Genomic DNA, 144,179 nt, shown 5'->3' with positions numbered 1-144,179 from the left:
TAGAATTTTTTTTAAAAAAAAGCAATCGATTGCAAAAATATTGTAAATTTAAAGGTCACAAACTTTGAACCTTGCTCTAGATACGGATTTTATCGTGAATCATTAAGGTTACGATGCGCGTGAGTGAACTGCCCCCATTTCCTAACAAATTAGCAGACCAATCGTCTAATTGATATGAGACCGACCAGGAAGTATCTCCCGCCTAACCATGTCTGCCGACCGCGCCCTCGATAATGTACCCACTACCAAAGGCGTAAAACTCAAATTCCACTATCAAATAATAATCAACTTAGAACCTTTTACATTATTATATTAAATTGCTCCAAGCTCAATGATCCCACTTCCGTATTGTTTCGATTTGCGATTTTATTACATTCGTATAAGATATGTTTCCGTTTGGCAGAAACGAGTGTATATATGTCATTTTATGTGTATATTTTATGGTCTTGCAAAGTTCGACGGCCGTCCTAGCCCCCTCCTTATGGCACCTGCCAACCGGCAACGACTGCTTTTGGTAATTAGTGATAAAAAAACAGTAATTATTAAGTGCATCACTTGAGGAAACAATCAAAGGCTAGTTGCCTAATTATAATTGGTATTTTTTATTCCCGAAACACCTTGGTAATTAGTTTTTAACTTTTTGTGGGAATGATCTTGGATTCGAGTAATTGACAAATCATTCACGCATATTAGACCGCTTGCAATATTTTAGTACCTTATGCATATATACATAATTATTATTCATTGTAAAAATTTAAAACGCACAAAATTTAAGTAACAATATAGCCCTTAGGATGAGATTAACTTTTAACATTTAAGTAAACTTTAAAATAATCTAATATAACAATAAAAAGAAACTTAGTTTACGTATAAACGATTCCAGTATTAGAAAATTATTTGTCAAACGTTTGTAGAAAGTCAAAGCCAGGTGCGTTCGAATGTACACTGATTTATTTTTCTAGACATCAATTATCAATTCTATCGTCGTACCGACCAAAAACTAAAAGGTCGTTCAACCTGACACCCCTATTCTGAAATTCATTCGCATTCGATTATCGTAGGAATCGCTTTTACATCGACTCGGGCATGTAATCGACGTTTTATTTAGTGTAATATTATTTTAAAGTTTCACAATTATTATTGAATAAGACTGTATAATAATAACCATATCGCTATCTCTTTGTGAAATATAACGTGTTAGTGTTACGTTTTGATTTCGAATGAATATATTTCTGGAATATGAAGATGATACATACACAGATAAATGTAGAAAATTACTATATGTGTTCTTTTTTCAAATTTCCTTTTATAGAACGTTCCGTTTAAATATTAAGTTTTTGTTATAACGTACTTTTCAGAATAAGGTTGTCAAATTTATAATGCGAATCCCGACCGGCCAATAAAATAAACAAGATAATGCTCTCCTCTTAACTCGAGCAATTTAATTGCTTTATTATGACGAAACACTGAATATTATTCGTACTAAAGTACATTTTTTTTAAACTCACTACTCGAAGATAGATGGCGTTGTTTTTGTTGCGTTCAAAGAATAAAGAATATTAATAATAAAATCATTTATTATGATTTCCAAAAAGATTGAAACAATAAAATCAATTGAAACTAATTCGTATATAACCTAAGACATAGATATATGTATATTTTACGGCTGTGAGTAAGTATTCGATACTGAAGAATATATCATTACTAATTTCAAACTAAAAACGTATTAAAATATTTTCTAATTCATAAATAATAATATTACGATTAAAACAATCAGTTTGATCGCGTGGACTTTAGTTCAGATTTTAAGTCTTCTTTCTTAAGCCGAGAGTAAGGTAGCATATTGTACATTAAAACAGCATATCATTACAATAATTAATTACATTAAAAATAATAGTTATAGTCAAATATAACTATTACCCGTGACTCCATTTGCATCAAATCTATTTTTCTATTAGAAATTATCTCTTTCTTATCTAAGTCCCAGGCTGGCTAGTTGTGAGGACACAAGCAGAAAGACAAACTCATTTTCACATTAATAATATATATCTGTTAATGATAATAACATAAAGGAGATTTCATGCATAATAAAAAAGTGACCAAATGCTTACGTGATGGCTGTCGCATTCGATTCTCGGAAGCGCCTACGCCTGTCTGGAAAAAAACACAATTAATTCTGTTTTTATTTGTATCGAATCATATTAGAATATCCCTTACGTCCTTTGCGATCCTGGTACCTTTTTGCACGACATTTTGGTTTGGTCTTTGTTTTTTTTTCTGGAAAACCTTTTTGTGTCATTAAAAAAACTAGACCCATCAATTCGGCGTAATAATTATGTTGTATTTTTATACAATAAAGTATAAAGACAATTGGAGAAACTTGGTAAATTTATTTACATTTTATAATAATATAATTTAGTTAGTTAATATACATTTAACTATTTTATTTTTTAAATTGAAGATTCAAATATCACTTAGTAAATTCGACTAATGTAAGACAATTTTAATAAAAACTAATTATAAATAATTTTATAAATATGATATATGTAATTTACTACTATATTAAAAAAATATATTTATAATTTAGACTTGAATAGAATACATATATAAATTCTTTTCAATCTCTTCATAAAGAAAGAAACGTAATGAAAGCAGCAGCTATTTATTAATTAAACGTCAGTGACAGTGTCATACAATATTCTAGATATATAATATACATCTGAGTTTACTAGGCCATAAGTTGAACGAACCTCAAGCTCGTCTCAGCGCACACACACAGGGCCGACGAGATAACACTCACACATAGACACGCACACTAATGGAAACTGAGCGTGAGAAATGTTGATAACTCACTTGCGTTAGTGAGCTCAATCGTCACTTCCGAGTTGCTTAGAAATGAAACATTTACCAGCTAAGATTACCATAAATATTTCATTAATACAAAGTAATAGAGTCCGTAACGATTTCATAAAACATAAAATTATAAATATTATATATTAATATTATTAACGAAATTTAAGTCTTTTGGTAGCGAATATAAAAGATGATTTTGTGAGGTCAAAAAGGCATTTAGAAAGAGATAGATTAACAATTAAATTATTTCTTAGTGTGAGTGACGTTTGCACGTATGTATTTAATGAGTGTAGCAGATGCAACTTGTATGACTGGGCTGACTTCTTCGTCTCATGTATTCCTGGTACTTCAAATCTCGTTTGCGCATACATTTTACTACAAGTTTTTTTCAAGCAGTTTTAAAATAAACACAACCGGACTGACGAGACCATTTCTTAAATCTTTGCATTTCCGCGTCAAGAAAAGTAAAAAAGGTCATTCGCGCCTAAAAACTACCTTGACTGGAATACAAATCCCCGGTTGATTTTGACTTCTGAAGTTCTGAATACATTTACAATGAATTATATTGTAAACTTTTAACGCTTGTGTATGCGGAGCGTTGATTTCGCTCAGCTTACGTGATCGGCTTTCATGGTCTCATATCAAATTAGTAGCTACAGAACTAAGATTACCTACGATAAGAAAATTAATTCTAAGATTTCCTACATACTAGGCATGTACGAGTATGTATACTCGTGTACAAGAGCGAGGACTGAAGATTGTTTACGGAAGTGAACACTTACACTGACTCCGCCGATTTCTATTAGCCAAAGGGCACTGTGAATATGAATTAACCAAGATAAATAACTACAGGGATCGATTCTAGGTCCTTTTCTGTTTTTGATATATGTGTCGCAAATTGTCATAATTATCAACTGATTCAAATATGGAATAGTTTGTAAGTAAATCGGGGAAATTTATTTTATTTATTTATTTGACAAAACATAACAATACATTTATACAAAGTCATTATCTTTATTCACATTTGTTTCTTGGCCATCAAATGCGTTGCAGAGTTTCGAAAACAGAATGGCTGTGCTGAGCCAGAGACCCTGACTTAATACTCTTATTTTAAATTGCTAATAACCTTATGATTAAGTAAACATAATACAGTTTAATTTTGATTTCTTATTATTCGGAATCACGCGTGGCACTTTGTGATAGAAAAGTCAATGAACTTGAGAACAATAATTCACATATGTTCACATCTGTCATTATTAGAATTAAACAAAAGTTGAAATACTTCGATATTTGAGAAACAATATCATACTATTAATAAATTTTCAATCTATTAACAATTATTAATAATTATTTAAATTTCAAAAATAAATCTTACCAAGTTGATATAAGCTATTGAATAATGTAGTCTTCCAATGTGAATTATTGTTTTATTGCCCTATATACGAGTCCTCGTATGTTAGTCGTCAAATATATACGGCTATTGGTGTCCTGTTCGTTCTTGTTGGTATTGATAAATAATTGGTTTCAAATCTTTTCTAGGCGACGGTGAACTAAACCTCAAATCGAGACTGTCTATCTGTCTGCTTCTTGACCTTACGCATTGTATCTATCAGTCTGCTTTAAGGTACACGTCGTCATACGTAAATTACATGGATCTAAATCCAATTTTATGGCAAAGAATAATAATTAACGGATGTAATTATTTCTCGAACGTTCGATACACTCCATTTAAATCTGTGTCTTTGTGGTATTCGATAAATTTAAAATATAAACAAATCGTCACAACTATTAGAAATAACACCAAAATTCGAGAACGATTTTATTTAAATTACGGGATTATTTATTCTTTTAGGCACTGTTAATGAAAAAAAAACAAGGCGGAATTCATAAAACGTTGTCTGATGTAAGATAAATGATTTCTACTTTATTTCCAGAATAGTTATTCTAAACTTTACATTGAGTTATCACATAAAAACTAATTTCACTTGGCGGTAGGGCTTTGTGCAAGCCCATCTGAGTAGGTACCATCCACTCATCAGTTATTCTACCGTCAAACAACAGTACTAAGTATTGTTGTGTTCCGGTTTGAAGGGTGAGTGAGCCAGTGTAACTACAGGCACAAGGGACATAATATCTTAGTTCCCAAGGTTAGTGGCGCGTTGACGATTTAAGGAATAGTTAATATTTCTTACAGCGTCATTGTCTATGGGTAATGGTAACAACTTACCATCAGGTGGCCCATATGCTCGTCTGCCAACCTATACCAAATAAAAAAATTATCGTAATGTGTAATATTTAAAATTTATGATAAATACCTTCACTAACAAAAATCGGGGTTATCTTTAGAACATCGCGTTAAATAATGTTTAATTGTTATTATTGCATAAAGGACGACACATTTTGAATTTATACTAACTAATTTTAGCGTTACAGTTACTTACTTGTACACAGGCATATTGAGTATTGACACATGATTTTGACAATATTTAATTTATAAATGAGGTTTTAATTAAATATGTATAAAAATAAAGACTTTAAAGTAATAATCCCACTGAAAACAATAAATATTTAAAGTCCATTTATTACGTTAGTTATTTTTAAGTGGCTTTAAGTAATATATTCTTGGATGTGTTTCAATTAAAAATGATTATTTATTACAACTAGCAAGTCTAGACCGCACCTTTAAAGAAGATATATGGAAATCAGACGTCATTTAATTTATTTATTTTTATGCAATTGTAGATAATATATCAAAATTAAAAAAAATAATTAAACACGAATAAAAATAAAAATGCTTATATTTTTTATCACGGTAACACAGGTGACGCCCAACTACATTCAGTAATTCACGTTTATAAGAAGCTATAATTATATTATAAAATGAAGCTTTTCTTACGTTTTTTATCGAAGACGCGACATGTTTCAGGAAGAGTGTACTGTTCACTTCCATTATCCCATCTTCTCACTCAATTTACATACGTACATACACTTCTATTTAAAGTACTCGATAATTATTATTAAATCGTTTTAAAAAGTTGCTACTCACCGATCATTTTATCTAAAATATGTTAATCGCGTATAAATATAAACAGGTGGAAATGATCGGAAACTAGTTAACATAAATATTGAATGCATAAACATAACTTATTATCATACAAACCGGATTAACATGTGTTTTAAAATAAACATGCACATTTTGTAACATAAGATATACGACAAAATTTGAAATTTTATCAATAATAATCTTCAAATGCATTAAACACACAGAGAAGTACTGCTGATAACGCGATGTGATTTTAAATTTTATCAATTTAGAAGTAATCTATTTTGAATAGACTAAACCTGACTAGTGAAAAGAGCTGGTAAGTACTGAGTAATCTCAAACTTAATTTAAGTAGTTATTATGTGATACCTGACAAAATTTCTGACATGGTGCCACGGCTATATTTAATTTATGACTGTCTTGTCAGTCATCAATGCCTGATATTATTGTTAAGCTTTATTTAAGATTTAGGATTCGCACGTGACATTGGGGAAATAATCTGTGCCTTTTTGGCACAATTAAAAGCCACAAAAAAAAGGTTTATGTTATTACGGATACATTTCAAAAATAAATAAATGTTTGTATTAAAATGTTGGTTTTGCTGTACACGTGTACATATATACATATACATACATTGTATAATATGAAAGTGCATGGTGAGACTACTCGTAATTAGTAGAACTTTTGACTAGATAATTTTGAAATGTAATTTATTTTTTATTTTGGATGTGACATTGTATCTACTGGTGGTTGTCATAATGAAAAAAAATCTTGTTTTACTTTTCATTTGTATAAATCATCTCGTGCTCAGTGATAAAAAATAACACCGAAAGAAAGCTGCAAATGGCGGATGTATGTAACGCTACTAAATGTACCAACATACTTTGGTAAATGAAATAAATTCTAAGGAATATGACTAATACGAGGATAGAGGAAAATCTGCCCAAGTAAGCTTGTAAAATTTAAGGCTTGAACGTACTTTTTTTTTTATTTTATTTTCTTTTAAAGTATAAAATCAATAAATTTAAAGGAAAATTTGTGAACATCTTCCTTTAATTTTAAAGGAAGGTATTTTAAAAAAATATCGTAAAACCCAATACATTGTTTAACAAATACATATAAATATACTTAATTGTATAAAAATGCCATGCATCACCGACAAAAAGTATATGCACACAAGTATGTATATAATATTTTAAATAATTAAATACCAATCTTAAAAGGAATTATTTAATTTGAAAGACAATTTGTTTCGTTAACGATTATCATTGTGCAATTTATCGTACAAATATATTAGATGTTAAACTCAAGAGAAGAATTCCAGCGTGCCTTCGTCTATACCACATTCGCAAATTGATTGATCTCTCACCCTAAGACGGGTGTGGCAGCATCATCCAAACGCAATCTGCAAATTCTTATGTAATTCCTTTGCTCAATACTTCAAAAAAATATATTGTTTTTTTCTATTTTACTTTCAACACAAATTTATTTGTTACAAGAAACGTAAACTTAGTGCTTGCATATTTTTCTCTAAAATTAAATGAAAAAATCTTATCAAGCTAGCATTTATTAGTTTTACAACATAAATATAAATAACAAATCCGAATAATGGACCGAATTTCACAAGTATCTATGATTATGTTTTTTTTATCACTATGATATCAGCATTGGTATTCAGAGTGAATAATTGTAACTACCCAGAGAGACATAACATCTTGGGACTCTCAGGGTTGGTAGCGCGTTGGTGTGATGAAAAAAACAGGCAATAATTCTTACAGCGTCATTGTCTATGGGCAGTGATGATCAGGTACCACCGGGTGATCCATTAGCCCTTCTGCCTAACTATACTATGTAGAATAAAAAAACAAACATCAATGTATATTATATTTATAGAACTAAATATAACATACGTACAAGTATAATGGATAGTTATGGAACGGAATGGATGGTTGGTATACGAAAAAGTAGAAATAAATAAATTGTAATATTAGAATATGTAAAACTGTACTCCAAAGCTTTCAAAACTTGTACATTTATGATGAGTCTGTCCCCATAGATTTATAATGAAATCCTAAACAAGGATACTATGGATATGCCAATTTAGATATGAATGCGGATACATGAAAAATATTTTTTTTACGGATACGAAATTATGTCTTTTTATCCGATTCTTTCGGATAGTTTCAGTTGCGGATGTTCGTTTGGTTATAAATTGAAAATGCAAATCATTATAGTATAAGGTAACAAGTCAACTTAATTTGTAGACAATTATTTAGATAATACAATAAGTAAACAATTAGCTTTGAAAATATCAATATTAAATTTCATTTAGTATAACTCTATGCAAAAGGAAAATTAAAATAAAAAACATTATTTTGGATATCCGATGATTTCAGTTGCAGTTGAGAAGCTCCATTAAAATCCCGTATTCCACGATCTCATAAAAAGTTTTAAAGGTTTCAAGAGGTTACATGGGAAATAAAATTGAGAGTATTTATGGAAAATCTATTTGTTGCCACTTGAAGTGGACCTGGAAAATATATAAATACAAAACTAAAAATTGAGTTTTTTTATAACATACAAACTGAAATAATATCTCAATTAAAATTAACACAATTAGATGCGGCTAAAATATTATGAAAGAGTGTTTCAAAATATAGATTTGAATTCTAATTTGAGCCAGTCTCTGCTGCCTTGATTACAAACGATTACATCGGGATGGTTTGTAACTTTCATAGGTTTCTAAGTATTCTTATGAAACCTCATAAAACCTTAATTGTTATCAATTGTATGGACGTAGGTTTAAATACATTTTAGATTTAGGTTTATAAAATACACCAGTGAAAACTGGAAACAGAAGGGGCTGTTGAGGGGTAAGACTTATCATTTTAATATCAATAGTTTAAAAATTGGAGGACAAGTTACTAACTCAGTTTCTTACCGGTTCTTCTCGGCACAATCTATATTTGAAACCGCTGGTTTTCTTACCGTCGGTTGTTTGGTTATAATTCAATAATATAACAATTTAAAGATAAAACAAACTTTACGAAAATTTTGATTTAATTCTAAATTTACATTTGTTTTTGTAACAGATGTACAAAAAAAAAATCAGCTACAATTCCATTTTTATGTAATTATAAAATATCATAAGTTTTAAAAAATCTATATAATTATTTATAATTATAATTCCTTGTTGTTAAAGGCATAGCATAAAAATAATGATTTTAAATTTACTGAGTTATAAAGAAACTTAAAAAAAAATGTGTGAATCCTGTTATTTTATTTGACACGCTAATTTGAAACAGCTACGCCTAACTATAGATAGTTTAAAACAAAAGAGTATTCGTATTTTTAATAAGTGTATAGTACAGGACACAACTTAGTAGCACCGGTAAAATTCGTAAAACCGATCGCATCCAAATTATCAATATTTATTTCTTTTGTGAATATGATCTTTACACAAACGTAATAACTCGTACTATCACCTAATATATTTGTTAATTTGACCCGTCGATTTACATGCACTTGCTTTCTCGGGTTGAACTGACGCGCACGCGAGAATCTATAGCGACGTATAGCGTCGAATGGCGCGAAAGGGAGCTATTTCTATTGGTTGAATAAATTGGCCGTAATCGGTTTTACGAATTTTGCCGGTGCTACACCTAAGTTGTGTCGTACTATACACGATTACAATGTTGCGATGTCGATGACTTGACATTCCTGTTTTATGCTGTATCTTAGAAAATATTTACCTCAATAAATTTAGATTCAAATTTTATAAAAAAAAATTAATATTCATACTCCTTTGTATATAACCTATATGTGCTAACCAACCTTAGTTAATATACATAAGTATATAAAATATAGTGTATATACATATTCTAATAAAACTATGATAAATAATAAATTATATACAGGAAAGTGTATTAGTAAAACTACAATCTCAAACTTAAAAGGTGAACCGATTTGTCAAATATGTAAATTGATGTTCTAAATTTAAATCAAAATTTAAAAAAAGCATAAATTTGCTTTAAATTAAAGGCAAGTCTAAATATTAATAGATCTCAGATTTTTTGTTCTTCATAATAGACTACCACTCTGAAATATATATCTTTTTATTCGCATTCCTCTAAATCCTCACTGACATTACTTTATGAGAATCCGAAGTCGCGTGCAATGTATTATAAATATATTTTATTATTTACCGATACTTCCTAGTAACAAGATGAAAGGAGGTGAATGACTGCCATGCAAATATATAGGACCAGTCCTCCAATTAATGCGATTCGACTCTTGCCCGGAAAATTGAAGGGAGAAATAGTGTTGCTTGCTACAAAATCAATTTCTTCCTAGATATATGTTTCGACTGAATCATACATAAAACTTTAAGCGGAAACACAATTATTTGTTTTAAAATATTAAAAAATATATATTACCTGTCTCCCTTCGCATGTCTAGTTGGGAGAAAGCAATATATCGATATGTAGGTCCTAAAATTAATTTAATATGCTATATTTATTGAAAAAATAAAATAACATATTCATTTTAAGCCAAAATGTACCATACGTTTGTTTATTAATTATATGTTTTCAATTCCGAAAATGCTTTTTAGAAATGCTTAGGGTAAAAACCCTGTTGTTGGCAACACATGAGAAAATCTTAAGCTATTGCCGTCCGCCTCGTATCGGCTGTCAGTTTGTGCTGTATCTTGGTTTATCGACATTTTCAGCTATCGGGAACACCACAACTGGTCGGTGTAAAGGCCTGAAGACAGATTGTGATAGCTTGAAAGCAATAATGTGCATAGCCTACAGCTTTTGCTTGTGGTTTCGCTTGCATGGCTTTACTGTGCTAGACATAAATAATAAGATTCTAAATTCAAAGAAATACTCAAAATGAAGATAGCTTTAAATATAAATAGAGAATACTAGGATTTAATAAAAAGCAAATTATAGATAAAATACATTAAAATTACAAAACATACATAAACATATATATAAGTTGACTTAAATATATTTTAGAATAACTTAAAATGGATATATATATAATGAATATTTTGGATTGTTTCATAATAATATATTTTATTTATTTTATAAATCGCCTCACAGAGAGAACATTGCTAGAAATTCTCCATCTCTCGAAAGCGATGCCTATAATATGTATATCAAATTAAAGTAGGCTCATAAAAGCATTTCTCACGTTAAAATTTTCATATATTTTTGTCATTAATCATTTAAAGTATTAATTTTTTTTATTTAATAAATTACGCCGACATAAATAGTGTAAAAAAAAACCATAAATTTCGACATACTGTTTTATAATAACAATAAAAAGAAAACATGCTTTATATTCCATTTTAATGACTTCCTTCACAGCAGACAGTGTAAAGTAAAAAATTATAAATTAATTACTAGGAATGCTATAATATTTTACGGTAGGTATCAGCCCTACCAGGGTAGCATAGCTCGGGAACAAGTTACTTCCCGCAGGCCGGGCTCGTCTGAGCGCACTGGGCTAAAAGTTCAACGACCAGCCAATGAAGGTGACATGCTTCTTATCTCATTATTTATCGGTTCCGTACAACATTTCCTACTATTTTATTGCAATAAAATAATTATTATTTATAAACATTGAAAATAATGATTGTCTTTGCTTTATAATCGATACAGAAGGGTATGAATATAAAATATTGTAACATAAATGCAATATAAATTTAAATAAAGATTATTTTTTTCTATTTATAAAATTCAATTATTAGATTTTAAATATTTATTAATTTGAAACATTTTTAATTTTAAATACAACCCGAAATATGATAAACTAAATAATATAATAAAAGTGTTATCAAAATCTTTTGTATAAGTTAGTTAGTTGCTTGCCAGCTATGGAAACAGCACAAGAACAGTCTGAAAGCCAAGTATCCTTCCTAAATTGGTCATGAAAGCTACTCTAAGAAACTAACACCACACAGCAAGGTACTAGGAATGCATAGGTCGGAGAGAGTTCGTTCTATACAAATCCAAGATTACGCAGTGTATTTTTTATAGTCCAAGTTTATCTTAATATTCGACTCATTTCTTGTCAATCCTAATATCCCGGTACTTTAATATTAAATGATTACCTAACCCATCCTAGCTACTACAAAATTTTATTTTATTTTATTAACCACTTAACCATTTATAATTTATTTACGGATTAATTTTATATTTAACAATTTCATGTCGAAATTTTTAAATGATAAAATATAAAATTATAAAAAAAATATTTTATACATTTAATAAGAACAAGTTCTTTTTTTAAATTCAATATTTTGTAACCACGCTTAAATTTTACTAAGAATGTTGTCGACAAACTAAAGGAATAACACCATAACCGGTGCTCCCACATGTAGACATAAAACAATGAGAAAGAAACACACATAGCCAACCTACGAAGACCCTAACATAAATCTCGCTCCCTATCATCAATGAGAAATTATATAAATTTAATAATTATAATTTAATAAATTTAATAACATTACACGCTATTCGAAAAATAAACAATTACTTTTAGAGATCATTTCGATCCTTACTACTTATAGAAGAATTCCTTGATAAATGCTTTCAATGAGGCAAAAACTAGACAAGGGCCAAATATACAGTAGGGAATATATTTTTTTCTTGTTCTACTTCTTTTCATAAGTACGTTACTTTGTACGTAATTCTATGACAAGCTGGCGTGATCAAATACGCTATTTGATTTAGCTGTAGCAGATTATATAGGTATTATGTTTCTAATGAGCTAATCGTTTAAAACCTTATAAAAGCTTGAATTACATTACGAAGCATTGCAGCAACAATCAGAACTATATATGCCTTGTGATAGAAAAGCGAGTATTCATAAGAAAAATAAAGCCTTTGTCAGAACAAAAGATTATATTAAGAAGGTCTACGTTTCGTGGTTTTAGGATGGTAACTCATTTACGTGGGCGCCATGCTCGTGTGAACATTTTTCTGGTGAATGCTTAAAATCTTATTAGAATGTACAAAGCGTCTAATTTCGTAATCGTACGTGCGCGTGGGCATTGGCGATAGTGCTTTCGATTTTTTATTTTACTATTTATAAACGCAAAACAAATGGTTCATTGACACAAGGCTGTTAACTTATCAACTAACTTTATTAGAGGCTTATGTAAATCAGCCATCGGGTGTACATAATTAAATAAGGTAGACGAAATAATACATAAAAAAATATCTGTGGTTTTTTTAATTAATTCGTTTCTCCAATTCATTTAATGACTATATGTGTATTGTAGCTATTAAAATTAGAAAAGATAATAATAATTTTATTAAAGCAAATAATACAGCCTTACACGCGTTGATGTCTATGCGTTATTTATATCACATGTCTCGTTACTGTCTCGTTGTTCTAGGCTTAGGTAATTATACTTTAACTTTAACTTTTACGTAATTTGTGAAAATTACGAGGGTTAAAGTTGCAGATGAGCAAATACCTTATATACTAAAAATGCTTATCCTGTGCCTTGCAAAGCACGGAAATATGTTGCCCCCTTTTCTCCTCGGTCGCGTTGGACTGCCCTTCAATCCACAAAAGGGATTAAAGAGTGCAGTTTTCAGTCAGTATCTATTCATAATCGTGATATCCGCGGACGAAATATGTCACATAATTACTATTCTAGAAATATTAAAAATATTTAACTGCTCTTGAAATTACACCACAAATTGCTGTATTATTTGTTCGATAATAATCGATTAATAGTAAGGAATATGATTAATATACAAGAATTTATTACACCATAAATAATTTTTATTACTTTTACAAAAAAATTGCGGGATAAAATATATTTATGCAGTGAGAAAATTTGTAGTGGAATAACAATGAAGTTATAAAGAAGTACAGCCATAGATTTGCCTGTTATCGATAAAAAAAAACATTACAATTTATCAAGCACTATAAATACATTCTCTCGAACACCAAGGTTTTTGTCGATATATCATGATACAGAGAAACGTCACGCAAACAATAGTCACGGTTTATCTATCGATATAGTCAAAGTAAACCGTCAAAAGTACTAGGCGATCATAAGCCAGACAAAAGTAAACTATTTTGACTGTCGAACATTCAATAAAAACTTCTAAACTTGAACATAAGGCAAGAGGGGGACGCAACTATCTGTTTTATCTTCCCTCTCATTTTCTTACGTCAGTTGACAAGCAGTGGGTGAACGAACTTTGTGAGTTTACTGGGCTAAAAGTTGAATGTACCTCCGTTCGCGGACATTACGAACAAGATAGCAACTTTACCATACGCTGATGTTACGCGAGTTGTAATAAACACTTCATCGGTGACTTACGACTATGGATTATTTTGCTATGTAAGTAAAGTCTAGAATTATCTGTCGTGATTATGATTTTATGACGTTACAGAATACACAGTCAAGTTTCTCACGACTACTCCCACATAGGCAGTAGCGTAGCGAGACGTTCGTGCCGATACGTTTTGCTTGTATGTGTGTTCGCTTGAGGTTGGTGTAGTCTTGAAAATAATTTCGCGGTCACACCGCGCCAGTGGGTTCACATAACTTGAACCACCTGCCTCTGTTGCACGCCTGGTTATTTATATCTATGCGCAAACCTATGTAACGTGTATACATATAAGGTTGTCTAGCAACTATGTGATAATAGCTATCTAGCATTCCTAATTGACGTTTAGAGGACGTTTATACTTCCTCTTAATATAATAGCAAATTAGTTTAATGACAAACGGATGTTTTGGAGTATTATATAGCATAAATGTAGCTATAATAGAAACATTATGATACTGAATTACAAATATTATACGTTGATAAGGGATTCATTACTATAAACGAACTTCGATACGGATTTCATCATTTTATCAGTTATTTCATATCCAAAAATTTATAGTGTTTTGTTTTTAATTTTCGTATATTCCTATACCTTGTATTAATGTCTATAAATATATATAATAAATTCAAATTGTCTCTGGTTTATGATTATATGTACACCACTAGGCAAACTTGTCAAGAATAGAACTAAAACTTAATTCGCTGAAACATGTTTAGAACTGCATTATTTACAAAACAAATAACGTAATAATAGATGAGTTAGTTTCTCACTCGTTCATGGACAAAGTTGTATTAGTAAAGAAAAAAGCCCTTGTCTCTAATAATTCAATAGTTAAATATTAGAAAAAAATAAATTCTATACAAATACTTAATATTAATTTCAACCTCCCTGTTTCCTTTCTGCGCCCAAGATATTGTGTATGGAAAAAATATCATGGTCGCTAGAGCACTTAAGATTAAAGGTGTAACAAACAAACTCACTACATACTATACTACATTTAAAATATTATAGTTTATATAACAGGGAGACAAAAATGATTCAAAATATTGATAAATACTGAAGGATTAAATTTTTTCCATATTCGTTGATATGGAAAATGATAAGAAATATTTATATAATTAATAATAAGTAGTAATTAATATAATCAATAATATGACGTGAGACCAAAACAGTCAAAAGTTCAATTGTAAATATACCGAAAATACTCTGCAAAAACATTTGTAACAATTCAAAATAACATCTAGAAACCTACAAGGTGTTATTCACATTTTGTAATATAAAAGTATTTATATTTATATATGTAATGCATCTCCGACTTTAAATATGTTACGAATATTACATTGTTACTACGAAAATGAAATGAATGCAAAGTCAACAATTCCAAATATCCGTTTATCAAATTAGATCAAAATTAAGGCGTTTTGCTTCAAAGTGTTCTACAATACATAATTAAGCATTATTCGGATGAATTCGAAATCCACGTATTTTACGCGGATCCTTCCCAATTTTTAATAATTTATTTCTAAATAGTGAGGAATCCTTCATACTTCAAATTAACTTAATAGTATTATTTTTACTGTTTTCGTTTATAATAAAGTACATCATATTCTAGTATATTAAAAATTTTAAAATACGAAAGTAATTTAATCCCATAATATTTTGAATACATAAGTAGATAAAAAATATCATATTTTATTAACTTTTGGTTGAACTTACGGACATTCAACTCTTTATAAAGAAGTTTCACAATAACGTCGTTAAATTAACACTCTACTTTTATTTCAGATTACGATACACATTTTATATAGTCTTTATAATATATGTATATTATAATGATGGAATTATAATCTTTATGTTTTAGTGTCTTACAAAGAATACTAAGAGCCTAAATTATTAATTATCTGTTATTATAATCTGAAATATTTAAATATAACTTGACTTTTTAGTCATGCAATATTTAACTTTATTATTTCTATTTCTCGTCGCTCATTGTGTAATTATTATTTTAATTTAATTGTTCTTTGTCATAAATATATTTTAAAAAGTCCGACGTCGGATTTGGGACTTTTGGTATTTAAAATAATAATTAATACTCTAAGTTCTAATTGTAGTTGGAAATATTGTATTATATTTATTTATTTACAAGACTATTTATTTTGAGGATTGTAATTTATTCCGATGGCATTTAATACTTAAACATATTTAATCGGTCTTGTCAAAAATAGTGAAGTAAAACAAACAAAATACTAATAAAAATCACATTTATTTTATATAAAGATGATCTTAATGTAAAATGTAATTTAACATGTATAATAAATTGTAGATACACAAATATAAACCTAGGAGGATATAAACTACGAATAAAATTTAAATATTTTTTTGAGATCAGAAACATATCCTTTAGGACCTAATCACACTTTTTGTAAGCGTCTTTTCAGGAAGGGTATGAATGTGAAGCAATAATCTCGTCAAGACTTCACAAAGTTGCAACTATTAACAATGTAAGATTTTTGACTTAACAGATTCAACCCTCGCCATAACTACGACTATATAAAAATTCCAGCCTTTTAGTAAAAATACCGAAAATATTTCGTAAACAAAACCAATCATACACCTGTCACACTTCAAGTATGCCTCTTTTTCATTTTGTTATTCTTTTACGTCACTCCAAAATATTTATGTTATTTTATACTATGACTAAAAACCAACAATTTAATCTTAGTTACAAAATAAATCTAAAAAAATACTTAGTAGAAAAGTGGCTGACAAAATGTGAAATTTGGACGTAACTAAATGCTCCCAAATTCAAGCACGACTCACGGCATACGAATGTTTCTTCACCGGTATCAATAACTGACTATTGTATACTGTACTATATGATACAAAGCGTAGAAGTCCCGACATAACGTTCGTTACGCATATGCGGTGGATAAGTTGCGCATGCGCGAAAAGCACGCTACGAACAGCGGATGCGTTGACCGAGTGGCTCGCTCGAAGTGCGTTCACACTCCGCCAGACTGATCACTGAAACTTTAGAAACACACCACTTTCGTAAACAAACTCATATCTTACCAATAGTATAGTGCAATTTGGGAATTGGAACATATCTATATTGATTAACTACCAACTTAAATAGCAAGACGGCAGGCAGGAGCTGGATGCGAGTAGCCGAAGAAAGACCACGGTAGCGTGCATTTGGAGAGGCCTATGTCCAGCTGTGGACAAACATAGGCCGTTGATGATGATGATGATGAAGATAACTAACAACTGGGCCAGTTCTAACCAAAGTTGTATAAGTCATGTTATAGCTACATACTTTATTTTAATAAAAAAAAACTTAGCCTAGCGCGTCGGTGAACAACAAAAAGAGACTTATTTATAGCTCTTTGTAAATATAAAATTGATATATGTTATAAATATCGTTTTCTATTCAAATATATGTAGGTGTAAGAGAATATAATAACATTAAACTTTTTGTCAAGGATTCGATTTTTAAGAGTAAATAAGTTTAATGATAACAAAGAATCCCCAATGTGAGATGCATCAAAACGATTCCAATAAATTAAAATTTTATTAATTAAATCGAATTTTATTTTATAGGCTTCTTAAATCGATTCTGATTTAGGCATTGATTAAAATCAACACATGTGAACGTGGTTTGATTACCTGCAAGAGTGCATCTACTTCATTTGAACATAAATTTAATCCAACATTGAAATATGGCCTCGCGGAGCAGTTTTTTAAATTAAAAAATATAACAAAAAAGTCTCATCAAATAAGTAGAAAAAGTTCTGTGCATTTCTAAACTCAGAGACTTAGCTATATATGTTCTTAAATCTTAAAGAGTAGAATCATTTTAAAGGCTTTTTTATTTTATTAATTAATAATTAATTACACTATTGTCATATGCACAAAAAATTGTCTTATTGTACATATAAATTATATTAATAAAATAATTTTTAAAATTACATAACTAATTAACAAAAAAAGTCTTAGCTTTCAATACGATCAATGTATAATTTATAACTTCTAAAATCACAAGCAATGTTTATATTCAGAAATATCAAAATTTTACAACTAAGAATACACTAATTTCCCAAAATCACTAACGATTAATTTTTTTCAATAAAATACCGACATAACTGTTTGTAAGCAAATAAACTGTTGATTTTACGATCGTTTTCATTAAACTATGAATTTATTATTTATTTATAAATTACGTTTCAATCAAAACGGTCACTGACCGTGGATGACCGCTGGCGGAGTTCAATTCAGCTGAGAAAGTTACTGTCATAAAAAAATGGTCAAGTGCGAAAATTAGAAAAATATATTTTATATTTATTTAAGAAAAGACATATCGTAGGCAACAAAATATAATGTTTACGTCATAATAATTCTTACCGAATTTTTGTGTTATGGTCACACTTATACATAAACAATTAATTAAATAATATATATGCATGTGTATTGTGTTTCGGCTCTTTGTAGCAATTGTTCGTCGTTGTCACGAATCTTTAGTGTATACGTATTTCACAGCAACTCCTGTAAAGCTTATAATTTATCAAAGAAAACGTTATTTTTTTATAGTTTTTATTAAATACAATACGTATGGTGTTGCCACATACAATATAAAAATCTACGCAAATTGAAGAGGCATATTAAAAATGCTAATTTTTTTTTAAATATATTAATGAACAGTCGTAAAACTTTACTTATTCAAGTTTATGCATAATCAGTTTTTAATAGTGTTTATATATTTGAAACGAATAAAACAAATATAAATACCTCATTAGAATGTTATAAACATTTGTAATATATTTTTTAATTAACATTAAATACATCCGATGGACTTTAAATCTAAATTTAGATTCAATAAAAGCAATTTTTCACTCGATATTACTTACGGAAGTCGCGGCCGCCATTACTCGCTTTCACAGTACTTTGACTCGGAACTGTCAAACTGTACACTTTTAACAGCATCGAACTCGATTGATCCGAGCAATAAATCAGAAATAAGCGTTTTATTGTCGCTACCCACCACGGAAACACGTTGATTAAACTTTGCAATTAATTGGTCGGGAATTAGCGATTTTAATTGATTCGAGGTTGATGACCCTCTGTTGTCATGTGAAACTCGATGTCTATGCAGTTCAGCGTAGTGTTTCACTAAAATGTTACGATGTAATTTTCTCTTTTGAAATAAATGATAATATTGATTTCTAAGAACATTTTGAGTACACTGTTATTTTACAAGATTGTATGCCAAAGATTATTGTATATTGTCCTTTTATCTATATTAATATTATAAATGTGAAAGTAACTCTGTCGCTCTTTCACGATCAAACTGCTGAACAGAATTTGATGAAATTTGGTATGAAGCAAACTTCAACTCCAAGGAAGGACATACATTTTTTGCCTGACACATGACAACCAACAATCTAAAATGCGAGCGAAGCCGCAGGCGACTACTAGTTACTTTATACGTTCCGTTCTTAGTCTTTAGAAAACTTTAAAATTATATGCTGTAGTCTATTACTGTTATTCTATGAGATTGCATGAAATAAAGAATAATTATAAATGCATTAAATACCATACATTATCCAACTATGATTAAATATATATTAAGTTTATATTAAAATATATATCATGATAGACGCCATAAAATTACCGCTTTCATTCACCAATACGAGAGGCGCCAAGATAGTTTAATGACATTACGTCTGTTGTAAGTTTAAATATATTATTATATTGATCTTGTTTATGCTGTGCCCCGTTGGCACAGATTAAAAAATGTACTTAAACATTTAACAAATAAAAACGTTTTTATTATTACTATAAAGAGGCTTTACGGAAATTTTGCTTTGATTTTTTTATACGGCGATGATTATTATTACTTTAAGTGTACTACCATTTAATTAGATACTACCACTATTTGAGCATAGGAAAATTTTAAAATGCTCAATTTTTGAAAAATATATTCTTTGTAATTGTGTCTTATATTAATTTATTTTCTGCGTTACACTTTTTTCGTAACCTAAGGTACAATAATAGTTGTTTGTATTTGATAAGGAATACAAACAACACTTATGTTTATTTTTACTCATCGTGATGACGAGAGAGTGTCAGGGGTTTTTTCAATTGGCTGAGCGGCAAAATTTAAAGAGTAAAGCATGTCATAGATGTCAGTAGTTTGTAGAAAAAAAATCTGATAAATAATTATATTTCGAATGCAAACTTCCATAGGTTTAGAACAACCAAGGTTGCTTCCTTGAGGAGAAAATAAACATTTGGGCATGATGACGTTTTTCATTATGTTCCTTCTAAAACACCAACTTACCCTTTTGCTGATGATCTCATTATCAATATTATATAAGAAGAAAAAGTTGTATGATTATATTGTTGCTCCGAAGCTATAAAGAGCTTGGGAAATTAAGCATCGATTCACATATAAATAAAAAAAGTACTCGCTTACCAAGAATTATACTAAGTATTAAAAATTAGAGAAAGGTGTCGAGAGACGATATAGCTTGCATTGATAATATTTTATAATTCTTGTCGATTTTTTCCTCTGCGTGAATCTAGAAACAAAAGTCATAACACAGTGCATCTTAATCGCTATGACTCACAGCGCCGAAACGTAGACACTTCCGATGCAGCTAAGTCGCAATTTGAAAGTTGCTCAACCTGCTGCGGAAAGAACGATGCTTGGTATTTGTCTGAAAATCTGAAGTGTTTGGGGAGAAAACTCGACGCAGCTTTTAAGGCTGACATGGAAATAATTATGTTAGATACAATGATATTCTAATAAACAGATATGTTATACCCATACTAAACAACAGAAAAAAGTGTGCCGCGCCGGGGACCGTTTATTTTAAATTTCGTTACAAGTAAAAAGGATAGCTTGATAAAAACAATAAGTAAAAGGGATAACTGGATGTTTAATTACGCAAAACGTATTACTACGTAATTATGATGTATTATAACGTATTACTGGCATAATTATAATGAAAACGACTAAAGGCAAACGTCCCAATTAGGACGTATTCTAGTCTTCACTTTTTGCGCGTTAGTGACATATCTGTTTACTAGAACATCATTGGTTAGATAAGAAGAATTCAGTACAAACTATATTAATGGAAAATTTGTGTATAACAATATCCAATTAAAAAGCTATGACACTGTTTTGTTTTGCGAGTTTAAGCTATGATGTCTTGATTAAAACACCCGATAGATACCAACATGCATATTTTCCAAAATTCTATACCTTTATATACGAGCTAAATATCAACCACTGATGATTCACGAAAACTTAGAAACTATAACACCTATAAACTTGAAATTAACTAAGTGGGTAAAACAGGTACGGGTAGCATATTTATGTAGTAGTTTGAAAAACATGAAAGAACAGATTACTTACGGTATTTTCAATGTGCTTCTGAACTACCCTTACACCATATTCTTGCACTAGTAGTAATGACACTAACTAGATCACCCTTCAACCGCTACACAGTGCTTTAAAGCGTAACCGTTAAACAACATTACAGCATCAACAAGCCAATAACATATGAAAGATTTTTAGCAATGCAAAAGTCTCTGTCTCTCTCGAATTTAAATAAAACTAATTATAACGGATGAATCGCGTATATTAATTATTTTTAAACATCCCGACGTTTCGAGCACTTTGCAGTGTTCGTGGTCACGGGTAGACTAAGATGACATTCGTCTATTTGAAGAACAAAGGAAATATTATTAACAACTACCGCCAACGATTTCTCAATTGATATCTTGAGTAACGTTCCGGTTGCACGCAGAAGGCACTAACTGTATCTTTAGGTCTTGCAGTCTGTTGGATTTGGGATTTCAAATTTTTAATAAGTGGATCCCAGGTGTTAGAAAGTCTCCAACCATCTTCTCTATTGAAGTTCGGATGTTTTTGAATTTCAATAGCCTCGCGTATCATTCTAGGAATGAATCTGTGTTCTCTAGCGAGGATCTGTGGTTTATCAAATCGGATAAAATGGTTAGGTTTATCCAGAGCATGTTCACAGACTGCAGACTTAGAAGAACGCCTATTTTTGACATCTCCTATATGTTCCTTGACCCTGGTACCGATACTTCTCTTTGTTTGGCCTATGTAAGATAAACCACACTCACATTCGAGTTTATATACTCCTGCAGTTTGTAAGGGAATATTACTCTTGATAGGTCTCAAGAACTGGCTCACTTTCTTATGAGGCTTGTACACGGTTTTAATTGAAGCTCGCTTCAAGATGTTGCCAATCCTGTCTGTAACTCCCTTCACATATGGTAGAAATGCAGGTTGTCGCTCAACTGTGGGTGGCTTGATACGGCTTCTGCGATGCTGGCGAGGCACGGGCAGCTTGTTCTGGTGGAGTGCAAGCTTGACCTGACGTAGCTCGTCCTCTAGGTGTTCAGCATCGCAGAGATGGTGGGCTCTCTGAAACAAAGATTTGCCAACGGTAGCTAACTGGCTAGGGTGGTGGTGCGAGTCACCATTGAGGTATTTGTTGGTGTGTGTGGGTTTCCTATAAACTGTGTGACTTAATGTATTGTCAGGATTCTTGATAATAAGGATGTCAAGGAAAGCTAAAGAATTATTTGCCTCTAATTAGAGGCAAATAATTCTTTAGCTTTCCTTGACATCCTCTAATTAGAGGCAAATAATTCTTCCTGACAATACATTAAGTCACACAGTTTATAGGAAACCCACACACACCAACAAATACCTCAATGGTGACTCGCACCACCACCCTAGCCAGTTAGCTACCGTTGGCAAATCTTTGTTTCAGAGAGCCCACCATCTCTGCGATGCTGAACACCTAGAGGACGAGCTACGTCAGGTCAAGCTTGCACTCCACCAGAACAAGCTGCCCGTGCCTCGCCAGCATCGCAGAAGCCGTATCAAGCCACCCACAGTTGAGCGACAACCTGCATTTCTACCATATGTGAAGGGAGTTACAGACAGGATTGGCAACATCTTGAAGCGAGCTTCAATTAAAACCGTGTACAAGCCTCATAAGAAAGTGAGCCAGTTCTTGAGACCTATCAAGAGTAATATTCCCTTACAAACTGCAGGAGTATATAAACTCGAATGTGAGTGTGGTTTATCTTACATAGGCCAAACAAAGAGAAGTATCGGTACCAGGGTCAAGGAACATATAGGAGATGTCAAAAATAGGCGTTCTTCTAAGTCTGCAGTCTGTGAACATGCTCTGGATAAACCTAACCATTTTATCCGATTTGATAAACCACAGATCCTCGCTAGAGAACACAGATTCATTCCTAGAATGATACGCGAGGCTATTGAAATTCAAAAACATCCGAACTTCAATAGAGAAGATGGTTGGAGACTTTCTAACACCTGGGATCCACTTATTAAAAATTTGAAATCCCAAATCCAACAGACTGCAAGACCTAAAGATACAGTTAGTGCCTTCTGCGTGCAACCGGAACGTTACTCAAGATATCAATTGAGAAATCGTTGGCGGTAGTTGTTAATAATATTTCCTTTGTTCTTCAAATAGACGAATGTCATCTTAGTCTACCCGTGACCACGAACACTGCAAAGTGCTCGAAACGTCGGGATGTTTAAAAATAATTAATATACGCGATTCATCCGTTATAATTAGTTTTATTTAAATGTGTAATAATCGCGAAAATTTAAGACAACATTATGTCTCTCTCGAATCTTCTGCAAATTTTGTCCTCAGCTTCACCCGCGTATTAGGGGAGGTAGGCGTAGTTTATAAGCATGAAAAGTAACTCATGATCTTTCTTGATGTATAGGCTTTCTTAATACGAAATTTCATTAAAATCGGTTCAGTGTTTTAGCCAAGTAAGCGACAATAACAGACAGAGATACTTTCGCGCTTATAATATTAAAACAGATGTCTGAGGAAAATCTCTTCGTACGAGGATTAAACAATGCAAGCGCGTGTGAAAGACCTGCCCAAGGTACCTGTCTAATCAAATACGATTTCCTAGCATGCTAGAACAATTTAACGTGGGCTGACATGGTAAAAGTTGGCAATGTCATTGACCGTACGCCGCGATTTTGACCTTACGGACTATATCGTGGAACGAGTGAAAGTACGAGAGAAAGCAAGGCACTCCCTTTTACGCACGTGGATATGATTTTGAGGAAATCGATTCGAGAACTATCGAGAAATTGATTCATGTGAATCGAGTTATTTTTTGTGACTTGGTATTTGTTACGTGTATATCTATATATATTAGCTTATCGAGACATTATATTACATACGCATTGTAAATAACTTTCATATAATTATTAATTAACTATTTTTAAAATTTAATTGTTATGTTTAACTAGTATATGTTTATAGCTTATTCGTTTTGTTTTGTTTACGTATAGTACATTTTTTTTTTAAATAAATAATAATTATTATAAATAATAGGAGAACCATACGATGACGTTAATGAAATAATAAAAAAATATATTATTTTGAAATATATTACAACCTTTAGGCTCTAAAACAATTAATTGTTTACTATAGGTACAAACATGTAAATTATTATTTTTTGTATCATATGGTAACACTAGCTTAAAAAACGACAGCTAAACATTTACCCTTCACAATACCTGCCGCTAAGAAAAACAAAAGTCATATAACACTTGTGCCTTACTATACGAACCATGACCTAATTCCTACCTCCCTACGACGTCATAACTTTCTACCTCAACGTAGATTAATGAAAGTGACAGATAAAACCAAAAGTGGAGTCATCCTGAAGGCCAACGACTCGACCTACACCATCTAGGTTACAAAAACCAGGTCAGAGAAAGCAGCGAAAGTTTCTATTGGGCCAAGATCTGTTCTTGACATTCTCTTAGACATTTTTGTTAATTTATTACACGAGGGAATGTATACTGTAGCATCCTTTCTATAAAGACCAAAGTGCTGTGAAAGTTGAGTCTAATGTGGGTCAAAGTAAATGCAACAATTCTGTTGATGATAATATATTTTTAATAAAACAAAATTTGTGTCACGCTGTGAAACAATGATTGAAATGTTTAATGTTTTGAGTGGACTTTCCCTGAAATTACTTGAAGATGTTTTGCAGTGTTTTGATTGCATCTTATAATATACATTCTTCTTTGGCTTAAATTGATATAAGCTTTTGTAATTAAAATATATTTTATATGATTGCTACAAATAAAACATTATTAATTTAACAGAGTAAGGATAAAGCTACTTGGGTCACCTGTTACCTATTATTCTAAACCCTTATTTAAAACGATAGCTGCGTCGATCTTTATGTAAAATTAAATTTAATTTAAAGGGTGATTAATATCAGACATAACCAAAGCCTTAATTACTTTATTCTATCATTCGAAAACATTATTTGTTTAAACTATTTCCCTTTAAAAATAAAAAAATAAAAATAACAAAATACGGTACACGTAAAAAGCGTCGAAAATATAAAATACATGTACATGTTGTGAAGTATAACATGCTTGATAATTTAATTAAACCTTAATATATTATTAAACTCTATATTAAACAAATCAAAAATGACTCAACAGTCAAACATTGATTATTATCATTAAGAAATAAATTAATACGTCTTAGCACAAATTAAAAAGAAATACTTCAAAACTAAAATATAAAATTTTTGTTAACATAAAACTATTGAATGAAATATTTACGTAACAGAATAGCGTAGTCGAACAATAAAAATAAGTGTTATTCATCATCGTGAAACTTTTCAAACATTCCATGAAACAGTTCACGCAAGAAGTAAACAAACTTAAGTGTTACTAAAAGGAAAAATGTGTGTAACGGAAATCTGTAAACATTGACTCAGCACACGGCGTGTTAGTCGTTTTGTCTGTAAAGTGAAAGTGCTTAGAAAGTAGAAAACGTCTCGTAGATTGCAACTATGCAGTTTGAATGAGCATTCACTGCGGATATTCCTAATTTTATGTTAATAGTTGCACGATTTCGGAAACATTTTAAAGCATTGAGAAGTCAAATTAAAAATATATTATACGTTGTAAGCTGTATTCATTAAAATATATACCTACTTTCACATAATAAATCTTTAAAGGAGGTGTGTATTATGATATAAATTATAAAAGCGTCAATCTTCGGGCTATGTGACGCGTGTACTTCTTGATTGCATATTGTTTCCAAACAGGAATAAAAAAAATTAAGTATGATTAACAGGATGTAAATGTTCCTCTACCAGGCTAAGGCCCCCATCTTCGTTTGAGGAGAAGATTAGGAGCTTCTTTCACCACATTGTTACAATACGGTTACCGAACCGGTCATAAGTGTAAGCACCGGCTTACACTTATGACCGAAATTCATTGAAATAGAATCGATTTCCTTCACTGCCTAGCAGTAGATGATTTCTAACACATATAAAGCATATCAACACTCAGCGGTGCTTGCTTAAGATAAAAAACTATCAAATAATAAGAATTGCCTTGTTTTTTTTCTGTGACGAGAGAGGAAAGAATCGTTAGTATTGTTACATACAAAGCCAAATAAATCGGTCAAGTTGTTTTATCTTAGTTGTATTATCTCTCAGACTCTTATAGCGCGGCTTAAAACAAAAATAGGTACTAATATTTCAGATAAAATAATTATTATACCGATTATCTCAAGAATCGAGGTTACGAGAGCAGATTAGACAGCGATCTAATACGTTAGAATAAAAGGTGTTTCATATTATTTTTGGTATACAATCCAGATTTTTTATACTCTTTTGAGAACAGCCTTTAAATCTCGCTTCGCCTTCCAATTGATTAACTAAAGAACTCTCGATATCGACGTCAAGTATTCCGATAGTAGGTGTGACATTCAAGCAATGTTTTCGCGATATGAAGATACGAATAATGATGTCTTTTTAGCTTTTTTGGTTGGCGTTGGATTAGTTAGGTTGGTCCAAGTTTGTACCAGTTCGTCTCTTGCTGATGTTACCGAGAAATGTCCGTGTATGAATATTTCTCATGATCAGAAGTAACGAATTTTTGGCCAGATCATGTACGATGCATAGAATGTACGTTGAAAACGACCTTGATTTTCCCTTTTGGCAAAAATCTGGTGGTCCGGTCAAATATTTTCCTGTGAAGCTCATAAAAAAAGGTTCAAATGAAGCGCTTTTTACGATACCAATAGCAAAGGTCTTTGCTATGACCAAACTGGCTCCTAATGCTTACTATCTATGCGTCAGGTAAATTAGAAGATTTAGTGTAAATAAAGCTATAATGTTATATCTTGGAAAGTTTAAAGAATAATTTTATGATGAGTTGTATTTATATTGTACATTCAATCCTTTATGTTCATTTTTTTTTCAGAAATCTAAATTTGTTCGTAATACTAACTCAACGCCTACCTTGCAACGCCTGATACCACTACGATTTTCAGGAAGACTACCAGCTCAGACTATACAGCTTGACTCGGCATCGTCAGGATTTCATAAGAATAACATAACTTAAAGCAAGTAATGAAATATGCACAAATTAGATGTCGCATCGGCAAAATTCGTAAAACCGATCACATCCGAATTAAGTAGGCTATCCCAAATTATCAATATTTATTTCTCACGCGAATATGATCTTTGCACAAACGTAATATTAAACTTGTAATATCATATGACCTAATACATTCGTCAATTTGACGCGTCGATTTACATGCACTTGCTTTCTCTGACGCATGAATCTATAGCCACGAATAGCGTCGAATAGCGCGATAGGGAGCTATTTCTATTGGTTATGTAATTCGGCAGTAATCGGTTTTATTTTTATTCCATTGCATTTTCCGATGCTACATCTAATTTGTGTCTTACTATACATACATATTACTATACAATTTTAGAAAAGAAAGTTTTAATTTTTGCAGTAAGCAAAAATTTGTATTTCGAACTCATTATAAAATTTATGTCTTGCTCAATGAAACAGTCAAAAAAAAAATGTATCACGGCTAGCCAAACAGTAATCTTTTAATAACATAGCTTAGTTCTAATTGCTTTAATTAACGTATTGGTCACATACAAATATTATCCAGCGCGTATGCAGATTGCCTTACGATATTTTCTTTACTGGCTACTACACGATGATTTATGTATGTTTTGTGTTATATAGCTCATTTACCTATACAATACAAAATGTCCTTAATGCTTCTATTTTTAAAGCTAATATTGAAATTTATTTGAAATATACGCGATTGCGATGAGACGACAATCTAACCTCACCAGAGAGAGTCTCAGATCAAACTCAAAACTAATGACTACATGGCATCACAGTGCAATACATTTAACAAGTAACTCTTGACTCTGACTGTTGCAGAGAGAATTATCTAACTAAATAATTTAAAACTATTAATTATCTTCATTAAATACCTTAACCAAGGACCTCGGGAGTTGCAGCTATAAGTCAGCCATAAAAAAAACGAACCATACTTATTTTATGCCATAGATATTACTTATCGTGTATATTAATATACTAAGATTCCCAATCGCTTTGAACAGTGATGAGAACTCTAACTAAGAATTAGTTAACCCTTTGCCTTTTTAACTCCATGATGCCAGAATCTTGATGATTTGACTTGTAAGGTCTTCTCAAAACCTCATTACCCTAAAGTTTTATTGGTGACGACGCAGGATGTCTGGCTTCTGGGTAAACCATATGTTCTACAATGTTGCAATCTAAATTTATTTACTGGCTCATAGGATTTAATATAGGTAGAATATTGTAATGTCAAGCATATATGACGACTATAATGTTTTTTTTACTGAATGTATGTACCAATATAATACCTTCTGTCGATTACATCCAATGGTACAATACTTATTATTTTAGTCATTGTACCCGTGCAACTTACGTGCATAAACACGTAAGTATGTAAGCAACTGTTGGTCTTTATTATTATAATTAGATGTAATTGATCGATGTAAATTTAAGTAAACTAAAAATATTTAATTTAATACCATAATCAAATTACTTAAATTTTAAAATAAAAGTAAAGCTTACATAAGCTAAAATTACGTTAGATTTCATTATTAAAATGACAAGACTATTGTAATAGGCCAAGTTAAATTTTGCTATTGAATTTTTTTAAATGGCAATGTACGAACGGACGTACGAATGAACTATCTGATCTAAGAGATCACCTCTACCCATAGACATTGGCGCCGCATGAATTTTTAACCCTTTCTTTCATAATTAACGTGCTACAACTTTTGGAAACTATTATTTAAAAATATTTATCTCTCTTGTGCTTGTAGTTAAACTGCCTCACTTATCCTTCAACATGGAATACAATAATATGAGTTATTGCTGTGTGGCGGTAGAAAGCATTAATGGGTTGAAGGTAACATAACGCTGAAGTTAATTATAAACTGAATATCTGCTTAGTAATAAATTAATCTTTTAAAATGTTGTAAGTAAATAACTTATAAGATTTTAGACTGACAAACAACGCACAGTCTGTAACAATGGGTTTTATGGGATGAAATTTTGAAACCCCTCAAATTGGTGAACACTACTAAAGCTATAATAATACATACATAGAAATTTCTCATTTCTAAATTGGTGTGTAGGCTTAACTAAAAGAAAAAAGATTGTATAAAATTTATAAATATGGATTTGTGATTCGACTTCTAATTATTAGAAAAAGACTTGTTACAGAGTTTATAATTTTTATCCTGTATGTGTGTAATGTTTAATTCGACGTTAAAAGTTTCAAGCTTTTCAACCCAAGATGGCGTAAATGTCCACATAGTAAAATATTACACTCTACAAAATAGTGACATCTCTGTTCTCATTGTAAAACTATGAACTGCTTTCTTTTGTTTGAGCTACAAAGCTGGCGACACTGAACTAGAATAAGTAACTGCTTTGCCGACCTACATGCGCTTTACAAGATCGAGCTGACAGCATAATAATGTTACTAGCTTAAATGAAAATGCCCATGTATGATCATAAATTTATTAGTTTGTTCAGTTAAGTTTTTGGCGAAAATGCCGCGGAAAGAACTGAAGCTAATAAACGACCCGATTAATCGTTTTTATTCCAAATCTTCACTCTAATCTTGAAGTAGTTGTTCAAAAGCCTTTATAACACCAGAAGTATTAGAAAAGTATACCATCTGGCCTTATTACCTCCACTGATGATAAGAAGTTTGCTTCATTTATTACCCAGAAGATCGCAATTGCGATTCAACGTTGAAAATGCTTCTAGTATTTTGGCTACCATTCCACGTTGATTTTTATTATGACTATTTTAATTATTATGTATTTGTATATAGTTAAGGCCACTCGTTTGTTGATATGTTTTTGGCGTTGTTTCTCCGAAACTGTGAGCAGCATCTGTTGCAGGACTTGCAACAGATGCTGCTCAGTTTGGCTGACACTTCTCAAAAACTACCTCTGTGAACGCTATACCTGACGAAGTTGTTCAATAGTACCTTAAGCAAATAGTTAGGTAAAAACAACTTCCAGATTCCAGGAAGCCAATACACAACAAGGGGTACAAGTGGGCTAGGCAGGGTTTGAAAAATTACGTCGAATATTCGCGTCGCCAATACCTGTGTCTAAAAATGAAGGTCTTCGACCAGTGCTTCCTATCTGTCATGACTTACTTAGCTGAGATATGGACACTGGTGTCGTTGGTCTAAAACTTTAAAATCGCTCAGCGCACTATTGAGAGTCGGGCGCCTTGGGATAGGCCTACGTCCAGTAGTAAAATAATACAGGCCGATCATAATGATGATGATTTACAGAAACAAATAATTCTATAACAAGATACACTTTAATTTGTTTAATTAATTAATTATTTTATAAATATAATTAATATTGAGGATTCATAATTCAAAGACATTTTGAACTGCTATTCACAGATTACAGCTAGGTATATGAAAGAGCAATATGTTTAATAAATGAGATGGCTGAACTACCTTCTCTTTCCCGAACTAACCATAAGATGAAGATCATATTATGATTAAAAAAAATTTAACCACAGCAATGCATAAAATGGGTAATTTAAAAATATAGTGTGGTAACACAGTTAGCGACTGCCATGATTTGGCGATTGTCTTGTCACTAGATTAATAGTAAAGAATTAATATAAATATAAAAATGTGTAAAAGTGTGCTAAGTAATATTTTTCTTTTACCCTTATTATTAACGCCTATTGTAGCGGAATGGAATACGAGAGATTATATCAGAAGGGAACATTCATTAACAAAACCTTACCAAGGTGAGTGACCTGTGCATTGACTTTGAACTAGAGGTTTTTTGCGAATAATAAAATGTAATTGCTTATTGCAGGTAGTGGTATGTCGGTACCGTACTGGGACTTCTTAGGTAGCACAATAGTTACCTCGAATTATGTTCGCCTAACCCCCGATCAACAGTCAAAGGCCGGCGCAATTTGGAACACAGCGGTATGCAATTTTACTCTTTGTGTCATATGGAATAGATATCACACATTGTTATGTGCGTAATCTAATTAAGCGTTTGCGAAGAAAATTGCAGGCACGCTAAAATATTTTTATAGTTTTAAATTATGTATGATTCTATGACTGAGATATAACATTTTCACTACTATCATTTTACGTAATGTATTCATAAATATTCTTACACATATACCGTTTTTATGTCTAGTAAAGTTCTCTGTAAAAAAACATTTTTGGTCAGAAACTGAACAACAACATATACCTAATAGTGGAATTTATTTTTATACCTATTATTGTCATGCCTTCAGCTTGTGCCAATATATCGTAATATCTTAAATAAACACCTTGCAATTGTCTTAAATAGTTTGCCAATAAACATACAATGAAAGTGTGCCACGTAATAAGGTCGCTAATAATCAAGGTTAATTTTTCTTTCGAGCGATAAACTTGCAGTTTTTTAATATGCATTTTTTATTGCTTTGATAATATTTTATTATTTTTACAAGTGTTTTTCCACACTTACATCTTTTAACAAAGATAATTATATCATGGGAATGTAATTTATGTCTCCTATGTTCTCGGAAATGATATTGTTTTATTCCAATGAATAACACATTTAAAATTTGATCATTATACATAAATGAACCAATTTTACCTCGTTGTATTATTATCAATTTGATTATTCAATTTTGACTTAATAATATGCGAGAATGGTTATAGTTCTATATATAACAGTAACTTAAATGCACTGCACTTAGAACAAAATTATCCCCTGAAACTTTTGATCCTTTAATTTCTATAAGATGTTATAATCAAAGTAATTAAAAAGGATTTACTCTTGCTAGTAAAATAAGAAGTAACTAACAATAGCATAATTTATGTAATGATTTCAATATTATTTTTAATACAAAAATTTTAATTAAAAGCGTAATGGAAGATACTTCTGGTATATTATCTTCCCCCCTTTTAAAGAAATGTTTTTCTTAAAGATCATCTGATCATATTAAGTTAGGCTTGATAAATAACTGGTCTACAGTCAATAACAATATGTTCCTTACATGAAACAAACCAAATACTTCAAAACTGCCAAAAATCTGAAATGTTATCTTTTCGTAATAACAAAGAAGTTAACAAAATTGTATTGTCTAGTTACTTGATGTAACTTCTATACACCCATTGTTATGACAGCATTCTGAGATTCTATAATCATAATTATTAAAATTTGAGGTAAACATATTAATTAGGTTTCGAGCAAAATTTTCTTATTTCCTAATCATTTCTATTAACATTAAACACCATCAATCGAACACAATGAAAAGGAATAGATTAAAAAGACAGTTGAAAATGGTAATGAATTGCTTTGTCATTGCTAATTTATAACAAGTAATATTGAGTTACAAGAATAGTTAATATTGTAATAGTGACAGGGTTTAAATTCTTATTGGTCATTGTATTGTTTGCTTTTCTTATTTATATAGTTCATGTACGCTTATTATTCATTCAACTCATAACACAGTGATCTAATTGTAGTCCAAACATAAATATTATCATATAAATGAACATTGTCTCTTAAGAACAATACTACAATCATTTGTTTTAAGTTAAAAGTAACATGTTGACAACATTCTTAAATAAAATAGAATATATGTAGTTATACTGTACATTATCCATGTAGGTTTTATTTTTTAAGCAGTGTTAAAACACCATAAAAATATATTTGTCATTTTTAAAGCTAGGTTAGTAACAAATTTTTTAGGAGGCTTAGAATTCGCCTTAGGTCTAATTTTGGCGCTGTTTTCGTTTTTGTCATAGTATTATGAACATATATAATAATAATGACAGTTTACCCTTAACAACAAGTCACAATGCAAAAAAAACATAATCATAAAAAAATCAAATGTATTTGAATTAATTTTTTTAAAAAATAAATTTAGATATCCAAAAGTAATAAGTAAAAAAAATATTATATTATTATTATATATTATTATTATAATTAACTACACTTATTATCATTCAAAGAGAATTCTGGCTTCTCCTGACAGTATAGCCAAGTATTCAATAAACACAAATATATATTTTTTATGTATTACATATGTATAGTATTGTTAACAAAAGTGATTTTATCGAAACATTACATCTACAATAAGTTGATTTTTTTTTGCAGAAGATTTAAAATGTATTGTTAGCTTTTGTCTTGTCAATGGAATTCACATTGTTATCTTTTATATGCAGATCTTTTTTTTTTCAAAACTTAAAATTCTTTTAATAATTGAGTAATTATTCTTTTCAGCCATGCCACACCAGGAACTGGGAGCTTCAAGTCCAATTTAAGGTACACGGACGAGGAAAAGATTTATTCGGTGATGGATTTGTCATCTGGTACGTCCGTGACCGTATGCAACCCGGACCAGTTTTTGGAAGCAAGGATTATTTCCAAGGACTTGCAATCATATTAGATACATATAGCAATCATAATGGAGCTCATAACGTAAGTCGATAGTTTAATCATGCATTTTTCGTTTTTAAAGTAACATATTTAAATGTCAGTATTTCAATCAGTAATTACTGTCAACACACCATTAATATAATTAAATTCAAAATCAATTGTACCCACAGCACCAGCATCCGTTCATATCAGCCATGGTGAACAATGGCACACTGCACTACGACCACGACCGAGACGGCACACATACACAGCTAGCCGGCTGTGAAGCCAAGTTCAGAAATTATAACCATGACACACATCTCTCCATTATTTACAAGGATGATACGCTTGTAGGTGAGTTGAAATAGTTTTATAAAGATTATAAATGTAAACAAAATGTTTCATAAATGTAACAAATTACTACAGACAAGGATTATAAGGCCAATAGGATGATAAGGCCAAAAGTGGATTATAGTATTATTTTTAGGATTAAAGTTTATCTTAATAAGTATAATAATTACTTAATCAAAAGGTAATAGAGTAAAAAATTAAAGTCATCAATATTTTATAATGTATTTGATATTTAATGTATGTATATATGTATTTACATATGTCGTATTTTGTTAATAGCGTAATTCTATCTAGTCATATGTACTTACATTTACATATGGTATTGTTTGTTTCCTTGATAATTAAAAAATAAATATGTTGTCATTGAATGACCTCTTATAACTACATAAAGCATGATTTCTTTTTCAAATTCAACAGTATCTACAGACTTAGAAGGCAAGAATGCATGGAAGGAATGTCTAAGAGTAGAGAATGTTCTACTACCTACTGGATACTTCTTTGGTGCCACGGCTACCACGGGTGATTTGAGCGACAACCATGACATAATAGCAATCAAAATGTATGAATTGGATCTTCTTGAATCTGTAAGTTTTTTATTTTAATACCACAGTAATATACCATATTATAGTAAGTCCTTTTTTTTAATATACTAGAAAGATAATAATGAGTCGAGATGGCCCAGTGGTAAGAACGCGCGCATCTTAACCGATGATTGCGGGTTCAAACCCAGGCAAGCACCGCTGATTCATGTGCTTAATTTGTCTTTATAATTCATCTCGTGCTCAGCGGTGAAGGAAAAAATCATGAGGAAACCTGCATGTGACAAATTTCACAGAAATTCTGCCACATGTGTATTCCACCAACCCGCATTGGAACAGCGTGGTGGAATATGTTCCCAACCTTCTCCTTAAAGGGAGAGGAGGCCTTTAGCCCAGCAGTGGGAATTTACAGGCTGTTGTTGTTGTTGTTGTTGTTGAAAGATAATAAAGAAAGATTCCACATGTATATTGAATACTAGAGTAATGGTAAAATGCTAGAAATAAAGATACTATATTTACATTAATATTTTTTATCAACAAATGCTCAGTGTCATCACAAAGCCCAGTGAAATTATAATAATGACAGTTAATATTAAAAAACCTACAAAATTTGCAAATTTTTTTGCTTTAAAAAAAAATTAACTTTTTATGCATATGTAGGGTTTGCAATATTATCTGTAATTAATATTTAACTGTAATATGGTATAAATAAAATAAGCAAAATGTTTACATTTCAGCAAAACAAAGATGAAGACAGATCCAACATAATTCCATCCGCTGCCTCTTTTGAAGCTCCTCGAGAAAGAGTTGAAGATGCAAAGCCAGCGATGTCGGGAATTAAAACTTTCCTTTGGATGATGTGTATTGCTATCATTATAATTGTTTTAGTTGTAGTAGGAATTATGTGGTATCAGAAACGACAGGAAACCTCTAGGAAGAGGCTCTATTAACATATAGATAATCTTTTTAAAGGTTTTACAAATGTTGCCGTTGCAAATTAGGTTGAGAAAGAAATTTACAAGTACAATATTTTAATTAATATTTTTTTTCCAGAAATAACACGAATCATATTTTCGAGACCAATGAATTCTAAAACGAATATTTTTGTAATTAAGTAAAATTTAACAAGTAAATATGGATTTATAGTTAGTTGATTGAATTTCAAGAATACTAGTAACAGCCCATTAATACCTCAATATTGGAAAAAGCCTTCTCAGCAGAAAGCTTGGAAATCTAATCGAACATTGCTTCAGTTTAAGTTTTTATTTGAACTATATGTAGCAGATATTATATAATTCATATATTCTTCACCGATCCTAAGATTTTTTTTTTATGGCATTGGTTGGTGGACGAGCATATGGGCCACCTGATAAGTGGGTCACCATCACCCATAAACAATGACGCTGTAAGAAATATTAACTATTCCTTTTATCGTCAATGTGTCACCTACCTTAGAAACTAAGATGTTATGTCCCTTGTGCCTGTAGTTACACTGGCTCACTCACCCTTCAAGCTGGAACACAACAATACTGAGTACTGTTATTTAGCGGTAGAATAACTGATGAGTGGGTGGTACCTACCCAGACGAAATACTAAATTCCTAAGATTGGATTATAAAAATGTGATTTCGAATTGTAATTCCGTTATTTTATTTTTATGTATTTAATAAATTTTTCAAAACTTGTCATTTAATGTAAGTATTATACATAAAAGGAATAGTGATAAAAATGGTGTTTCGGTAATTAACTAAAAATACGATTGAAATAAAGTCACCATTCCAAGAAACGAAATCCTAAAGAAAATTGCCTTTGGAAATATATGCGTGTGATTTTTAATATCCTTCAAAATTATTTCTTTGGATAATCTCAAATGTCGGATTCTTATTAGCTACTAAGCCATGCGCATATACCAATGTGGTTATCTTTCCCTAGGAGGTCGACTCGTGGAATGAACTATGTATTAGTATATTTACTATTTTTATGAATAATAAAATCAAATCAAGTAAAGACTGTTCGAATTAAGCCAACGTTTCTTAATAACGTTCATATTATCCTGAATATCATTTTCTTGATATTATTTTATTTTCCTAATATCAATATTTTGTATATTGATTTGTAATATTAAAAATAATTATAGTATGTAATACTTTTTCAATCATCACAAAATATTTTTTCATTAGTCATTCAAGAGCATAAAAAAACTCATTTCACATAAAAACTCAACCTTTTTATACAACTAAGTGGCGGTTATAGCTAGGCTTATGAAAGCATGTTTTTGTGAGAGGGGGTTAGGTTTATATTTATTTAATTGGACAATATGGTTTTGCAATTTGTAGTAAAGTTGCATAAATGTTATGAGAATTTTGTTTTTTTTTTTAAATCAGCGTGTTATAGAAAAATTAATATAATCTGAAAAGTTAATGTAGAAACCATAATGAAGCTGTGTTCAATTAAATTAAATATCAAATAATTAATTTAATGTTATATGTACCGCAATTATAGTAAAAAGTAATATAACTTGTAATATTGTTGCCAAAATATTTTTTCTTAGCAAGAATTAAACTAAAATTAACGAAATTTTTATTTTCGTCGTTTAGCTATTAGACAATAAGCTATTTTTTTTTTTATTTCAAAACGAAAAGTGTATTTTTTTTTTTATTATAATACAGCTTCCAGCATACCTTTTTTTCTAAATTTATCTTTATAAGAAGTAATTACCATTATGTTAACTGTTAATCATGCACTACTTGTGCGACTTATTTTCTTCAAATCAACTAAATAAACATAAGTCGCCCAATCTATGAATTAAATTTTATATTATTAATGACGTATGTGTGTTGTATGTTCTGCGTGTTTTGAAATAAAGTAATTTATAATCTTGTATTCTGATTTTTTATGTTCTTATTTCCCCATTTGTGCCATGAAACTTTTATAATCATTAATTACAAATGTAAAAAATGTTATAGTCATTTTCTCTTGATAAAAAACTATTTATTTCATGGAACATATATTCTTAATATCGGTGCAAAACTAATTTCACAGAACACTGATTTTTTAACTCCTTACATATTTTTATGTAAGAAGTCGTTTGTCATTAAAATGACTTATTATCTTGGAATAACTTACACTATTATTACTATAAACATGAATAAAAGAATACAATTAATATGAAATAAAGTAATAAATATCTGATCGGCAAAGTTTAATATAAATTGTTTATGACACCGATAAATTCATACTTTTACTAAGTTAAGTCAAGCCAAGCGTTTAGAAAACACTTGGTTCCTTTCCGATACATGAAACACGAATTTCCAATTATCATAGACTCAGAATATTCTTTATCTTACTATCTATGGCTATTTTGACAGATCAATATACATCTGAAGTCTGAACTCTGAAGTGGGGATCATATCGAGCCTGGAAATTTACCAGCTTATGAGCTTACCAATTTTAGTGTAGTTAGACTACAATAATTTTAATTATAACTATTCCTTGTAAGGCTCAACAAAATAAGATAGTGGAGAGTCGACAAAAGAGCCGACTGGCTACTATCTAGCCGAGCCAGTGCCCTTTTATTTGAATTTAAGTTCTATTTATTTTCTGTACATTGAGTTTATTTAAGAAATAAAATTTAATTTTTATGTTATCTCTCATTGTCAACGTTTAAAGTTTATGATGGATGTGAAATCTTATTTGTTTTCGTGGGCATCAAAGAAAAGCTTAACACCGGCATTTGATATTCGCGCTACTGGTAAGAGATAGTTTTATATGAGTTTTATATGTTATTTTATTCAATGAAATCATAATTATTTATAATATGAAAATAAAAACTGCAGCATGAATTGAGGTGCTAAAAAATATACAACAATAATAACATAACCTAAAAATGCATTCAGAAATGAAAGTATTTTTGTGCTTATTTTATTTCAGTTTATGGTATGTCATGATACAGTACATGTAGACAAATAAATGTGAAAGGTTTACTGTTTATATAAGTGTGTAGAATAAAGAACAATAATTAGTTCACAAATTTTTCCTTCTTTTAAGGTCCCAAGCATCGTCAAAGATTTCTTTGCGAAGTACGTGTTGATGGCTATACTTATGTCGGAGCTGGTAATTCTGTGACAAAAAAAGAAGCCCAAAAGAATGCTTCACGAGATTTTCTCAACTTCCTGGTAAGAACGGGGGAAGTGGCTGCCAATGATGTTCCTGCAGATGTCCAAGTAAAAGTTGATAATGAGGAACAGAGTCAAGGAAATATAATTACTGAACAACAGAACAGACCTGTTTTTCAGGTAAAATATTCTGTTTTATTATTATTAACCTATTTTATTTATGAAATTGGTAAAGCTTTTTGATTGCTTTATTTTTGAAACTTTTCTTTACCCTTTAGGATGGCAAAGGTCCTGAGAGCATGGGTCAAGCATACCAAGCTTACGGTGGTGAAAGAGAAAACTTCACCTACATAGATCGTCTGCAACAGCAGAAGAATGTTGAAGAAGCAGAAGACCTGGATGTCAATGCCAGTCTTCATGGTAACTGGACAATGGAAAATGCAAAATCAAAACTTCACCAATTTATGCAAATAAATAAAATAAATGCAGACTATGTGTATAAAGCAGTGGGCCCTGATCATACAAGGTATGTCATTCATTTTATGTGCTATCTACAATAAAATAAATAAAAACATTTATTTATATAGTCATATGCTTTCGAAAATATATTTTTTTAATGAAAATTAAATATTCTGTAATATTTGTCTATATATAAATACTTATTAATTAATTGAATTAAAAAAATATATGAATTAATGACATTGTTGTCAAATGAAGCAAGCGAAATATGGCAGAGTAGATAAAAACCATTGCTTACTATTAGTGAAGGCTTGCAGTAAAAATAAGCAAGTCATAGAACACATATTACAAAGTACATTTGCCATATGAGTAGGTTGTAGCATTGTTTCATATCCTGTATCAAATGACTTGTACGAGTCAATTTATACATATTTGAATAATAGTTTACCTTTAATAAAATCTGTAAAAATACATAATATGTAAAATTTTATTTAAATTAATTGCAACCTGCATTCAATAAATCATTGTCATACTATGGATATGTATTTTTAGAATTATGAATTTGTAGATAATGAGCAATATGTAAACATGCTTATTTATACTCAATGCTTAAAGCATACATAGTATTTAAATTTATATTTATAATAATTAATAGCCTTCTTCGAATTATAATTTATGACTAATATATCAAGAAATAACCAGCTTTTTTTATTTAAAATAAGAAAAGTAACATCTAATATGTAATTCTCAGATAATAATTAATAAATTCATTTTCTTTCCACAGACTATATATGACAGTTTACTCATTTTAAAATTTGTTTATTCATACTTTTAGGCTGTATGCTTGCTAAATATATATTGTGACGTAGAATATGGCAATAAATGTTTAATACTTTCAGTTATTATGAACTCGTAACTATCAGCTTATCTTCTAATATAGTTTAATTTAAGAGAAATAATTATGATATTTAATTTTTATTTTATAACATCTAAATATGATCTTTATGCTATGGTGCTGTTAATATGTGATGCATTTTTGATCATGTCATTTTAATTTTTTTAATATACAAGGTTTAAATTTGAAAGCAACTTTTAAGTTGTTTATCTAATGTTTATCTATCGTCTATTAAATTTTAAATAATAAGTTTGAATGTTCACATACTTATGTTACCAATTTTGTTCAGAACATGCAATTTCATACATGTTTTACTCAAATCTGCCTCAATAATAATTACATACACTAGTTAAAATAATTATTCAGAAGTTGCTCTACCTCAAATTTTTTTCTTGTATATTATAAAATTATTATTATTGTAACTAACAATTATCATAAAATTATAAATATCATATTTGCGATTTCTGTCATTCCCGCAATTCACATTATTTGTGTTTATTATTTATTTTTTAATTGCCACTGTTTATTCACAATATGAATAATGAATGGCTAGAATAGTTTTGTAATAAGTCTGGGAGTGAGGTTGAAATTATGAGATATATGTGCTTTACAGATCGATTGAACAGCGAATTTTAGTGCAATTCTGCACTGAAATTCGTTGAAAGCAATGAATAATTTAGATAACAACTTTTAAAGTAGTTTAATGCAAATAAATTCATTTTATATGAATTTAAATGTGTAGAATAGAAGCCAAAATTGCGAATAAAATGCAAAGTTGGCTTCAAAGTGTAAAAAAATGTAAGTGCCATTCAAAACATATCTAAGACGGATTAACATAATGGAAACTCAAAGTGAGTATTGAGTGATGTTTACTTGGAAAACTCACTCACTACTAAAATTAAGAGTTACGATTGGAGATAACTTTGATGTGATAAACTTACTAAGTCTTAGATTGTTTTGGGTGCAGGTATTTGGTCTCTGTACTGGCGCCCATTCGGCCACACTCCCAGACATATATCACTGGTCTACATTTATTAACGGTGAGTAATACACGAGAAACGTACGCAATATTCATTTAAACAAACGTTTTTAAAGAGATTTTTATAGTACTCGTACTATTGAAAATATGCACATCTAGTAATTGCCCGCGATTTTGCGTCAATGTTAAAGTGTTGGTTGTCATTTGTTAGACAAAAAAGTAACCTATGTCCTTTCTTGGAGGGCAACTTTTCTTCATACCGAATTTCATCAAAATCGGTTCAGTGGTTTGGTCGTCAAAGAGCGACAGACAGACAGACAGAGCTACTTTCGTATTTATAGTATTAATAGAGATATGTGTTTTTATGTTACTTACTAATTTTATGACGTAAAGTAAAGTAACAAGTAAAGTAACAGCCTGTAAATTACCCACTGCTGGGCTAAGGCCTCCTCTCCCATTAAGGAGAGGATTTGGAACATATTCCAACACTATGTTCCAATGCGGGTTGGTGAAATGCACGTGGCAGAATTTCGATGAAATTAGACACATGCAGGTTTCCTCACGATTTTTTCCTTCATCGCCGAGCAGGAGATGAATTATAAACACAAATTAAGCACATATATATAGTGGTGCTTGCCTGGGTTTGAACACGAAATCATCGATTAAGATGCACGCGTTCTAACCACTGGGCCATCTGGACATTAAACGTCACAGACTCAGAATCCTTATAAATATCATATAACAAAGCAAAGAAGTATTTTTTACAAGCTTTGTCAAATTTTGTAATATATTTTTTTACCATTGTAATACGATTTTACAAGCACCGGCCGGCTTGAAGACATTTAAATAAAGTATTCTAAATTAAATTAATATCGCTGTTAATTAAAATAGGTCGTCATTGCTATTTTTAAATAATAACTCGATAATCCATCAACAGGAGTTTTTGCTGTGAGATGTCTATATACGTTCGTCAATTAGGCCGCAATGTGACCGGTCGTGAAACTGCTTCGAATAAACAAACCGCCAGCAAGTCTTGTGCTCTGTCATTAGTACGTCAGCTTTACCATCTCGGTGTGATTGAAGCCTTCAGTGGAACATTGAAGAAGGACCGGTATGTGTGAAACCAGCTTATAATTTTCGATTATTTTTTTCGAACCTTGTCAGAGCTGTATGCAAATTATATATCGCATATTATTGTTCTTTTTTTAGTACAGTCAGAGTAAGAAAACCTTCGTCAGTTTGCAAATTAATTCCTTTATCAAGTCTTAAACTCTTAGTACCTTTTGAATCTAAACATCAAATAATTGCGACGCAACATACCATTCTCAATCGGTAGATCAGATTAACGCTCATACTGGACACACGAAAATAGATCTTAAGGTGACGAATCTTTTCTTACACCGACTGTACATTACATTAAATACAAAAAAATAATTCCTCTAGCTAGCACAGTAGAATACAAAAACACAATTTGTTTTTCAAAATTTTATTCTAAATTGTTGACTGAATATAAAAATTGATTCATGTTGAAATTTTAGATCCTCCGAAGGTATTATGAAGCCATATAAAGTGGCTATTAGTCCTGAACTCGAGAATCAATTAGAAGATGCACTACAAGGTACAATCGCTAATTAGTTATTTTTATTATTTAATATTACCAGGGCCGTATTTAGGGGAGGGCAACCGGAGCAACTGCCCTGGGGCCTCCACATCACTGGGGGCCACAGTTTTCAGCAAGTTAACAAATACCGAGATATAGTCAAATTATGATAATGTTATTATTTAATATTTTAAAAGTTAACGATACAAGTAAATAAATCATAGTATTTAATAAATATTTCAATTCTGATTGAAATAAAAAAGTAATTAATTCATGATAATATAATTATTAGGTTGTTCACGCTTCTGTTTATCTAGGGCCCCCACTACTTTGTGGCCCGGGGGCCTCCAGACCTTTAAATCCGACTCTGAATATAACGAGAAAACTTTAACAAATAAATGAAAACATTGTAATGAAATAATAACTAAAACAAATTTCAGCATTGAACATAGAACCGGTGGATGTGACAGCTCCTCAGCCAGATCAAGCCGAGGGGCAGGGAGTTACGTTGCTGCAAGTTGATAGAGTGAAAGCTATGAGGGAGGTGAAGCCGACACCCTCGGGGGTGGTGTCCTGGTCGCCGCCGCAACCGAACTGGAACGCTTGGACGGGTTGCAATATCGGTAAGCATATGACCAGCTACTATAAATAGATTAGCCTGTTATATTTTCGCTTTTTCTATTTAATGAGTCTTGTTACAATACCACTTGCTTTTTGGTTAAATAGGCTATTTGACTGGTTTTTAAAATCCATTTTATATTATTTAGTAGATGTTAAGGAACCCAGTAAAAGTTTTTTTATTTTATTTCTAGTACATATTTGCCGAAAAATATCATATTAAAAATTCCATATTTAAATAACAAAGTAAAAGGTAATTTGGACAATATGGCGCTGCAATGGGGTCGGTGACGTCACTTTGCTGTATTTTAATCTGTGGTACATATAGTAGAAAAGCAAGGTTTACAACAAAGTGCCTTCGTCATAAGCCCGGCCAATCAGGAGCGTTTTGTGTCACGTGACAAACGTTTGAAAAAATGCATTTTATTTATTGATTTTTGAATAAATTAACTATTATTTTCAAGTTCCGTCACTAAATAACTATTTTTAAACTCATAATATACACTGATTACAATAATTCACGATTTATTTTTCGCATTGTCAAATAGCCTATTCCGTAATATTGTATGAATTGAAAGGGAACAGGCAAACTTCCCTATTTAAAATATTAATCATATATATTTACTGTGGGATATATTTTAATTTTAGACGAGGGACCTTTGGCCACTTCAAATTTGGATGACATCAGCAGTGATTTGGAGAAACATCATCGTAATGTATGTCAGAACAGTGAGCTTTATCAGGTTAGTGTTTGGAAAAAAAGACATGATTTATTTAAAATTAGTATATTTTTCTGTGTCTAAATCTATATAACAAATGAATTAATTTGTTATTGCAGGAGAGCGTTCGCGAAAGAGAACAGCTACCGGTTTATGCGATGCGTTCACAGATCATGGAAGCGATTAACGAGAACCCCGTCATCATCATCCGCGGTAACACTGGATGCGGTAAAACCACTCAGGTTCGTTCATTTTACTGAAGTGATATTTTGGGATACAGTTCAAGAGTTTTTACCCAAAACTTTGTTACAACAAACCGGTAGTTTTTTGTTTTTCTTTTTGAACTGATAATTACTATCGGCTTGTGTAAATATGTCTGAAGTACAGAATCTTAAATTGATTATGCTCGCTGCACCCACCAGGTGTGTCAGTTCATCCTGGACGACTACATCGCGAGCGGGCAGGGCGCCTGGGCGAACGTGTGCGTGACGCAGCCGCGCCGCATCTCCGCCGTCAGCGTCGCCGAGCGCGTCGCGGCCGAGCGCTGCGAGGAGCTCGGCAACAGTGTGGGGTGAGCATTGCCGAGTGTGAGTGTGTGCGTGTGTGCGTGTGTGCGTGACGCAGCCGCGCCGCATCTCCGCCGTCAGCGTCGCCGAGCGCGTCGCGGCCGAGCGCTGCGAGGAGCTCGGCAACAGTGTGGGGTGAGCATTGCCGAGTGTGAGTGTGTGCGTGTGTGCGTGTGTGCGTGACGCAGCCGCGCCGCATCTCCGCCGTCAGCGTCGCCGAGCGCGTCGCGGCCGAGCGCTGCGAGGAGCTCGGCAACAGTGTGGGGTGAGCATTGCCGAGTGTGAGTGTGTGCGTGTGTGCGTGTGTGCGTGACGCAGCCGCGCCGCATCTCCGCCGTCAGCGTCGCCGAGCGCGTCGCGGCCGAGCGCTGCGAGGAGCTCGGCAACAGTGTGGGGTGAGCATTGCCGAGTGTGAGTGTGTGCGTGTGTGCGTGTGTGCGTGACGCAGCCGCGCCGCATCTCCGCCGTCAGCGTCGCCGAGCGCGTCGCGGCCGAGCGCTGCGAGGAGCTCGGCAACAGTGTGGGGTGAGCATTGCCGAGTGTGAGTGTGTGCGTGTGTGCGTGTGTGCGTGACGCAGCCGCGCCGCATCTCCGCCGTCAGCGTCGCCGAGCGCGTCGCGGCCGAGCGCTGCGAGGAGCTCGGCAACAGTGTGGGGTGAGCATTGCCGAGTGTGAGTGTGTGCGTGTGTGCGTGACGCAGCCGCGCCGCATCTCCGCCGTCAGCGTCGCCGAGCGCGTCGCGGCCGAGCGCTGCGAGGAGCTCGGCAACAGTGTGGGGTGAGCATTGACGAGTGTGAGTGTGTGCGTGTGTGCGTGTGTGCGTGACGCAGCCGCGCCGCATCTCCGCCGTCAGCGTCGCCGAGCGCGTCGCGGCCGAGCGCTGCGAGGAGCTCGGCAACAGTGTGGGGTGAGCATTGCCGAGTGTGAGTGTGTGCGTGTGTGCGTGTGTGCGTGACGCAGCCGCGCCGCATCTCCGCCGTCAGCGTCGCCGAGCGCGTCGCGGCCGAGCGCTGCGAGGAGCTCGGCAACAGTGTGGGGTGAGCATTGCCGAGTGTGAGTGTGTGCGTGTGTGCGTGTGTGCGTGACGCAGCCGCGCCGCATCTCCGCCGTCAGCGTCGCCGAGCGCGTCGCGGCCGAGCGCTGCGAGGAGCTCGGCAACAGTGTGGGGTGAGCATTGCCGAGTGTGAGTGTGTGCGTGTGTGCGTGTGTGCGTGACGCAGCCGCGCCGCATCTCCGCCGTCAGCGTCGCCGAGCGCGTCGCGGCCGAGCGCTGCGAGGAGCTCGGCAACAGTGTGGGGTGAGCATTGCCGAGTGTGAGTGTGTGCGTGTGTGCGTGTGTGCGTGACGCAGCCGCGCCGCATCTCCGCCGTCAGCGTCGCCGAGCGCGTCGCGGCCGAGCGCTGCGAGGAGCTCGGCAACAGTGTGGGGTGAGCATTGCCGAGTGTGAGTGTGTGCGTGTGTGCGTGACGCAGCCGCGCCGCATCTCCGCCGTCAGCGTCGCCGAGCGCGTCGCGGCCGAGCGCTGCGAGAAGCTCGGCAACAGTGTGGGGTGAGCATTGCCGAGTGTGAGTGTGTGCGTGTGTGCGTGTGTGCGTGACGCAGCCGCGCCGCATCTCCGCCGTCAGCGTCGCCGAGCGCGTCGCGGCCGAGCGCTGCGAGGAGCTCGGCAACAGTGTGGGGTGAGCATTGCCGAGTGTGAGTGTGTGCGTGTGTGCGTGTGTGCGTGACGCAGCCGCGCCGCATCTCCGCCGTCAGCGTCGCCGAGCGCGTCGCGGCCGAGCGCTGCGAGGAGCTCGGCAACAGTGTGGGGTGAGCATTGCCGAGTGTGAGTGTGTGCGTGTGTGCGTGTGTGCGTGACGCAGCCGCGCCGCATCTCCGCCGTCAGCGTCGCCGAGCGCGTCGCGGCCGAGCGCTGCGAGGAGCTCGGTAACAGTGTGGGGTGAGCATTGCCGAGTGTGAGTGTGTGCGTGAGCATAACTGACTGAGCGTCAGTGTGTGCGTGAGCATTACTAACTGGAAGCCAGTGTGTCCATATCGCATCTCATATGGTGCGGTTGAGAGGAGCTAGGCTGTTGCCTGTTGTGTGGGGGAGCACTACATTAGTGTGTGAAAGAGAGTAGATAAAAGCGATATTGTACGTGAGCATGCGTGTATACATATGACCTGTGTGTAAGTATAAGGACACATACCAATAAAAATATGTATGTTTAAGTAAAGTAGGCAAGCTATGTACTAGTCAGTGAATGCATATTTCTATCGGAATTTTTAAATCTGCCTATGCGTATAGCGTGTAACTAACTACAGAGTAAGTGAAAAATAATAATTCTGCGTCTCGTTTTTTCAGGTATTCCGTGCGCTTCGAATCGGTGCTGCCTCGACCGTACGGCTCCATTATGTTCTGCACTGTCGGCGTGCTCTTGCGAAAACTGGAAGGTGGGCTGAGAGGTGTCAGCCATGTATTAGTGGACGAGGTTCGTTAATAAAGCGGCATTTTGTACAAAATTAAAAAAAAACGACAATTTACTGAGCTTTAATTTTAAAGAGATCTTTGCAAGGGAGATAAACACTGGTTAAAAGTAATAAGACATTCGACATTCAATCAACACTTTACATATACAATTTGGTGCACATCGACAAATTCCCCTCAATATCCGATGGGAAGGATTATCTGATCCAACTGTAAAAAGTTCAATCGCAGCACCAAATACTTTAGCCGCTCTCAAAGAAGCAAACAATGCCATGTTCTGAAGTCACCAAATAACATCAATAATATAATACCAATAAGTTTTTATTGGAACCTTAGCAAATTAGGGGTTAACAACTGGACTTTAAAAGTCTTGTCTTGGCATTTAGGAATTTTAAATATTATCTAGTCATATAATTTCTCTGAACATAAAGATTGATTTATTTTATATTCAGGGTAACATCTAAAAATTATGTAATATACAAACATATATATGTATATATATCTGTTCACGAAGCTTCGTGCCTCCAAAATTTTTATATTGAAAATATCATAATAAAAAATTGTATATTAATATTGTTTTGTTTACACTACAGGTCCACGAGCGTGACGCGGACACGGACTTCGCCCTGATCTTACTCCGCGACATGGCGCACACTTACCCGGACTTGCGTATCATCCTCATGTCGGCCACCGTCGATACGACCCTATTCGTCAACTACTTCGGAAACTGTCCTGTCATTGAGGTAAATAACAGCATTATCATCTATTGTAACCATTGATTAAATTAGCAGGAGGAATAAACGTAAACAAAACTTACAATTACATAATGTTCTATACAGTAAGCTATAATATCTCCGCTAATTTATATGCTAGAAACTGTTCTCATTAACTTATGTGATACTTTGAAAGTTATGTTTACAACGTTGCTGAAACCCAAAACGTCATTTTTGCACAGATCCACAATGAATATATTTATATGTTTATATTATAACATATATTTTTAAATTTTAGATGTCAGGTCTTAGTTTTTTTTTCTTTATATATATTTATCTTTATTCTTCCTACCATTGGTATTAAACATTTATCCGTACATGAGTCTAATTGTAACTAATGCACCTATTAGTACTATTATTGTTACTTCAGAAAAGTACACAAATACTAGGTTAATCTTACAGTTGAATACTTAGGCAAATAGACATTGTCAATAACAACCTAACTATCGGATCTAAGGTTGCTTTGTAGTTGTTCAATGAAAACAATATCTATAAATAAAACACTTGTCTATGGCTATTGTCTTGAGAAACAAAATAACCATAGACAAAAGGTTACAGATAGATAACGTAAGCTACTTAATGAAGCATGATAAGTTATTATTGAAATTTATTATTGTATTTTTGTTGCAGGTCCCTGGTCGTACGTATCCAGTGAAACAATATTTCCTCGAAGATTGCGTGGAACTGACGAAGTTCATGCCATCACCAGATACCAGGAAGAGGAAATCATCAGGGAAGAAGGCGTCCAAAGATGACGACGATGATGACGATGACGGTATGATGATTTGACAAATTTAAATACATACAATAAAATAGTATTAATTATATTATATAGTGTGGAATACCAATTTGGGAAATTTTTCAGTGTTTGTTTATTTATCACTCTATTCCACTTAACCAATGAATTTAAGGAAATTTGATATGAAATAGGTTTGAACTTACTTATTTTTATTTTAGTTACTTTTTATGCCTAACACCTGACACAAGCTTAAAAAGTAAACATAGTTGGGGTTAGCAACTAGTTTTATATCAAGATTAGATAAGTTTTTGTTGGATACAAGTGTGCTAGATATTCACCCGATACATGTATTTCTTTGAACACTAAGTATGAGTTCAAATGTAAACAAAAATGTACTTAAGTATAGTAGGACACAAATTAGATGTAGCATCGGAAAATGCAATGGAATGAAATTAAAACCGATTACTACCGATTTATACAACCAATAGAAATAGCTCCCTATCGCGCATGTCGACGCTATTCTTCGCTATAGATTCGCGCGTCAGAGAAAGCAAGTGCATGTAAATCCACATGTCAAATTGACGAATATATTAGGTCATATGATATTACAAGTTATTACGTTTGTGCAAAGATCATATTCGCATGAGAAATAAATATTGATAATTTTGTATAGCGTACTTAATTCGGATGTGATCGGTTTTACGAATTTTGCCGATACGACATCTAAGTTGTGTTGTACTATATATATGAAATTTCATTGTTGCTTGTTAGAGTTCAACCCGCATTCTGAGTTTAAGATATGCTCTAATAACGAGTCATCTCAGCTCCAAATAATTTATTAATATGTTCTAATTAATTAAATTCAGGTGATGGTATGGAGGAAGAAGAAGATCTGAATAAAAACTGCAAAATCGATAACAACTATTCGACTCAGACTGTGGAAGCCATGTCAAAATTATCTGAAAAAGATGTGAGTATTGTTAATAATATTACTTTTAGCTTTTTAAGTTAAAATAAAGAGTGTTAAACATCTCTACTAATAATAATATTATAAAGGCTTCCAAACCACTAAACTGGGTTTAAGTGACATTTGGTTTGAAGCGACCTTGAACATAAAGGAAGGCTATTTTTTATGGTTGAAACTTGACAACCAAATACCTAAACGCGAGTGAAGTCATAGGGGACATCTAGTCTGATTATAAAGATGTAAATAAGTATATGCTAATGTTAGTATTGTGTTACTTTGGTTAGTATGTAAGTCAGTGTAACTACAGGCTTAAAGAACATAACATGATTTAACATTTACCATCAGGTAACCAATTTGACAGACTGCCTTCCTTTTTCAAATTTAATAAAAAATCATTGCCTGTATTATATTAATATTTAGTGAACAAAACACTTTTATTTTCAGCTAAGCTTCGAACTCATTGAGGCTATCCTACTTTACATAAACAATTTGGGTGAGGAGGGTGCAATTTTAGTATTTCTGCCGGGCTGGAACCTCATATTTGCACTGATGAAGCACTTGTCTCAAAATAAAATATTCGGAAATACCGATAGGTATGTGATACTGCCCTTACACAGTCAGATACCAAGAGATGATCAGAAGAAAGTGTTTATAACTCCACCACCAGGACTTACCAAGGTAATATTTACTTTTTAATTTACTTATATTTATAAAGTGCTTTATAATTCTTTTAACGCTTTCTAACTTAGTCTGGATTTCTTAACGTCCGGTTACACATATTTTTATTTAATCATAAATGTATTAATAATGTAAAGATATTATAATAATTAATTGTAAGAAAGTTTAAAGGTGAATTTTGTAAAGGAAAAGTAAAGGAAGTTAAATTTAATATAAGGTATGTTTTATGTATAGACCAGACCTTAAAACATTGTATGACACCAAGTTTTATGTAATTAAAATATTACTGAGTAATCTATAACTATACTTTGTTCGCGTTAAGAATGCAGTGAGTTGTCATTGTTTACCGGCTTTATTCCGCCCCCTGACCAATCAAATCTTTTTTAACAGCAGGGTGAAGGTGTATGCATATTTGTGTTAAAATTCCAACAAATTGTATTTGTTTTAAAGACTAAGTATAATGAATTTAAAAAATACACATTAAAATAAAAAATCGAATCGGGGTGTTTAATCAACAATATTCTTAACACATCATACAATCGTTTGCGAATTTTCCCATCGCAATGTAGAAATTTACATATTTTGACATAACGTCATCTAGTAGCTATAGGTTACATTAATTATTACGTGTACAGCTTGAATAAATTAAATATAAATATATAAATAAACAAAATTTAAATTATAAAAATAAAAATATCAGTTAATAATTAATTAAATGTGAACTTGACTTTGTAATTTGAAAAGATTTGATTGGTCAGGGGGCGGAGTCAGGCCGGTAAACAATGACAACTCACTGCATTCTTAACGCGAACAGACTATAGTAATAACATTCTTGCAAGTTAAAAAATTATACAATATTTCAGGTGATCCTATCGACAAATATAGCGGAAACATCGATAACAATCAACGATGTGGTCTACGTGATCGACTCCTGTAAGGCCAAGATGAAGCTTTTCACATCACACAACAATATGACGTCATACGCTACAGTCTGGGCCAGCCGGACTAACCTTGAACAGGTACACTACCCATAACAACAACAACAACAACAACAACAACAGCCTGTAAATTCCCACTGCTGGGCTAAAGGCCTCCTCTCCCTTTGAGGAGAATGTTTGGAACATATTCCACCACGCTGTTCCAATGCGGGTTAGCACACACATGTGGCAGAATTTTTATGAAATTTGTCACATGCAGGTTTCCTCACGATGTTTTCCTTCACCGCAGAGCACGATATGAATTATAAAGACAAATTAAGCACATGAATCAGCGGTGCTTGCCTGGATTTGAACCCGCAATCATCGGTTAAGATGCACGCGTTCTAACCACTGGGCCATCTCGACTCTACCCATAAAGCATAAGATTATATTAATACTGTAAAGTGATTAGAATGACAACATTTCAAAAATACTTTCAAGTAAACTCTCTTAGTGTTTAAGCTATAGACTAATGTGTAGTATTTGTGTACATCTTCTACGATTTTATTGCTAAATGTAACTTATGTTTCAGCGTAAAGGCAGAGCCGGTCGAGTCAGTCCCGGAGTATGTTTCACGTTGTGTTCTAAAGCGCGCTTTGACCGCCTTGATGAACATCAAACAGCTGAGATGTTCAGGACACCATTACACGAACTCGCTCTCAGGTATTATTAAAACATTTCTTATTGTGTTACCTAATATGTATATATAATTTAAATAAAACTAATTATGACGGGTAGACCGTCTACCCGTGACCACGAACACTGAAAAGTACTCGAAACGTCGGGATGTTTAAAAATAATTAATATACGCGATTCATCCGTTATAATTAGTTTTATTTAAATGTGTAATAATCGCGAAAATTTGAGACAACATTATGTATATATAATATAAAGATTATTTAGCACTACAATCTGAATATATTAAGTGCTGTTTCATAACGTTATCGTTTTCAAATAACGTGATGATCATCACCGCCCATACATTAACTTTTACTTCTTACTTACTATCAGGTGCTAAGTTCGCCCTTGCTTCAATTAATATCTTTAAAAAATAATTTACAAAAGTTAATTTTATAATAATTGTATTTTTTTTTATCCAGCATTAAATTGTTACGTCTCGGCAACATCGGTCACTTCCTATCCAAGGCGCCAGAACCTCCACCACTGGACGCTGTCATTGAAGCCGAAGCATTACTCCGTGACTTGGGCTGTTTGGATAATAATGACGCACTTACTCCCTTGGGAACCATCCTCGCTAAACTACCTATAGGTAAGATAGCTGTTATGATTATGTGTATAATGTTTAAGTATCTGTTTGGTAATCGATCAAACCCTCTTATAATAATAAAGATCCTTAAGTCCTGAATCGAGAGCGGAGAAAGTTGCCTGTCTAAGTAAAACTTCTGTCGTCTGTTTGATTCGCAAACTGTGTTCGAAAATAATGACATTATTTTATAGCTAGCGACCCGCCCCGGTTTCGCACGGGTGCAATACTGATACTACATATAATACAGAATTTGGTTATGACATCACATTACAAACTTTAAAATTAGCAGTATTTCTTTACTATATTGTCCTCTCGAATCATTCTATCTATTAATAAAAACCGCATCAAAATACGTGTCGTTATTATAAAGGCCATAGGGCCAGAGAAAGCTCCTTTGTTTTATACTATGTAGTGATATTTGATGTTTTTTCCAGAACCTCGTCTCGGTAAAATGATGGTACTGGGTTTCATACTGGGAGTGGGTGACGCACTTACCACCATGGCGGCCAACTCTACCACGTTTCCCGAGATCTTCGTCGTGGAGGGCAGGAGGAGACTCAGTGGACACCAGCGAGCACTTGCCGGTGAAAGGGCTTCGGACCATGTCGCTATGCTTAACGCTTTCCAGGTGACTCAATCATTTATTACAAATACTATTTTAAGGAGCAGAGATGGCCCAGTGGTTAGAACGCGTGCATCTTAACCGATGATTGCGGGTTCAAACCCAGGCAAGCACTGCTGATTCATGTGCTTAATTTGTCTTTATAATTCATCTCGTGCTCAGCGGTGAAGGAAAACATCGTGAGGAAACCTGCATGTTACAAATTTCATAGAAATTCTGCCACATGTGTATTCCACCAACCCGCATTGGAACAGCGTGGTGGAATATGTTCCAAACCTTCCCCTTAAAGGGAGAGGAGGCCTTTAGCCCAGCAGTGGGAATTTACAGGCTGTTACTTTTTTTTTCTGTCTTTGTTACTTCTTTTTGTCTGTTTGTTACGTTTTTACGGTCAAATCACTAAACCAAATTTGATAAAATTGCTATGAAGCAACCATGACCCCACTAGTAATGACATGGCTTATTTTTTATACCTAACAGAAGACGACCCTTCAAACGTTAGTCCTTCAAAGTCCAAGGCGATAATTTTAGTTTAAAATAAAACTGCTTACGATGAAAATATTAAACGTAAAACTGTGATGTTCACGTCTGTGTAATGTAATTTAAAGATGTGGGAGAGAGAGCGCGCTAAAGGCGACGACGCTGAAATACAGTGGTGTGACTGGAAAGGTGTGCAGCAGACAACGCTCCGCGTCACCTGTGAGGCCAAATATCAGCTGATAAGTAAGTTTTTGAATCAATTAAATATCAAAAAAGTAATTATTTACCAAATAATATTTAACGGAGCAGGCATGTCCGAGCCCGTTTTTAAAAAACATGAGTTTCGATCTTCAACCATTTTCGGTGGTATGGAATAAAACTCAGGAAATAATCCTCTCTGATTTATTCCAATATGAGACAGAAATTCGTGGTTTCGCGCCGACATATTCAAAAATATAAACAAAAAAATGTCTTAAGATACAAATCCATCGAATGTATTTGTTACTATATAATTAACAACTTATTATAGACTAAAATAAATTGTTCTTAAGGGTTTATTTTGCAGAAGATGCATCTATTGTAACTTGTTTTTACATGTATTTTTTATCTAAAATATTTTATACTAAATACCTTAAATATGTATTGCTTTACTGAAGAGATGTAATTACTATTTATAAAATATTATTAATATCCTTAACAAAAATAAATTAATATAATATATTAAATGATTTCAGATATACTGACAACATCAGTAGGTTTCTCAGAGGAATGTTGTATACCTCAGAGATGGAATCCCAACGTACAAGACCCAGTATTGGACTTGGTTATTGCCCTTCTTTGTATGGGCCTGTACCCTAATGTATGCTTGCATCAAGGGAAGAGAAAGGTTAGTGAATTACTTTTGATATTGATAACTAAAAAACAATACTAAAATATGCAACAAACTTTTTGGCTATTGGTACATTGACTATTAATTGTGAGATTAATCCTTCATATTTTGATTATTTATATAATATTTTGATTATTTATTAAATATAAATTAATATTATTAATCTCAGACAACTTTTGCCTTTAATTCTAACTAGCTCATTGGTTAACAGTGATGTGAAAGTACTGGGTTCAATCCTGGTATCTTTAGCTATTGTGGTACATATTTTTGCATACATAGTAATATATAAAAATCAAATAAAACCATTTGATTCCTAATAAGTTAAAAGTGCATGGCAAATTAATATGACTATTTACAATTATATTAATTGTTTCTAGGTACTTACAACTGAAGGCAAACCAGCTTTGATTCATAAAACGTCAGTGAACTGTAGCAATCAAGAGCAGAAATTTCAATCACCGCTGTTTGTGTTCGGTGAGAAAGTGAGGACCAGGGCCATCAGCTGTAAGCAGACTACTATGGTGGCACCACTTCACATCTTGCTGTTTGGTAGCAGGAAAGTCGAATGGGTAAGTTATCTCAATAAGTTTTATGAAAATGAAAATCCCAGGAGCTTCCATCTAGAGACTAAAAAAAAGTTGATGATAATATGAACCACCAATTGGAAGAAGGGAATAAATTCAAAAATTAGGAACGGAGATAATAAGAACTTCATAACTTTTTGTTTTCAACTTATAAACTTATAAGACATCAATGATTATTAAGAAAATATCGATCCCGATTTACTCACCGACGGACCTGCCTTAAATGTATAGTATTTCGCCCTACGTCTAAAGAATGTAAGAGTGTATAAAAGTGAATATGTCGAAAAGTGGCGTTTATTCCCTTCTTCCAATTGGTGGTTCATATTTTCTCAATGTTTAAATATCTATATGTGAAAAAATAATTACAATGCATGTTGACTTGTTTTTGTTAGGATCTTCCTTCTCATCTAGTTTCCTTTAATTTATTACTTGTATTATTAACTAGTGAAAATGGAATTATATTTCTCTCTAAAGCATAATGTAGTGTCCGTGTCTTGTTACAAAGAGTTCCGGGTCTTCATATCTCTCATTATCAGCTAACATAAGATTATAAAAAATTAAAAGCGCAAAGAAAATTAATATCCATTATAAAATACCTGTATTTATTATAACATTAACCCTATTTTATTTTTATTACGATGCTTAATATTTTCTAGATCGAGAACATGGTCCGTGTGGACAATTGGCTCAATTTCGAAATGTCGCCGAGAACAGCCGCGCTGGTGACGGCTTTAAGACCCGCTATAGAGAAGCTGGTAGAACGAGCGGCGGCCGAGCCGGACGCTGCCTTAAACTTCTCACCGGAGGAACAGAAAGTAAGTCATAAGACTGTAACTATAAAAAAATAGGAATTGTGCCACTTCTTTGTTGTGGTAAAAATAAAATGGCTCATAATTAATAAAATTCATAATTAGGCCGACCTTTAAACTTTTAAACTCAGAATTAAGTTTGGTTGTAAACAAAGAATCCGTGTTGATTTAAAATCGATTGAGAAAGAGAAATGTCAAAATCACAGAATGATAAACAAGCCTTGGATTCACATTTTGCGATAACATTCGGTTTGTTTCTAGCTCTCTCAATACAACAATGTTATTCAACTTAGATACTTATATTAACGACTTTAATTGGAAATCACAGAAAGAGACTGAATGGTTCATTCCCGTTACATGTTATCTTATATTCTATTACAGGTCATTAATTGCTTAAAAGAACTTTGCATTATGGACGCCGGTGATTACAATATACCGCGAGACGCGCCGACATTTTCATTCAGACCCGACGGAGCTAAAAGAGGTGCACGAGGCTGGGGAACGAACGGTCCAAGAAACCAGGGGGGATATGGCAACCAAGGTGGCTTTGGGAATAGCGGCGGTTTTAGTAACAGAGGCTTCGGATCTAGTGGCGGGTTTGCAAGAGGTAGTGGAAATAACGGGTTTGGAACTAGAGGCGGCTTTGGAAGTCGAGGTGGTTTCGGTAGTAGAGGTGGCTTTGGAAATAGAGGCGGTTTTGAAAGTAGAGGGGGCTTCGGGGGAGGTAGAGGTGGTTATGATAATGACTTTGGGAACAGAAGAGGTTTCGGACATCGAGGTGGTTTTGGAAATAGAGGCGGTAACCGCGGTTGGTAAAGTCATTCCAAAGTTCTAGTTTTAATAAAGGAAAAGTGTCACTATGTCTAAGAAATAAAAAGGTTTCATTGTATTCAGATGTAGTTTAATTTATTCAATCCTATGAAAATAATTTAAGAAACAGTACAATAATATTATGAATAATAAATAAGATGAAAAATCGTATATTCTATTGTACATTTTCAATTACAAATAGAATATACGAAACCTTGGTCAATCAGCTGGGCTCTGAACTACTATTAAAATAAAATCTTTATCCGGTGCCACCATAACTTCGCTTTTCATGCTTCTAATGCGGAGAAATGTTAAATCGTTTGAAGGATCTAGATCTCGTACTACAGCCTTCGCTTTGTCTACTAGGGCACTCATTAAACCCGCATATTGGACTGATACATGATTATCTAATGTTGTTTTGATTGGTATTCCTTCTCCGTTAACAACAATGACTCCTACGACGCCTTTGTGCATGGACAGTTTGCGAACAGTTTCCTCTGCTTCGTTCGCCATATTATTTAATAAATCACCAAATACAACTCAAATATTTAATAAAAAAATGTAATGCGTGCTTAGTGACAATTTGAAGGAACAAAATTATTTTGACATAAATGACAAATTTAATTTTAGAATTGCATTTAACTAAGTCATCACTGAAAATCTATACATAGACAAACAGCCTACTGTTATGCTTATCTTTTATCACGAGATTTACTTTAACATAACAAAATGTAATTATTACGCAGTCGCAACCTTAAAAATTCAACTCAATTTATATATGAGATATAAAAACTACATACGAAGATCTAAAAAAGTTCTTAACGGCTAAAAAGAAGCAAAGACGTTTACGTGTGTTGTATATTGTTTAATAGGTGGAAGGCCTTTTTAATTATATTGTTGTTATAAGTTTAACGATACACTTGCAAAATACTTAGTAGATACTTCACGATTAAATCAATCTTGATTTAGTTTTATATAGTTGGCTTAACCGAGATAGTTCTAAGCTTTAATTATAGTAAATCTACTTAAAGTTCCACTGACTTGAATACAAAACATAATAGCTAATTTTAGTTAGCTTATATAATTAATTTGGCACTATGGAAGATGCAGAGTTGTCTTCTGAAACTATTGTAAATCCTATGCAGACGAAGCCTGGATTCAGCAATGTTTATTGTGTATTGTGTAATATTTCTGAGAGATTTTTTGAGTTGAGAATATTTATATATTTTTAATTTAACGTTTTATATCAGTACCTAAATGTTTGTTTCTCTATATTTGTATGTAATGCAACATTATATACAATGTATCTAAAAATATATATGAAAGCATTGTATCACCACTGATCATGGTGGACATGCTGTAAATAGTATTGCATATTACTTAAACTTATAATAGAATATATGTTTTAACTTTGTTTTTGTAAGTTCTGTTATTATACCTACTCAGCATACACACGTAACAGAACTTACTTTACTGGATTAAAGATTAATTTCTATCAATTTTGACTGGAGTATGCAGCATAGAGTTCTTTTCATCCTGATGTAAAAATAACTTGATGACTATGACAACAGATCTGAAAGATGAAGGCGGAGAAAGTGTTTTGGTCTGTATTAATGATGATTTACCGCTTCATAGCATGTTTGAAACCTAAGAGAATATATTTTCAAATATGGAAGCTAAATAATACTATAATATCACTTAAAATTTATGTGAGATATCTTTTATTATAGATAAAGAATGATATCATCTCATATTGCTCATATCAATAATTAATTCAAGTCCTCGGCTATTAAACTATGAAATGTCCTACAGACATATAAGATGTTAGTTGGTAAAATTAAATCATTCAGACATATCTTTTTTAGACTCATACTGCAAATATAGAGGCATTCGTCCACTTCTAAATTTCTCCCTTTTATGGACTTTAAGCTGATGTTTCATCATCTGTTTCCTATATCCAAAAGCTTTCCCACAAATATTACAGACGTGATCTTTTATGCCGGTATGATCTACTTTGAAGTGCAAATCCAAATCTCTTTTAGTATAAAACCCTCTACCACATGATTCACATTTGAAGTCATGATCCCCTTTATGTGTTAATATGTGTTTGTTAAGATTACTTTTATTAACAAAACGTGCCGGACACTGACTACACTGATATGGCTTCTCCCCAGTATGTGAGCGCATGTGCATTTTCAATGATTCTTTAAACCTCCCCCTATAAGGACACAATGAACATTTAAATGGGAGATTGCAGAAATGAGTCATCCTATGCCTTGTGAACTGGCCTTGCACAATAAACTTCTTCCCACATATATCACACATGTATGGTGTGTCCACTTTATGTAGAGCCATATGTCTCCTGAAATACAAGGTGGCATAGGAGTTTTTACAAATTGGACAGGTTTGTCGCATGTTTTCATGTTCTTCAGATAACCTATGTCCACTGTATTCTTCAAATGTATCAAAATTTAAGTCACATTTTCTGCAATAGTATTGGGTTGATTGATTTTTAATCTCACTGTCCTCAAAGCAAGCGAAGTCGTCATTTCTCATCAAGTTATCATCGTTATCGTTTCCAATGGGCTGACGTAGAATCTTATCCGATTGTTGTGCTGTTTTTCTAAGTAATAATGCATTTTGCAGAAGCGTATTGCAAGCTTGGCAAATGTATTTGGGATAATTGTCGTCAGCAGCGACTTCAATTTCTCCAATCGTGCTAAGGTCTTTTGAAATATCTTCTGCTATCGCATTACCGTAAATAGGGATATCTCCTTCTTTTAAGCAAACTCTACAAGTAGTTTGCATATCATCAACATCGTTAATTTCTTTTTTAATAAATGGTGCTTTTGTTTCTGAAGAAGTCTGACTGATTTCTAAATTTCCGTTATTTCTTGTTCTTCTTTTTCCATGTAATTTGTAATGTAATATTTTTAACAACATTAGATGTCCTACCATTTTTATTTGATTACAATGCCTATATAAATATAATACTATCTAAATTATTTCCAATACAATAATCAATCCTTCGCTACTATTTATATTTAATTATTTATATGACAAAATTTTTAAAAAGTCAAATTGACAGTTGACCAAAGTTGCGAAACGTCCGATTATGATACTATATAATTATTATAAATGTAGCTTGTTTAATAATAAACGTTTAAGCAAAATAAATTTAACATGTAATAATATACAGGCATATCCTTTGTTATCTGAATTTATGCCTAAATTTAATAGAAGGAAGGTTTCCCAGAGCTCAAAATTTTGGAGTGCCAAAACCCAGAAGTTAGTCGGTCAAGTGTCAGCTATCACTGACACTACTGAAGTACTGACAGACATATATGACATTTGGAATTATAAAAATGGTACCTATTTACAAAGAAAATTAGGTTATTTTTAAGAAAACTAAATAAAAATTTAACCAGCAAAGCATTTTTTAACAACAATTAAGCACGTTTTATATTGAAAAAATATACTATGAATGCTATAAGAGTAAGTCCCTTAAAATTTATACTTATTTACGATTTAATAATTGAAAAGGTTATTCAACGAATTATTTTAATTTTTTCAGGGTTTATGGCGAACTGCCCCACTAGTACGAAATGTAATACTTAATAAGAATGCCTTGACCAGGCCTTTTGCCACAGCGACTATAACTCCTATAAAACCTATAGAAGATGTACCGAGCGCCATCGAATTAGATAAACTATATAAAAGAGTAGAGTTGGAGATGCGGGGTATTGATCCTGCCGTACTTTTGAGTTATTCATGGTTTTGTATTGCTGCTGCATCTCATTTAGGCATTGAAGTTACTAAAAGGTAATATTTAATATTCAATAAATATTATACTTTTTTAAAATTTTACTTTACTAAAGCATTCGTTTTTGAATCTTATTATTAGCTTTGATTCTCAATAGAATCATAACGATTTGTGTTTCATTGTAAATAATCATCCAGACCTGGTATGTATATGTTTAATGGCTTCAGCAACTTAACATCAATGGTTGTCTCAATTTTATGTCCAGATAAAAATTATGATGTATGACACTATTATTTATGAAATTTGTGTTAAGGAAACAAGTAATATTCTAATATACATCAAAAATTAAATGTACCAAATGTGCTGATGATATCCTGGTCAATTCCACTATCAGCGCTAACACAGATGGATTCTCCATTGCCTCTTTTTAAGTGATAAAATAACTGATGCGACCAGCCAAAGGGCAGGTGTAGGATGGTTGGTTTATAAGCATTTTAAGGCACTTAAGTATAACATGTTGATATTTTATAATAATAAATATAATCATCTTCCTATTTGTTTTAGCTGGGCCTTAAGAAAAGCAGAAAAGGAAAGGCACACATTATTACGATGTGTCCATATTTACAAAAAGCATCGAGTTCAATATGAAATTAGGACATACTTCAGATTTATTCATTTGCAAAGACTCACTGGATCTACATGTGATACCTATTTGGAATACATTGAACGTAATCTTCCAGAGGGATGTGCTCTTAAAGTGACAAAAGTAGAATGCCAAAAAATACCCGATCATATAACACCGCCTCAGGAATAATTAATTTATAAGTTGTGTAGTTTAAGAATATAGAATGCAAATATAAACAATTTTTTTTATTTCCCCTAATAACTGTACATTACAAATAAGTTTATTGAGTATACATTATACTATTTAACAGGACGATAAATATATGGCCATTCACTTAAATTACGTAATTAAAGCTTCTAAGTACAAAAGCGGATTAATTACAATTGCATATAATTAACAAGCATACAATAATTTAACAGTCATTTTAATTAAACATTTCGTTTCTTATAACATTATTGAATAAATCCCACACTATAAAAGCAGTTAGAACTTTAAACGTCTATCTATAAAAATAGCTTATTAAATGTCTTTGTAAAGTACTCTCCTCAGAATAAGAATGTAAATGTTTTAGATTGTGTATAAAAGCATTACAATCTATTAAACAATTTGGCAATCAGTATTTCTTTGGCAAGGAGGTACTTTTAAACCTGTTCTATTCATACTGTTGGTTTTTACACACCGTAAAAATGAATAAAATGGCAAATGTAAGTTCCAATGCATGGAACATTAACATCACAGCACACCATATGTATTCTAGTCGTAGTATATATGTTTGGTATATGAGGAAATAACACACACCAACTGCACAAGGTATTGTCAACAATACAGAAAAAAATACAGGAACTTCTGAAAATGAAAAACAGGAATAAGTAAATTTGCTTAACATTCTTAGTATTATGTAAACTGTCTGCGAATGCTTGAATAATGTTAATTTTTTTGTTAGTATATTTAAAAAACAGATTTGTCTGTAAGGATTTCATTTTAATTTCAACTTACTTTTACTAGCTAAATTCCCTCGTCTTCCTAGAAAAATACGTATTACTTCAACAAGACAAAGCACACAAAATATTCCTGCCTCAGTCCATAGGGCATTTTCTGGATAAGACACATTTATCGCCTTTAATATTCCCATAGCGATTTCACATACGAAAAACATTCCCAAATAGAAGGAATTTAGATAAAGCAATATTTCATACGCCAAACTCGAGTTAACATTAGTCATTTTAGACATTTATTAATGATAAAACAAATTAATTATATAGAAATGAGATTTTAAAATTTCAACACTTGTTTGACGTTTTAGTTGTAGGATAGCGGAAGTAAATATATACAAATATAGGGGAGGATCGATGGCGCGAACTGCAATTAAAGTCAACTGACCTTCTAAGTGAATGCGCATGTATTGATTTTTAAATTCAAAAATGATTTAATTTAAATAACTGCTTCTTTAATAACTTATTTTATTATAGGATTCAAATTAACTTCATACCACATTTTAAAACCACATTTTATGCAATTTCGAAAGTTCAAGAATAGTATATAGTATATAGATTTGCGGTTGTAGTCTGTCAGACTTTCTTAGTACGCGGAAATATTGAGGAAATATTTAACTGTACTTTCCATTATTATAACATACTTTAGTAAGTATATATTGTTTATGATTTTATACACAGGTACTTATTAACCTTACGATCATAATTATTTTTGTTAAATATAGTTTTTCCATACATTTTGCAAGTAGTATTTAGTAGAAGTAGACGAGACAAGTTATAGTATATACTTACGGGTTCGATTTTAATTATTTTTTTTTAATTTAAGTATATAAATTACTAATTAGTGTTTATACATTTTATAAAAATAAGGGGGTCCTTCGCACACTGAGATAGTAGCACCTTGTACCCAGCACAATGTACTAAATTCATATGCAAATATTCAATTACAGCAAATTATTTTAATAAATCATCGGATACTTTACGGATATTTAAATAGGTTATGTAACCGTTGTGTTGGACTTTTCAACGCATAGGCTTAGCTTGAAATACTTGCTGGACAGGAAGTGTTCGCGGAAGCGATAGGCAAATATACAGGGTCTTATAATTTACCGTGATATTTATATAGATTTATGAATATTTTCCTTTTCTTTACATGTTTTATAAGAAGCTAATACACATTATTTGTTACACAAACCCAATTACAGTTTCATTAGTGTTTTTGTAGGGAAAAATGTATCTTTCTTTGAATTAATATAGCACATTATTACAACAGAACATGTTTATCATAATTATATTTAATAATAAATAAAAATCAAACGGCAAGTTTATTGATAATGGTTTATTGTTTAGTGCGTGCAATGTTTACAACTCCTAGAAAATACGAAAGTGAACACTCCTGCCTAGTGAGAGTTGAGGAAAATACACGATGCAATACACTGCACGCGATCATTGCACTTTCCTACCTGGCAGGAATCGGACGTCTTTTCCTATTCATGAAATAACACACTAATGCATTTTTAATTTAAAAAATATTCGAATTATAAATCGTTGAAAATGAGAACTATACCAAAGTTAACGTTTTCGAAGCTCGATGATGAGACAGGGAAGAAACTGGACCAGATGTTCGAAAAACAGGACTGCATGGTCGAGATTAACCCTGGACGCGTTATACTGCCAGCGGACTACATGACTATCGGTCAGGATATACTGGATATGGAGGTGTTGGAAAGCGATGTTTGGATGCTCTCATATCCAAGAACTGGTGAGCATATTGACTATTGTTATAAATGCTTTGTAGAACGCATATATGTATTATTACTGCTGATTGTCATTGATGCACCTAAATAGATAAAGGGAGCTTTCAAAGATTTTAAAAATTATTATTTTATTATAATGTTGTTTTAGTAATAACCAATTGCGCGATCTCTTATATAAATATCTAGCAATATTTAATTATATAAGCGTTACGATGTTACCGTCTTCTTGTCTTTCTCCGTATTGTACAGTCGGGAAGAACTATACCAAGAACTATACCAAAGTTCACACTATACCAAAGTACAGTCGGGAAGAAAAGGTTCGTCACCTTAAGATCTATTCTCGTGTGCTCAGTATGAGCGATAAACTGCTGGACCGATCAAGAATGACATGTTGCGTCGCAATGATTTGATGTTTAGATTCAAAAGGTACTAAGAGTTTAAGACTTGATAAAGGAATGAATTTGAAAACTGACGAAGTTTTTTTACTCTGACTGTATATGTTCTTATTGGTAAATGTTTCCAACACTTTGTGATAAAATGTTACCAAGTAATTATTATTTTAAGGGTCGACGTGGGCTCAAGAAATGGTTTGGTTGATTGGTCACGATTTAGATTACGAAGGCGCGAAATCTCTTCAGCAGGTTCGTTACAATAATTACTTTTTTTATAATTATGTATGTATACTATTGTTATTGTAATGTATATATGTAATGAGTCGAGATGGCCCAGTGGTTAGAATGCGTGCATCTTAACCGATGATTGTGGGTTCAAACCCAGGCAAGCACCGCTGTTTCATGTGCTTAATTTGTGTTTATAATTCATCTCGTGCTCAGCGGTGAAGGAAAACATCGTGAGGAAACCTGCATGTGACAAATTTCATAGAAATTCTGCCACATGTACATTCCACCAACCCGCATTGGAACGGCGTGGTGGAATATGTTCCAAACCTTCTCCTCAAAGGGAGAGGAGGCCTTTAGCCCAGCACTGGGAATTTACAGGCTGTTGTTGTACTGTTGTTATTATAGTGATGGCTTTTTGTGATATCGATACATTAGAAAGAGTATCGCATTACTATTACAAAATAACTAAATCAAACGAGCAAATCTTAATATTTTATTTATTAGTGTGCGTGTACTTATTGGTCCATAGTTGGCGCCTTTTTTTTCGATTTATTCACATTTTTGACAGTCTATCTAGACATATACCTACATACATATATATAATCAAAGTTTATTTAAGTTCCTCTATTAAATATTAAATCTTATAACAATAAAAATTTCAATTGTTATAAATAAACATTATCTATACTGCCATTATAAATGTGAAAGTAGCTCTGTCTGTCCGTCTGTCAATTAACCGAACTTGATTAAATTTGCAATGAAGCAAACTTAATGTTGTTCACATTTATATACAGATGTATCACTTCGAACGTTACCTACATCAAATAATAATTTCAAACTTTAACAATAAAAATAAAAAAAATAAACTTGTAAGCCAAGGACGGACAACCAAAAACAACAACAACAACAATGTATGAATATAAATATTAAAATGCCCATAGTATCAAAGAAATGCACTCTTCTTAAATACTCTATATTATATACTTTTATTACTTTATATAGTTTTCATTTCCTAGATACGCTGCCCTCTAGTGGAACTGTCGTGTATTATGGTGGACGGACATGCGGAGTGGCACGACGAGTCAGTGAGAGGCACCTCGGTGGACCTCGTGAAGTATCGTTTGCCGCACCCGCGCTACATTCGGAGCCATCTGCCCTGGGATCTGTTGCCCATTGACATATTGAATGAGGATGGCTCCGTTAAACCGAAGGTAAGATATATTTTCACTTAACAAATAAGTAGGTACGTTACTACGAACTTGCTGTACCTAGTCGTCTGATTGGTTTTAAAACAATATAAGATGTTTCATTTTTTTTTTGTACATAGATCTATAAAACAAAATGTCAATCAAAACATATGATAAAATTTATCCTCCTATAGACACGACATGCGCTTATTATTAAGTACATTTTAATGTCTAACCCTTGACAGCAACAGAGTTCAATTCCAAGCTTACAATTTTAACAGTGGCGGATTTATCAATAGGCTAAGTAGGATGGAGCCTAGGGCGGCAGATTTAGAGGGGCGGCAAATTTAGCGCAAATTTGTTATTGTCTTATATTACAAAAAATTAAAAAATAAACTTATAATTATATGTATACACATTACGTCCGTAATCCGTATACTTTTCAATACATAGCGGGATGGAAAACTAATTTAGTAACTGACTGAAATATCACCTCGTTTATAATCACACTAATAACGGGAAAAAATCTATCTAATAGATATACATATAAGAGGACGATAGAACACAAATCATAAATGTTGCAAAAAAAGTAGGGGCGGAAAAATTTAATAGCCTCCTAGCCTACTAGCGGCAGATTTGTAAATCCGTCACTGAATTTTAATATATTTTATTGTAAGTACGAAAAGCGTTACACAACATTATTTAATCTATGATTGGTACCTAGCGAATGTGAATGGACATTGGACAACATTATAAAGAAAACTCCTTATTAAAGTATACTTCAAAAATATAATTAATTGGAAAAACAATTGATATACCTACTTACAATGGAAAAAAAATCAGAACGTATTTCTTAAGTGGCCGAACGTAATTTCTATTCTTATTTACTACTATTGTAAATGCGAAAGTAACTCTCTCGGTCTGTTGCTCTTTTACGACAATAGTGCTGAACCGAATTTGATGAAATTAAAATAATATGAAGCACCCAAAGGAATATTGGCTAACAATCGCTATTTAATGACCAGGCTTAAACTTATTTATAATGTTAATATTCAACACTTAGAAAAGTAACATTGTAGTCGTTATTACTTACCTTTATATTTATCTATTGATATGTTTATAAGTGGCAACTATATCTACTGTTTTAAAGCATGTAATTTATCATTTTTCTCAAGGTCATTTACACGTCCCGTAATCCCAAAGACATGGTCGTCTCATACTACCATTACTGCACTCTGGTTCACGAACTAAAGGGAACTTTCGAGGATTTCTGCGACCTATTTATGAGGGACAGAGCGCCATTCGGGCCTGTGTGGAATCATATACTTGGTATGGTCTTTATAACTCACTTTAATAATCATTGTAAAAAAGAATGTTATTGGTTTCTTGATATTCCAAATATGAAATAACATTTCTGTAGATACTTTGATTTGTTTTTTTTTTATAGGGTTTTGGAATAGACGCAACGATCCGAACATCCTCTTCATCAAGTTTGAGGAAATGAAGCGCGATTTAGCAAACGTCGTCAGAAGGACCGCTAAATTCTTGAACAAAACAATGTCTGATGAAGACGTGTACAAGCTATGTGACCATCTGTCCTTCCAGAACATGAAGACTAACCGAGCTGTTAACTTAGAAGCGATTCTAGAGAAATCCTTCGGCAAAAATTATCTAGAACAAACCTCGCTGAGATTTATAAGGAAGGGTGAAATCGGCGATTGGAAAAACTATATGTCGGACGATCTGTCGAGGAGATTTGATGACTGGGCCGAGCAAAATCTCAAGGGCAGCGAATTGAGTTTCGAATAAGCTTTTTTAATCTATATTTATGTATTAAACGAAATGTTTTGTTTTTTTTTTTAAATAGCACTAGATAATTATTAAAGGTTTTATTTAGACAAGAGAACAGATACACTTGTTTCGAAATTGTCATCGATTAATAAAATCAGTAGCTTAGTTTAAATATTTATTACAAAAAAAAAACTGTCAAAATGAAATTCTATTCATTGTCATAAAGCATGTAACATGGTGTTTTTTATTTTTTTTGTATTTTAGGATAAATAAATAAAAATAAAAATTCATATTTTAAATTTTTTTATTTTCACAATAGTGAGAACATCTGAGTGTGAAATCATTTCACTTAATAAGCCAAGTTGTATAAGAGTGAGCTTAAAATAAAGATTTATTTAAAACTTTGGCTTTACAATAATAACTCTATCGATAGGTTGAACTTATACTTCTAAAATTTTTTTAAATTAAATACTTATTACATAAGTTTCGAATGGAACACAGGAAACACGAAATATTATGTGTCGTATTTTTTTTAATAAAAATAATTGAAGTGATACAGATTATTATATATAAATTAAAGTAGCATGTAATTGAATTCATTTTAAATGCTGAATGACTTCTGAGGAATTGTGCATATATTTTTGTAATTTATCAGTGACACATTTCAAATTAAAAAATAAAATCACAAGTATAAGTTCTACCTTAATAATATGTGAAGAATGTATTCGTATATCTTTAAACATTTACGTACGTGTAAAATGAATTGCGACGTTTTATACAATATATAACAGTATTTTTATCTGAAATCATCCTAATTTATAAAATACAAACCTTAATGCTCTTTTAACAACTTTTTATAAAATTATAAATTAGTCTATAAAGATGAACTATATACAATATATGTATGTATGCAACAAATAATAATTTTATGTGGATTTTTTAATTAACATATTACAATATTCAAATTATGGAGCACAAAGCCTTACCGCCAAGTGACAAGTGTTTTGATGTATTCTTTAGTTTTTATAACCTGTTAAATAAAAAAAGAGGAAGTAATCTGTGGTAAAAAAGGAGGCCTATGAAATTACAATATTATACCAGCGTTCCACAGATAATGTATTACGGCGCAATCCATTCTACACATGAATGTATTATTAACAATAAATAATATTAAGTACAACATGTAATCTCAAAACGACTAGATTTTTAATTGACTCACAACATTTATTGATGCGGTGAACGGTGATTTGTGAATTAACATTACAATTAACATCTATAAAGTATACAACATTATATCTATTTTTACATTTAATATATCTATTTAAATAAAATCAGAAATCGCTTTGTCTGTGCATCATGAGAAAAATACTAAATATATATTTTTAATTTATTTTAAGACATCATTTCCATTTTTGCTTAAATATGCTGTAAGAAATTATTCTTTGCTCCTTTTAAAGTTAAGAATAATTGAATTAAAAGTATATAAATCAGTAAGCATGTTCCTAAAGCAAAAAACAGTTGTATAATTTTTTTTTCAAGTGTTTCTGAATTTTTCTGTGCCTTATGCAATAATTTCAATAATCAGTATATTATGTATGAAGTTAAATAAGTACCCACTTAGAACAAAGCAACAATAGTATAAAGTATCCTTTTAAGATTTTTGTCTTTCTCTTTAGTAACAGTAGTAATTTTCTTCTTTTGTTTATTGCATTTTCTCTGACAATTATATGACGATAGCGTTTTTAAAATCTATGACTGAATAAACAAATTATAAAATAAATAATATTTACTTATTATATACGCATTAAATTTATACATTCAAATATTAAGTTTAGATTTTTCCAAATGGTTAAAGATATTACCTAATTTCTTTTTTATATAACACTGTTTGACAGCGTCGAGATAAAAATATTTTTCATAGAAATTTCTATTGTCAATTCCTAAAGCTCTTTTCCAAACATAATTGTGCAAGAAGAAAAACGTATCATTTCTCTTACATTAAGTACTAAAAATATCTAAACAAATTATAAACATCTATTTAAAATGGTTCAAAAATTCTTAAAAAAAAAATAATAAGAGGTACGTTCAACAATTTTATCACAATGATTGATAAATATTTAAGTAATTAACTATTATTTTGATACAAGTAAAATAAATAAATTTAATAAGCTATGAGTTCCATAAAAAAAAAAATATATTGGGTTCGTTCACAAAGTTTTGAACGAAAAAAAAATATAAGGACTAGTTTATATTAAAAAATCACATTTGACGTTTCATAAAACTACAATGATAAATCGTTTTTATCCATAGTAAGTTCAAAATTGTGCATATACACTTATTAAAGTAGAACAGCTTAAAATCTAAAATGTAGTTAGTTTTTTTTTAATAAACAGTAACATTGTGAAGCTACGCGATAGTTGGGTGACATAAATTCACAAAGGATTTATAAAGCTTTGCCTTTGACTCGTCTTCTTTACACCAATTTACTTCTCTACACTAACAACATCTGTTATTGACTTTATGAAATCATCTTTGTATATGTTCCTTAATCTAAAATAATACATGAATAAACTTGAAATTCGTAACCGCATAGCTTCGGATTCACACCACGATTTGTACAAATAGAAAAATAGTTAGTCTATGACTTATAAACATTCAATTGAATACAGAGAAATCTTTTAGGCCGAAAAATACTTCTACATAGGTATAATAATAATATTAAGAGACCTTGTCTGTATTTAAAATGTTTTTAATATAATCTTTAATCTTTTGTAATCTTTTGTCGTGATAAAAAATATAATTTAGGATATATTGTCTAGTTTTTAGATCCTTGCACGCATTTTTATTTATAAACTTACATAGGGATGAAGGAGGTCCAAGCTCATGTTTTTTTTAATCTATTGAATTCACATACGTGTGTTAGGTAGAATGTGTGACATTTTTGTTAACTTGATACTAAAAAAATAAAAAGGAAAGAATTCTATCAACCCAATGCTCACTTATTTAGATGTGTAACGACGAGCTTGATTAAACCTTTTTGAATCATATCAACAGTTTATTGCAATAAATCCATCTCTCTCTCACCCATTGAATTACAATATGTGTGACAGTGATAAAACATACGTAAATTTTCTACAATGCTTTTTAATTAAACGTGTCTTTCTGAGAACAATAAATTACTAACTAAAGATAATAAAACTTATATTAAGTGACAGCTAGAGCTGCTTGACTTATGTCTTACGTGAGGGTTACCGAATGCTCCACAACATTGGTGATGGTTGACGTTCTTTGTATGGTGATGACCGTGTGGTTGAACATTACCCGCCGGCATGTGTTTCTCTTTTATGGAATCTTTGTTGGTCTGTTTGTGAGCTGTACACGATTTATGGTGCCCTGGTGCTATTCTTGCTCGGAATCGCCCAACTTTCCCCTGTTTCGTGGGTGGTTCGACGTTTTCCGATATCGTACATATGTGTGTATCTGTGTTCGCATCTTGATACTCTGTGTCTGTTTCTGAAAATAAATAAATTTTATCTATATTATAATTAAATCTATGAGTTTTGCCAAAAGCCGAGCCAAAATCTAACGGAAAAAATTGTAAAAACAATATTAGGCGGTTTTCCATTTTTAAATGCAGAAAACTAAAACAGACAGAGTCAGAGAGGTATCTCGGATATTCACCACCATCGATTAACTTTGACGTTGTAGGAAACATAAAGCATTCCTTACTCATGCGATGTCAAGCATGGGAAATACGATGTTATGTCTCTCTTACTTGTAATCACAGCGGCTAACTCACCATTCAAAATGGAACAGAGTAAATTGCTCATTGGTGGTTGAATAAATGATGAAGTACCTATTTACCAACCCATATGTTACATAGTTGTTATTATTATTAAGCAGTACCGAACCAAAACAATACCATTTAACGCAAAATAATATTATAGAAAGAAAAGCGTATGTTCTGTATATATTTAGGTACATGCCAAAGTGTTATTTTAAGCTATCATTAATAAATACCGTATATTAATAAGCATATAATTACATACAACACGTCAATTTTTTAACTACAAAATCTAGTTTGCCACAGTTCTAACAAGTCTAGACATAATGCCTTACAGTATCATCAATTGATCAGTCAGATGGCCCAGCGATGGATGGGAAAATCCGCCTTAACTGTTTAATTAACCTTCGATGTGCAGGCGAAAATTGAATATCGACATCATCCTAGCCAAGCCATCCGACACCTATAGGAAAGTCCACGCTCTCCTACGCTCTGCTATCTGCTACTACGTTACCGATCTCGTCAGCGCTGTGGCGCGGTGGCGCGGGCGAGGCGCTGCGCGGGCGCACCGGCGCCGACGCGGCGGGCGCCGAGTGTGCGGGCGACATGCGCGCTACGCACTGATGACAAGTTATCATACGTAAAAGTGCGTGAACGATAACTATGGCTAGTGGATTTAGGTCCCATTTGAATCCGGCCTTACCTGTTTTGGGATCTATTGACTAAACTTTACTATTATTTATGGTGGTGTGATCCAGCAGTATTTTTTGTACTTGTATACCAAATGTATAACCATTGTCTAAGTCTTCCTTTTTATCTTCACTGTAGCGATTAGTATTAATAAGAAACATGGGAAAGATTAACGCGGGTAAGAGGTAGAAAACAAAATTAATTAAGATTCTTCCGTTATCCAGTTAGAATCTACATTTTCACATAACCACCGATATACCCATTCTTAGCATAGACCAATATTACATTAATTACTTTATAGGTAAATTTACATCGTAGCCCTTTGATTACAATTATTATAAATAAAAAATAAATTACTTATATCTTAGTTAGTGTTCCTTTACCATTTAAATGCATTCATAACTTAAATTATGAACGTATTTACAATAAAATTTAAAGCGATAAATTACGCTTACACCAAAAGTTACATGTTTCGAAATAGACAGAAACTCACCACCGATTCTGTGAAGAAGTTATTATCGCGGTCTTTTGAAACCGGTGCAGTGCCGACTCTGCAAGGGGACGTGGAACTGTAACTTAAGATTTACAACAGTATTCATGAAACCTTTTATCATATCATACTGAAATCAGGACTACACGTGAGGCACTGGAGCAAACAGGTCAGACAGTTTTAATCTTGAGTTCGGCAACACCAGCTTTACTAGGGCCGTATTTAGGGGAGGGCAACCGGGGCAACTGCCCTGGGGCCTCCACAAGAGAGGGGGCCACAGTTTTCAGCTAGTCTTCAGCAAGTTAACAAATACTGAGATATAGTCACATTATAATAATGTTACTATTTAATATTTTAAAAGTTACCGATACAAATACAAAACAAATCATAGCTTACTGATTGAATTAAAAAAAACGAATTAATTCATAATAATATAATTATTAGGGTGTTCACGCTTCTGTTTGTCTAGGGCTCCCACAGCTTTGTGGCCCCGGGGCCTCTAGACCTTTAAATCCGACTCTGAGCTTTACAATAGATTAACAGCAATAAGTCTATTTTATTTACACATACATCCACAACGATGCAAAAATTTTTCTTTAAAGGTTGATGTGTTGAAATGTAAAAAGGGAAAGGCTAGACAAGTAGTACCAGAATGACGAATTTAAGCTGTCAAGAGTCCTCTGAGGTTCGAGAGATTCAGCATCCGTCCATGCACCTCCCATACTCGCTGAGTTCGATCTCGACTCTGGGAAAGGTCGAAAATCTTTAAAAACAATATCGAGAATTCTTTTCATACATACATATTAGGTTGGGGAAAAAGTCTTTTCGCATATAGTATGTATGAACTTGTAATAAAATCTCTTTAGTTATACCATTTGTATCTGGCTGGTTTTGGTATCATTAAAAAGTTTTAATTTTAAAGAAGGCACTTCCAAATTCAAATTAGGAATTTGTGTGATTTTCATTTGTTTTTTTTTGTTGTTAAAATGAGTGAATCTAAAGAAGAAATTCGATACGTTTTAAAATTTTACTATAAAAAAAGGTAAAAATGCAACTCAAGCCGCGAAAAAAATTTGTGATGTTTATGGACCTAATGCAGTATCTGTGAGAGTAGCGCAAGTTTGGTTTAAGCGTTTTCAAGCCGGAAATTTTGATATCAAAGATGCAACTCGCTCTGGTCGCCCTGTTACGGACAAAAATGATGCCATTTTTGAAAAAGTGGAGCAAGATCGGCATATTAGTAGTTACGATGTAGCTGAAGAACTGGTAATTGACCACAAAACGGTTTTGACTCATTTGAATAAAGCTGGGTACACAAAAAAGCTCGATATATGGGTGCCTCATGAACTCACTGAAAGAAACCTAATGAACCGTGTACTCATTTGTGATTCTTTATTACGACGTAATGAAACCGAACCATTTTTGAAGAAGCTGATAACTGGTGATGAAAAGTGGATCACACACGACAAGAACGTGCGAAAAAGATCGTGGTCAAAGGCCGGTCAAGCTTCACAGACTGTTGCAAAACCCGGATTAACTCGCAACAAGGTAATGCTGTGTGTATGGTGGGATTGGAAGGGCATCATTCATTATGAGCTGTTACCGCCCGGCAGGACCATCGATTCAGAACTGTATTGCGAACAATTGATGAGATTGAAGCAAGAAATTGAGAGAAAGCGGCCAGAATTGATCAACAGAAGGGGTGTGGTTTTACACCATGACAACGCTAGACCTCACACATCTTTAGCCACTCAACAAAAATTACGAAAGTTTGGCTGGGAGGTATTAATGCATCCGCCGAATAGTCCTGACCTTGCACCTTCAGATTTCCATCTGTTTCGGTCTCTGCAGAATTCCTTAGGCAGTGTCAGGTTAACATCACGAGAGGACTACCAAAACCACTTGTCGCAGTTTTTCGATCAGAAGCCCCAAAATTTTTACAGCAATGGGATCATGTCACTACCAACAAGATGGCAAAAAGTTATGGAACAAAATGGCACCTACATACTTTAGTCAAATGTAAATAAACTATAAAAAAAACTTTTTGAATTTTCATATAAAATACGAAGAAACTTTTTCCCCAACCTATTATACTGCAGTTGATTTTTAAAAAGTGAATTACCGTTATCCTTATCGGTTCTATTAGGGGAATTTGCAATACTACGCCTAGCGACATCTTGGAAAGTGACTGGAGAATACATCCGTCTTTCTTCTACAGGCGACGTAACCGTCGGTGCGTTTGGGCTCTTCATAGTTGGCGTTGAAGGTTGGAATGTCACAGCATTACTAGTGTTATTTGCTAAAGAATTAGGACCAGAATTGATCGCGTTTGGAAGATGGAAGTTACTCAGAACTTCTTTATTATTAAGCTGTTGAGCTGAATGTTCAGCGATGCTGTCTCTGACGTCAGCGGCTCTTTCCCATTCAAGTTCAGAGACTGGTTGGATCTGTGATGATATCATTTTTGTAAGGGATGGTCGCGACTCTCGATCTTCTAGCCAATATGTTTTCATTGCACCTGTAAATACATTATGTGTGTAACTGATGCATATTTAATGTACATTAAAGTGTTTTTTAATAACTAAATACACAAAATCGACTATGTCCTATTTTTACCACATCGATTTGGTAAATTACCTTTCCCTTTAACTTGAATTTCACCCCTTTCAGTTACTATATAAGACGGAGATAACAATTCCTGAGTGGTCTGTGATATGTGAATCCTCATAGCCTCTGACGTGGACTCCATGCGAGATGCCGTATTAACGGAGTCTCCAAACAAGCAGTAGCGGGGCATTTTGAGGCCAACGATACCAGCAACCACCGCTCCAGAGTGAACGCCAACTCTTATTGATAAATGAGATCCTGGAACCATTGATAACAATTTGTATTGCTCGTTGCAAAAATAGACCAGAAATAATTGACTAATTAAAACAAATAATTGATTGAAAATATACATGATATATCGAATATCATGTATATTTCGTATTTATTATATCTAATATGTTTTTTGTTTTATTTACCTGTACTGGGATCTTTAAGATCAGTAATGGCTTCCACCATATCAAGGGCCATGTCACAAACCTTCTCTGCGTGATTGTCTTCTTTTTCAGGTGCTCCAGATACCACCATGTACGCGTCACCTATAGTTTCTACCTAAAATGATACAATTACTACCTTCATGTAGGATATATTAAAAAAAATTAAAATTACATTCTTCAAGGCTTCATATGAGATTGTTAAAGTACTTTTGTAAATACCTTATATACTCGGTTTCTCTCAGTGAGGGTGTCGAATATGGAGTACATAGCGTTGAGCATTGAGACAACTTCCATGGGAGTGATGCGGGAGCATATCTCGGTGAACGTGACCACGTCAGAGAACAGTATCGACACACTGTCGAACATCTGTGATGTACATTAGTATTATTATTGTAGATGACTATTACAACATGTAGCGTTAAATTTGAATCTTCCCAAAATTCGAATGTTACTTCAGGAGGTCAGATATAATAAATATAGGAATTCTAAGACCGAAACCTCTTAAAACTACTTTGTATAAAACTAAAATAGGGTTAATTACGAATAAAGTTATATAACACATAAACTATAAACCAGTAGATACATCTAAACCTTAAAAGTAAACTAGGGAAACAATCATTGTATTCAGTATTCATTCGACATAAAATTCATAATTTGAAAAAAGATATAACCTCGCAAGTGTCAATAGGGTTTTCTCCATTGCGCAGTCTATCAGCTACTTGCTTCGGTATCATCTGGTACAGCAGTTCATCTGTTCTTTTCATTTCCTCGTCTAACTTCCGCATGGATTCTTCTAACTTCTTGCTCTTTTGCTGCTCTTGATCTAAGGCTAGTTTTAGCTCGACTGATTGTTGAGTACCGGCTAACATGAGGTCTCTAAAAAGTATTTTTTTTATTTTGATTACGTGTTAATTTACATAATATCTTGGATACAATGATAGGATTGTGGATGTTGCGAATCAGATAATATAATTAAGAATAAAATATTTATTTCTTTAGCCAAAGGTAATAAGTCAAGACACCAATTGAATGAAATATATTCATATAATTTTCCTTAATTAAGAACTAAACGGGTAAACCATAATTAAATCGCATTGGATAATCTGAATTAGACTGACTTTGTGTGGGTATTATACCTACTAAGTGTATTACAGAAAAAAGTTAATATCAACAAATTAAAAAGTTGAATGAAAATTATAAATACGACTATTTTCATATATTTATTTAATAAAAAATCGTAACTGCTACATATAATTGAAATCACTTTTTTATTGTTATATTACCCAACATCTAGAAAAGTAAAAAGCATCTTAGACCTATAAAACATAAACTTAACTACGCCGAAAAATCTAGCTCTCAGAATAGAATATATAACACATTTTAAGTCTTTGTAATGCTTATAAAGTATAGCGTTACAAGCGTTGGTACATACATATATGAATATAAAGTGACTTTATGTATTTTTTATGAATGATATCATTTTTATATATATAGTGATTAAACATCCCACGTTTTAAAGTTGTTTAATCAATGTTTTTAAGAGTCATTTGTTTCGAGACTAATCGTATCATAAAGTCTATAAAAGAAATTATAAATATATTATTTCGATGAATCCGTCAAAACTTTTTCGTCAATCACTTATTTTAAGTTTAGCATACGAATACTTCTTTATAACTGTCAGACGTATTTACGATAAAGTTAAGATTAATATCACGTAATGTATTAAAATGAAGAGCTGAGATGGCCCAGTGGTTAGAACGCGTGCATCTTAACCGATGATTGCGGGTTTAAACCCAGGCAAGCACCACTATATATATGTGCTTAATTGTGTTTATAATTCATCTCATGCTCGGCGGTGAAGGAAAACATCGTGAGGAAACCTGCATGTGTCTAATTTCATCGAAATTCTGCCACATGTGCATTTCACCAACCCGCATTGGAACAGCGTGGTGGAATACGTTCCAAACCCTCTCCTTAATGGAAGAGGAGGCCTTATCTCAGCAGTGGGAAATTTACAGGCTGTTACTTTACTTTACTTTTACTTATTAAAATGAAATATTTACTGATAGATTAAATAGTAAAATTAATTCAAAGTTAGCAATTTTATTGCCTCTAAAGTAAGCTATAAAGAAACTCGCACAAAGTAGTGAAACTCGTCGTAAAATTCAGAGCGGAGTCAAATATTGTTTAGTTTTAGGATGCTGTAAAATATCAACAGTAACGGAGTCCAGTGTTTCGTAAATCATCAATTTGATATTCACTCAGACTTTGTAATCGAATTGTGCTAAGTATAATTGTTTGTCCTTTAAGAAATTAATAATTTATTCGTGCAGAAAAACAATATTGAAATTATGTTTGTTGTGAAAATTATGAAAATATTTCGCATCATGGTAACGATTGTGATTATTTCTTCGTTAACAGAGAACTGTTACTATTGGTCGAAATTAATTTTAAGCGTTTCTTGAATGAATACATAGACAAATACGCCTCATACATATATTTGCGACACTGTATCGTTATTGTTGTGGATATAAGGTTGGTCGTTGTTGATGGTGTTGGGAATTGTATTGAAAAACTCTCAGTATCAAACCGGAATTTTAAATTTAGAATCGTGTATACTTGAAAACAGAAAAAGCCGTTGGTGCCTAAACTATTTCTGGTTGTGACAAATTTACGTTGCAATAGCGCTAAAAGAGTGAACGAATAGAGTGTGTTTGCACACACACACACACACACACACATACACACACACATATGTATTGTATGATGACCTGTTTAGTTGACTAATCAGAAATCAGCCAGGATTACATGAATATTATCACATATCAATACAAACAAATAATTACCTGCTAAAATCGTGCATCGAAAGATCGTTAATATAGAGACCAGTCGATACCAACGCAGCCAGGTCTGGCATCACTGGCGTGCCAAGGTACATCATCATGCGCCAATTATCCATGTAGATCATCTGACCTAAAGTTATAAAATATGATTATTCAACAGAAACTAGCAATAATTAATGGACAGGTATAGAAAACTATTTCATCTACTATTCGTACACTACGATTATACATTTTATAACATAAATAATATAAAACCATTGAAGTTATTCATCATGCATAGAGTAGGGGTATCTTAATATTTATCTTAGAGTTACGATCTCTTCCAGACAACCATACTTAAGATTAATTTTATATAACTAAGAGTTATTTATTACCTACGTGTTTTAAAATACGGCGATGGTTACATATGGTAATATTTATAAATAAAATTGTACGTATTTCACAGTCTATTCAAATTAATCAACTAAAATTGAAGTAGACATTATTCTCAAGTTTGATAAACACAGTAAAAATATTTTATTTAATAAATAATTCTAGTCCTAATTACATTTCAGTTTGGTAATAATTTTAAAACAAAATATTAAAGTATTCGAAAATGACATTGCCATCATTAAAAATGACAATTTTTACAAAATTTATAACAATTTTCCAAATTTAATCTTTGATAGGCAGGAAAAAAAGAATAGATATTTTTCTATAGCAGCAATGACTGAAAAATTGACTCAAATAATTAATATGAAAAGGAAAAGTCTGCAAGAGTCCCCCTGATAAACTAAGGTTTCATCTTTATATGAGGGGCAGGTTCGCATCTTATTCGATCGCTTATTTTTTTGTTTTTGGTTTGGTACATGCCAAAGATTTTAATTGGACACATTCCATATGCTGTCAAGATATTTATGCGAAATATGGGTATAAAAATCAATAGTGTGTACAATCCCTAAATCTATGTTTCGAAAAAGCATTAAATAGCGTAGATAAAAGTATTGTAAGTGCTTTATCCCGCGCAGAGTGATAAAGTATTCGGAATGGCTATTATATTACATTAATAGGAAATATGCATATAAAATTTTATATCAATATAATGGTTTTTATTACAAAATCTGAACTCGGAATTAAATTATTTCTTGTCGAATGGGCAAATGTACTGTCGAAAAGCCTTTTTTAAATCTAGACATTTATAATATTCGAAACAGCTTGCGAGCGTTACGTGTGACTGTTTGATACAGAGTATAATAACTTAAAATTTGTAACAAAAACCGGACGAGTAAACATTTGACCAAAACCTACCAAACATGTCCGGCTAAAACCGTACAAATTGCATTTTACTTTCTATTGCTTTTCTTCCAATAAAGACACGTGGTTCTTCCTTCCTTGAAATGTTTTCATTTACTGTAGAGGACATTACGAATTACAAACACGATTGTCACCCTAAAACAATTCTATTACCGTCGTTGTAAGGAAATACAGCAATCACTATAATATGTATATAGTAAATATTCAAAAAAGTTTTTAATTGAAACAACAGACATATATTAAAAAAAAAAAAAAGTTTATGCCACTTTAGTGAGTGTTACCATTTTAAGAATTAAAAGGAGTTTAATATGAACCTATCTGATAGAAATACGTAACGGGTGAAAGCATTTTCACTTAAAATGTTTTAATCCTTTTAATTCTTACAAATGAATTCAATTTATGCTATCGTAAAGTCTTCAAATTAATTTTATAAGTACTACGAATTTAAGAGTACAAATTGAAATGAGATTGCATTCCATGTACATTAGAAAACATCGACAATATATATTAGAGAATAGAGTTTTCTAAATTAAAAAATAAACAAAGTAGACATTGATCTACGAAGGTGGTATTTACAGTGCACATAAATTATATTATAATATCTATTAAAATAAATTAGGGTGGAGGTACAGAGTTTCATGGGAAGTAATTTGATGTCTTAGGATATAAGTATAAATCCATCCAGCTGCAAGAAGAGATTTAAAATAAAATATATTTAATTTCTATTCTTGTGCATTTCTACCGTGAGATATTCACTATAGAGGAACCAAATGTGAGATGTGGAATATCACGTAGAATACCTTTGAGATGTAAATTTATAACATCGGGTAAACGTCTTCCGTCATATGCATAACGCTTCTTTGGAGTAATTCCTGAAAAGTTTATATTAGAATAATCATAATCTTTGACGTCAATGATGTTCTAGTGAATAGCTATGTTATTAAAGCGCAAAAAGTGAAGACCAGAAAACGTCCTAATTGAGACGTTTGCCTTTAGCCGTTTTACGTAGTAATATGTTATAACACATCATAATTACGAAATAATACGTTTTGCGTAATTTAAACATCTAATTGTCCCTTTTATTTATTGTTTTTATCAAGCTATCCTTTTTACTTGTAACGAAATGTAAAAAAAACGGTCCCCGGCGCGGCACACTTTTTTCTATTGTTTAGTATGGGTATAACATATCTGTTTATTAGAATATCATGTTTTGACGTTGTTCCAACGATTGCATTCAGAACGTTTTATGATCTTAATCATATTTCGTCATACAAATAATACTTATGCATGATTAAATAAAGTAAAAGAACCTCGGATAAAATTCTCTCGAATCTGAAATGAGTTTTTAATTCGAAAACGATTCAAAAATAAAAATTATTCGTAATTTTATTAATATTTGTTTAGCTTAAACAGAAAAAGCAAAGAAACAGCTGACCAAAATTATACCTAAGAGGATTATTTTGTCAAGAAATTCTGAAAGCAGTCTGGAGTTTATAAATTGGCATCCTGACATTCCTGTTACACGTGAGCATGGCATTTTGGGCATTTAAGTGCTGCTATTTCAATATTAACTTACTATATACAATGTCATGTTGTAACTATTAATATAAAAGTTGTATAAAATGTACATAAAAGTAGCAGAGGTCGATTTAATATTGATCAAAAGTTATACCCATCAGACAGTTGTAATTTTAGTAATGATTTTTGTGTACTGATATAAGCTTACGACGCAACCGTCATACTGTAGCAAGTATAACTGTGATGTACAAAATAAGTGATATGTATTTAAAATTATTTACATACTATTTAAAGCACAATAGGTAATTATTAATGAAATAACACGTTCTTCTTGCCGAGATGGCCCAGTGGTTAGAACGCGTGCATCTTAACCGATGATTTTGGGTTAAAACCCAGACAAGCACCACTATATATATATGTGCTTAATTTGTGTTTATAATTCATCTAGTGACGGCGGTGAGGGAAAACATAGTGAGGATGCATGTGTCTAATTCCATTGAAATTCTGCCACATGTGTATTCCACCAACCCGCATTGGAACACCGTGATGGAAAATGTTCCAAGCATAATGGGAGATTATTTACCAGCCCAGCAGTGGGATACAGGCTGTTACTTTAGTTTACGTTTGTCTTACGTTCAAGGTATTTCTTTTAGAACTGAAAGTTTTTACGATTAGCGATTAAGTCGAAGGCATATTCAAAAATATTTTGACATTTGAATTGCAAAACAATACTAAGCATCTTAAGCCATATGTGATGTACGCTAGTCGCATAAGGTCGTAAAATAAAAGACGTAAATTATATTATATATATTCAATGAAATTCACAATCAACCGATGTTTACAAATGGTGAAAACAACAATCAGCTGTGCTAACAACAGGAATAAAACCGTAAGCTCGGGGATTACATGATTAGCAGGTTTTCAAAGCGTCGTATAATCCATTGTCCAATTGATAAAATCCATCCTTATTGAATACATTCAACAGAAAATGTCTGTTTTATATTTGATAAAATTTAATGAAAAATATTGTGTTATCCGGCGAGGGCTTATGAGTATTGTTTATAACTGAATAAAGTCGGTCCTACAATATTAATAATTAATCATTTCAACAAAAAAACGTAAACAATCACGCAGAAAATATTTTTGTGAATATGCATTGTCCGGGCCCATATATAACGAATCGTTTTGCGTACATATGGTAGAAATGTCTAAGATCTAGCGCGCACTGGTAACTTTTGTCACGGTGACTGTTTCGTCACTCTTGTCAAGTCCGTGAATATGTACAGACGCAGACACAAATGTCACGTCGTAATGTGCGCGCACCTCCATAGTCTAAGGGGCGTTATGCATAAGCTTCCCAATAGAAAACACATGATCAGTTTAAAACCATTCGAATTTTAATTTTAAATTTAACGACTAGTATCTAAAAGCAACCAGTCACTGATATATCTTACATGTTCTTTTTTTTTTATTTAATTTACTACATCCACAGGCTCACAGATGCTCGTGCCTTTTTTTACATTTTATATTAAACATTTCGGCGTTTTATATTTTATACTAAACATCAGCAGATCTTTGCTGGAAATCATTCTTGTCGTCTTCTTCGTAGACGTGGCCCACACTGACATTTTTTTTAAATATTTTAAAATAATATATACATAATCTATAATAAATAATATTCTTACATATTCTTTAAAATACACATAAATGATACATAGATGACATATTAATATAACGTCTAAAAAATGTAAAAACCGCTGTCACTTTGAGGAGGGTTTGCGTTTTAAAGGAAATGGTGTTAAAAGATAAGGGGCTTACATGATATTTTCTTCATTTCGGCTTTCAACTGACTTTATATGACTTGGAAATAACTAATTTTGAAAACACTTAAAATAATATCATCGGTGAGGCTGTAGTTAAGGCGCTTTTTTAGCATTGAATGTTACACGATTTTATTTAAATGGATTTTTTTGGAAGGCTGTTTATTCCAAATGTTATTACAACAACTTCCTTTTTTCTTATTGTAATAACACCGTTCATCTGATTTTACACCCAGGATTGACTCCAAAAGTAGATAACTCTCAACGGTTAACAGCATAGAAAATTTGATGCCTATCTTATCTATTAGCGAAGCCCGTAATAGCGTAAGTCCATCTTTGTCCCAGTACTTATGGGATAACTGCACATCAAAAATCGGCTATGGTCTCATTTTGAAGAGTTCCAGTCGTAGATGTGCCAAAAAATAAAAAGGATTGATTGACGTCTAAAGCTACTAAACGGCTAAAGAGGGTACTATGGCTGTATAAAACGCAATACAAAGTTAAAGTAAATTGTTATCAACTCGATTGAACTAATGTCTATCATTTGATATTAAGCATTCCTTTAAAAACGATTCATCATTCTGGCGCCAAATGTAGATGTGATTTTCAATTTACAATTAAAAACAAAAACTGTCCTAAGGTACGAAATTCCTAAAAATCTTTTGATAAACGCGAAGTTTCGCGGAAGACTCACTCGGATAAATAATTTAAAAAAAAAATTCTATACTATTCATTTATTATCCTCAATAAACGATGACAATAATACATATTGAATAATAAAAAGTCTACTCCGTTTTCCTTTTAAAAAAAATATCCCGTTTCAAATTCTCCCGTAAAGAGGACATCATAATAAAAAAGGGCTCTTCCATTGCCGTTATTTGAAAGGACGTTTATTTGTTGTATATATTTTTTACGTAGAATAAAAATATATTTTCTTTCACATTTATATAAATTGACGAAAAATATTATGAGGAAAAACCTCGTTATTAATACGCGTTTAAATTTAATGATAAAAGACGTTTTGACTATATTTAAAATTATGATAATAACCTTTTTGGATATAAATAGCTCCGGGCCGAAATTGGTTGTATCAAATAAGAATTTTAATAAAAATGCTTTTCAGATTTTTATATAAAAGAAGGACTCGCCTGAATGAATTAAAATTCGTATGAATTTGATTGGACCCGACAGCATTTTACTTAATTAGAAGAAATGTCTGTTTTTCATCGTATTGTGATGTTCGAACAGGTAACTAATATGTTGTAAAAACTAAAACAAACTAATTTGTATGTAAAACGCTTATCACAATTAAATAAAGTCGCATTAATCATAATATTCAAGACATATTTGTTTTCTTCATTAATAGTTTGGATAATAGGTATTTATTTTAATTTATAAATATCCATTATTACCTTTTATACTTTGTATAATCAATTGTTTATTGATTTTACGAAACTTCACGAGGCTAAGGGACCAGATCAAAACCACGACTAAGATACACTGTGCTGACTCCTTTCCTATTTAAATTAACATTAGTAATTTTTTGGTATAGCAAAGACTTTCTCTCTTTCTTAATGTGTAATTTAAAGACTAAACTTACCTTTCAGACGTAAGTTCTTATCAGTAGCGCAATCAGATTCGTCGGAGAGTCGGATGAGCTCGTTCCGTTTGTCGGGCGCCTTCTCGTGCATCACAGCTTCCACTGTCACCAGCTCGAAGATGTTGTTAGTTCGGTTTAGGATCTAGTAATAATGTCATATACTTAATATTGTAAATAGATAGACAGGATCTTAAGGTGCAAGTGGCCAGGCATTTCTTGGAGACAGGCGTAAGTGTAAGGCGGATTTAAAAAAATCTTATGAATCTTCTGTTTAATTTTTTTACGATTTAATATTTTTATGTTCTACAATTTAGATCGCATGTATTTTTCACCTACCGTTGATTGTTATTGAGTCATCGAACGAGTAAATTGAAAAGTATAATAATATTAGGTATAAGAACAGAATATACCTACTTTTTACTATTCTAAACAAACCTCTTTAAAGAAACATAGAAACTTGTACCGAATTAAATTCTTACTTAGATTGATCTAAGAATAAATTTAATTCGATTTCTTTGCTACTCAATGGTAGCATGTAGGTAATATCAGTATGGTATATCCAGTAGGATTCAAAATTCACTAAAATACACCGTCAATGTGACATTCAAAATGTTTTACTTCCCTGTTAATTAGGATTGAATAAATGGCCCAATAAATCAATTGAGATTGTTTTAGAGTGCATAATCATGTATACTCACTGTTTGAAACTTGAAAGCGATTAGCGGTCGCACCAGATCGAACCAGTTGGTTATTTTTTTACCGACTAAGTCCGGTAAGATGACCATCAGGGAATTTCCAATGCTCCTCACTACCATGTCCGAACTAGAACGAAAAAATAAGTTAGCAAAAAAGTATTTTACCAGAGAAGCGCTTTTAGTTTTGAATAATTTATCAAGACATGTCTTAATAAGATATGTATTGTGTCGTATAGCAGAGACAGCGACTTTGTTTTATACTAAGTATGTAGTGATAATGATGATTAAATTAAATCTTATTTATACTCTATCATGATATAGATATACTACATACTTAGTATGAAACAAAGTCGCTGTCTCTGTCCCTATATCCCTATATATGTTTAAATTTAAACTACGTAACGGATTTTGATGTGGTTTTTCTAATATATAGAGTAATTCGAGAAGAACGTTTTATATATAATAAATAGAATTTTTTTGTTTAAACACTTATAATTTTAGAAGTATCTTATGTGATGTCATATCATCATTATCGTCATATTAAATATATGAGAACGGTGTTCATTTTTTTTGTTAAAACTTAATTTTCCAAACAATCGTTCAAAAAAATGTCAAGATCTCATATTACTCATACCTTGGTCATATTGGATAAGTTATAACTATAAAACAAATACGCTAGTTAGTAATATGAAATAGGTATAAATTCTTGAATGACGTAAAATTTCGCGAATACCGTGGTTACGGTCTAGGGATAATAACCACAAAAACTCGAATTTTTACTCTGACGAGGGGTAAAAGTTGTGCTCATTCACTAGCAGATTGTTACGGCGTTTTTATTAAACTTGATATTAAGGAAGTCACGTGATGAAATACCTACTTGGTAATTGGATTTTAGAATAATAATAAATTATCCCAACAAACTTTTTACAGAGAGACCTACATATAAATACTTACATAAATATTGAGTATTTAACAAAAGCTATCAAATGGTGTCGTTGTATGCTTGAATGTATAATTTAAATTCTTACCCAAAAACTATACAAAAAGGAAATATCTCGAACAGAACAGATGCGCTAATAGGCAGATGTTTTTCTTCTCTCGTCATTGCCAGTGATGCCAAAGTAAAAGCGCGGTTATCAAAGGTTAGTTGAAAGGTCACATGCACGGTGTCGAACAGAAGTTCCTCTCGAAGTAACTCTATTCGCATCTCCTTGTGGTAGAAATGACGAGCGACCTAAAAACAATAGATTTATGAGTTAATCGTATAGAACTTTAAAATGCTGCCATCTAGTGGTGAATTCTATTACGAAGTAAGTTAATATAGTAAATAATAGTTAGAACAGCGCCATCTAGTGTAAAAATAAAGAATTAAAATGTATATAAGCAGATAGTATGCTTCTAAACACATTTTTCGACGCTTGTAATCATCGGGGGCGTAGCTCAGATGGTAGAGCGCTCGCTTAGCATGCGAGAGGTACCGGGATCGATACCCGGCGCCTCCAAACTCTTTTGGGTTTTTGTCAATATTTTTTTAATTGCTTGATATTTTATTTTACCGGCGTTTTTCCAATAAAATTGTACGAAGTACACTTTAATCAACAATTATAGCTAAATATCCTATTAAATAATGGTCGCTGAGTTAAGTTACAATTTTAGAAGCTACAATTTATCACTGACAACGAAACTTTGTAACACATAGATTACTTTGGTTTAAACATTAGTTAATGGTTGGTTATTTTAGTTGTATTTCCATAATGTGATTTTCTAACGTCAAATATCAAACGACATTTATGAAAGTCATATAGTTTAAAAATAGGATTTATATATATTCTATATTAAAAAAATATATATATTTTAAAAAGTGGCAATAAGAATCATGTCATATTATAATAGACAATAATATGTCGGAGAGTGCTAATATTTGGACAAAAGAAAAAAAAGTCCTTCTTTTTAATTAGTTAAAGTAGCAAATATTATTAAATATTCTATGACCTTACCTCTCGTATTTGACCCATTGCGTAATAAACGAAACCTCTTCGCTTCGACCTATAATGTAATGTCAGACCTTGGCGAGTCTCATTTTCACAGATAAAACTTGGCGCTCTCATTCTAGGATAACTGAATTTCAGATATTCGTGTAAATTGTCAAGTCCATTTAAAAAATCGCGCATGTGACGGCCCAGGACTGATAGAACTCTGTCGTAGCCGTATTGTGAAACAAATCCGACGAAATAAACTCCCATTTGATCCATAAACTCGCGTTCGGTTATGCCCAGTACCTGAAATATAAAATCAATTTAATTTGCATTATTTTTATATTTATTATTAAATTCGCAATATTATATTATTAATCTGTATTTTTACGTTGTATATTTTATTATGTATAAAAAAAGTTAAATACAATTTGTTATAAGTCTCTTAAAACCATATTGATAATTTTAACATATTTGGTACGGGGGGTGTAACTCAGTGGTAGAGTGTCTGCTTCGCATGCTGAAAGTCCTGGGTTCAAATCCCAGCACCTCCAAAGTAAATTTTATTGTTTTTTTAAACAAAATAAAAACGTTTAATATCAGTGTTATGTATATATTATGTGCAATAGTGTAATGTTAGTGTATAAATCATGATAAAAAATAATGGGTAATGAGCGAAATATTCGTTATTTCTGTATCATTTTTGCAAATTTAACACAAAAAATCACAATAACTTTTAAACGTTTTAGATGTTTAAAATATGCATTATAATTAAGAAAAAGATTCCTTATCTTTTAAGTATTTACATTATGTTGATGTTTTGTTAAAATAAATAAATATTAATTTATATGAGTATAAATTGTGATAGTTAGTAGAAAAAAGAAAGTGGCCCATGAGGGGATCGAACCCGCGACCTTCGCGTTATTAGCACGACGCTCTAACCAACTGAGCTAATGGGCCGATATGTTGTCTTACAAAATTATGATACTATATCATATGCATAGTTTATTTTTATCTTTAATATATTAAAGAGAGAGAGAGATTTTTATGAGATTTTTCAGTAATACTTGGAAATATTTGTTAAAATTGAAGCATCTAGGAAATTATAACGACGTAGAACTATATTAAGTAGTTACGTTTTCACTAAATATGTATAATGTTTATTAGTATATAACATAAATACATCATTTTTTGTAAACAACATACATTAAACATTTCTATATTTAAATCACATTTAGTAATAGTTATTTAAAGATTTACAGATTATAGTTGAATAAAAACTAAAATATTATTGTTAATTTTCTTTATTTTTTTTTAGATATAGTAATGAAGGTAGTATAAATAGATCATTTGTTGAATAACAGTACATAATACGTTTGGATAATATATTGTTATTCTATTTAATTAGGTTACAGTATAGGACGCTACACATAGGCCCGGCTCTGATTAGCGATATGTTAAAGGCCGAAGTCGTTTCAGAAAAGGACACGACCAAACGTCACAAATATCCTTTTCGATATTCAAAAAACAATTCTGGCCGTTTGTAGTCGAAATACTTGGACTTTGGTGTATTCGTTCTAAAATCTTTAAAAAAAAATATAAACCTATATAAACTCCATAGTGACATGAAAATAGGAGAGCTGGTTATTTTTTCGACCAGGGTATTTTTTTGCGATTTAACATTGTAATGTGGTTTTGGTATCGTGGTTGAATAGTCAATGGTGACAACCTTACTTAGCGATTAAGTATGATGTGCTGATTTACAGTACCAATTATGCATTTTTATTTGCATTTCTGCTTGCACACTACCTATTTCGAATATACTCATGAATTAAGATATATTACATATGTGTTTTTTTTGTATTGCTGAAGCGAACGCAATATATTCAGGCATAAGACTAAGTTGTATATACATTTAGTTATAGTTATTATATGTATATTATGTGTGTGATAATGCTTGACAATAAAATGCAGGTCGATACATGTAAAAATAATATTAAATTTGACAATTTATTAATTACATAATTCTGTAAAGGTATTCAGGGCCGTCTTTTGACTATTAGAGGTCCTTGGCGTATTAGGATATTGTCTTAGAATAGACAGAGAAACTTTCATTGTTCTTCAATTTGCGCGTAAATAATGCTTTGTTAAAATACCTAGCATTGATTTATTAGCATCTTTGTAAATTCTGGATGTATTGGAACAATTAAAATCTTTATTTAGATGTTTTTATTTGATCTGAGAAGGTGATATCGATTGCGGGGCCCTGGGCACTTGCCCAAAAGTACCCCCTGTGAAGGAGGGCTCTGAAATGTTTTGTTCTTCCTAATTTCGAATTTCACCGCGGAACATGAACGTGAATTGTAAGCCAACGTAAGCCGGCTGACAACATTTTAGGAGTGAGATACGAGGTGAATTCTGGCAGAATCGCACTACTATTTTATTTTTCAAAGTCTAAGATACATTTCTTTATTGGACATTGACTCAAGTTCAAAAGTAATTTAAAAGCTGATTTTCTTTGAAATTTTGTCTGTTTATTAACATAACTTTTTTCATAATGTTTGTAAGCGAACGCGCAAATAGGCTACTTGATGGTAAGCGGTTCACTATCGCCCATATATATTAGCCGTAAGAAATATTAACCATTCCTCTCATGTAAGGAATCTTGGTCATCCAAGATACAACAGCAGAGATGTTATGTCTCTTGTGCTTTAGCTTACTCATCCTTCAAATAAGTACGAAATAATACTATAAAATAGGCTGTTTGACTGGTTTTTATTATTTTCAACTTTCTATACTAAATAACCATTTTTAAACTCGTAATATATACAATGACAACAACAACAGCCTGTGAATTCCCACTCCTGGGCTAAAGGCTTTCTCTCCCTTTGAGGAGAAGGTTTGGAACATATTCCAACACGCTGTTCCAATGCGGGTTAGTGGAATGCACATGTGGCAGAATTTCTATGAAATTTGTCACATGCAGGTTTCCTCACGATGTTTTCCTTCACCGCCGAGCACGAGATGAATTATAAAGACAAATTAAGCACATGAAACAGCGGTGCTTGCCTGTGTTTGAACCCGCAATCATCGGTTAAGATGCACGCGTTCTAACCACTGGGCCATCTCGAAATATATACTATTTCCAAAAATTGATGCCTATTAAATACTAGGTAAACAGAAACTATCCAAAATAACCCATAAACGTATCTGAAATCGGAATCCAAATCCAAAGCCAAAATTACGTATCCATAACAACCTTGACAGCAGTGTCTTATTTCAGAAATCACCTAGCATCCAGCTCACAGTGTTCCAACATTAATTTGATCGTAATGGATCACAATATGCACACATCGTGATTGACAAGCAGGGTTGAATAAGCTACTCTATTATGTGTATATAACAAGCAAAATATCAAATGTGTTATATTATAGGAGCATATAACAAATATAACTAGTTATCCGTCCTGGCTTTGCACGGGAAGATTAAGGGTCTACATAAAACGTTTTTGTCCAAGTACATTTTAGAGTTCGCAGTCTACATGATTTTACAGATATCGTCTAAAATCATACAAATTATTCAGTAATTTTAGCCAAATATAAATTATATACTTCTACTGTGAATGACTCTGTCTAATAGTAAAACCTTTTTGAAAACACGTTCCGTAGATTTTTTAGAATTTATCGCGTTCAAATAAACAGACAAATACAAATGATGTTTTATACTATGTAGTAATTCAATATGGACGGCAAATTAATGTAAACTATTTTAGATGTGGGGTGGGAGCGTAATAATTATGTTAATAAAGCAAACATTATTTAGATTATGATTTCATATGCCTAAAACGATACGCTTAAATTAATTCAGTATTTGGAAATTTGGTACTACAGATATAATATGTATCTCATATTGCACGTTATATATTTGTGGTCGCCTTTTTATATGTATGTATGCTTTGTTTTAGTTAAGTTGTTTTATACACATACTAGATAAAAACCCAGGTTCACCCGGATAAATTAAGAAAAGAACTAATAAAATAGATATTGATTAGTCTTTTCATATAACACATATTTTTTCATTAACGTTGATCTATTATTTAATATGGATAATTTTATATCAAGTCTACCGTATTTTTGCATGAAATTATTATTTGGAAACATATTTTGAATGCACCCGTAGATGTCAAACATGTATGATTAAAATCAATATTCGCACGTGACATTGGCGAAATAATCTGTGCCTTTTTGGCACAAATAAAAGCAACAAAAAAAAATTTGTAAGATTGTACGAATTTTGCGAGTACTTATATTATGGTCTCGACTAAAATGTACTTATTTTTTAACGCTCTATAATTGTGTATAGGTTTCGATCGGGGTCGTAGACTTGCACGTAATTCTTATATCGATATAATATAAATTATAGTTATTAGATACTATTGCGTACTTTTTACTCAGAATAGCTATTTATTTTTAAATGAAACTTGTTTCAACAGATAATACTTTCAATGGAGTTTTATTTTCTAAGTATTTTCTAATCAGTATAAAGTTCTTATATGCATCGCTTAAACTCGCTGTTTCACATTTACCTACTAGCTACGTACTATCAAGTCACATAAAAGGTTTTAAAGAACATATGGGATAAAATGTAAGAAAATAATATTGAAAGACATTGTCAATGAGGTTATAACGAACAGAATCGATTAATATCGAGTCATAAGTATATAAAAATGTTTAATAATACAATTGATAGCATGATAAATTTTTAATTAAACTGTAATTTGAGCAATGGGCCACCTAGTTAGTTAGTAGCGCAAGTTAGGTTTTACCTTATGTCTTGAGAATTTTAACTGGAACTCCATATACAAATACATAGGTACATATACCAGTATAGTAGTGCTAGAAATCTAAAATCTTCTCATATGTCAATTTGCCGTCAACGAATTACGCTGTGACTATATGTTAAATCTCTTGTACTACACTGACTCACTTAACCTAAAACTCAAATACAGTGAAAATCTAATTAGTTTCACTGTATTTGATACTTAGTTGTAAAATATCAGTCCAGGTGAACCTGTACATATACGGTAGTAATACATCGCAAAAATATACTGTCGTATATAAATACTCGCGTGAAAAGTTATGTGCGGCACCTACTTAAATTTAAATTAAGAATATCGTTAGGAAACCGTCACATCAAAGTATCGAATCAGTGGAAGATAAATATTATAAAAACGTCCACACCGCCAACCATGAATTTATTAATAGACACCTAATTTCATTGAATGTGAGTGAGTAGTCTGATTTATTTTAATGTTACCTATTCAATATTTCAATAGCTCTATATAATTGATACATATTTGAATATAATAGAATAACATCTGTACTGTAAAGCTGCCTTTTGTAAAAATAAAGTTCGTGTTCTTTATGTTTTGTAACCATAGCTATTGATATTTATTAAAAAAAGACATATTAAAAGAAATGTTTTTGTTGTACACAATGATGTTGTAGTAAACAAATATGTTATTAACGCGCAAAAAGTGAAGACTAGAAAACGTCCTAATTGGGACGTTTGCCTTTAGTTGTTTTATGTACTAATACGTTATAATACATCATAATTACGTGGTAATACGTTTTGCGTAATTAAAACATCTAGTTATCCCTTTTACCTATTGTTTTTATCAAGCTATCCTTTTTACTTTTAACGAAATGTAAAAATAAACTAAAATACCGCTACCGGCGCGGCACACATTTTTCTGTTGTTTAGTATGGATATAACATATCTGTTTATTAGAATATCATTGGTTGTACACAATTCCAAAACGTATTTTATTTTTCACATTTTACAGAATAAAAATATTTGCTGTCAAGAATGGCAACATTTTTTTACTTTATAATTCAACGATTTGCGAAATAATCTGTGCCTTTTTAGAACAAATAAAAGCCATAAAAAAATATTTAAGTAAAAGTATTTAACAAAGTAACACGTCTGCTTAATGCAATATTTTTTTATTATTATTAATTTATGTACTTACCTCTTGTGCCTTCTTTGCAAGTCTTGTTATCAAATTCTCTGGATATACTTGATGAACTGAAAATGATGGCTGTTCCACTCCTGCTTGGCGTCTTATATCCTCCCATCTCTCTTCACCATAGGTCTGGCGGATGTACTCCGCCATATTTTCTAATAACAGCCCGTACATCGTGACAGCTGTAAAAAACAACGAATAAACTCTTAGATATGATATATTTTTCAAAAGAATTTACCTAATTCTTTAAAAGCTGTCCAGAATATGCCCGTTGAGTGAAAACTTAACAATGGCTTAAATCGACGAAATTGAAACGGGAGTTACTACTTCGTAGAAGTATTTCTACAAAGTCATATTATTGGAAAAGTTTAAAGAACGTTTTATCATATTGGAAAAGTAATGCATCCGATTGGCAAATTAATCTTCAGTCACAGTTTAATCCCTAGATATCTTAAACTCAAGTTCTAGAGTAGTTAGAATTAAAGTCATAAAACTAAATGGAAATTAGCTTAAGATTAATTCTCAATCAATTTCTTTAGTTTTTAATCTATAGTAATAGCAGTGAAGACATATTTTAAAGCCTAACCTTAAAAATACAAAACCTGTATATTGCATTAAGTTCATATGAGAAGATGCAGCAATTTTTTTTTACTGCATAATATTGCATGCTAGCTGTTCGTTGCAATGTTACCCGCTTTATATGCAGATTTTGATGCAACTAGCGTGAATTCTTTGCTGTAATTCATAAGTAAAAATTCGTCTATTCCTATTCTATTTCTAACAAATAAATTTGAAATAGAATCCTTAACCTCAATATCAAAAATATTCAAAACAATAATAACATCTACCTATTGATTGTCAAAGAAAAAAATTACCATGGGTCCGGAAAGAAACACCTCAGACCTAAAAAGAACCGGAAGAAACTCAGCGGGAATTTCCTCTCTTATTTTTATTTGAAATATACAATGTAATTTTTCATATATATGAAATAAATAATCATCAATACTTATTCAATGTACATATGTTAATATTATAAACGTGAAAGTCACTCTGTCTGACTCGCTCTTTCACTAGCAAACCTACTACTGAAACGATTTTGATGAAAGCAAATTTGAACCAAGGAAGGACATAGGTCACTTTTTTGTCTAACACATGACAACCGACACTCTAAAACGCGAGCAAAGCCGCGGTTTTGGTATATACAAATCTATGGTACATGTTCATATAATACATAAAAAATCAATGGTTTATCATGACTGTGGCAATAGGCTATTTGACTGGTTTTTAAAGTCAATTTTATATTATTTAGTAGAAGTGAAGGAACCCAGTAAAAGTTTTGTTTTTTATTTCTAGTGCATATTTGCCGAAAAATATCATATTAAAGATTCCATATTTAAATAGCGCGCTAAAACGTTACGACAATATGGCGCTGCAATGGTGTCGGTGACGTCACTTTCGTGTATTTTAATCTGTGGTACATATAGTAGAAAAGCAAAGTTTACAAGAAAGTGACTTCATCATAAACCCGGCCAATTTTGTGTCAAACGTTTGAAAATTTGCATTTTTATTAATGGATGTTTGAATAAATTAAGTAATATTTTCAACTTCCATTAGTAAATAACCATTTTTAAACTCATAATATACACTGATTAAAATAATTCACAATTCATTTTTCGTATTGTCAAATAGCCTATTGCGAGCTCCACAAAACTATTCAAATGACTTCACCGTCACGTTAATCGAGTTAGCGTCAAACGCAAAAATGAAAAATACAGAACGAGCGTACTCGCCGAAGAATGGACAAACACAATCGAACGGATAGCGGAAATATTTATACACGATTGCGAAATCCTAAAAATCGGCACCGGCTTACTTTTATACTATGCATATAGTCAAAATTACAATTTATAGTATCAATAAATTATATATATTCATGGCAATTATATTTCTTGCTATCTGAATATAAAAAACATCGAAACTGGAATTATTTATTCATACTTCTATACTTATATTATAAATGTGGATGTGATTCATGGACTCGACAAGAGTGACGAAACAGTCACCGTGACAAAAGTTACCAGTGCGCGCTAGTTGTTACTCTGTGTCTCTGTCGCTCTTTAACTGCCAAACCAATTAATCGAATTTAACGAAGCTATGAAGCAATCTTAACAACCAAAGGACATAGGCTAACCTAACCAACCACAAAACAACCAACGCCTGAAACGCTAGCGAAGCTGCCGGCAACAACTAGTATCTTATAAAAGAAGTTAACTATTAAGTGTTTTAGTAGCTTATATTTCACACAACTCTTTGAAGAGTAATCAAGCGAATAATACAGTTAATTGTTCTCATACGTCAATCCCCATAGTAGTTAAGTAAAGTAACAGCCTGTGCATTTCCCACTGCTGAGATATAAGGCCTCCTCTTCCATTAAGGAGAGGGTTTGGAACATATTCCACCACGCTGTTCCAATGCGGGTTGGTGGAATGCACATGTGGCAGAATTTCGATGAAATTAGACACAGGTTTCCTCACGATGTTTTCCTTCACCGGCCAGGACGAGATGAATTATAAACACAAATTATACACATATATGTATATAGTGGTGCTTGCCTGGGTTTGAACCCGCAATCATCGGTTAAGATGCACGCATTCTAACCACTGGGCCATCTCAGCTCAATACCCATGGTAAACTTGAACTCAAAAAGTATTAATGTATATAAAATGTTTTGAAATAATAAAATGTATTATAAAGAGTTAATTAAAACATACATATTAACATCGTCGGACCAATATGCAAGGAACCTTTATGGCTATCCAATTTAATTAAATGACAGACTTCGTGTTTTTTTCATGATATAATATCTGTATTAACATAATAACAGGGCAATGAACAGGAAAATTGAAAAATATAACTGTAAGATGAGCATATTTTACTTAATTTATGTTTATGTGAACCATAATTTTATGAACGAAGACTTTAAAAAGTACAACTCGTCTTCTAGTTCAAGATTTTAGTGCACTTTTTTAACAACAGACGAATAATAGACGAATAATAAAGACAAATTAAGCACATGAATCAGCGGTGCTCGCCTGGGTTTGAACCCGGAATCATCGGTTAAGATGTACGTCTTCTAACCACTGGGCCATCTCGACTCTTTTTTAAATCAATGGGATATTTAAACATTCGCCGACCGATCTATTCACCCGTATTCTGCAAATGCAGTTTACACGCCTCTGCAACTACTGGTTTAAAATACAAAATGTAAATAGAAATTTGTATATGTGTACAACGTTTTAAATGAAAATGTAATTAATGTGGTTAAGGTTTTATGATTTATGAAATTCGAACACCAGATATTATATACTAGAATGGACCCATACTATAATAAAATAAAGAACTTTTGTTTATTTTATTATATAATGATAAATATTCAATGCTATTTAAATGATTTCATTCTTAATGTTACATGATTTCAATTTATTTAATTGTAATATTATTTATTAACATAATAATTAATAACATTAAATGCTTAAATATACAAATATGAACTAAAACTAGTCACTGCATAAATCTTGACCGCGTGCAATGGTGGCAAGAATGCTAGCAGCATTTCTCCGTTGAATCGCAATACCGAACCTCTTTATTTTTTAAGTTGTTTTTTTTAAACATAATTATTCGATTTAACGTTAATCGCTAGAAAACAAATACAGAAAACTTCACTTTTTATATCAGTATGTATTTTTGTTACACAAGTGTTTAAAATAACTTGCGATTTTTACATTAGAAGACGGTTTTTGTGTTGAGTTTTAGTATTTCATTTTCTTGAAAGGATCAAATGTTTGAAATTGTTTGACCGCTTAGTGTACAAAAACATTCTTATACTAAAACTATCTTACTTTTTTAGAATTTTAATCTCATATTAAAAAATGTCTAATAAACTTTTGCCGGCTTTTAGGGTAAATATTTATTTTTTGGTTAAAAATTATTTAAAATATTGACGCAAATATGTGTTATCACCTAAACAGTAATTAGTGTTGTTATAAACTTTATCATAAAAATACATTTTTAATAATTATGAAAAATACACTTTGAAATTTTGAATTAAATAATTTTGAACATTTGAAACATTAAAACTTAAAATGTCAAAAGTGATTATAATCATCTAATTATAATCTTCTCTCCCACTACTCTACTCCAAGTCATATTCTCTTCTATATTAGTTATTTAATGTTTATCTATAAAAGTAACAACGAAGAAATAATAATATAATTTAATATATATGAACATTATTTATTTTCTGAATAACGTTTTGCCAAATAATTGACTCAATTAAATAAATTCAGGCATGAAAATGTTAACACGTGAAATACAATTATTAATTGTCAATTTTCCTTTTAAAACAATTACTGTTCAATATGGCGAAATGCGTGCTTCCTTTGAAGTTTATATCGAAATTAACTTCATATCTGGTTGGAAAAACAAATTAAATAATTTGTTTTTCCAACCAGATATTCATATTTTATACTAATATAAAATATGAACTGGTATTTATAGAAAATCAAAATTTCTGAGCGCTTTAATTGCAGTCAGAAATAGTCCGTGTCAGATTAATGACCATCCGGGGTCAGATTGTATGACCATTACTCGTAATTGATAGTACGGGTTCGAATTGAATAATAAATCTTAGGAGGTATCGTAGCTGAAATTCGATTTTGTGAAATCAGATAAGTCAGCTGTCGATGAAAGTAAATAAATAATCATATAGCGCTTCAAGAGCGCTTAAATAAATTCTTATACATGAGTATTGTTTTTTCTTAAACAAAAAAATATCTACAGGATATGTTGTCATTTATCTTGGGAATGTTTTTTAGTTTTTACGTTATTTTGTAATGAGCTTAATAGTTTATTTGGTAAGTAGCTTCACAATAACTTACAGCATTTAGCTCCAACTATCTATCTACCAATATGTAAAAGAATTCCAGAAGGGAATCATTCAATTTGGCATTGTTCGAGCCTATTTTTGCGGTTTAGTATACACAGTGCTGATTCAAAATAATTGGATTGAGGACGAGCGAATAATGATAAAACTACAGAGGCAATAAATAAAGCTACTAATCTTCAGGATCGTATCATTCAGAGGACGAAATAGAATCTTTTCTAAAGAGAACTTTTACTATTTGTGTATACTACGCGTCATCGAGTTCGTCATCAAGAACAAATTATGAATATTAGATATGTAAATATTTAGTTGAATTTTGTAACAAATTTTACAAACAGATCAAATTTGGTGTTAGGAACATGAACACTAAGTTGATTTCCAAGTGCTTATATATATGCATGCGTTATATATATATATATGCATAATGAGCCTATTAACGGCTCCACAACCCCCCAAATATGATGTTACATTTACCTATAAAAATATTATTGTAAAAGGCAAAAAAGATTCATTTATAAGTATCTCTTTCAAATCTAGATTCTTAATGGTAATCTATATTTCCGTGAGTATTTACTCAATTAAATCACACACGTGAACATAAGATAACTAAAAAACCTAATTTGACATAAATGTATACAAATATTTATTGCTAATTAATATTGGATATGGCCAGTTTGCAGTGATATATAGTATGCAAATCATTCGTCACCATCTCCAAATATCCTTTTATATTCGCATGATGTGGCTTCGATTATACAAGTCATAATTGGCTGAGAGGTCTGGGGCGTTGTGGTTTGTCCCATTATTTCCGAGCACGTTAAGCCCTTGTTATCACTTATGGTCAGACTCCGAAACCTTAAAATTATACTTAGCAAAATTATTCTATGAAATATGATCATAAAAGCTAGCTTTTACAATTTAAATATAATTAAGACTCGAAGAGAACAGGTGGGCATGCGTATATGTTAAATTACCTAGTTCGAATACCTATCCATTGGTTACATATGGGTAGGAATTAGGATAAGGGTAAAACTTATTAGAATGTTGTATACGTTAAAGGAAAATACAAAGAAAAAGGTCTTGTTTTTTTGGATTAGAAATCTCGGGTGTACAAACAACTCACAAATTTCCATCACAATTGATCTAACATATAAACATTCATTATGATTTATATATAGAGTTTTTTTTTATGTTACAGTAACTTATATAGATTTCAGTTATATGAATAAATTCATGCATGTATGTGTTTTGTAAAACAATTCGTGCGTATCGACAAATTAAAAGAAAATTTTGAGAGGAAAAACTCCATATGTCGCAGGCAAAAGAATAGACCTAATACTGAGACATTTACAAACTGAGAAATTATATGATATTTTAAAGTACCTATAATGTTAACATTTTCCATCAACAGCTTGTTTTCATTTATCTGTTTCTTTTATTGTTTAAATGCTAAACGAGCAGGATGTCTATCTGATCTGATCTGACTACCAGACCCATAGGCATCCACACCGGGGGGCTTGTAAGCGCTTTGCCGGGCTTTAACAAATATCTATTATATTTTTTTATACTTTCCAGATAGGCATATGACTCCAATTCCAGGATGGAAGTGAAATCCAAACGCGTACCACTTACGACTAGTTCAGTCAATAAAAAAAAGTACAGTCAATAGTTTTTTCTTGAAGGCTAATTATTATCTAGAAGTCAATAATAACAACTGAAAACTCTTTGGTTAAATCAATGTCTATGACGTCAGCATAATATGGCCTACCCATATGTATAAAGAAAATATATGTATACCTTAGCGGTAAATCGTACGGTTTTAATTACATACATAATTAAAAATATATTTAAATATTATTACCTTACGGTATATATCTTAGAAATACTTGAGGAGACAAGACAAGCAAGCATCAGAATCATCTTAAGGCTGCTATCAAAAAATATCATAAATAAAGCTCTTTGATCTACGATAATGCACTCTATGTTAAAGCGATAGGGTTAAAATTGCACCAGTATAATCAGTTTTAGAGTTGAATTTTACGTTCTATACTTTATGAGCCTATTGTGGTATCGTAAATCCATTGAAGCACTGAAAGCAATAGTATGCAACAATTTCCACGAGAAACTTGTTTACATTTAGTTTTAGTTTTTCGTATCATTCAAACGTATTTGAAATTGGTTTTTTATTAATATTAAGTATTAATATTAATAAAAAACCAATTTATAATTATAATAATTTATTCATATTAAGTATGAAGGTAATTTATTCATATTAAGTATTAAGCGTACAGATTAAAATGTATCTCTGTATGTCAGTAAAAGTATCTGCAAGCAATCATATCTTCACCGCGCGGTATTCCATTTGGTGTAAAAAAGGGTAGAATAGAATTTAATCAAAAGGTATTTGTATATATATATATATTAAGGGTTTTGGATTAATATAATTTTCATAAGATATAAATTAATTTAAAGCTTGTGCCACGAAACTATTAAATTGAATAAGATAATACTGTACATAATTATATAGAAAGTATTCATTGATTTTCATACACAGGATATAAATGTATGTACAATGTACATATGTATTATATCATCAGTACATAAATTTCTTCGTTCCGATCCAGCAGTAGATTATATTAAATTTACCTTTGTAATATTATGAAACAAGATATCTGAGCTTACTTAAATGAAGTGTATATAATATTAAAAAAAAACACATAAGTTGCATTAATATTAAACTATAAATCTAATAAGTATTTTGGAGTCTTCAAGATTATATATCTCGCCCAATACGTGACACAGCTAGTGGGAGATTTTAAATTAACGAATATGCACTCGATTCACGTAACAGACCGTACTTTTAAGGAACGATTGACGTAAAATAACAATCCATCAGGTGAATGGTGAGCAATGAATGAATGACAACGAGCATTTAGTGATTTAATGTTATTGGAAACCAAAGCCGTATTAATAAAACATTGCTTAGGATATTTGGTCGTACAAAGATTTGTAAGTAGGTGAATTGTTTCTAAGTACAAATTTGAGTTTTGAGTGTTTAAAATTCTGAAAGTATTTTGACATAATATACAACGTATCATACAAATATGCTTCATGAGGACAAGTCGTCGTGGAAATATAAATCATTTCGCACACCACCAATGAATTATGATGTACTTAATGTCCCTTACTACATTGGCTCACTCAACCTGCAAATCGAAACACAATTAATCGATTTATTGCTGTATGGAGATAGAATCTATACTTATATTTTAAATATGAAAAATTGTCTAACTGTCACACTACTGAATCGAATTTGATGAAATTTGGTATAAAGTAAATTTGAACTTCAAGATAGGACATAGACTACTTTTAGACACAGCACATGACAAACAACCTACTAAAGCGCAAACGAAGCTGCTGGCAACAACTAGTATTCGATTAGTGGATTTTATAAGTTGGACTCCGTGTTTCAGAAACGCAGAGTAGTTGGCCCTACACTTCAATTGTTTCCGGTGTCAGATTCACTAGTCCAATGCGCGTTGAGGTATCCATATTTGGTTGAATAAACGTATTGATTGATATTGTCACTCATCGCTGAGTATGAAATGAGTTATAAACGTAAATGAAACTCATGCAAACTCAAGTGTTATCGCAAGTGGTATCTCTGTTTGAAACAACAACCTTTGTCAAAGACTCGTTTCTTTTCTATAATATAACTTAATAATTTGACATTGCGATAAAAACAAAACTTAATATAATAAGAAGCATTATTTATTTGCATAGTAATCTTCATAAATTTCAATTCGATATATTAATGACTAGTAGTTAGACCGCGACTTCGGTCGCGATTTAGGGTGTTGTTTTTCATATGTCAAGCAAGAAAAGTAGCCAATGTCCTTTGTTGGTGTTTAAGTTGGCTTCGCACCAAATTTCATCAAATACAGTTTAGCGGTTTTGTCGTGAAAGAGCGACAGACAGACAGGCAGATAGACAGACACAGTTACTTTTACGTTTATAATATAAATATAGATTACTCAGTTGAAACGTTACAGAACTAAATAAAATAACTTCTTGCACTTCATACAACGTTCGATTTCGATTTTCAGTTAAAAAGAAAAAAGGATTCATTCCTCGATACATATGTACTACGCAATACATATGGCGATCGGAATCACTCTGTTCGATTGAACGGAACCGTGAAAGTTCCGACGCTTACAGCGTTTTGGCCGCGAGAAAATTATTCTATATAAGCGGTATAGCGCTGCGTTTGTAATTGTTTGATTAGATGAAGAAAAAGATTTATCGCTGAAGCGATCTTTAGTTCCAGCTTATCAGTATTTAAGCCCTGAATATATGTAATGGATTCAAATTTTATAACTTCACTGACTGCACAACCAGCCAGGACGTCTATATCATCATTCATTTTGCCTACTAAGTTGGTCTAGAGTCAGCTTATATTAGGCTCCAGATCATGAGGTTCTGGGTTCAAAACCGAGTAAATGTAAGTCATTATTTATCATCTGTTATACAAAACAACTCTTTAATAATAATAGTTTCATCTCAATAAGATAATTATATCTAAACTTAAGGAAATATTCTTAAAGTCACATAACAAGAAAACTATCATATTAAGGCGTTATAGGTGTTTGCATTGTAATATATCAATTATTATATTTTGGATACCATTACTACAATTTTCTTTAAACTTTAGTACTATTGTAAACAAGATACGTAAACTCGTTCTTTATTATACAATATACTAATTTTTATGAGGAGTTATTCATATTAATTAAGACAAATCTGTCAGATAGATATATTATTTCCGATTTCTATGGGTATAGAGAATATTTATACAGTTAAATTTACTTTATGAATAAATTGCATCCGCACGAAGCCGGAGCGGGCTAGCATAGAATAAAGCAAAACCCCTCCAGCTCTTCTCAGACTAATCTACTTATTAAGCTTTACTCAGCTCTAATAGCACAATATATTTAGAACTAACATTATTACCTTAAATCATTTTGTACTAATGCAGTTGATATGCTACAGTGCTATCTGGTTTAATAATATGAAAGTATTTTTCATTAATCAGACAACCACTGGGTCATGTGGTCAGGTATTCGACCTTTCTGGCGTCTTTAGGTCTGAAAGGATTGACGTAGCACCAGTGAGAAAAGCCCGCTTAAGTAGGAAATCCTCGGTAAAGTAGCCCATACCAGGAATGGCTACATAAAACCAGCCAGGAAGAACCCCACTCGAGAAGAGATAAAGATCTCTTCTCCGTAAAAATATATTTATATGAGCATGTCAAATTGATCGATCAAATAGTGATTAACTCTAAAAAGGATCATTAATAATATTATCAACATTCATTTTTATATATAACATATGTGTTACTTCAATGTACACAACTCAACTACGATTTTAAAATGATACAAAAGAATTATTGCAATTAAAATGATCAAAACACGACTCTATTTGATGCAAATATTTGAAGTAAATAAATCGGAATACAAGTAAACAAATATCGAACGTTAGTTCTAAATTAATACACCGTTAAAGCCTCATTTGTGGTTGTCTATCAGTATATCAAATAGGTTAACGTAAATGCAAGGAGATTGTTGCGTCCAATTGTTATCAATTCAATTTTAGATTCCATTTGCAAACTAATGGCTTGTGTTTTTGTACATATATATGCGTATCGTATATATTAAGTAAATACTTAATAAAAGCTTGATCGTGTTGTCTTATCTCTTTAGCACCTCATAAATCTCGGGCGGGTCGCAAAGTTATTGGAAAAACGTGGGATTCACGTTAACTACGGTAAAAGTAACTCGCTATATTCAGTGAACTTTATCTTGTTTGAAAACGCGATTGAATTTATTTAATAGTAAATGCACATGTTTTGCTTAAAAGTGACCTTATTTTTTAAAATAATGCACATGCTTTTTAAAGTGACTTGTTATATGTACATGTTGTCTGTACAGGTGTATTTTATTATAGTTATAGATTTTTATTGCAGTGTGCTTACATGTTGAATAAATCCTACTACGCATGAACCGTAGAAGGATTTTTTCTATCAATTGATTGTATTCATATGCAATATAAATACGAGTAGGAATGTGCCTCGAAAACAAAAATGACTAAGTTAAAAAAAATGGAAATATTATCAACAAATATATTGCGAATAAAAATAATAATGCACATATTTGCACTCAAAAGGGAAAATTTGAATAAGAAATCTAAAAAAAACATCAAATAAAAAGAAAACTATCAGAGAAACATTTGAAGTCGGTTCTAATAAAATTTACAATTAATAATTAGATCATATTTATTTTGTATAAATATTTTAAATAGAAAAAGCTTCTTTTTATCTTCTTAAGCAATATATGCTCCACGAGGAATATTTAATTGCCTAATTTATGAAAATGTTTGTGTAAACAAATCATATTTGTCGATTAAATCTGAAAAAATATTCTAGGGAACTTCCATATACAATGCAACACAATTTAATAAGATATTTGAAATTAATTATTGACCGAATGAATGAGTGAATCAATATCTATATATCATCGGTGTACGCATTCAAATCAACATAAAAAGATTTTGCCTCGATCTTTTTATACTAATAGTCTTGTTTCCACAAGTGTGAAAACTATTCCTTTCGAGTACATACTCGATATTAAATGCAGGTGATAGATGAGAATACCCAAAATTTAGGGATAAATAAATGCATGTATTTTTCCAATGGTATACTTAAATAAGATGAGGTTGTTACTCCACCACCTTATTTTCTACGACACAAGCGTACTGAGATACCGAAAAACACTTAAACCTTTTCTCAAAGAAAGTAAATGTTTAGCTACAATATTCAATAAGTATTTTTGTTTTATACACGAAACACACATTACTATGTTAAACAGCAACCCTTTAACATTCTCACGTAATAAAAGGGAAGGTTTTATTGAAACTGGCAACACTTTCTCCTTTTTTATATAAAGCGTATAAATCAATAAATTATTTATAACCTTTGTCTATGCATTATCAATGCTAGAGACATTCGTAATGTGTGTAATTACACCGGCTTACTAGCTCGTCGGAATACAAATACATTGCGTACTATGAAACATTTTGAATATATTTTATTGTTTGATTATCCTAGTGTATAAATTTCTAATATATTTGAGTTTATTTCTTTTTTACGCTTTCACATCTTAAGTTTATTAAACTGATATTTTGCACGATATGATTGTTGAATTTAGGTGATCTTAAAAATAATCTTTTATAATTAAGTAGGTATATTTAACTAAATAATTGGAATGTTAAAGAAAGAAAAGTACCTATGTTACTATTGTTTTTTTGCAAAACAGAAAAGGTTTTAAAATAATAATCTTTTATTTGTGCTTAATTCATAAAAAGACACTCAGAAAAATTAAAAAGAACACTCAGAGGAAATTACGAGATTCAGTTAGCCTTAGCAACGAACATAACGCGATTATTATTAAAAAACAATGACGTCTAAAATTAGCCACACAATAGGTACATTGTACCGAATCGGGCGCGCCAAAAATTAAGTCAATCGAAATGGCGGTCGTAAAAATTTATTATAAGGTTTCCGCATTACTAGGATTATAATTCTATCTTTAATGTTTTAAGTTTCATTGATTTACGTCACAGTGTGTAAGGTCAAACTAATAAATATCACTCAGTGGTAGGGCTTTGTGAACGCCCGAGGAGATAACACCCACTCGTCATTTATACCATCAATGTGTGTTTCGATTTAAATGATGAGTGAGCCAATGTAACTACAGGCATATTGTACATAACATGTCCTACGGCGGTTTCGATTGACGATATAAAGAAAAGTTTTTTTTTTACAGCGGCAAAGCCAATAGGTTAAGCTACCTATGCAATAAAAAATATTTTTATATATTATATGTACAAAAGGTATTTATTTCTAGTTTACTTTTGAAAGCTTGAATGAGACAGATCATGGCAGCATCGAATGCAATGGAATTTTTAGGTAATTATAGTTAAATAACAGTACATTAACAGCCTTTGAGTGTTTCACTGGACAATAACACTGCTCGAAAATAATTTGGTGGTTTTACAACGCACTATGCTTTTCAAACGCCGATTACACGAATACGTGAAATTTCAAATTTAAACCCAATTTGTTTCGCTTAAGATACATGTGGTTTATCCGCTACGCAATTTGGAAATATTTTTTTTTTATGGTATAGGTTGGCGGACGAGCATATGGCCAACCTGATGGTAAGTGGTCACCATCGCCCATAGACAATGACGCTGTAAGAAATATTAACTATTCCTTAAATCGTCAATGTGCCACCAACCTTGGGAACTAAGATGTTATGTCCCTTAACTTTACTTAACTTTCTTTTAAGTTTTCAAACGAGGTTCTCCACAAGACTGCGACGACAGTTTCATATACGCACGGTAGTAGAGTCTCGCTATCGTAACGATACTTTAATCGTTGGACGGAAGTAGGCTTTAGTTGCCGTAAAGGGATTCAGCTTTGCCTTTTAACAAGATTGTGTTGGATTTTAGCGTCTCAATCGTTGCTTGATATAAGTTTAAGATTGTATTTTAAAAACTATGATGTTTTGAATTATCACCGGGTAATAATACACGAACTATAACATAACACTTACGATTATCTGTGGAAATACAATTATATATAAAAAAAAAAACGCAACTATTTTCAAACACACTAAACAAAGTATTTTCGTTTACTAATTTTAAATTAGTATCGATCTAATATTATGGATGCGAATATAACTTCAATTATTTTCTACCTCATGAGGGCTAGGTCATTAAAACGATTATATTGAAGTTGAGCATAAATCTACACAATACTAAAAATTCAGGATTAAAGGAACCGCTATGATAATCTAAATATACAAAAGAAAATAACACTTTCTTCTTCAAAAGTCATCTTTATTGTCGAAGGATAGCGATCATATTCGAGATTTTAATATTTGATAGAACAGCGGACACTAATCTCAGCTCATCGCTCATGCAGTACTATTCAGAGTGTCAGCAACACTGAAGTACTCTGAGACTTACGACTGTATAATTACTTTTGCGATACATTTAATTAAATGTTTCCAAAGTTAAAGCGCGAAAGATAGATTAAGAAGGTAACACCTTCTTAATCTATCTTTCGCGATAGATAGAGATAAAAGTATCAATTTTAGATGTAATAGAAAAGGACAAGACACGATTAGATAACTCTGGTAATTTTAGTAAAAGGTCAACTGCTTATGGTAGTCGCTATTGAAAACGATACGATAAGTTTTGGTGGTTATCGCCTTTTGTACTTGAGTCATCACAAGTAAAAACGTATGTCACATACGACATTATGGATTGCAACATTGTTCAGCTATAAATAATTATGTTAACGTAAATAACACATTCTAAATTCTGCAATCGTTGCGTGCAACAATGACAGGTTCAAATAACTAAAAAGTATTTATTTTTCTCTATCAATCAAAATCGTCACGTTCTGTGCCCTTTTTGAGACAATAGCGAAAGTGTTGCGGAATAATAAACAGCGTTTTGGAGGTCAGGTCTAAAAATATCGAAGGACACCGGATAACGGGGGTCTATAGCTCTGCGATTAAATTCTGTGTTATTTATCGTTACATAATCGAATCGAATTCTAATATCCTTTGCTATGCTGTCAGAAAATGTTTAATTTAATTTAAAAATAGAACACTCCGTGACGACTAAACGCAAAGATCAAATATACGAAAATAAAAAAATATTGTTTATGTGTGTGCTATCTTTACGTTCCTCAGCAAATCCAAAACGGGTTACTATTTGACCCAAAATATTAAAAAAATTTCTTACCCTATAATATAAAAGTATAAAAAAGCATGTAGAACCTTATTTTATATGTGCAAGACCAGTGGCGAATTAATCTATAATCAAAGTATATGTATTAAAATACTGTTTAAAAGTATAAATAAATTTGAAATGTTAAATGAGATGAAGTTTATTTATTAATAATGTATATTATGTTTATAACCTAAACACGAAGTCAAAATAATTCATTATAAGGCACAAGGAAGTAAAATATGCAACTTTCATGTGTGCGTTGGGTTTCTTTCCGTGTGTTGGATATCATGAGTAATCTATTAACTTCAAGTACCAAATAACACAAACATTTTATAACTGTAAACCGAGTTTATGATACATAATGATTAATATGATTTCGTGGATTTATATCTTCTTAGTGCGATGATATCTTTTTAATTCATAAAAGTTTTTAATTTTGAAAAGATTGTGGGCTTATTCCAAGCTGCTCCAATACATTGTGTATTGAATATAATAAAACTGGTTGGTTTACCAGCTTGGTTGATAAAGATGTGACAGGTTGGTAAATAGATGTAGATTTTCTTACGAAGTCTATCTATAGCGTCAAACTTATTTACGTATCCACATCATATCCATATTACAAGCACAATATAATATCATTAGGAGAATTCTCCAATGTAAATCATTATTATAAATGCATATTATATTAGAAGTATTAATAACATTAAATGCTCAAATATATACAAATATGAACTAAAACTAGTTACTGTATAAATCTTGACCGCGTGGAATGGTGGCAAGAATGCTAGTAGTATTTCCCCGTTGAATCGCAATTCCGATCCTCTGGGCAAAAAACGAACCAGTCTCCCTGTCACCAGTGAAGGCAATGAGGCGAGGTGTTATAAGTATAATTATTATAAGTAGGTATAATTATTATAAGTAGGTTAATTCTTCTTTCTTAAACAAACCACTGAACCGATTTCGATGAAATTTTGTCTGAAAGTTGCACCCCGGGAGAGGATTAACGGACACTGTATCAATTTACTCCAAGAGTAGTAAAATTGAGGATAGTGATTTGGGTGTTCTAAGTATGTTTTATAAATTTCGCGGCGGTAAAGACAAATGAAGTAATATATAAATAGAATAAATATAAAAAGCGAACACTTGGACTTTTTTTATAAAAGATGAAACTAAGCTGTAATCCGTGGTGGAAATTTTTGAAACTTACTAACGAATACAAGATGTTCGTGTATCCGTACAGATTTGCAATCGGTCGCAATAAAACGCCTGGACCGAAATTTTTTTTTTTTTTTTTTGTTGAATACTTCGCTGTAACTATGTACCAGTAGATAGCATGAAATATACAAAACAATACAATACAGCACCGTATATAAAAATTTAACTGTAATTTACTGACATACTTTATCTGTAATTAAAGTGTTGGAAAGAGGTTCTTGTCGGTTCTTCCAAACTGGCTTCACAATTTTATATCAATCCAGTTTCGCGTCGATACGCCTAAAGGATCGTATAATTCCAGAAGTAATAATAACGCATAATTCTGGAAATATGAATTTTCCTTCATACAGAAGAGTATTTTTTGTCTAGCAGATTAACATTGAAGGGCCTTCGAGAAGTGAAGAAGGTGACAAAGAACAGTCTTTCTCTATTTTGACAAAAACGCAGTCGCAATAACTAATGCGCCATGTTTATTATTTCAGACGGATGTTGATTGAAAAATAAAATGTGATCAGGCAAACAAATAGTACAAAGTAAATAGTTGAATTATTTCTCGTTTGCGGTGAAGCCTTTGAAACGTTTTATATTGATACAAGGTTTATTTGTTTTTTTTTTTATATATAAATATAAACTGGGTTTAAATTTAATGTAAATAAAATATTACTTATTTTATATTAAAGATCACTAAAAGAACTGTTTAAATATAAAAATTAGCTTCTTTCATAATTGCTAATACAAAGACAAACATATAACATTTGTAAAATGTTACTAATTATTTCATTGATTGGATCTTCTGATGTTAATTTATTTTTAGTTTTATAGACGTAATGATAGATAAGAGGTCTCGATTTTTTTATTTTGAATTTTTTAACAACATATAAGAATCATTATGCTTCTATACAAACATGTAAAGTCGACGCATATAATCCTAATAATGTGGATACATAAATAGTTTTCGCAGTTCGAGTTGGAGAATATCTTCCGTGTCCTAAACCAATCAGAAGAAGGTTATCATTCAACCGTTTTATTTATTGGCTTTCAGTCATGACTTATACGACTTCATGGATTCACGGATGTTTGCCCAGGTTTGAATCCTCAATTTTCAATCAGTACTCACCAAGTGTTGTATTATGCCGTATGATGTCTAAATCCTTATCCAAAAGACTGCGTTGACTTTAGAATGGCACACATGAAAGACCAATTGTAATTCCTGCATTAGATTTATCCATTTTAGAATCAGTTAATGTGATTTTAGGACTACGGGCAGTTTTAGTTCACACCTTAATATCCGTAATGTTTAAGCTTCAAAGCTGTCGGCTAACTTTGGCTTTCTCGAGAACTTTCTTGAAAACGTTCGCAATGGCTGAAAGCGACCAGGAAAACCAATGACTTGCAGGTTTATAACTCCAACCTCGATGCAATTTACAGGAAGAGCAAATCGTGTGGGTCGTTTATCGTTCCATCAAAGATTGCAAATCTCGGGCGTCAATCTAGTTGCAAACAAATTTCCCGTTTAGATTATGCGTTCCTGACGTTGGTTATTCCTTAGAGAAACACCTCGGCTTAATACATTTTAAGTGGAAGTTGACATATGTCGACAGTAAGTCAACAACAACAACAGCCTGTAAATTCCTACTACTGGGCTAAAGGCCTCCTCTCCCTTTGAGGAGAAGGTTTGGAACATATTCCACCACGCTGTTCCAATGCAACCCGCATTGGATTGGTGGAATTCATATTTCTATGAAATTTGTCACATGCAGGTTTCTTCACGATGTTTTCCTTCACCGCTGAGCACGAGAAGAATTATAAAGACAAATTAAGCACATGAATCAGCGGTGCTTGCCTGGGTTTGAACCCGCAATCATCGGATAAGATGTACGCGTTCAAACCACTGGGCCATCTCGACTCTTACGACAGTAAGTCACAGGTGGAAAAATAGACAAACCTACAAAAAGTTGTCAGACCGTTCCCAATTTTTAGCTTTTAGATATCGCTACTACATTTGTTGTTAGAACCTATTAGAAGGTCTACTGGAGATAAATGTAAATATCTATACAGAACTAATTTGTGCGTTTCATATTCGGCTTAGAAAAGTCAGTCAAGTAACCAATTTTTTAACTTTTAACTACTAACTTTTGAGATCGACATTTTAATTATTATTATGATTCTGATTTTAATCGTTATGTTAGTCATAAAACTCTCTGTGAATAGGTCAATTATTTATTAAACCTTACATAGTTCCCTGGAAAACAGTATATACGATATCTGATACTATATGTATTTCAACAGTCACATCAAAAAGAAGTCATTAAACATCTTTGTGTATTTATTCCTATAGTTAAATTACTTCCACCAAAGATACGACGTTTGTAAGAGAAACTCAACTATAAGAATTATTTCCGAGCGGAAGTTTCAGTGGAGCGTTGAGACTCCCTTTGCACGCATTTAACTCATTGTTTGTCCTGTTCTTTTAAATTAAATAAAGTGAAACACTAAACTTTTCTTTTTCTTGAAAGACTTAAGACTTGTAAATAAATATAAAAGTTTCTTGAATTCGAATAATTATTAGTAAATTGGGTACATAATTACTAAAGGTATATTTCATTTTTATGAATCTGTTTATTTTTATGTCACACTAGCTGTGTCCAAGACTTAAGTTATTATTGTAGCCTAAGTTACTCCTTAGCTATCTGCTAGTGAATGTTCTGTCGAAATCGGTCCAGCCATTCCAGAGATTAGCCGGGACAAACAGACAATGTTTTAAAAAAATGTTACTTTCATATATGTACCGCGTATACACATTACTCACATACATATATGCTTTTAGTAAAACGTGGTTAATTTAATATTCGAACTGACCTTCCAATTTTATTGTATATACATTATTGTTGTTGTTTTTGTTGTATTTTATGAAATTCGTTTCAAAACAATGTTTCTTCGCACGTTTGTCATATACATATAAGCTCAATGTATATCCCTAGGACGTATGACGTAGGACGTAGGGCGTAGGGCGGCTAGCTATTGGTTTATACATATGAAATATTAAAGCGTCTTCACGTTGTAACATACAGCTTATGTAAGTGTGTTAAAATTTGATGTAGATATAAACTTTATAATATCTTCAACGTGTTGAATAAACAGCTTACATCGTTAACAAAGTATTCGTTTCATGATTACTGAAATATTAATTATTATCTTCGTAAGATTTGAGCCCTACTTAGCTTCTTGTTCGTTCGCTTCTATTTAGGTGTTAAAATATTAAAACAATAGGTGTCTGAGATACGTATAAACAACAAACAACAACAACAACCTGTAAATTTCCCACCGCTGAGCTAAGACCTCTTGAGGTGAATGTTTAGAACATATTCTTAAATAATTGAGTGTATTTTTTGTATGAATTATATCCGGTAGATACCCGATATCTATCTATCATCCTGAAAATGGTACAGCGAATGGTTAGTGTGTACTGACACCTATAGATATTTTAAACATTCCGTTCTTCATTGCATTCTTGCCACCAGTCTAGATTTGTACAGTAACTAGTTTTAGTGCATATTTGTATATATTTAAGCATTTGATGTTATTAATACTTATGTTAATAAAGGTATTCTGAACATTCCGTACACCTCTAGCGCCAGCTGTCTTGAGAACTATATTATTATGTCCCTTGTGCCTGTAGTTATACTGACTCACCTTTCTCAGCTTCAAATACTAATTAAATAATACAAAGTATTGCTGCTTGGCGTAAGACACAGTATGTTTTATTTAATTTTATAGGTTTTAATAGTTTTACCTGAACAACGTATGATACAATATATCCTGTATGCTACAGCATCTACCGTTATTAAACATAAAATTAATTTTACTCACCACGTGTTTAATCTTTTCTAAGAGACGTCGGATACACGTCACGTGTTCGAAGCACTGGCCTTAGAAAATGGCAATAGGTAGCGAATATTGTGAATTAAAAAATGGTCAAGTACTTATCAATTGTTCATTTAATTTTATAACTATTAATCTCATGAAGGAAGACTTCGAAGAAAAACTGCCATATGCCACTGCGAGTGTTTAGCCCAGCAATTGAATATTCACAGATTTAATAAATAAATCTTATTATTCACTAAAAGAGCATTTTTTAGAAAAAAACTCCTGGAATTAGTTTCAGGTTCCATTACAGGACACTAATTATTATAAAGAACAGCATTGTAAATCTGTTTATTTGATTAGAGCAACTATCCGAGTTTGTTGCCGTTTTTTCTCGCTAAAGGCTATGTTCCGAAACGTTGGTAGTATTTAATTAATGACGATTCAAAAACACTTCATTGAGAAGTTTACTTGAATGAAATTGAATTGATTTGATTCTTTCTTATCTTCCTGATGATTTAAAGTGTATTTCGTAACATGAAAATTTGTCAATAACAACCCGAGAAAAAATATTGATAAACAATTTTAATATTTAAACATGAAATAAATGTTTTGGCAAACAATTTGATTTCATTATTAATCGAACTCATTTAATTAGTATGCGGGCTCATCCGTTCTCATATAAAGGTTATATAGAGGCGGTTTATTAATTGTAATTAAAGTTAATATGTAGTAGTACTAAGTTAATATATAGTAGTCTGAAAACACTGGTATTATTCCATGTTGATATATTTTGGTTATATATTTTATAGGGTTTCGTATATTTTTATACTTTTGACGACACGTTATACGATCGTATTTTTTCTCTCTGATATTTGTTTACAGTGAGGCGTTACATGGATACGGCATTATAGTACGATGTATTATGGAGAGGAATATTTCGTTTCACTGAACTTTGTTATGAATTTATTGCTTTAGCGACGAACCTTTTGATTCTTCTGTACTTTTATAATATGATACCTATCATTAGATAGTATAAAACAAAGCTTGCCGCTGTCTGTCCCTATGTATGCTTAGATCTTTAAAATGAAGCAAAGGATTTTGATGCGGCTTTACTTTTCTCTTTTTAATAGATGGAGTGATTTGAGAGGAAGTTTTTGTTTAGAATACGTGCATAGTATATAGTAAAATGCCAGAAAAATTCTATAGTATATTTAGTGTCAGCGTTGCTCCCATGCGAAGCCGGGGCGTGTTGCTAGTATATGTATATAATTAATCAATGGCAAAAGACTAACGAAGTATCTCTTTCTTCCCTGTTTGTCAACTAATGTAATAATAAGTAAAGTGCGGCTTTGTACACGAACATTATGATAAGTATTACTCACTCATCACCGATTCTACCGCCATGCAACAATAGCCAGAGAATGAGTGAGTGAGCCACTGTAACAATTCAAACGATACATCATCTCATCGTCAGCTTCTAAAGTTAGTGGCACATTGGCGATGTAAGGAATGGTTACATTTTTTTTACAGTAGTAAGTCCAATAGGCTCTTACCATGAGGTAATCTATTTCCCCGTTCGCCTATTAACTCTATTAAGAAAATGCAAATTCATTCATGATATATAATGTTATTAAAGCCGAGAAAATGCAGCTGCTACACAAGTGAAGTACGAGTTTTAATTTCCTTATTTAGTGCTAATAAAATCTCGTGTAGAGCAGGGAAGAACATATCACAACTCCTATATGAGGCGGATGAAAGTCTGCCATATACTTATCTATTTAAGCATATTCCAGCAGCTTGGTAGTGGAATTAGCTCCTCAGTATCTTTTTGAGAGGACAAGATAGATACACACGGATAGTCCATCCGTTGTATATTTACTGATAGTTACTAATTTATTATACGTTAATCATCAGTAGAAAAGAAGAAAATCTTAAAAGCCAGATAGTACTTTTAGAAAATGCAGTTTATTAACTAAACATTAAGCCCCATTTTTAAAAACATTGATTTGGCAATTTGGAACTTCTTTCTTTTCAATGACGATTTATAAGCGATATAAATTTGCAAATTTATTGATTATGGTTCAATGTAAACGATCAAAAACAATGGCTACATAGGTGTAATATGAGTCACCCAAATAAAACAAAATGTTTTTTTTTCCAAATGATGTGTTAGTCCCTTTTGGTGTTAAAACACTTCGACCTTGGAATAGTAGTGCAAGAAGCTTCATTAAAAGTATAACAACTCTTCTCCTTCCTTCCACTGGTGACAAACATGCTGGTTCTTTTTTTCCCAGAGGATCAGAGTTGTGATTCGAAGGGAAAGTGCTACTAGCATTCTTGAAATTCTATACGATCATGTTTTATGCAGTACTTTTAATTAATATTAGTATATATTTAAGAACTTATCAATAATTTTATGTAAACAAATAGCATATACATATTACAGCTGTTAATTTATTTTTCGAGCAATATAAGATTTATAGTGCATTTAAATACTTACAAGTGCTACGTCTCTACTTCGAACTTACTTTAACTCTACAGATGTCGGCATCGCGTTTGTGCAGTAATCATAAATTTCGTATGAAAAAATTACATACTTTATATGTTATTCGCATGACTTGACACGAACTTGCTTTATGTTATCTTTGACACTCTTTACAAGGCTTCGCTTTTCCTACATAATAATAGATGTTCTTCTTTTTAACAAGCGAGATTTGTAACTTTGTTTGAACTTGGAAATGTCTGTGTGTGACATTGTCAGTGATCTTCTTGGGAAAGTTGTTATGACGTGATTTCAATTATCCTTTTTTCATTTAATGAGAATCGTCATTTGTTTGACAGTTGCTAATTTATGTGGTGACGTTTTGAAAAATATATACTGTTGGCATAAACAAGCAACATCAGCGTCAAGTCACACAACCTCCGTTTAAAAAAAAAAAGAAGGCGGGAGATTTGTAGTTGAAACATTGAGAAATGCAATTATAATTATTACGGTGTAATGTGATTATTGACGGTTATTTGTGTTGTAGACTACATGTTTTTCTATTGTGGTAGATTGATTGTTATTTTAAATTAAAGATAATTGTTTTAGAGGTTAACCTACTTCCTACTTCTAGATCTAAAATCAGAAGTGGGATACGCCTGTGCCCACTTGCAATAGCAACAAATAACCATCAATCTATTTCGCTATGTCTAATACGACATCGCTTTCGTTCTTGTTATCATCGCTCCCGCGGTAGTGATCGTGATAGTTTCGTGAAAAAGGCGATAAGTAAAAACATAGCTAGGCTAAATGCGATTGAGGAAAACACAACGATTATCATGCCTCCGCGTATCGTGGCCAACACATGTCAGAATTATAGCGAATTACGTTCATCAGCTTATACATTTGCTGACGCCTTGTTCTCGATTACCCGCAATAAGCAACGTGACAATAAGTTTGATTCGAGACGAGACAACACTTCCACTTCTTGGGAAGCTTGGCGTAAGATATGCAGGAGCCGAGCAGGCGATGAAAGTTTCTCCAGATGGTCGCTATGAATTAAAATAGCGCAAGTGACAAGACCACTCAAGCGGTAGCTCAATGCATGGAAGGGTGAATGGTGCCCTGAAAGTTGCGTATCATTCGAGGGTGAGTTCAATCGTTTTTATTTTCAGCTATGAGTCTATGTGTAATGCAAACGATGGCGGACCATGAAAGTCTGACAGGTGAAGCAGTAAAATAAAGCGAAGGTCTCTAGTAAGCCACCTGATTGAAAGTATGCCAAACGTTATCTCATCATGTCATAATATGAGTACTTCGTAAACTGCCTCTGCTTGATGGATCTGTATCGTGGGTATCGCGTAATACTGCCTCTGCCCAAAGGTAAAGTTAATTGGGCATCGCGTAATACTGCCTCTGCCCACAGGTAAAGTTAATGGGGCATCGCGTAATACTGCCTCTGCCCACAGGTTAAGTTAAATGGGCATCGCGTAATACTGCCTCTGCCCACAGGTAAAGTTAATTGGGCATCGCGTAATACTGCCTCTGCCCACAGGTAAAGTTAATTGGGCATCGCGTAATACTGCCTCTGCCCAAAGGTAAAGTTAATTGGGCATCGCGTAATACTGCCTCTGCCCACAGGTAAAGTTAAATGGGCATCGCGTAATACTGCCTCTGCCCATAGGTAAAGTTAATTGGGCATCGCGTAATACTGCCTCTGCCCAAAGGTAAAAGTTAAATGGGCATCGCGTAATACTGCCTCTGCCCACAGGTAAAGCTAATTGGGCATCGCGTAATACTGCCTCTGCCCACAGGTAAAGTTAATTGGGCATCGCGTAATACTGCCTTTGCCCAAAGGTAAAGTTAATTGGGCATCGCGTAATACTGCCTCTGCCCACAGGTTAAGTTAAATGGGCATCGCGTAATACTGCCTCTGCCCATAGGTAAAGTTAATTGGGCATCGCGTAATACTGCCTCTGCCCAAAGGTAAAGTTAATTGGGCATCGCGTAATACTGCCTCTGCCCACAGGTGAAGTTAATTGGGCATCGCGTAATACTGCCTCTGCCCACAGGTAAAGTTAATTGGGCATCGCGTAATACTGCCTCTGCCCAAAGGTAAAGTAAAATGGGCATCGCGTAATACTGCCTCTGCCCAAAGGTAAAGTAAAGTGGGCATAGCGTAATACTGCCTCTGCCCACAGGTAAAGTTAAATGGGCATCGCGTAATACTGCCTCTGCCCAAAGGTAAAGTAAAGTGGGCATCGCGTAATACTGCCTCTGCCCAGGATATGCGTCTCTATCCAATAAGTTTTATGTTTGTACCACATCTTTAATGAGCGTGATTGACGAAATAGAAAATGGCTGAGTGAATGAGGGCCGCATAAGTGTGATGAATAGAAAGATTATAAAGATTAGGCAAATATTTTTCTATTTCGTTTATTTTTAATAAATTATTTTCGACAAATGCGTGTCATGATGATGAGATCGTAGATGACGCTTATAGTCGGACTTTCATCACTCATCAGCAATCAAGAGCCATCGTGGGTGCCCGAGGACAGCGCAACGTCAGGAGAGGCCGTGTTGGCATAAACAAGCAACATCAGCGTCAAGTCACACAACCTCCGTTTAAAAAAAAAAGAAGGCGGGAGATTTGTAGTTGACACATTGAGAATTGCAATTATAATTATTACGGTGTAATGTGATTATTGATGGTTATTTGTGTTGTAGACTACATGTTTTTCTATTGTGGTAGATTGATTGTTATTTTAAATTAAAGATAATTGTTTTAGAGGTTAACCTACTTTCTACTTCTAGATCTAAAAATACATATATACATTGCTCAATGAGGTATGAGAAATATATGCGGCGTTCGCAAACATTACAACCCCTTATTTTTGTTTAACGATGAGAACGCCACGCGGTCGGGGAACCGGGACGGGTATGTGGGACTCAACCGGGGCCATGAGGGCCTCGTGCCAGGGCTTAATGCCCTGTCCTACTCACTAAAACAATCCTTGGGTTTCCACCATGTCGCCGAGTGGTGAAGCAACGAGATCGCCCAGGGTATATAACCGCGACTAACATTACAACCTGTGTCATGAACCTATTTAAGTTCAACACACCGTCTCGTGATTCGTTCCGCGCTTATTTATTTGACGATCGAATCCCTGCGGATTGTAAAAATAATTAAATTAATATTAAACATTATATTATACAAAAATAAGTCATACTTTATTCCTGTGAAAATAAAAATAACACTTGTGATTGTCAACCATTTGAAAAGTAAGCTAATAATAAAAAATAAGCAAGTTTTTTTATATACAAATATGTATACCACCAATACCTTTAAAAAAAAAATTTTTTTTTCGGTGAACAATCTTTTTGATACTGTAGAGTTTTACAAATAGAAAATATAATTAAAATAAAGCTTACTCACATATATCGATTTAAGGCTTTTCATTTGATTGCATAATTAGATATTCATTGTATAATTATTTTTTGATTCGTTCATCTCTTAACTAATAAAGTTTTTTCAAATACTCATGTATAACTTACAACATTTTACAATTAGTAATTGTTTTCTTAATAAAAAAATATTTCGTTATCGTGTAAAAGTTTATTATTTGAATCGTATAACTTAATAATGTGGATAATTTTTTTAGTGATACTGGAATCATATGTTATGGACTCAAGTGTATGATATAGTTCGTATTATTATATTATGTCGAAGGTAATAGCGTCATTAGCTGATGTGATAAACTGTATAAATTGTCAAGAGGACATCCCTTACCTAACCCCCTAATATACCAATAATTTGAAAAGTTTAGTTTACAATCCTTTGGTCCTTACCTCTCAATTACAAGTATAAACATTTAAGCAACCCATAAATATACCATAACAGCAATAGACAATAAAATTGATTGGTGTAACCATTGTATCGTCTAAATCAAAAATCGATATGTATTTTATTGGTATAATGTGTGTATTACAATTAATATCGTCTATAGTCAATCATAAAAGGAATTGATGTTTTGTTGTACATTTTCATTGAATATTTCTTTTACTACAATTATTTGATTCATATCATGTTGTGTTCGGTTTTATTTTTTCTTTTACAAATATATACTACAGATAAAATCTTGTTTCTTTACTGTTTTGTCTATGTATTATATACAACAACCTTCCTGTGGAATAACTCTATCTATTGAAAAAAAACACCTCAAAAACCTTAAAAACTTTGAAATATCTAAGCATACATAGGGACAGACAGCATAAGTGACTTTGTTTTATATTTTGTAATGATGATGATGCTTCTTCATATTATGTGGTTGAAATAACATAATATACCGCAGAAACCACAAGAGACCTAAGTGGAAAGTACCTGTGTTTACGTGTTTTGCTTAATTATATATAATTAGATGTCCTCGGAACTTCGTATCGTACAATTTGTATTTGTACAGTGCAAATGCGACCCAGAGCATCTGAAGCAAATATATTGAGACGTCATTCAAGTAGTGTTCCTTCGTTTAGATTTGGAAATGATTTCGATACTACGTTCTATGAATATTAGTTTGACATTTTTATTTTTTTAAAAAAACGAACCAGCTCTTCTGTCACCAGTGGAGGCGAAGTGTTATATTCTTTTTTTTATAAATATGAGACAACATCACATACATTACTCTGATCCCAATGTAAGTAGCTGAAGTAAGCACTTGTGTTATGGAAATCAGAAGTAACGACGGTACCACAAACACCCAGACCCAAGACAACATAGAAAACTAATGGTAATCTACATCGACTCGATATCGGGAATCGAACCCGGGACTCGAGAATCGAGAGTGGCGTCGTATCCATGAAAACCGGTGTACACACCACGCGACCATGGAGGTCGTCAAATTTTACTCTACTCCATTAAAGTTGTCGAAGGTAGCCGTGTCGATCTGTTAGTTGCGTACTTTCAATTGAGAGAAAATTTTCAAGATGTTCTGCCAGATAGACTACTCTTAGATATCCACGTAGTCTATCTGGCATATCCTCAGCGACAAAGTGATTTGAGGTGAAATTCTTCATGAATCGCCAAAGCACCTCCTTACTACTGATATAGCGGTCCATCTAAGATATTTTGTCTTTAGAAGATTTTGATAGAGGAATATGCATTTATATGTTTTTAATACAATTGACGGAGTAGTAATTAACGTTAAAGTAGGTCTCAAAATTTTTCATCAACAATACACAATATACGATAATGTTGGCGAACATGCCCAAAAATATCAAAATGTAACGATCTAACTTGTAAACAAAATGTTGTAATTTTGAGTAGCCAAAGAGACGGTAGATTCTTCTTCTACTGAACTAATGTATCTGGTGGTGAGACTAAAAGTAATTTCGCTTTTAAAACACCACGATACAAATTTCTGGTACTTCAGCGCCTTACAATATGGGCAAACAAATTACATATCCCCAATTGTTTCATGGAAGCACTGCGTCGAAGCAATTGTTCGTGTTTAATATGTCAGACTCTCTATTGTTGTTTGTTGAGCATAAATTCATTGCATTCCTCACCTTGTCAACTTGTCGTCTCGAACTCATTTCGGATATATTAATTAATATAACTATTAATCTATAGATTGGTTGATTATCAATGCGTTGAGTTAAGCTCGACTCACATCTGATTACTGACAGTGGCGTGCACTTTGAGAGGCCTATGTCCAGCAGTGGACAAAAACAGGTTGATGATGTGATGTGTGTGATGTGACCATTGTCAGCTCGTCTTCTCCTCGGCTTTTTTTACAGTTTCACAGTAGTTTTGCAGTACAGTTCAATCAATTTGGTTAATATGGAAGAAATATATAAATTTATAAAATAAAACTAGGGGATCGAGTGGCATATCAAAATAACTAATCGCAGTACGATTTAACTACGTGTTACTTATTTTTAAGAACGTTTAGAGATAGAAGCTCGGCTCTACATGATAAATGGAATTTGAAAAGTATGAATTATGTGCCCTTGGAAATATTTTACAGGAATATATTTTTGGTGGTATGTGGAGTCGAAGTAAGTAATTGTTATAAAGTTTATTTAATTATTTAATGATTTCCTTGAGCGAGTTTAAGTGAATCTATCTATTTTACTAACATCTTAGAACACGCTACAAATTTAATTCAAAAGTATAACTAGTAAAAAGGTTCAATATCCCTACAAATATATTTATATATTCGGTATATTAATACTGAATGTATAAATTTAAGATTATTAAATCTTGTCGCTGAAGTCAGCGACGTTCTTGAGTTATGAATCGACGATACAAAGTTTTCGAACATCTGTTACAGTTATGCCAGTGTTCACCAAATAAGCTCTTGAAGCGACTTTTTTCACTCACAGCTTTATTGTTTTTAGCTAAAAATGTTTATGTATAACTGACTACCCGTCCCGGATGTAATAAAAATATTGGTAACAGAAGATTATTTATTCTCAACGTACAATGTTACATAGAATATACCTATTTACAATTGAAAGACGCAACGTAGTATTGATTACAATGTAAACAAACAAAAATTATCATACAATATGTTATATTATGATTAAACACATGCTGTTTATATTGACAAGTAATCGTGAATTTAACCTGTTTTCACAGCTGGACCGTCACAGCCAGATATTGTCAGGATAATTAAATCAAGAGCTTTACGACATTACTTAAATGCGAATCCATTAAAGCCGATAGGGATCCGTATTAAATAAAGTCATTAATTTCGCATTAGCATCTCGACGATTTTTTTTTTTTTAATAATTTAACACGGTTCTCGTGACTATGTAGAGTAATCTTTTAATTGCTTTCTTCAGAAATAACTTGAGTTCCTTGGCAAACGTATTATTATTTTGAAATCTAAATTAATCTGTTCTCATATATGCGTAACTCTGTCTTATTTCTTCATGTTTAAACTGCTGAACCAGTTTTGATGAAATTTTGGTATGGCCATAATTTGAGTCAAGGAGAATGATACTTTTTCAAATTCACCCCTCGAGTAAGATTTATGAATTACTGGCAGTAAATCCGCACCTAATTCATAATAAATATGAAAATATAATTGAATCTCTTTTTGTTTTTTTTTTCTAGACATGTTATCTGGAGGAATTAAAATTAAAAAAAAAAAGTTTGATTTTCTAAAGCTATCCGTTGAGCTATTATTTTCCGTTCACCGAACGCGCTCGTGAATTCATATAAAGTTTCTAAACTACTTAATGAAGTTAACTACACCCTTTAGATAGTTTGAACATTTTGAGTATATATAATCCTTATTCAAATATACGCAGATAGTCGAGAAATATAGACGTTCCTAAATCAACCGAAAAACCGCTTTGATTTTGAAGTTGAAAACAAAGTTTGAACTTACATTAAACCTAATTTATGTATTTATAAACAGACATTGATCAGACTAAATAATACGAGCACAAATTATTTATTTCAACAATTCATATAATATTTTGATATCTGGTCGAAAAATGGGACACAAAGCGTTCTTATTTACACGACGCCCGTCACAAAAACATGTCTGTTGGTATGATTTTTGAAACATTTTCAACGATTTCAGCTATCGTGCATATAATATATTATACACCTAAATATCTTTTATGAATCAACCCCATTTATTAGTGAAAACCGTCACAATCTGTTCGGTTGTTTTTGAGATCATATTGTTTACAATCAGATGTACAAAAACGGCGAGGGTTTTTTTTATGGAATAGGTTGGCGGACGAGCATATGGGCCACCTGATGGTAAGTGGTCACCATCACCCATTAACAATGACGCTGTAAGAAATAGTAATTATTCCTTACATCAAAGCTCCACCAACCTTGGGAACGATGATGATATGTCCCTTGTGCCTGTATTTACACTGGTTCACTCACCCTTCAAAGCGGAACACAACAATATTGCGAACTGTTGTTTAGCGGTAGAATATCTGATGAGTGGGTGGTACCTACCCAGGCGGGCTTGCACAATGCTCTACCGCCAAGTAAAGGGTACTTGTTTTATAATACGTATTATATCACTAATTGTTTCGTATAAGATATCAAACTGCTACAGCAATGGCAACAGCAACTCAATATCAAATATATATTAATATTATAAACGCGAAAGTAACTCTGTCAGTCTATCTGTCTGTCTTTTCACGACCAAACCCCTGAACCGAATTTGATGATATTTGGTGTGAAGCAAACTTAACCTCCAAGGAAGGACATGGGCTACGTTTTCTGTCCAACACATGACAACCAATATCCTGAAACGCCAGCGAAGCGCGGCCGACTACTATTTTTAATATAAATCTTACAGTATTATACAAATAATTACATAAATTGTTGCGTAATCATGTAAATCAACTGCAATTATAGTTTATATCTTTGTTATGACGCGTTAACATTTAGCATCTATGGATACTGATCTGTATGTGTTTCGCTAATCACCAAGTCCTTTTAGAGAAAGTGCCTCGATTGCCACTAGGTTTAACGTTTTTATAGTCATTTTGATAATGTCTAAAAGCATCTTCATTACAAAATAGTTTTACAATATTTCGGTATGTATTCCTGTATAAGATTTTAAATTAACATGGTTTTTTTTATTATATAAAGTTATTAATTCTTTCTCGTGAACAAGACATTCGTAGATAATGTCGAAATATCGATCTACACCGAACGAAAATAAAAAACATGGTAAATATGCCGAAATTAATAACTGTATTCTTATAGTAGTACCAGTCAATTAAGTTAACTTCTTCATATTATCTTTTGAAATTTATTATTACTGGCCGGAATTGTTTATGGTACTCTTTATATCTTTATTTGCAGAATTTAATAGAATACTGTCAGAATAAAAAAAAAACAGTCTACATTCTAAGAATTCCTAACAACATCAATGTGCCATCAAGTATAGAATCTGAGTAAGATTTTATGTTTATAGAGAAATATTTATGATTTGTTTGACATATAATATTGTCAAAAAATACTCTAATGAATTGAACGTAACAAAGCTATGAAGTTTCCGGAATGGTCTCTTACAGCCAATTTACAGCGAATTTCCCGCTACGGATATGCGTCTCGTTCTAACTTATAACTTGTCATATATCAAAATATTCCCATCTCTTTCTAACATATAGAACTGTCTTACGCTAATATTTTAAATTCTGGAAGCATACTCTCTCTTCAGAACTAATTGTTCATTATTTTGCTTGAAAGGCGTAATTTGTATTACTTGAGATGTGTATGTGTTTCTTATGCGAGCAATCTACGGTAATACTATATAATTTATACGACATTTCGGTATTCCAATTCTGAATGATTTTCATTTTCGTATCTACATTTCATCTCATCTCATATCAGACCAGAATTACATTTTAAATTACATTTAAAATCCTGTAATCGAATCGACTGATATATATCACGAATATTTATTATGATGAAACGTGACCAATAAAATCGATTTTTCTTCTTTATTTACATATTCTTAATATTCTTGATAGTCTATAAATAGTGTAATAATTATTCGTTAACTAGCTGTTCTGTCCGTATCAATTATTCCTGATAAATCCCAAATTGAGACGACCATATATTCAAATAGATGATCCCTCAATGTTATAATTCATTATGATCGGGTTAGTGGTTTATCGATGAGTTAAGAAATAGATTGATTTACCTTCGAATTTATAATATTAGTGTAGTGTACAGAGCTGAGATGGAATGCGTGCATTATAACCGATGATCGCGAGTTCAAACCCAGGCAAGCATCGCTGATTCATGTGCTTGATTTGTATTCATAATTCATCTCATGCTTGGCGGGGAAGGAAAACATCTTGAGGAAATCTACATGTGTCTAATTTCATCGAAATTCTGCCACATGTGCATTCCACCAACCCGCATTGGAACAGTTAGGTAGAATATGTTCCAAATCCTCTCCTTAACGGAAGAGGAGGCCTTATCCCAGCAGTAGAAAATTTATATTTATGTTTATTCATAAAATATTAATTATGTATTTTATATACAATGACATTCCTTTAGTAAGGTTTAAATGAAGATATTTTCAACTCATCAAATTTTAACTACTCAATCGATTGTCATAATTTTTCATACATGTTACCAGGTCCATAAAAAAAGGACATATGTAGGATATATGACAACGCTCTAATTCGAAAATGAAGTCGCAACTGTAACCAATAAATCAGGCAATTTGAATTGAAACTTATAACACGATGAATTATTTAATTGTTCTTTACTGACATACTATGTAATTAAAATAATGGAAAAGAGTTCTTCTAGGTAGAATCTACTTTCCGAAACACTTAAACATGACTATTTAAGAGTCTTTCTAGAAGTTTCCGTCAATAAAGAATATTTTAATTTTATAATTTGTGATGAAATTGTGAATTAAACCGAATTATTCCGATTGAGATGGTATATTATATGTAGACATGGCGAAACGATCTTGATCTCCGGCTTATGCTAGCCCTATATTACTGCAACGAAATGGAAATAAGTAATTTTGAGAGGTTACATATTGCCGTAACATAGCATTTTCAATTCTGATTCTAGATTATCTATGGTATTCAAAAGCCAAAGAATTTATAGCCTATTACAATTACAGAAATGCTGGATTCCATTACATTAAATAAGGGTATTAAACTGTCGTGATATCGGTCGAGAAATACTTGATTTTTTTTATCTATTAATATTGTAAATGTGAAAGTAGCTTTGTCTGTTTGTCACTCTTTTACGATCAAATTGCTGAACCTAATTTGATGAAATTTTCAATGAAGCAAACTTGAAATATAAGAAAGGACATAGGCTACTTATTTTGGCTGACACATGACAACCAACACCCTAAAACGCGAACTATAGTAGTATAGTTCTTCCTTAATATATCTTTATTCACTTTACATACAAATTTAGCAACCTATATTCCTATATCCTAGAAGCCTTTAGCCTTTATGTTCTTTCTTGGAGCCCATAGCAGAAAAGATCAGAGATAACCTGCTTTAATATGAATGACAATAATAACTTTTTGTATGGAAAATTGAAATACTGGATTTTTTCACTAGATACTACTAGGAGACATATATATTCTGTATTTAGATTTTACCTGGAGTAAAACCTTTTTCAAAGTGAGCTACACAAAATATTACCTTAAATCAAATTCGGGAAACTAAAGTAAAAGATAAATGAATTGGACTGTCGCTAAATTGTTTTAATAAATTCGTTTTTAGTCGTATTATCATCGTCAAAGAAAATATTAAAAACTTTTTTCGTGTAAAAATATTTGTAGAATAATGTACAGAGACCTGGCAGAGTTCCGTACATTTATGAAACATCTCCTTTGTGTGTATATTTCAGTGCGATGGAAAACAAAGTCAGAAACGCCCCATGAAAGACTTTTAATGTAAGGCTGATTTACACGTATTATGTTGTCAAGTAGTTACTTCATTTCCAGCTATGAATACATTATATAATAAGTGTACTTTTTAAAAAGTAATATTAACATATTTGCCGAACGTTCTGTTTTTGGAAATCTATTAAAATAAATGGATTATGATTTTATACATAAGGGTTTTGGATGCGCAATGAATAGTTATAACATTTTTTAAATATTACAAAATTTGTCGGTTGGTTTTGTATATGAAATATTATTTAATAAAACTTACTTCGTTGGTCAAGAGGCTAGTTGTTTAAAAGGCAAACCAATCCCACGGGTCAGGCCTTTAAAACCTATTAAGTTTTTCTGTCAGAAAGATCCCAGGAGTAACCCGAAGTTAAAAAGTTGACATTACATTTCAGTCCCTTGGGGAGTACGTAAAAACGGTGGTTCTACCTCTGAACTCACTTCACTCGTGTTCAATTGACATCCCATCGGATCATCAGAGTACGGGAACAGATAATGCATGTGTATTTGCACACACTTTTACAGTGTAACACGTTGCATTCGAAATTTGGTTAGAAATCAATCATATATTTAGAAAAAACAAAACCTGACTTGTTTTGAATTCGGAATTGGAAATTAAGTCGGAATTTTTTAAAACAACTCAAAAAACAGACATCAATACACACAAAATACTATTATCGTTATACTTAATGCATTTAATATAAAATAGATTAGTATATGCTTTTTAACACCAGCATTAAAATACAGTTAAAAACAAAAAAAAAGTTTGCTATCTACAAAGACATTCTCATCGCTAAGAGAGATCTCTTCCAGCAACGTTAGATTGTTAAGGCAAGGAACACTTCCTTTCCGAAATTCGATACTATGCCTTGATTTTAAGCGTATTGATCGTTTTAGTACTTTAAGTGAAGTCTAAAAAAAATCATGTATATTGTTTGTACAATAAATCAATAAATAAAATAACGACTGAGGTAATTATCATTACATAGTATAAAAACAAAGTCGCTTACCGCTGTTATGTCCCTTATGTATGCTTATATCTTTAAAATTACGCAACGGATTTTGATGAGCTTTTTTTTAAAAATAGCGTGATCCTAGACAACGGTTTTGTATATAACACGTGGATAGTAAAGAGACGCTGATAATTTAGACATTCTCTACTACATTTAGTTTCAAGTTGAAACTTTCAACATTGTACCCGTCCGAAGCCGGGACGGGTCATACAGAAATACAGGAGTTGGAGGTGATGTTTATTCCTATTTTGTTGTAAATATCATTACATTTTTATTGCATAATTTCTCCTTTTATATTAACACGACATCAAATATTTTTAATCAAGTACGCTCTTATAAGCACTTTTATATCATCATTTTACAATTCAATTATGCGTAAAGCTTCTGGGTAATCTAAGGCGACAGATAAAGTGCATTCGAATTGTAGAAGCGATTTTAAACTTCACTTTCATTCAAATTCATCGTAAAATGAAAGACAATATTAAAGAGTACAGTCGCTTAAAATTATAGCGATTATAAAAGTACTTTTTCTCTATATAATTGACGTAATATATATACTATTTATTTATGTAATTATCATTTGTTATGGCGTTTCCTTTAAACGAACCATCGATAATGTGATTTCGTCAAATTCTCCTGATCTATTACAATGCGAGTAAATAATCTTTGCATCATTAATTTAAAAAATAGTTGTCATGGGAAGGCATATCAATATCGAAATGAATACTTACGGAAATAATTAATATAAATTTTTTTTTATTTATTTTAATTAATATAAAAATAATGAAGTAAAATAAATAAAAGTATAGAATATAATAAAATAATTACTATTATTTTTATTATTAAATTCATATACATGGTGACGAATACATATATAGCATTTTTCTACGGGTTGTCATGTCATGTTTCACGACTCATAATCATTACATGTAAACGAGTCCAACATACATGAAGCCGAAATCGTCGTCACGGAGAGTCGATCTTATCCCAAAATGCGCTAATAGATTCACATCAAAAGTTACATATATTTTATATTATCAGATACAGATCCATAATTCCTAATAAGAAAACGGTTAACTTTATAATAACAGCCCTAATGTAACAATCTTTTCGCTCAATTTCCAATATTCGTTACCGCGACGCCTTGTTAGTGTCACATAAATTGAAAGAAACGTCTCCTAAATCCAATCGTTGTCGCACATCGACACTCATTTATGAAATAAAATAACAGCCTCATATAGAAATATCAACTAATATGTCTAGAAGTTACGTAGCAAACTCAAGATCAAACTCAAATTCCTTTATTAAATTTGGCAGCATTACACTTAGGTACTTATTGATAGTCAAATTAGACACTACCATTGGTTCGGAAATCTAATAATCATACCTGATCTGAGAAGAACCGGTGAAAGAAACTCCGTGGCTTAGATTCAATCTGCACTAATTATATTTGGTAGGGCTTTATGCCACCAACACTAATACCACCTACTCATTAGATATTTTGTGAGTCAGTTTCACTACAGGCGCAAGGGACATAACATCTTAGTTTCTAAGGTTGTGGCAAGATTTTTATAATTCTCTACTAGTTAAGCTTAATAATGTGTAGAGATATTTTTTGCGTATATTTACTATAAACATTACGTCCTTAAATAGATAAAACAATTGAATTAAAAATAGTTACTATGTATAGAGAATAGGATATTATGTTATTGTCTATTTATTTTAAAATGTTTAATTTGTGGTTGAAATTCACCTTACCTACCAGCCTTAATACGTAATTTTGTATTACGTAGGAATTATTTACATGTGGGATGGGTTATTGCGACAAAGTTGCAGGCGAAACTGCCAGTTCGAGCACTTTTTAAGCGAATTCTGCTAAAATAAGAAATACATTCAAGACTTTCTACGTAGGTACAACCATTTTATAATAAAATCTGTGATACCTAAAAGTATTACTGGTTAATTTTCTTAGGTAACTCAATAATGTGAGCACTGAACGTCTTGCAGTGAAGACAGATTTCTAAGAAGAATCTTAGTAAATAATAAAATTGTAAAAGATAGGCGTAACGACGGTATAATGTATTATTTAAAAATAATTTTATGGGTATTGCAGTCAGCATCATCACCATCAAAACTTCTTTGGGAACAGGGTTTGAACATTACATGCCCAAACCCGTTGACACGTTGATCCATATCAGAGAAACAATGTTAAAGGACGAAACCATCGCGGAAAATGTTTCACCAAAACAAAAAGATAGATAGATAGACAAGGAAAACCGGTTAATTTTTCGCCCATGAAATTGCGATTCAACTGGAAAAAGCTCCTAGCATTCTTGCCACAATTACATGCGGTCATGATAAGACCAATATTATAACAGTTTTTTATATTAATTGACAGTTCTGATCCATAACGTTACCCCCACCGAATTAATTAAAAACAAAAGAAGGGAATCAGTGGTGGAGAAAGCATTTTATAACCCAGTGGAATAATTTTAATTATTTATTTCTCTTGGGTAGAAGCAATTAAGCGTCATGAAAATATTTTGTAACTTTCAAAGCTGCCTCCCTCCACGCCATTAAAACACCTCCCACCCTAGAAGCTGAAATATAAAACTGTCGTGTACATGAGAATAAACGTGATAAGCTAATCAAAATATCCCATTTCAATTGTAGATCCTTTGAAATATTATACTGGTTATTATTATTATTTATGGATTGGATCTGAGTTAATTAAATATAAGAATAACGTGTAACATGCTTTTATTTTAAGAAATAGTTTTTACTCTAAGTGCTCATCCTGGCAACCTTCGTTTGTAAGCGGTTATTAAATACTTTTTTTTAACGTTCGACGCAATTGTCTTTTATAATGTAGAAACTTCATACAAATAAATTGCATTTTTTTTATTTTATGTTGGTAATTACTGTAACTTTATTTAATTAAACCGTTGACGTTTCATTATTTATAGCAAGAAAAAAGTATTCATATTTTTAAAGTTTCGCAATTAAAAAACTGAAGCGCTAAAAACACACAAACACAATGATTAATATTTTTAGTCGAGTGTTGCCATTATAATATATTTTATAAACAATGTATTTATCGCCGAATCCTAAATTAAAAGTTTTCTACGCAATCCACGCAATTTGTGAATTCGTAATTCAGACTAATTAATATCACTCGTCACTAATATCAATGGCGAGTCAATATTTATTATTTACCATGGCACCGCGTCTGAAGCGACCAGCTCAAATAAACACAAGCGAGACGGATGTTGCAAGGACTATCTTTCTCTTTCGTTCGCTAATATATTTTTGTCCGATAGATTCACATTAAATACTCTTTTCACTTTTATATTTATTTAAGTTTCGATTTGAATACTGATTCATATTTAAGGTCAATGTATTCCTTGGGAAATTTATAAATATTCGTCAATCCTAATATGGCGAATCTCAATGGCATAAGTTACAAACCTGGTGTATTCCCAGCAGTGGGAAATTTTGCAGGCTGTTACATATTTACTAAAAGATTGCAGAAAAATAAATTGACATGTATTCACACTATTTTGTTTGATAAAGTATGTTTTTAATTTTTATATTTGTATTGTGGCCTAAATAGTCATTTATTCTTATTTCTCTTCTTTAATTATTTACTTATGTTTTAAAATTAATTTAATAATATCTAAATTTTTCAACATGGCAATTTGAACATTTAAAAATATGAGTCGGTATCAAATTTGATATTCTTCAAACTTTATTTATAGATACAACTTGTAGGCTACTAAACTATGTAGTTCTATAATAATTTAAACTCGTTGAAATGTAAGAGTTTCAACTTTATATATATCAAGAGTATAAAAATTCGATACTTCGATTGTTGTTTTAATTTGTTAAATGTTACATTTTCATTTATTATATACATTATTTTAATATGTAATAGTGGTGTATTTTTCACTTCAGATTTCCCCATTTTCAATGTTTTTAAATTTATTTTATACAGTTAGTAAATCATACAAAAAATACACCATACACAATACTTCGATTATAAATGTATGCTACATTTTCTTCAGATTCAGCTATTCCACATGAAACACTTTAAAGGCATGTCGATAACCCAAAGATTGTAGACATAAAGTATACAATAGATACATCAACCATTAAAATACCATAAAACAAAAATACAATTCTAAACTTCAGACACTACTATGTATTTTTTTTTCTGAATATAATTTATACTGACATTATATTCTCTTAGAAATTATTCTGCTCCTGTTCGAATTTCAATCACGGCGTACGAAAGTATAAATCGCCCATGTGTGGTGCAAGAGTGTGCGCCCGCTTTACGAACATTCAATCATTATATCTTCATTTTCAATGACAATTGGTCGAGGGCTCGATCGTAGTAACTAAAAATATACATTTGACGTCATAATACTACGTTTCCACCGAATATAATCTATCTAATCTATCGTTAATAGCGTAAGCTGATTTTTGTCCCAGTAATTATGGGACGAAAGCTGCACATAGAAAATCGGTTATGGTCTCATTTTGAAGAGCTCCAGTCGTAGATGTGCAGAAAATAAAAGAGGATACTTGATTGAAATTTACTAAAACATTACAATTTAACAAATTTTCGAGAGTGGAAAAATGGTACGAATGTCTGAAAAAAATATTTTGAATAGACGCGAAGTTTCGCGTGAGATCTACAGTCATTATAAAAATGACATTTTTTCCTCTAAATTTCAACCGATTTTATTTCTATTAAAAAGAATTGATGAGGGAGATTCGGTATTGACTTTATATGATTTCCTCAAATATTCAAAGATGATTACGATCGAATTTCGGCTACGGGCCTAACTCTAGATCATATACATATATGATAAAAATTAAAGTTCGGTTATATTTATCTTTCTCTACCCGCTACAGCAGACAGACTATACTTACACATAATCAAAAGACATAGTATGTTTAAAGCTATCTAAGGCGGCCTTATCGTTTACAACGATATCTCCGAAACATCCTATGTAACACAAGCCGAACTAAAAAAATTAAAAATAAAATAGTTTAAATTTATCCAAACAAGAAAAAAGAAAAGCAATAAAAATATATTGAAATAAAGAAACTTCTTTATACATATATTAAATTACATTATGCATAGTTTACTGCCAGTAGTCTTTTGAAAGTCTGCCTGGGTAGGTAGAAGGTACTATCACTTATTATACCGCTTAACACAATATTGTTAGCAATTTTGTAGGAACATAAAATTTTAGTTCCCCAAGTCGGTGCCGCTTTGCTTATGTAATGAATAGTTAATATTTCGTAAAGTGCTGATATCTAGAGGCGGTAGTCTGCTTAACTGGCATTTAAAAACAAAATCAAAATATATAGCTTATTAAATTATATTGTATATTAACATTAAAGTTATGTTGTTTATTGTATATATACATTAATTATAATAATATACAGTATCGTAAATATATACAATGTAAAAATGACATTAAAATATTTCTTAAAGTACGTGACTAATATGAGTGTATAATGATATCACTGAAACTAATATATTAATGTTATATTATACAACAAAATTCAGACGTTCAGACATTTTCTCTTAATCCTTACAACTCTGGAGTAAATTAAATTAATCCCTGTTACTCAGTTAATTAAGCCCCGACACCAACATCCCGCCAGAGTTATCCTTACATTTGCGCCACAAATATTGATTAAAATCTATTCTACTATAGATATCGCTAGGGAATTTTAAGCAAAGTTTATAAATAGCTTTTATCTATCCTAATGTAGTCTTATGCTAATACTAGATGCTTGTTGATCTAATGGGAGTGAGCTTGGCAGATAATTGGCCAGTAGTTCAAAATTAAATGTGAATTATGTTAGAATGCAGCAGAGTTCCACAGATCCTGATAGTTTTTAGAAATCGTTCTGAAGTTCTTAAAAGCGAGTAGTCTTTTGTTTTTCAAAGATCGCAAATGTCATTAAGAACTCGTTCAGAACTAACGTTATTATTCCAGCAGATTATGGTAGAGTAATTGAATAATCAAAAAGTATTATGGGATCATGATCAATGATCATTCATCAACTATCTGGCTGGCCATCTCGTGGTCCTGGATTCCACAGGTGGTGGCTCCACCTATGGAATCAAAAAGGTTATGGGATTATCTATTGCAAAATTCTCAGCAGCTGAGTGAGGTCTGAAAGTTAGTAGTTTTTACAGCCGTTACATTCATTGTTCGCTTAAACACTTTAAGGTCATGTCACATATGGCGTCCCATTGACGAATGAGAATGAAAGAGTAGTGTACATTTGTTTTGTACTAACACTTATAGGCCTACATTAAAATGTATTTATTTACATACATATAAAGTTCTATTAATTTCAACAGAATCTGTTAAGTCTATCATTTTAAGGACGAGTTAAATAAAAATTAGAAAATAGAATTTCCTATTTTACAACCTCTTATGTTATGTCATTTGTTCGTATATATCAATCTTGCAACTGAGTTTTAAGCAAGTTTTCGCCAACCTGTTGATCTTAGGATAAGTATGTATGCAATTGGTCTTAATGCTTTAATATTATACCGTAGAGTTCGTCTAGTGATGGGCCCTTAAGTGGTTATAGAAACTTCTTAGTTACTCAACATATCTCCGTCGTGTTTGTCCTTAATGAATTTGTCTTGACAAGTACTATATACATAGGTCGATGGTTTCCAAGGTCTCACAATAAAGCTGAGAACATAGCTACTCCGGGACCTTTTTCATTATCATATATGGCTTAAATAATATGTAGGTATATGTAAAAGATTTTCATTAAAAACAAAAAGGGTTTTACAAATAAAAAACGTCGAAATGGCCCAGTGATTATAACACGAACATCTTACTTAACCGATGCTTGCGGGTTCAAAACCCATGCATGCACCATAAAGATTTGATTTGCTTAATTTGTGTTTATAATTCATCTCATGCTCCGCGGTGAAAGAAAACGTATCGAGGAAACCTACATGCTGCAAAGCTTCTTCTCAAAGGGAGACGATGCTTTAGCAGTTGCGTAGCTATCGTAGAGCCATTTCACCAGGGCCCCGGAGTTCAGGGGGCCTTCTAAACTAAATCTTAAGCTTCTGAAACTAGTATACATACTTTTAAAGGGTAATTATTAGTTAAAAAGGGATGGGAAAGAGGAGGTGAGGGCCCGATTCTTTTTCTATGCACCGGGGCCCTTCCTTACCACTACGCCACTGTGCTTTAGCCCAACAGTGAGAAACTTACTAGCTAAATTAATTTAAATTTGTATAAATAGTAATTTATTACAGCCAAATGTTTGGATTGATCATGTCAAATGTAGAATATGGTAATGTGTGTATAATCGGATGTAATTATATTTGTTTACTGTCTACTACTGAAACTAAAACGAAGTCAACAAACCAAGTGATTGATTATTTTATATTCAGTACATAATAATAACATGCGATGAAGCCATACTTTTCGAGGTTTTGTTTTATTTTTATCTATTAGATATTTTTTTTTAATTTTATAAAGTATGTATTGTTTCAATAAAAGTAATTGAACCAAAATAGTGTGCTATGTTATCACGAGATGATGGAAAAATCCTAAAAGTGAATTTAGTACAAGAGCTTAAAAACTTTTTTATTAATTTTTGATGAGAATAATAATATAGAAAATTAATCAATATGACTGTTATTTATTTATTTATGGTTGACTGACTAGTGACCAATACCATAGACAGTGACATAGTAACAATTTCTTAAAAGCAGTGCACTAACCTGGATAGCTAAGATTTTATATTCCTTGTATATTTACACTGGCTCACTCGTGCTCCAAATTGGAATACAATATTGAGAATTACCTTTTGGCGGTAGAATATATTAAACAAAGCCTCGAGTAAGTTTATTATCGTCTCCCGTAAGTGGGGAGAAGTCTTGCAACAAGTGTAGCTATTTGGGCTATTTTAATTATTATTTAATCAGAAAAATCATATTTGATTATCATTAAAGCAAAAACTACTGGTTTATTTTAAGTGTGTGGTTACAGCCCTCGAACGTTGTACGTTACATAGTTGTTTCATAATCTAGATAAAAAACTTCATACGACCTAAGTAATAGAAAGTTCAATAGCAAATTAAGCAAATAATTGTCAAATAATTACGAGGTGATCCGCTATGGCAGAAAAAAAGTATAAAAATCATACTTATCCGCCGATTTCATTGTAAAACAAATAATAAATATGGATTAATATTTCCTGAAGCATTGAAATCGAAATTTGATGAAATGAAAACAAAAATTAAACAACACTTCTTTTCAATATGGTGTTAAAAGCTTCTAGAAAACTTTAGTCAACAATTTGATATTAATAAAATGTATCTAAGCAACCCTTACATGATATCTAAAAATCAGCCATCTCGTTTTACAAGCATTAATAAATTTTATGACCACAGATTTGCAGTTAGATAGATACGGCATGCTTATTAAATATTATAAAAACCAATCGTGTCATTTTACCTCCCCTAACGACACGCCACTTAGTAACGACGTACGATGTAAAATAATCATTAAAATTAAAGTAATTAAATACACGGTATTAACGTACTAACTACGACAATTCCCAATTTGCAGTCTTCGGTCAGTCAATCATTTTTGCAAAACTAAATGACTTATTTGAAACAGAACCTCGCGATCTGCAACCATACAAACTACCTACTAAGCCGATAAGCTGAACGGCTCCTACACGTCCTATACTACCATTATCTGTAATCAAGGTCGTGAAAGCAACAAACATTTGTCAATTAAGATTGGCGCATTCTCTAACTGATAAAACAATTAGCTATAAAAACTAATGTAAACTGGGACCGGTATCGATGCCACTGAGGAATTTAATTTATTTATTATTCCCATTGCTTTTACGGAATTGTAGTGTATTACTATTGTAACGTGTTTTATTGCGTTTATTAATGAAATATCAACAATTTCGATACGAAACACGTGTAAGATATTGACGTGAGACATGAATATAATGATGTAATCGAACGAGGTGACCGAGACGTCGGATTTGATATAGCGTGGATTGAACGACAGCTTTGCTTCGTCATATATCCGAAACAAAATATATCAAGACAAAACTTTTCTGAGGATTAATATATTATCTTAGATCTTAGATTATATGTCAATAATATTCGTAATGTTGACGAAATAGACCTCTCATATATATTAATAGCGTAAAAACGATTTTTTCTCAGTGATTATAGGATGATAGCTACACGTAGTTGTTATGGTCTTATTTCGAAGAGTTCCATCCGTAGATATGCAGAAAATAAAGAGGATTCTTAATTATATATAACAAAGAATTAATTTTAGAGAGCGGAAAAAAGTTACTGGCCGGTTATAGAGCGGCGCTATGGCTGTATATGAAAATAAAAAACCAAATGTAAAACGTGGACACTGACGTTGTCAGTTTACAGTGAAGTTAAATCAAAACAAAACCTGTCATCGGTTTTGAAAATTGCAAAAATCATTTGATTCAACGTGAACATTTGCGTGCTAACCAGGAGTATCTTTTATATTTTCCCTCCATTTTCCTCCAATTATGTCTTTAAATTACGTCGTTATTTCATTCAGACATTTGAGGATGTGTTATAAAAGAAATGGACGTTAAGGTTCTGCTAACATTTAAAATCTCTGAAGTTTTTATACCTTTTGTTTGTGATTATTTATGGACAAGAATCGCTAAGATTTCATGCTCGTCTAACAAACGCTTTTTCAAAATTAACAAATCAAATTATTTAACTCTTGTCTAATATAAAATGCAAATTTGAAGACGACGATTAAGGATGTAAAAATACTATTATACAACTAAAATGTTTTTTGGTCTTTGAAATCACCACCAACAATTACATCAGAAATTTATTGAGAAAGCATAAGAACTCTACCATGATACCCACGGGAGTGAAGCTGTATCGTGTATCGAGTGAAACCACTCAAACTAGCATGTAATATACAACAACAACAACAGCCTGTAAATTCCCACTGCTGGGCTAAAGGCCTCCTCTCCCTTTGAGGAGAAGGTTTGGAACATATTCCAACACGCTGTTCCAATGCGGGTTGGTGGAATACACATGTGGCAGAATTTGTATGAAATTTGTCACATGCAGGTTTCCTCACTTTTTTTTCCTTCACTGCTGAGCACGAGACGAATTATAAAGACAAATTAAGCACATGAATCAGCGGTGCTTGCCTGGGTTTGAACCCGCAATCATCGGTTAAGATGCACGCGTTTTTACTACTGGGCCATCTCGACTCTCATAATATAATAAATTATAATGTAATATAATAAATTTGATTTAATACTTATAGTCATTGTTATGTAACCTCGTTCGATTATATAAAAATAAAAAACAAACTACACTTGATCAAAATAAAATCTATAAAAAAGCACGTTATTAATTGAATTCCTTAGTCCGATAAAAACAGTCAAAGAAAAAGAAAACACGTGAATGAACACGAACTGATCCACACTTCAGTTGTAGATAAGAAGGGCGTTTGATTGACTGTTGGATGTATTCGGTGAGGTTAGTCAAACACCGACTGAGGTCGATAAAATCGGTCAAGGAGTAGGAATTGTTTTACAGATATATAGATATAGAGCTGAGATTCAATCCGATACATATTTATTAAATTTAATCAACGCAAAACTTTCTCGAATGGACAGCGTGACTGAAAAACTTGGAAGATAATTTGGTGCGCGATCATACCTGGTTGAACTCTCGTTACCTCAGGTCCATTTCTCGTGACAGCCGAAAGCGCTTTTTAAGTTAGGCTGGAACTTGCAGCACCTCGACTGACTCGTTCTATAGACGCAGGTCACGTGACTTTTGTACTTTTGTGTGTTCATACAATTCAGTAATTTGTAACCATTTTTTGTATGAAACTATAATTACAATGGTAAATAATTAGTACTGTTTTTTTATTATAAAAGTAATATGATAGAGATGATGGAAAATCTTCGATTTCCCTTGAGCTACACATCATTACGTTAAATTTGAGAATTGACACAAATGTCAGTGTCATTTTTTTAAACGAATTTTATTTACGCATTTAAAGAACAATCGAGAATGTCCTGGTAGAAACCATCACTTACTAAAAGAAGGCAGGGCTATCCCTCCAAACATTATCATTTGATTTTTCTCATACTTCGTTAATTCATTTATTTGTGTCTGATAGTTAAAATCTCATAGAATATAAGTTAAAATAATATATAAATAGAGAAAGCGTCTTCATTGTTGTCTCACGACACCTAAGGCTTTTATTGTTTGTAGTTTTATTTAATAATTTTAATCAATTCTCCTTTAAATTTGACGACCTCAGTAGTCAAGTATTGAATACACCGGTTTTCATGGGTACGCCACTCCGAGGTCCAGGATTCGATTCCCGGCTGTGTCGATGTAGAAAATTCATTAGTTTTCTATTTAGTCTTGGGTCTGGGTGTTTGTGGTACCGTCATTGCTTCTGATTTTCCATAACATAAGTGCTTTAACTACTTAGATTGAGATCAGAGTAATGTATGTGATGTTGTCCAATATTTATTATTTATTATTAAATTTAGTTAAGTATGAGAACTGTAAACATTGTTGAGTTATCACGAAAATATAATCTCAATCGAATTCCTGTATGTGGTAATAAGTTTAAGTAAAGTAACTCGACCGTAAAACAATTGCAATTAAAATAAATCCAATAAACCTAAATCTTATTTAATCTGACCTTGAAAACTCCCTTTTATATCGGCGTAGAAGAAACGACCCAAGTTGAAGTATGAAGCGTTAAAAATAAGGTTAGAGTTAAAGGATATAAAATATTTCACTTTTTTTTGTTGATAAATATTCAACTTGTTTTATTATATTCGCTGTCTGGGAGACCATTTGTTTTCTTGTCCTCTCGACCTTGGATGAAATTTCTAGATTCAGTTTCACGAAATAACTCCTGACAGCAAAACAAGTTTATTTTTATGAAACTGTCAAGTTTGTATATGACTTGTACAACGACTGTTTAAATGGCCTGTTTGACCTGATAATAATAATTATTGAATTAAAAAAAAACATGTCTTTTTAAATTTTAGAATGTATGCATATTTTTAGTATATACTAGCCCGCCCCAGGTGCAATACTGATACAATATTTTACTTAAGTTGTTTATTAACGATGACGATCACATTAGACACTTCTAAAACTATCAGTTTCTTTACATACATATGCCAAAAATCTTTCCCTCGAATCACTCTATCTATAAAAAAAAACCGCATCAAAATTCGTTGCGTAATTTTAAAGATCTAAGCATACAAAGGGACAGAAAGCGGTAAGCAACTTTATGTTATACTATGTAAAGGTATTTAAGAAAAAATATTGTTAATAAATATAGAGAATAAATTGATTAAATTCAATACCGATCACCACAGTAAACTCGATCGTTTAGCATTTTACAAACAAAGAAAAAATATACATATAGTTTTTTATTAATTTTTATTCATCTAAAAAATACATATTCGAAATTTGTAATTTCCTTAAACATTTTATTTTGAAACGTTGATGATATTATGTGAAAATAATTTATAAAACGAATGTAAAGTACATAAGTACATCTATTTTCGACTGTTTCCTATTCCCGGTCAATTTCAAGCGCAGTTTGAATGTATGATATGTTTACATTTATCGCCCGTGACCGAATTCTACGTTCATTTAAATGTTATTTTGCTGCTGAAAAGAATCCGCGAGGAAAATATCAATTACTTTTAATCGTATGTATCTGTAAACTCCATTTTATGGCGTCTTTGCTTACGATATTATTATTAGTCCAGTCATTACGTTGGGAAAAACGGGTCGGTATAACAAGTCCGTTGATATCTTAATAAACGACACGTGGAAAATGAAAAGGGCCATAATTGTAAATCATAAAAAGAGCAACAAAAAAGTATTAAACAAAAATTTACGTATCTCAACAGAGAACCGAGTTCTTATGAGAAATGGAAATGTAACCCTTTTTTCAAGATGACGGAAATTACACAAGGCTTTTTCGCTCGGTAACTTAAGGTTAAGCTTTTCTAGGCCTCTGCCACGTAATATCCAAAATATAGCTTTATATATAAGTACTAGACTATACAGCAACCATCGAAAATCTTCTTCCATTCATATGTATATAATATGAATCATTATAGCGCAAGTCTTTTGAAATGATAATGTCTTATTAATAAGAATATATATTAATAATTAAAACCTTCTTAACGACAGCTATTATTTTAAATATATACGATATGTGCTAGATAATAATAATGTTATTAATGTAATAGCTGGACAAGTGGCTTTACCCGCGCGATATATATAAAACACATACTTCCAACCCCAATTACATCCCTTTAGTGATAGAATTTCGTAAAATCCATTCTTAACGGATGTCTACACCCTATATAGGTGATATACTTTCAGAGATTCCGTAATTAATCAGTGAGTGATATTTCTCTATTATATATATAAATATATAATATAAGAATTAAAATATTAAAGGTTTATTTAAACATTAGGAGGCAACAACAACAAACAACGACAAATAACCTTGGTGTTAGTTTTAAATCTAATGTGTATCGAGATTACGAATTCGTATCGAAAATACTTTGATTTGACAAATAGCCTAAAACCATAAATACGTCTATAAAGAGGAAAGATTTGTTGTTTTCTATTCGATAAATTCTGAAACTACTACACCGATTTCAATAATTACTTTACCCAGAAGAAACACATCTATTTCATTCCAGGAATAATAAGATTTCAGTATGTTTTGTGTGTTTTATGGGCGTAAACAAAAAAAGGTTGTATTTCAAGTAACGATAATATTTAATGATTTGTATAATTATGTTGATTCTCGTTACAGTGGATGAGAAATCACATTGAACCAATAACAGAGACCAGGGATGATAGAGGATCTAATATTTCATCTAGATTGCAATTATTAGCATTCTCATATATTATATAGTTGGTATATGTAGTGTCCTATGTATATAAGAGCAATTAAGTCTCACAGGGAGTTAAATGAGATGATAACTATACAACGTATTACATTAATTATCCTACGTATATATTACACATTATACGATATATACAGAAAAATATATGTTTGAGATTCATAGACATTGTCCGTCTGGCCTATTATCATAAAATTATACATGTATGTTATTTTACAAGATTATATTTAAATTCAATATTTCTTTATTTTAGTCAAAGTTTACAAGAAATATTACATGTGAATTCAGTTTCGATGAAAATCAATCAATGAATTTTTGCTACATATAATCTGAGTATACAGCCAGTTGCATATTTACATTTTTATGTGCTTAATTTGTGTTTACAATTATAAAGAGCTCAGTGATGAAGGTAAACATCGTTAGGAAACTTGTATGTGTCTATTTTCAACGAAATTCTGCCACATGTGAATTCACCAACCCGCAATGAAGCAGCGTGGTGTAACATGCTACTAAACTTCTCCTCAAAAAGAAAGAGGCAGGTCAACATCAAAAATCAAAATCAAATTCAAGTAGGCTTTTACAAGCACTTTTGAATGGTCATTTTACAATTAAGTGAAGCTACCACTGGTTCGGAAAGTAGATTCTACCGAGAAGAACCGACAAGAAACTCAGTAGTTACTCTTTTTCAACATTTAAAAAAATACAGTCATGTTAGTTAATACAATTATTTAAGTTAATATATAATAGGTGTCAGTTACTATGTAGTTCTGGGATGTTTTCAAGTGAAATCGATAAAGTGTAATATTTAACTAATGTTAAATTATATAATGTGTTATATTGTGTAACTTTAGGAATTAGAACAATATCATTATATGTAATTATAAACGAAATTGTATCTCTCGTATCTGTTAGCCAATTTATTTTAGATAGAATGAAGCTCATATAACATCGTTATATAAGTCTTCTAAGGGATATTGTTGTTGGGGACGTAAGTATGTTCACCTAGTAACGGGTAAAAATCCTTTCATATTCTTCTGACAGGATATCCTGCCTGTCACTGAGAGTGATGACATAGATGGTAATTACATATGTCCAACTTGGTATGATTAATACATGTGATGAAACAACATTTTATTGTGATGAACATGTGATTCGATTAAAAAGTCTTAAGTGTTTAGGAATAATGTACGTTTTGACCAATGTAAATAAAACATTAGTTGACAACAAGACATTAGTTGAGATAAATCTTATTAACGAACGAGCCCACGAACTTGTACTCGTTTGAATTTAACAAAAAAAATTGTAGCCTAAGTTACTCCTTATTATATCAGTTATCTGAGACTGAAAGTCCAGTCAAAATTGATCCAGCCATTCCAGAGATTAGCCGGAAAAAACAGACAGAGAGACAGACAAAAATTGTAAAAAATGTTATTTTAGTATATGTACCGTACATAAGCTTTGAGTAAAAAGGGGCTATTTTAATATTACAAACAGACACTCTATTTTTGTTATAAGCGTAGATTTTTTGTACTTATATTATTTTAATACAATGGCACAAGATTATATTTAATCCTAGTAATAATTTTACTATAAGATGACTAATTATTCGAATCTTGACCCATGTACAAAAAAGGACATAAAAGATGTCGTCCTTTAAAAAATACCTTTACTAATTAAAAGCTTACAAAAGATATTTTTACTCCTCTTTTATCTTGATTAGTGTTGGCGTGGTTAATATTTAAAAAAAATTACATACGGATACTCGTACTAATATATTTATTAAATTCACCAAAATACATGTGTATGTTTGTAATC

General features: G+C 32.2%; 8 protein-coding genes and 3 non-coding genes across 11 annotated transcripts; 6 read left to right on the top strand and 5 right to left on the bottom strand.

Moving 5' to 3' along the window:
- The first annotated feature begins 31,307 nt into the window (after positions 1–31,307).
- Positions 31,308–37,903, top strand: LOC124539755 (vesicular integral-membrane protein VIP36). Its single transcript, XM_047117100.1, has 6 exons — positions 31,308–31,507; positions 31,579–31,694; positions 33,997–34,194; positions 34,323–34,485; positions 34,900–35,066; positions 35,759–37,903. The coding sequence occupies exons 1-6, from the start codon at positions 31,387–31,389 to the stop codon at positions 35,969–35,971; spliced, it is 978 nt and encodes a 325-aa protein (XP_046973056.1). The 5' UTR covers positions 31,308–31,386; the 3' UTR covers positions 35,972–37,903.
- A 561-nt stretch (positions 37,904–38,464) lies between these two features.
- Positions 38,465–57,109, top strand: LOC124539686 (dosage compensation regulator). Its single transcript, XM_047117011.1, has 23 exons — positions 38,465–38,771; positions 39,068–39,315; positions 39,414–39,661; positions 42,406–42,579; positions 43,007–43,086; positions 43,509–43,691; positions 44,335–44,429; positions 44,525–44,647; positions 44,828–44,976; positions 47,316–47,442; positions 48,032–48,181; positions 48,842–48,986; positions 49,817–49,920; positions 50,362–50,595; positions 51,459–51,614; positions 52,105–52,235; positions 52,673–52,842; positions 53,274–53,467; positions 54,067–54,181; positions 54,673–54,824; positions 55,205–55,396; positions 56,068–56,226; positions 56,602–57,109. Exons 1-23 carry the CDS (start codon positions 38,693–38,695, stop codon positions 57,034–57,036), a joined length of 3,843 nt encoding a protein of 1,280 aa, XP_046972967.1. The 5' UTR covers positions 38,465–38,692; the 3' UTR covers positions 57,037–57,109.
- On the bottom strand, positions 57,088–57,818 carry LOC124539688 (dynein light chain roadblock-type 2-like). The gene has a single exon (XM_047117012.1). The coding sequence runs from the start codon at positions 57,541–57,543 to the stop codon at positions 57,250–57,252; it is 294 nt and encodes a 97-aa protein (XP_046972968.1). The 5' UTR covers positions 57,544–57,818; the 3' UTR covers positions 57,088–57,249.
- An 887-nt stretch (positions 57,819–58,705) lies between these two features.
- LOC124539885 (gastrula zinc finger protein XlCGF17.1-like) lies at positions 58,706–60,065 on the bottom strand. The gene has a single exon (XM_047117244.1). It carries the CDS (start codon positions 59,986–59,988, stop codon positions 58,873–58,875), a length of 1,116 nt encoding a protein of 371 aa, XP_046973200.1. The 5' UTR covers positions 59,989–60,065; the 3' UTR covers positions 58,706–58,872.
- A 308-nt stretch (positions 60,066–60,373) lies between these two features.
- Positions 60,374–61,654, top strand: LOC124539730 (28S ribosomal protein S10, mitochondrial). Its single transcript, XM_047117074.1, has 3 exons — positions 60,374–60,525; positions 60,605–60,852; positions 61,358–61,654. Exons 1-3 carry the CDS (start codon positions 60,511–60,513, stop codon positions 61,605–61,607), a joined length of 513 nt encoding a protein of 170 aa, XP_046973030.1. The 5' UTR covers positions 60,374–60,510; the 3' UTR covers positions 61,608–61,654.
- A 26-nt stretch (positions 61,655–61,680) lies between these two features.
- LOC124539731 (transmembrane protein 216-like) lies at positions 61,681–62,721 on the bottom strand. The gene is made up of 2 exons (XM_047117075.1): positions 62,415–62,721; positions 61,681–62,264 (listed from the first exon to the last, which is right to left on the bottom strand). Exons 1-2 carry the CDS (start codon positions 62,647–62,649, stop codon positions 62,071–62,073), a joined length of 429 nt encoding a protein of 142 aa, XP_046973031.1. The 5' UTR covers positions 62,650–62,721; the 3' UTR covers positions 61,681–62,070.
- Positions 62,722–63,850: 1,129 nt separating this feature from the next.
- Positions 63,851–68,057, top strand: LOC124539929 (luciferin sulfotransferase). Its single transcript, XM_047117309.1, has 5 exons — positions 63,851–64,172; positions 64,732–64,808; positions 65,804–65,998; positions 67,150–67,303; positions 67,422–68,057. The coding sequence occupies exons 1-5, from the start codon at positions 63,965–63,967 to the stop codon at positions 67,781–67,783; spliced, it is 996 nt and encodes a 331-aa protein (XP_046973265.1). The 5' UTR covers positions 63,851–63,964; the 3' UTR covers positions 67,784–68,057.
- A 2,476-nt stretch (positions 68,058–70,533) lies between these two features.
- Positions 70,534–93,715, bottom strand: LOC124539886 (soluble guanylate cyclase 88E). Its single transcript, XM_047117246.1, has 15 exons — positions 93,544–93,715; positions 87,537–87,818; positions 86,568–86,773; positions 85,543–85,666; positions 84,845–84,986; positions 78,617–78,743; positions 76,442–76,646; positions 75,990–76,136; positions 75,753–75,885; positions 75,367–75,594; positions 74,852–75,247; positions 73,378–73,492; positions 72,736–72,814; positions 72,064–72,169; positions 70,534–71,278 (listed from the first exon to the last, which is right to left on the bottom strand). The coding sequence occupies exons 1-15, from the start codon at positions 93,709–93,711 to the stop codon at positions 70,965–70,967; spliced, it is 2,772 nt and encodes a 923-aa protein (XP_046973202.1). The 5' UTR covers positions 93,712–93,715; the 3' UTR covers positions 70,534–70,964.
- Trnaa-agc lies at positions 86,969–87,041 on the top strand. Its single transcript has one exon. It is a non-coding gene; the product is annotated as a tRNA-Ala (tRNA).
- On the top strand, positions 87,995–88,066 carry Trnaa-cgc. The gene has a single exon. It is a non-coding gene; the product is annotated as a tRNA-Ala (tRNA).
- Trnai-aau lies at positions 88,399–88,472 on the bottom strand. Its single transcript has one exon. It is a non-coding gene; the product is annotated as a tRNA-Ile (tRNA).
- Positions 93,716–144,179: the final 50,464 nt, after the last annotated feature.

Source organism: Vanessa cardui, chromosome 23 (genome assembly GCF_905220365.1).
Source record: "Vanessa cardui chromosome 23, ilVanCard2.1, whole genome shotgun sequence".
NCBI lineage: Eukaryota > Metazoa > Arthropoda > Insecta > Lepidoptera > Nymphalidae > Vanessa > Vanessa cardui.
Note: the sequence above shows the minus strand (reverse complement) of the source record. Positions and strands in the feature narration are given on the sequence as shown.

Excerpts from the sequence above, each read along its gene's own strand:
- LOC124539755 (XM_047117100.1), top strand. The coding sequence starts at position 31,387 with ATGTGTAAAAGTGTGCTAAGTAATATTTTTCTTTTACCCTTATTATTA. Across the intron at positions 31,508-31,578 it reads ATTAACAAAACCTTACCAAG|GTAGTGGTATGTCGGTACCG; the intron begins GTGAGTGACCTG and ends TGCTTATTGCAG. Across the intron at positions 35,067-35,758 it reads AATTGGATCTTCTTGAATCT|CAAAACAAAGATGAAGACAG; the intron begins GTAAGTTTTTTA and ends TTTACATTTCAG.
- LOC124539686 (XM_047117011.1), top strand. The coding sequence starts at position 38,693 with ATGATGGATGTGAAATCTTATTTGTTTTCGTGGGCATCAAAGAAAAGC. Across the intron at positions 38,772-39,067 it reads ATTTGATATTCGCGCTACTG|GTCCCAAGCATCGTCAAAGA; the intron begins GTAAGAGATAGT and ends CCTTCTTTTAAG. Across the intron at positions 39,316-39,413 it reads AGAACAGACCTGTTTTTCAG|GATGGCAAAGGTCCTGAGAG; the intron begins GTAAAATATTCT and ends TTTACCCTTTAG.
- LOC124539688 (XM_047117012.1), bottom strand. The coding sequence starts at position 57,543 with ATGGCGAACGAAGCAGAGGAAACTGTTCGCAAACTGTCCATGCACAAA.
- LOC124539885 (XM_047117244.1), bottom strand. The coding sequence starts at position 59,988 with ATGGTAGGACATCTAATGTTGTTAAAAATATTACATTACAAATTACAT.
- LOC124539730 (XM_047117074.1), top strand. Across the intron at positions 60,853-61,357 it reads GGCATTGAAGTTACTAAAAG|CTGGGCCTTAAGAAAAGCAG; the intron begins GTAATATTTAAT and ends TATTTGTTTTAG.
- LOC124539731 (XM_047117075.1), bottom strand. The coding sequence starts at position 62,649 with ATGTCTAAAATGACTAATGTTAACTCGAGTTTGGCGTATGAAATATTG. Across the intron at positions 62,265-62,414 it reads AGGGAATTTAGCTAGTAAAA|AAGTTCCTGTATTTTTTTCT; the intron begins GTAAGTTGAAAT and ends TTTCATTTTCAG.
- LOC124539929 (XM_047117309.1), top strand. The coding sequence starts at position 63,965 with ATGAGAACTATACCAAAGTTAACGTTTTCGAAGCTCGATGATGAGACA. Across the intron at positions 65,999-67,149 it reads ATGGCTCCGTTAAACCGAAG|GTCATTTACACGTCCCGTAA; the intron begins GTAAGATATATT and ends ATTTTTCTCAAG. Across the intron at positions 67,304-67,421 it reads TGTGTGGAATCATATACTTG|GGTTTTGGAATAGACGCAAC; the intron begins GTATGGTCTTTA and ends TTTTTTTTATAG.
- LOC124539886 (XM_047117246.1), bottom strand. The coding sequence starts at position 93,711 with ATGTACGGGCTGTTATTAGAAAATATGGCGGAGTACATCCGCCAGACC. Across the intron at positions 85,667-86,567 it reads CCTTTTTGTATAGTTTTTGG|TTCGGACATGGTAGTGAGGA; the intron begins GTAAGAATTTAA and ends TTTTCGTTCTAG. Across the intron at positions 72,815-73,377 it reads AGCTTAAATTCGTCATTCTG|TTACAGTTCCACGTCCCCTT; the intron begins GTACTACTTGTC and ends GTAAATCTTAAG.